Source organism: Aegilops tauschii, chromosome 7 (assembly GCF_002575655.3).
Source record: "Aegilops tauschii subsp. strangulata cultivar AL8/78 chromosome 7, Aet v6.0, whole genome shotgun sequence".
Taxonomy (NCBI): Eukaryota; Viridiplantae; Streptophyta; class Magnoliopsida; order Poales; family Poaceae; genus Aegilops; species Aegilops tauschii.
This window is the reverse complement of record NC_053041.3, coordinates 287,472,858-287,617,036: the sequence shown is the minus strand read 5'-3', so window position 1 is coordinate 287,617,036 and position 144,179 is coordinate 287,472,858. Positions and strand designations below refer to the sequence as shown.

General features: G+C 49.9%; 1 protein-coding gene across 1 annotated transcript; it reads left to right on the top strand.

The window, feature by feature from the left end:
• Positions 1-46,489: 46,489 nt before the first annotated feature.
• Positions 46,490-47,269, top strand: LOC141027099 (uncharacterized). Its single transcript, XM_073504028.1, has one exon. The coding sequence runs from the start codon at positions 46,490-46,492 to the stop codon at positions 47,267-47,269; it is 780 nt and encodes a 259-aa protein (XP_073360129.1).
• The last annotated feature ends 96,910 nt before the right edge of the window (positions 47,270-144,179 follow it).

Sequence of the window (144,179 nt, the reverse complement as noted above, 5' to 3'; positions counted from 1 at the left end):
GTTTTCTGCTAAGTCTGAAACCTGTTAACGAAACTTGCGATGGGAATTTTGTTCTATGCATTTAGTAGATTCATGCCATGCCTTGTTTTGGTATGTTAAGTTCCTGTAGCATGTGTTTTGCTTGCTCTGAACATTGCTACCTGATGCTGTTTCTGCCATGTCCAGTAATTTCACCAAGTCTGTGAAGCTGAAATCTTTTGCACTTTTGCCATGCTTGTTTGAACCTGTTATGGTGTGATCTAGCCGTAGCTGAGTGTTCATCTTTTGTCAAGCATCTCCTGTAGATTACTTTAATATGCTTTTTTGCTATGTTGGGGTGCTGTAGCATAGTTACATGATGTATTCTATGTGCTATCATGCTGTTAATCGCAGAACCGTGTCATAATTGTTTTGCTTGCCATTTGCAAACCGTGCATCCGTTTCCGGTGATCTTTATATCGATTTCGATCGAAATCATATCATATTTCCAGTGGCATACTTGTTTTTCCAAGTTACTGCCTTGTTCATCCTTTTTCTTCCGGAGCACGCATACGCATCACATATCATATCTCGCATATCATGCATCTATTGCATCATGTTGCTTGTGCATTTCCGTGATTGATTGTGGTTCCTTTGCTTGTGTTCTTGCTGTGGGTAGAGCCGGGAGACGAGTTCGTGAACGAGGAACCTGTTGAGTACGCTTACGAGGATCAAGCTTTTGACAACTCTGAGAACCTTGCAGGCAAGATGACCATACCCTCGAAATCACTTCTATCTTTGCTTTGCTAGTTGTTCGTTCTATTGCCATGCTGCGCTACCTACCACTTGCTATATCATGCCTCCCATATTTGACATGTCAAGCCTCTAACCATCCTTTCCTAGCAAACCGTTGTTTGGCTAAGTTACCGCGTTTGCTCAGCCCTTCTTATAGCGTTGCTAGTTGCAGGTGAAGTTGAAGTTGGTTCCATGTTGGAACATGGATATTTTGGAATATCACAATATCTCTTATTTAATTAATGCATCTATATATTTGGTAAAGGGTGGAAGGCTCGGCCTTATGCCAGGTGTTTTGTTCCACTCTTGCCGCCCTAGTTTCCGTCATACCGGTATTATGTTCCTTGAGTTTGCGTTCCTTACGCGGTTGGGTGATTTATGGGGACCCCTTGACAGTTCGCCTTGAATAAAGCTCCTCCAGCAAGGCCCAACCTCGGTTTTACCATTTGCCACCTAAGCCTTTTTCCCTTGAGTTTTCGCGAGCCCGAGGGTCATCTTTATTTAAACCCCCGGACCAGTGCTCCTTCGAGTGCTGGCCCAAACCGAGCGATGTCGGGCGCCCCCTGGGCAACCAGGGTCTATGCCAACCCGACGTCTGGCTCATCCAGTGTGCCCTGAGAACGAGATATGTGCAGCCCCTATCGGGATTTGTCGGCACATTCAGGCGGCATTGCTGGTCTTGTTTTACCATTGTCGAAATGTCTTGTAAACCGGGATTCCGAGACTGATCGGGTCTTTCCGGGTGAAGGTTTATCCTTCGTTTGACCGTGAGAGCTTATAATGGGCTAAGTTGGGACACCCCTGCAGGGTATTATCTTTCGAATGCCATGCCCGTGGTTATGAGGCAGATGGGAATTTGTTAATGTCCGGTTGTAGAGAACTTGACACTTGACTTAATTAAAATACATCAACCGTGTGTGTAGCCATGATGGTCTCTTCTCGGCGGAGTCCGGGAAGTGAACACGGTTTGAGTTATGCATGAACGTAAGTAGTTTCAGGATCACTTCTTGATCATTTCTGGCTTCGCGACCGTTGCGTTGCTTCTCTTCTCGCTCTCATTTGCGTATGTTAGCGACCATATATGCTTAGTACCTGCTGCAGCTCCACCTCATTACACCATCCTTTCCTATATGCTTAAATAGTCTTGATCTCGCGGGTGTGAGATTGCTGAGTCCTCGTGACTCACAGATTCAACCAAAACAGTTGCAGGTGCCGACGATGCTAGTGCAGATGACGCAACCGAGCTCAAGTGGGAGTTTGATGAGGAACGTGGTCGTTACTATGTTTCTTTTCCTAATGATTAGTAGTGGAGCCCAGTTGGGATGATCGGGGAACTAGCATTTGGGGTTATCTTATTTTCATTTGGATTTGACCGTAGTCGGTCTATGTGTGGATTTTGGATGATGTATGAATTATTTATGTATTGAGTGAAGTGGCGATTGTAAGCCAACTCTCGTTATCCCATTCTTGTTCATTACATGGGATTGTGTGAAGATGACCCTTCTTGCGACAAAACCACAATGCGGTTATGCCTCTAAGTCGTGCCTCGACACGTGGGAGATATAGCTGCATCGTGGGTGTTAGACAGGTCTCCATGGATGTCCGCGACGTAGTTTAGGCTTCCGAATCTGACCTGATGGTCAGGGGTGTAGCTATCGATCTGCTCCAGATGGCCGAGCGAGTTGGCCCGCAGTACGGAGCCGCCGAATACAAAGATCTGTCCGGGGAGGAAGGTTTCTCCCCGGACCACGTCATTACTGACGATTGAAGGGGCCATCAAACCTTTCGCCGACTTCACAGTGGAACTCTCAATGAAAGCACCAATGTCGGTGTCAAAACCGGAGGATCTCGGGTAGGGGGTCCCGAACTATGCGTCTAGGATCGATGGTAACAGGAGACGAGGGACACGATGTTTACCCAGGTTCGGGCCCTCTCTATGGAGGTAATACCCTACTTCTTGCTTGATTGATCTTGATGAATATGAGTGTTACAAGAGTTGATCTACCACGAGATCGTAATGGCTAAACCCTAGAAGTCTAGCCTATGAGTATATGGTAATGAGTCTGTTCCTATCCGGACTATGCTCTCCGGTTTATATAGGCACCGGAGAGATCTAGGGTTACATGGGGTCGGTTACATAGAAGGAAATCTTCATAATCGGTCGCCTAGCTTGCCTTCCACGCCAAGTAGAGTCCAATCCGCACACGGGTATAGTCTTCGGCCTTCGTATCTTCACAGCCCATCAGTTCGGCCCAATGGATAACAGGCTGGACGCCCAAGGACCCCTTAGTCTAGGACTCCCTCACTCGTTTCCCATTGCAAAGGATACTCCAAAACCCTGAGGGTACCGGCAGAATAGTGGAGTGGGCTTTGGAGCTATCCAGTTTTGGTTTGAAGTTTGAGAGCACATCAACTATTCAGAGCAGGGCGTTGGCAGACTTCATTGCCGAATGGACGCCAACCCCTGATGAGGAAGTAACAGAGACAGTTATCCCCGGCAAGGAATCGCCCCAAGAATGGGTTATGTATTTTGATGGTGCCTTTTCCCTGCAGGGTGCAGGAGCTGGCGTGCTTCTTGTCGCCCCCTCCGGGGAGCACTTGAAGTACATCGTCCAAATGCATTTTGCCCGGGAACAGGCAACCAACAATACAACTGAGTATGAAGGACTCCTTGCTGGGCTTAGGATTGCAGCTAAATTGGGGATCAAGAAGCTGATCATTCGAGGAGATTCACAACTTGTAGTGAGACAAGTCAACAAGGATTACCAAACTCCATTGATGAAGGCATACGTCAAGGAAGTGAGGAGATTGGAGGAGCACTTTGACGGATAGGAAACAGAGCACGTATCCCATGCGAAAAACAGCATAGCTGATCATCTGTCGAAGTGTGCTGTGCAGAAGCTTCCTGTGGAACCAGGGACTTTTGTTCTCCATCTCACTCAGCCCTCCGTATCTCGAGCAACAATGGCCTAGAAGAGGAGAAAGTTGGACTACGGTAAGCCTCTCCCGGTAGAGCCGTCTGCTCCTAGCAGAGACCCTGCCGGAAACAACTCCTCACAGCCTGCCGGACCACCACCTCGAGCCGGGTCCATGAACCCCGCGAATGAGGCTTGTGCTCCCGCAGCAGAGGAGGTGTCGCTAGTCCTCGTTGCCAAGCCCCAGGCTCCAACTTGGGCAAGGCACATTGTCCACTTCCTCCAAACCGGAGAACTTCCTGGCGACCAAGATGAAGCTGAAAAAGTAGCCCGGAGGGCCAGTATTTGTCGATGACACTCTGTACAGAAGGAGGCCCAATGGTGTGAAATTGAAGTGTGTCTGCCGGGAAGAAGGAAAGGAACTGCTGGGTGAGATTCACAAAGGAATGTGCGGCTCCCACATTGGATCAAGGGCATTAGTTGGGAAAGCATTCTGGCAGGGATTCTATTGGCCCACAGCCCTCCAAGATGTAGTCGAGCTAGTCACGACATGTGAAGCCTACCAGTTCCAGTCCAAGAAAACACACCTGCCTGCCCAAGATCTTCAAACAATCCCTCTATAATGGCCATTTTCGGTCTGGGGGCTCGATATCCTCGGCCCCTTCCCCCGAGCAATCGTGGGCTTTGAATTCTTTTTCGTTGCCATCGACAAGTTTACAAAGTGGCTGGAAGTGACTGTCGTGAGAAAGGTGACTGCTCAGTCAGCTATCAAGTTCTTGAAAGAATTGGTGTGTTGTTTTGGAGTTCCGGCAAGGATCACCACCGACAAAGGCACCCAGTTCACGAGCTGCACCTACATGCAGTATGTTCATGCCCTAGGATGCAAGATCTCATTCGCCTATGTGGCACACCCCTGGAGCAATGGACAAGCTAAGAGGGCAAACGCTGAAGTGCTACATGGACTCAAGACGAGAAATTTTGATATGCTGCAGAAGCACAGCAGGCGGTTGATCGAGGAGCTGCCGGTAGTTCTCTGGTCCCTCAGAGTGATACCAAACCGAGCTACCGGGCAGACTCCCTTCTCCCTAGTCTACGGGGCAGAAGTAGTTATCCCCACGGAACTCATTTACGGGTCACCTCGAGTGCATGCCTACGATGAAGTAGCGCATGATCAGCACCGGCGTGACGACGCTGTGCTACTCGAGGAGAATCGTCTTCGGGCTGCTACGCGTGCTGCACGCTACCAGCAAGCCCTGCGTCACTATCATAGCCGCAGGGTTCATGCCCGGTGTTTTGAGGAAGGTGACCTTGTCCTTAGGCGAGTTCAGTCCGCCAAGGGTACACACAAGCTGTCACCAAAGTGGGAAGGCCCTTACCGGGTAGTACGAGTCACCAGACCTGGCGCAGTCCATCTGGAGACCGGAGATGGCACACAATTGCAAAACTCATGGAATATTGAACATCTCCACAAGTTCTACCCGTAAGGCACGGCTGTCGGGCCCTGCCCGACAGCCACCCTTTTGTACAGGCCTTGCCTCAGCTACATGTAACCCCTTATACAAAGCCGGGGCGATGACCCCGAGCAAGAGAAAATAAAGAAGCACTGTGGGGGGCCCCCGACCAAGATTGCATGCATGCATGAGCATACCAATATCACTGCATAAGCATTTCATGAGCATTTGCATATGCATATATATAGGATCGAATCTTGCATTCATTCTCATCTGCATGAAGCTGCAGGTTCCTGTCGTGAACTTGGCTTCAACAAGGAACTGAGAAGATTGCCCGACACTGCGAACCCCGGCAAGCCGAACATATAAGTTTTACCTCCTGTCCGTTAATGTTCTGTAAGGCTACAACTTGAGCATGAGAAAGGCTCGCCACTCTTTTGAGACTTATGTGCTCCCATCCATGACTCAAACGTTGCTTTGGTCAGAATGGTCGCAGTAGCCTTTGGAAAAAACAAGTTGGCGGGGGGTGGCCCCCTGTCTGTTCCCCGGTAGACACAGCTCTCCGGCAGACAAAGGGGGCGCTAGCAGGATAGCCTGCTGGGGAAAACTCATTTGTTTACATTAAAGACGCATCTCACCTCTGCATGGACATACACATGCACGAGTTCCCGGCAAGGTTCATCTTTTTCATTCATATGCTAATACAAGTACAAGCATTACAGAACATGAACTCAAGTGATTACATTATTTGAATTAAAATCTGGCGATTGCCTACAAGTTTAAGATTGAAAAAAGATAAGTGCCCTGTAATGCCTTTGCCCCTGTCCATCTCCTACAGGAAGAGGTCGAAGAGGCCGGAGGCGGGCACAGCTGGGATTCCGCGCCTCACTAGGGTCAGGATGGCGCTGCTCCCTAGCAAGGAGGAAGAAACCGGAGGGCAGGCATGGATGGTGACACTGCCAGAGGACCAGATGGGAGGCACGGAGTCACCGGTAAACACGACTCGTCGGAACGGTCGTCCCCGTTCTTGACGCGTCGTGGGTTGCCACTGTCGTCCTCATCACTACCACCCGAAGACCTCAGCGCGACTGTCACGCCGGACGCCATGCTCTCTGGGTCTTCCCATAGAGAGCATGGCCGTCTCCAGGAGCCCTGATGTTAGAAGCCACCGCGCGTACCGGGAACGCATGAGAAAGCAAAGATCCTTCCTGCACGACAGGAAGACGACGCCCAGGAGGAGCCAGATTCGCCCCTATTAGCGATGAATCTCTTCCATGGCTCCTCCCAGTGCCGCAAGAGGAGGAAGAATGAGGAGTAGTCGACTACCATACGCCATGCCCACCTCGAGCCGCGACATGGTATCGTTCACGTCCCCTCCCACTGAAGTCAAGGCCATGGGCGGCCCGGCGTCAGGCACGCCAGGATCGCCACTCCCGGCGTTGTCGCCGCGCTGCCCGAGTCCCCCTTCCAGATCCAGGGGAGCTTCAAGATGGAGCCCGGGGCACGGCCCCAAGCCCTCTTTTCCAGCATGACCAGCAGAAGCAGGAGACAGAGGAGAATGGATGTGGGGTTGGATGACTCGCCCTCCTTCGCCCCTCCTTTTATAGGCGGGGCGGGGAGGGGGCTGCTCCATCAACGGGCGGCCACCGTCCTCCTCCACCAATTCAAGATGACCGGGCCATCATCTTGATGCTCTCCCGCACCACGCGCCTCCGTTACCTACCCCGCGCGATGCATACAACATATGTGGCCAAGGATAAGGGCGCAGTGGGAAGAGTAAATTGGCAATTTCTACCCCATGCGTTAAAGTCATTCACGGGCTATTACTGGAGCTACCCCACCACTATTGGCTTTACACAATGCGCGGGAAAACAGGAAACTGGCCCGGAATCAAGGCTAATGAAGAAGTAGAGAAGGCTGCAAGAGACCAGCCTCTTCAGCAACTCTGCTTGTGCACTTATTTGGCCCTACCCCGACGACGCTTGGCAGCGTGTTCGGGGCAGGCCCGAGGGCTTCTGTCGGTACAACAAACCCTGGGTCTGTTGCCCAGACTGTGCACAGGCACGAGAACAAGATTGAAGCACCAACCCAAGTCAGAATACAAAGGATCAAGAGATTTGAAGGACCAACATGCAGATCAGAGAGACCAAGATCGAGCCAGAGAAGCAGGATATCGCCAAGAGAAAGGCCTCTTTCCCGGGCCGGCGAGCCCGGCAAGGGGCGAGGCCACCCCCAGAAGCAAGCAATCGAAGTGCTCCAGCAGGGCCTGCTGGGGCTCACAGAAGCAAAACCACCTCACCAACCACTCAACCACGACCCACGTCGTCAATCAGTGCGGTGTCAAGCCGCGAAGTTACCGAGTGGCAGTCATTCTCCACATGGCTGCCTCTCCTTATAGGGAAAACCCACAGATGACACCCGTCCTGTGATGTTTCAAGAGAACAAGCACGGTGCTGGCAAGATAGCCCGGCAGGCCTTGCCAGGCAACCAGTGATGTGACACTAAGCAGTGCATTTAATGCATGCTGTCAGCCAGCAGAGTTAGGTATGATAGCACTGTTTGCTATCATATCAGTGCATGATGACTACTTTGCCATTGTGGTGACTCCTTGATCTATAAAAGGAGGTCCATGGCAACCGAAGAAAGGGTTAGAAGGTTGGATAAATCACAACCCCATACGCGCGTAATCGCTGCTGCCCCAAGGATAGCCCTGCCGGGCAAGTGTACTATGCTCCACCACCACCTTTTCCACCATCAATCCACCAAAGCAGGAGTAGGGTTTTACGCCTTGCGGCGGCCCGAACCTGGGTAAATTGCTTGTGTGATCCCTGCCGCGCTGCCCCACGCTCGTCTCCTCTTTGTGCAACGCGTCGCCCCCCTGCCGAACCAGCAAGGGGCCTCCTACTCCCATAGGTGGCCGTGGTTTCCCGCGACACGTTGGGTGCAAGTATTTGTTTGTTTGTGTAGGTGCTATCATTTGAGACTTGTGTGTTCCTCCTACTGGATTGATACCTTGGTTCTTAACTAAGGGAAATATTTATCTCTACTTTGCTGCATCACCCTTTCCTCTTCAAGGGAAAAACCAAGCTCACGAAGTAGCAACTAGCTAGACGACTTCTTCTCTCTCTTCGATCTTCAATAGATTGTTCTCGTCATAGATCTATTCAATGTAATCTTCTTTTGCAGTGTGTTTGTTATGATCCGATGAATTGTGGGTTTATACATTGTATTGAGGATCAAAGAGAGAGAAGAAGCCATCTAGATAATAGCTATGGACCCGTAGGTCTATGGTAAATTACTCACACATCATCGGAAGGGCAACAAGGTTGATGTAGAGCCCCTTTGTGGTCGATCCCCCCTCTAGCATATTACTCGAAAAGGCCTCCTAATGGGATCTTGTGAGAACAGAAGCTTGTGGCGGCAGAAAAATATTTTGGGTGGCTCTCTGTTGGTTTCCTGATTTTAGGGAATTTATAGAGGCGGAATTAGGTCAAAAGGATGCACGTGGGCCCCATAAGCCACCAGGGCGCGGCTACCTCTAGGCGTGCCCTGGTGCCTAATGGGCCACTCCTTCATCTTCTGGCCCTCTCCCCAAACTTCTATGATCTCTTATGTCCAGAAAAAAATCTCCAAAAAGTTTCGTGGCAATTGGACTTCATTTGGTACTGATATTCCGGAATTCGAAAAACGGGCAAAAAGTAATTGGCACTTGGCACTAAGTTAATAGGTTAGTCCCAAAAAATGATATATAATGACATATAATTGCATATAAAACATCCAAGATTGATACTATAATAGTATGGAACAATAAAAAACATAGATACGTTGAGACGTATCAAGCAACTCCAAGCTTAATTCCTGCTCGTCCTTGAGTTGGTAAATGATAGAAGCATAATTTTTTATGTGGGATGCTAACTAACATGTTCATCATGTAATCTCTCTTCTGTGGCATGAAGATTAAGATCCGAATGATTCAAAGCAATAGTCTATAGTTTGACATAAAAGCCATAATAATGAGGCATACCAACAAACAAGCATGGCTTTCAAAATATCAATGCTAAAGAACGTTATCCCTACAAAATGATATAGCCTTGTCATGCTCCATCTTCTTGACCCAAAGTATTTATCATGCACAACCCCGATGAGAAGCCGAGCAATTGGTTTATATTTTTTAATGCGCTTCAACTTTTTCAACTCTCACGCAATACATGAGTGCAAGCCATGGATATAGCACTATGAGTGGAATAGAGTATGGCGAAGGAGATAATTTGGAGAAGACAAAAAATGAGAAAGTCTCACATCGACAAGGCTAATCAACAGACTATGGAGATGCCCAACAATTGATGTCAATGCAAGGACTAGGGATTGCAATGCAATGGATGCACAATGAGCTATAAGTGTATGAAAGCTCAAAAAGAATACTAAGCGGGTGTGCATCCAACTTTCTTGCTCAAGAAGACCTCGGGCATTTGAGGAAGCGTGCAATATAAAAGCCAAGTTCTATAATGAAAAATTCACACTAGTTATATGAAAATGAAAGCATAGGAGACTCTCTATATGAAAAACATGGTGCTACTTTGAAGCACAAGTGTGGACATGATAGTAACATTGCCCCTTATCTTTTTTTCTCTCATTTTCTCTCTTTTTTTGGTTGGGCTCTTTTTGGCCTCCTTTTCTGTTGGCTCTTTTTGGCCTTTCTTTTTTCGTCCGGAGTCTCATCCTGACTTGTGGGGGAATCATAGCCACCATCACCCATTCCTTACTTGGGAAAATGATATAATAATGAATATGATGATCATCACACTTCTATTTACTTACAACTCAAAAAATTACAACTCAATACTAGAACATAATATGACTCTATATGAATACCTCAGGCATTGTACCAGGATGTGCAATGATCTAGCATAACATGTACAAAAAATGATGAACAGTGGCTGAGCCACAAATACTATGTTAGCTATATGATCATACAAAGCAGTATGAAAATGATGATGCGTGTCATAATAATGGAACGTTGGAAGTTGCATGGCAATATTTCTCAGAATAGCTATGGAAATGCCATAATAGGTAGGTATGGTGGCTGTTTTGAGGAAGATATAACAACTTATGTGTGATAGAGCGTATCATATCACGGGGTTTGGATGCGCCGGTGAAGCTTGCACCACATGTGAAGGTGAGAAAGGGCAATGCACAGTACCTAAGAGGCTAGCAGATTGCAGAAAGGTGCGATTTTGTATAATCCATGGACTTACATTAGTCATAAAGAACTCACATACTTAATGCAAAAGTTTATTAGACCTCGAAGCAAAGTACTACTACGCATGCCCCTAGGGGGATAGATTGGTAGGGAAAGACCATCGCTCGTCCCCGACCGCCGCTCATAAGGAAGATAATCAATAATAAATCATTCTCCAACTTCATAGCATAATGAGAGACTATACATGCATGCTTCAGGAATCATAAACCTTAACACCAATATTCTTACTAAACCACAATTACTCACTAGCACAACCCACATATTACCACCTTTATATCGCAAAACTATTGCAAGGAATCAAACTTATCATATTCAGTGATCTACATCAAAGTTTTTATTATATCCATCTTGAATACCTATCATATTGGGACCAAATTCATAACTTGTACTAATTGGCATTACTATTATAAACTCTCAAAAAGATATAAGTGAAGCATGAGAGTGCAACAATTTCTTTAAAATACAACCACCGCCATGCTCTGAAAAATATAAGTTTCTCTAAAATATAACCACCGTCGTGCTCTGAAAAATATAAGTGAAGCACTAGAGCAACTGCCTAGCTCAAAAGATATAAGTGAAGCACATAGAGTATTCTAACAAATCATGAATAATGTGTATCCCTTCAAAAAGGTGTGTCCAGCAAAGATGATTGTGACAAATTAAAAAGGCAAAAAAAGCAAAGACTCATATAATACATGAGGCTCCAAGCAAAACTCATATCATGTGATGAATAAAAATATAGCTCCAAGTAAAATTACCAATAGTTGGTAGAAGAAAGAGGGGATGCCTTTCGCGGCATCCCCAAGCTTAGATGCTTGGGAGTCCTTGAATATTACCTTGGGGTGCCTCGGGCATCCCCAAGCTTAGGCTCTTGGCACTCCTTATTCCTTCATCCATTGCGATCTCACTAAAAACATGACAACTTCAGCACACAAAACTCAACAAGAACCTTCGTGAGATCCGTTAGTATAAGAAAGCAAATAACTACTTTAGGTACTATTGTAAACCCACTCATGTTTTATTATTGCACTATACCTACTTTATTCTAATTTCACCATGGCTTATACCCCCTGATACAATCCATAGATTCATCAAAACAAGCAAACAACGCAACAGAAACGGAATCTGTTAAAAACAGAACAGTTTGTAATAATTCAAACAATTACCATACTTCTGTAACTCAATTTTTTTGAAAAACTAGGAAAACGTGGGGAATTTTTATATCAATCATGTGCAAAAAATCAGAATTTTATCAGGCTCCAGCAAATTTGAACAATTCTGTTACTGGACGCAAAAGTTCCTGTTTTTGCATAGAATCAAAGCAAGTATCATCCAAATCGTCCCAAAGGCTTTACTGGCACAAACACTAATTTAAACACAAAAACAAAACCATAACAGTAGGATAATTGTGTGCACACAAAAAACGTAAAAACAAACAAAAAATTAAGATAACTATTGGGTTGCCTCCCAACAAGCGCTATTGTTTTACGCCCCTAGCTAGGTGTAATGCATAGTCTCAAGTGTTGTCATCCTTAGTTTTTTCTATCTTGATGCGGCTTTTATCAGACCCCGGGGGTTCCTTACACTTCCCATTATTGTCAGAAAATGAAGCAATTTGTATATCGAAAGCATCTAAATGCTTATTGCACATAGTAATCAATGTATTCATGCGGTTGAGATTCCCACTAATATTTTGGGAGGTTCACTAGATTTTTGCAACTCAACCAATTTTTTCCAAGATTTGAATTCCCTCTTGAGTGTAATAAACCCTTTTGTTGAGGTGGAGTTCCCACTATTCCTTCCACTATTTCATAAGAAATGATGGAATAACTATCAATAAAATTCCTTTTTGTAGCAAAATCCAAAAGTTGTCTATTAGGCTTGGTGAGCCCTACATAAAAAATTTGAAGCAAAATTTTCATATCCCCTTTTATAGTGCAAATACGATAAGATTCCATCATTCTATACCAAGCATCTTTCAAAACTATCTCCTTTCTTTTGCTTGAAGTAAAGAACTTCAATGTTCGGAGACAAAGGAGGGATAGTAATGCTGGTCATAGCGACAAAGCAAGTAAACAAGAACAAAGGCAGATGGAAAATATTTTTGTGAATTTTTTTTGAAGTGGGGGAGATGAAAACTAGAGGCAAATGGCAAATAATGTAAATGCAAGGAGATGAAATTTTATGCGATGGTACTAGATAGACGTTGATGATGTCTCCCCGGCAACGGCGCCAGAAATTCTTCCTGCTACTTGTGAGTTGCATTGGGATTTCCTCGAAGAGGAGAGGATGATGCAGTACACTAGAGATAAGTATTTCCTCAGTTAAGAACCAAGGATACCAATCCAGTAGGAGAACCAAGAAACACCTCGTTATCAGTACCTACACAAAAAATAACAAATACTTGCACCCAACCCAAACAAGTGGTTGTCAATCCCTCGGCGGTTAATTGGAAGGATCAAATCTCGTTGTGATAGATAGACAAATAAAAAATAAAATAAAATAAATTGCAGCAAGGTATTTTTGGATTTTAATATATGATAAAAATAAGACCTGGGGACCATCGTTTTCACTAGAGGCTTCTCTCTTGAAAATAGCATAAGGTGGGTAAACAAATTACTGTTGGGCAATTGATAGAAAAGTGAATAATCATGACGATATCCAAGGAAATGATCATGTATATAGGCATCACATCTGAGACAAGTAGACCGACTCCTGCCTGCATGTACTACTATTACTCCACACATCAACCACTATCCAGCAAGAATCTAGAGTATTAAGTTCATAAAGAATGGAGTGACGCCTTAAGCAAGATGACATGATGTAGACGAAGTAAACTCATGCATGAATAAACCCCATCTTTTTATCCTTAATGGAAACAACAAAAATACGTGTCTTGTCCCTTTCTATCACAGGGATATAAATCACCGCAAGATTGAACCCACCACAAAGCACCTCTCCCATTGCAAGAAACATCAATCTAGTTGGCCAAACCAAATCAACAGACCGGAGAGAAATACAAAACTGTAATAATCATGCATAAAAAATTTCAGAGAGGACTCAAATAATATTCATGGATAATCTGGTCATAAACTCAAAATTCATCGGATCCCAATAAACACACCACAAAAAGTGATTACATCGAATAGATCTCCAAGAACATCAAGGAGATCATTGTATTGAAGACACTACTACAAGATGGTCCAAACGCGACACTACGATCAGAGACCCTTCGACGAAATTATGTGCGATGGATCAATCACAAACGGGGATGTAAAAACCATCAAAAAAGATGCAAAACGTTTGCGATGGCGGTGACATGAAACACGGTTCCGACTTTAGTTGCGTGTGCAATGCGTGGCAAACGGTTAATCCAGAAGAACTGTTTGTCATTAGATAGAACAACAAAAACGGGTAGCTATATCAATGTGTGTGCGATATACGACATATAGTTCACTCCGATGAACTATTTGCTATTAGGGAATGCAACAAAAATAGTTCAACTGAACAAGATGTGTGTGATACTGATACGTCTCCAATGTATCTATAATTTTTTATTGTTCCATGCTATTATATTATCTGTTTTGGATGTTTATGGGCTTTATTTTACACTTTTATATTATTTTTGGGACTAACCTATTAACCCAGAGCCCAGTGCCAGTTCCTGTTTTTTCCCTTGTTTCAGTGTTTCGAAGAAAAGGAATATCAAATGGAGTCAAACGGAATGAACCCTTTGGGAGAGTTATTTTTGGAACAGAAGCAATCCAGGAGACTTGGAGTGCACGTCAGGGAATCAACGAGGAGAGCACGAGGCAGGGGGCGCGCCCTCCACCCTCGTGGGCCCCTCGTGGCTCCCCTGACTGACTTCTTTCGCCTATATATATCAATATACCCTAAAAACTTCGGGGACCAGAATAGATCGGGAGTTCCGCCGCCGCAAGCCTCTATAGCCACCAAAAACCAATCGGGACCCTGTTCCTGCACCCTGCCGGAGGGGGGACCCCTCACCGGTGGCCATCTTCATCATCCCGACGCTCTCCATGACAAGGAGGGAGTAGTTCACCCTCGGGGCTGAGGGTATGTACCAGTAGCTATGTGTTTGATCTCTCTCTCTCTCGTGTTCTTGATTCGGCACGATCTTCATGTATCGCGAGCTTTGCTATTATAATTGGATCTTATGATGTTTCTCCCCCTCTACTCTCTTGTAATGGATTGAGTTTTCCCTTTGAAGTTATCTTATCGGATTGGGCCTTTAAGGATTTGAGAACACTTGATGTATGTTTTGGTGATCAACTTGCGGGTTCCGCCCATGAACCTATGCATAGCGGTTGACACACGTTTTCGTCTTGACTCTCCGGTAGAAACTTTTGGGCACTCTTTGAAGTACTTTGTGTTGGTTTGAATAGATGAATCTGAGATTGTGTGATGCATATCGTATAATCATACCCACGGATACTTGAGGTGACATTGGAGTATCTAGGTGACATTAGGGTTTTGGTTGATTTGTGTCTTAAGGTGTTATTCTAGTATGAACTCTATGATAGATCGAACGGAAAGAATAGCTTCGTGTTATTTTACTACGGACTCTTGAATAGATCGATCCGAATGAATAACTTTGAGGTGGTTTCGTACCCTACAATAATCTCTTCGTTTATTCCCCGCTGTTAGTGACTTTGGAGTGACTCTTTGTTGCATGTTGAGGGATAGTTATATGATCCAATTATGTTATTATTGTTGAGAGAACTTGCACTAGTGAAAGTATTAACCCTAGGCCATGTTTCCTAGCATTGCAATACCGTTTACGCTCACTTTTATCGCTTGCTACCTTCTGTTTTTATATTTTTAGATTACAAATACTCATATCTACCATCCATATAGCACTTGTATCACCATCTCTTCGCCGAACTAGTGCACCTATACAATTTACCATTGTATTGGGTGTGTTGGGGACACAAGAGACTCTTTGTTATTTGGTTGCAGGGTTGAGAGAGACCATCTTCATCCTACGCTTCCCACGGATTGATAAACCTTAGGTCATCCACTTGAGGGAAATTTGCTACTGTCCTACAAACCTCTGCACTTGGAGGCCCAACAACGTCTACAAGGAGTAGGTTGCATAGAAGACATCAGATACGCGGCAAACAGGTCTGTAATCAGACATGTGTGCGAAGACCAATAATAACATAGACGATTGCTGCTAATAAGCTGTGTGATTTGCTCTGTCTACAGAAGAATAAGACACACACACAGATATATATATATATATATATGTATGTATGTATATAACTGAAATAAACATCCAATTACATAAGTGACTATATCGATCATTCGCACACACTTCAATAAACAATTGTATGCATTCTAAACTAGGAGAAATGATCATCTAGTCATCTACTTCTTATGACGCTCCCGTCACTGCTCTGTGGCTCGATCCCTTGCCTGGGGCAGGAAGAAGAAACCCCCTCATGTCAACGATCCGCATGCACATCTCGTAGCTTGTGTATGCGTCCTTGGCCACGTACTTGATAGGTTGTTCATCCAGTCTCTCATGCTAGACACTGTGCCAGGCGTTCTTGTCCTTCTTTCTCTCATCCTTCATCTTCATGTAGTAGGGGTCGATGATGGCCGAGGCGAGGTCAACCAGGGAGTTCTGTTTGTTGTTGTCGCTGCCCCAGACCTTGTAGTCGTCCTGGATGTTGACAAGATTATGGCATTTCAAGCCCGAAGCCTTGAGCACTTTTAGATCGTTGGTGGTGTCCACCGTAGAGAAACTGTAGTCGGAGCTATTGATAAACCTGGAGAAATGCTCGCAAGGCCTTGTGGCCAGGTGGTAGTGGTAGACGAGGACGTCATGTCGCACGCGCAACTGGGTGACGGCAACCTTCTGATCATGCCCGGCGCGACCGATGGTGTACTCGAGGTTGAAGCCGACCACTTGGTACTTGTCCTCGGCAAGCAACTGCTCCATAGTTTGGATGGAGGTCTCCACCGAGACCGGCTCGTTCGTGTACACCACAGAGAGGGCCTTCTCCCTCACATGGGTGTCCACTCACTACTGGAGGATGCTGCTAACGCGACACTACGATCAGAGACCCTTTGACGAAACTGTGTGCGATGCATTAATCGCAAATGGTGATGTAAAATAACCGTAAAAAAAGATGCAAAATGTTTGCGATGAAGGATACATCAAACACGGTCCAGATTTTAGTTCCGTGTGCGATGCCGGGCATACGGTTCAGTTCAATTAACTGTTTGCGATGAGGCGGAACAAAAGAAACAGGCAGGCAGATGAAGGCGCCTGCGATATACGGCATACAGTTCACTCGGATAAAATGTTTGTGATGAGGCGGAACAACAGAAACAGGCAGCCAGATGAAGGTGTGTGTGATATACGGCATACAGTTCACTCGGATGATCTGTTTGCGTTGAGCTAAGAGAACAGAAACGGTTCAACTTAACAAGATGTTTGTGCTACGCGGCAAACAGGTCTGTAATCGTAAATGTGTGAGAAGACCGATAACAACATAGACTATTCCTGTTAACAAGCCGTGTGTGTTGTGAGCAAATGATTGCTGGTATACAATTTTGAGTGATTGATGAAAACATCACCGACGGGTTCCATTGTTTAGTCCGTGTGCGATGTGATTTTCTTTGTCCACACAACATCAACGTTTTTTCTACAGAGCATCAACATATATACTTAAAAAGACAGCATTGCATAACCAAATTATGCATACAATTACACAAGTGACTACACACATAACATTTCCACACACCAAAGTAAGCAATTAGATGCATAATAACTAGGAGAAATGAGGATCTAATCATCTACTTATTGTTGCGACAACGCTTTCCATTGCTCTGCTTCCGGCCGGATCCCTGGCCGGTTTGGGGAGGAGGCTCGTGTCAACAATCCGCCTGTACATGTCGTAGCTTGTGTACGCCTCCTTGGCCGCGTACACGACGTGAGCTTTGTCGAGTTTCTCTATCCAGTCCGAGTGCCAGGTGTCGGCGTTCTGGGAATGGGGGTCCCCAGACTTGCCTGCCTGCGGCCCACGGCGTGGCTAAGTCAGCGGGCCGTAGGGCCCATCTTCACCAAAAAGGCATCAAAGACCCTCGCGAGGGGCCAAGCCTCATGAGGCGGACGACGCAAGACCTCCTCAGGAGTAGCCTGGCCAGCCAGGCTCACAAGGAGCAGAGATATCAAGGCGGGGCAAACCTCACGAGGCTCTCATGACGTGAGCCATGACGATCGAGACCAGGCGGGCGCCAGCGCGCGCAGCGTCCTTATTTCCTCTTTGGTGCTAAGGAAGCCAGCGCAGGCGAGGAGTACCGAGGCGTTAGGCAAAGGTTGCCTTATCGGTGCAACGAGACCTAGACCAGAAGGATGGCAGGACGGAGGTCATCGTGGAGCCCAAGACGGCGTCACCACCAGAGCTTTTCGCACGCGAAGACCACTTTTATCAGGATAGCTTGTACTAGCTGTCCCCCTTCAAATTCGCCCGCCGTTGTTGGCTCCCTTCCCGCTCAATATTTGGGAAGAGGACCAGGGCCTATATAAGTAGAGCTGGCTACCACAGTAGAGGCACCGAGTCCTCACTCACACAAGTTCAGCAAGCACAAGAACACCTCAACCTCAGGAGGCTGTTCTTCCCCTTGTACTGTTCATCATCACCCCAAGAGGCAATTCACCACCACACACACTGGAGTAGGGTATTACACCACAATGGTGGCCCGAACTAGTATAAATCTCGTGTCTTTCTGTATTGCGAGTTCGTCGAGTTCGTCCGCGAGATCTTAGCGAGCTAGGGCGTAGATCGGTAGGAGGGAAAGACTTCGCGCGCACCCCAGAGTTCGAACCTCAAGGGTTTGCCGGAACCCCACATTCGACATTTGGCGCGGCAGGTAATGGTGTGTCGTAGCTTCCCTTCCATCAATTCGTCGCTCCGTCATCTCCATGACGGACGCTCGCCGTGCCCGAGCTGAGCGCCGGGCTGCCCTCACAGCCCGCGTTGCTCAGACGGCTCCCGTCGGCGGGCCACCTCGTCGGTCTCCGTCCCCTGCCGCCAACGCCGCCACCGGCCCGATGGGGAACGAACAGCAAGCGTCCTCGCTGCATCCATCGGTGCGGCAAGACGGCCGCACCGCCACTCCGTCGCTGACCCCGGCCGGTTCTTCGTCTCACGCACGCTGCGCTCCCATGGAGGCGCGGGCCGCACTCCTTGCGACAAACGAGCTCCTGCACTACCGCCTGGTGGACGACCTCTACGAGGAGTGGCTCGACCACGTCGCCGATCTCGTCCGCGCCGCAGGGAGCTCCCCGGCGCCGTCCCCCTCTCTGCCTCACCCTCCGCCAGCCACAGGCAACGCGGCTCATGGCGCGCTTCCACCACCTCTGCCCCAAGACTGCGCCTTGGCGCCAAGGCGCGCGGCCCCATGGCGTGAGCCGCCACGTCCGGCGCCCGCGCGTGAGGAGAGAAGCTGCGAAGAAATCCCTCGGCCACGAGAAGCTGCACCTGCGCTCCCCGCGCCGCCTTGCCAAGACCGCGCGCCGCCTAAAGCGGCGCCGCGTGGACCTCATCAAGACCAAGCTCCACCTTCGAGGCGGGCCCCGGCAACCACGGCCGGCTGCCGCGCCTTCACCCCCAAGCTGCGTAGCATCGCCTGGCCAGGCAAGTTCAAGCCGGATCTGCCTCCTCGCTACGACGGCACCGCCGACCCCGCGGAGTTCCTGCAGCTCTACAAGCTGAGCATCGAAGCGGCCAACGGCAATGAGAAAGACATGGCGAAATGGTTTCCCATGGCTCTCAAGGATGGAGCCCGCTCCTGGCTCCTGAACCTGCAGCACGGCTCGATCTCCTCCTGGGATGAGATGCGCGTCCGCTTCGTCGCCAACTTCCAGGGTATTCACGACCGCCGGCCGGCCACGGGTGACCTGCGACGCATCAAGCAACAGCCAGGAGAGACCCTCCAGAAGTACATCCAGCGCTTCAACAACACTCGCCTCAAGATCCCCAAGGTCACGGACGAGGCCATCATCTCCGCGTTCTTAGACGGTGTCCGTGACGTCAAGATGCAGGAAGAGCTCGCTATCCATGAGGAGCTGTGCACATCTCAGTAGCTGTTCAACCTGGCGACCAAGTGCGCAAGAGCTGAGGAGGGGCGCCTCTCCCTCCTCGACCTGCTAGCCGTGGGTACAGAAGAGAAGAAGGCCAAGGCCAAGGACGTGAAGCGCAAGGAAGCGGCAGTGCTAGCAGCGGAGCCCGACACCAAGCGGGGCAGAGATCCACCCGAGTCGTCCAAGAACAGCCGACCGTTCTGTGCCTCCAACAATCTGAACACCCACAACACCAGTGACTGCCAAGAGCTCAGAGCCATTCGCGAAGGACGTTTCAGTCGACGCCCCGAGCGCAGCGACCGTGGCTATGGCCGTGGAGGAGGATGTAGAGGCGGACGCTAGGACGACCGTGGCCTGCGCCAGGAGTGGCGCGACAGGCCTCGTGATGATCGCTGGCAGGACCATCCTCACGAGGGCGCCTGGAGAGACCAACCTCATGAGGATCACCCCCAGGGCAACGCCGGTCTTCCCCCGCTGCCGCCAACAAGAAGGAACGACGATCACCATCAGGACGAGGGGGCCGGGGGCTTCTAGGAGCCGCGTGCAATCGCTTGTATCTTGGGCGGCACCCAGGCCCGAGCCTCTGAGCGCATCTTCAAACAGTTCGCTCGCGAAGTGAACACGGTGCTCCCCAAGCTCGAGGCCACGCGCCCGCTCAAGTGGTCCCAATGCGCCATCACTTTCAACTCGGCAGATCAGCTCAAGTGCGCAGCCACCGCTGGCGCCCTCCCGATGCTGTGCTCCCCAGTCATCAGCAATGTGCAAGTTACCAAGAGCCTCATCGACGGCGGCGCAGGGCTCAACGTCCTGTCCATCGACACTTTCGACAACCTCCAAGTGCCATATGAGCAGCTTCAGCCTACCAAGCTTTTCTCAGGGGTGACCGACGGTTCCACCACACCAATAGGGCAGGTCCGCCTGCCCGTCACCTTCAGAGAGCGGAAGAACTACCGCACCAAGCTCATCGACTTCGATGACGCGCACATCCCCCTGCCGTACAACGCCATCCTCGGGTATCCAGCCCTGGCCAAGTTCATGGCAGTCACCCACCATGGCTACAACGTCCTCAAGATGCTAGGAAGCGGCAGAATCATCATGGTCCCATGTGAAGAGAGAGATGCGGTGTGCTCCCTCGAGCGCGCCTTCCAGGCTGCAACAATCAACGACCCCGATAGCAGAAGTGAGGGCCCTCCGGAGGCCATCCCCAAGAAGAAGTAGTTGCTTCGTGCCGAGCCTCAGGAGGGTGGCATCACAGCTGGAGCCTCGTCAGGATCAGCGCCCGCTCCAGGGGCGCCTCCCTCTGTCGCATAGGAAGGCGCGCCCGGCGCCCTCCTCGGGTAGGGCTCGGGGGCTCTCTTCTGGAGGGCCTCAGACCTTGCCAACCTCACGAGGGGGGCGCTTGGGCACCACTTGGAGGCGTGCTTCACGGCACGTTTCCCTCAGGAGAACACAGGGCAAGGAGTGCCCACCACTCAGGAGTTCATCACCAAGACCACTCAGGAACTGCAAGACGCAAGAGCCATGCATGGCGGCAGCCGCTCACGAGGCGCAGCTCCCCATCCAGGCGAGGATGCTGGGCTGCGTATCTGCATCGACGTCCCAGTGCTCTACAGGGCGGCATCTCAGGAGCGTTTCTGGCCTTCGCGTGTGGGCCATTGCGAGGGTCCGCCACACAGCGACGTTCGCATGCCCTTCGGCTTGCCGAGCGTGGCGTCAGACTGTCAGCGCAACATGCGGCGTGTCCTTGCGGCTCAGGAGGCCAGGTACCACGCTGTCCTGGAAGAGATGGAGACGGTCTTCAGGGAACCTCCCGAGCCCCCAGAGCCTCCCGAGGCTCAGGGCCCCGGTGGCTCGTGATGAGTCGTTCCTTCGACGCACGCCTTCAGCTGCACCAACTCTACTTCGTCTACAGAACCAGGTGACACTTTCCAAGCTCGTTCAGCTGGGAGCGCCCCTCGGGCTGCATTATTCCCAGGCCGCATGGGTCCGTCCCTATGGCATGTACCCCTTTTGCTTATGTCTTTAGCTTACCTTGCTGGGGGCGCCCCTCGGGCTGCATCATCCCCAAGCTGCTCGGGCCGGACCCAGTGGCATGTATGTTCCTGCATTTACCCAAGCTGATTTGCCTTCCCTGCTTAACCGCCTACGGTTATCACCTGCTCGATCGCCACCCGCCGCGGGTCCGTTCACCCCGTGCAATTCACTTACACGTTAAAAGGGGGGCTCCTGAGCATCGCGATCCAGGAGCTCTTACTAGCTCTCCAGCCCTCACCCCCTGGCCTTGACCACGGCATCGCGACCTGGCATACCAGCGGCGGCTGAGCTCGCTCGAGGGCCGGGACCTGAGGACGTAGAGTGCTTGCACCTGATCGCCTTGCAGGAACATACAGTCACCAAGACTGAAGACCAGGCGCAGCCCGCCTTGAGGTAGGGCATCGTGAGTCCCGCGCTGGCTCACGAGTGCCCAGATACACCTCGCAGCCCTGCCGTGCAAGCCATGTGTCAGGGCGGGGCTGTACACGCCCCGGGGGCTCTTCCCGGAGGGGGGCCCCATCCCACGCACAAGTGGAAGCACCATGCTCCATGCTGGCCATCGACACTGCCGAGGAGCGGCTATGCCCGTGCACAAGGGGAAGCACTATGCTCCGCGCTGGTGATAAACAACTGAGGGCAGCCCCACGGTCGTACCAACCCCAGGGACCTCAGAGCTCAGCGTCCAGCCTCACCGCAACGCCTCCCCTCGGGAGAGCCGCGCGAGGGGGCTGGGCACGGGGGCTGCGCTCGGGTCACGCCCAAGCGCACACCACCCAACCAAGTCTCCCAGACCTGGGCGTCGCACCCCCCTCCCGAGGCCTCGGTGAGGGCAGGTACGGAAATTGTTTGCACGTCAAGGGGGACTCCTGAGCATCACGACTCAGGAGCCTAACTGGTCACGTAGCCCCTCACTCCTTGGTCCGTCCTAGTCTCTGATCGGCCCAATGGCGGTTGAGGTATGCGCGGGGCCGGGCTCTGTGACGTAGAGCATTAATCTATCCTCGCGTACTCTCCCTATAAGCTGTTTCGCGTCAAGGGGGACTCCTGAGCATCGCGACTCAGGAGCCTAACTGGTCACGTAGCCCCACACTCCTTGGTCCGTCCTAGTCTCCGGTCGGCCCAATGGCGGTTGAGGTATGCGCGGGGCCGGGCTCTGCCGACGCAGAACACAAAGCGGATAGGAAGAAAATCGCAAAATCTCGACGCAAATATTACAAACATATTGTCCTCACGATATCAAATGAAAATTCTAAACGCCTCCACGAGGCCTGATGGATGGTGCAGGAACAAAACAGGAAACTAGTTGCAGGTCACCCCTCGACACCGCCGTCGCCTGCAGAAGGTGCTCCATCCCGAGTAGCGACGCCTTCACCTGCACCACCAGCTGCAGGGTCGGCGACATCGCCAGACAAGGGTGAGGAGGCAAAGCCACGGAACTTCCCCGGTAGGGCCTCCACCTGACCTTGCACAGCTGCGGTGGCGGCTTCGCAGTCATCCTCAGCCACAGGCTCCAGCAGCTCCTCAAGGCAAGCGTTAAGGTCGCGAAGGTGCAAGTGGCTGAAAACGCGGGTCAGTGCAGCTGAAGACAGGACGCGAGCCTCTGCCTTTGCCATAGGACCGATGCCGTCAATGACTTCCTCGAGCGCCTTCACCAAGAGAGGAAGCAACCGGGCGGGGCCATCCTCATCGGAGGCCAGCAACTTCTCTAGGCCATGCTCAAAGAGCGTCTTCAGTGCGTTGCAAGTTCTTTTCTTGAGATCGGCAAAGGCCACGCGATCTTCAGCCAGGACTCGCGCCTTGGCATCAAGATCGGCCTCCCTCGCCTACACCTTCCGCTCCAACTCCTCCAACTGGTTGCGCTCAGCGGCCTGCGCCCTCCCCATCTCCGCCAGCTCAGCATCACGGTTCTTGACGGCGTCCTCCCGGGCCTTCACCTCCTCCTCCTTTGCAAGGCGGCCATGCACTTCTTCGGCGTGCTTGTCGCGCAGGCTCTGCAACTCGTCCTCCAGCACTTGGCAGCGGTCACGGGCGGCCTTGGCGTCTTTCAGAGCCGTCTCATGATCGGCGGCAGCATCGGCGGCACTTTGCTTCTACCTCTCGAAAGCCGCAGCGGCCTGGCTCAGCGTCGCGCGAACCGCCAGGTCGGAGTGAAGCTAGCCAGAGGCCAGCTCCAGGCGCCCAGCCACCAGGCGTGGGTCTGCGCCCAGGAGATCTGCCTGCAACTGGGTCATTTGCGAAAGAGCACGTTCCAAAACAGCAGTAGGAGCAAAAGAACCAGGGAGTGGAGGTGCAGCAGTGGGAGGAGCCGATGTCGTCGCCAGGACCTGGGAGATAGCGGGTTCTGGAGTAGCTGGGACCTCATCAACCGCGCCCGATGCCGGCACTTTCGGAGCCAACGGGGCCATGGGGGCTGATTCCACACGGCGATGTTCCTCTTGGCCTCGCGAGGACGACCGGGGTTAGGGAGGTACGGGCGTTGCTGCCTCCTTTCTCTGCGAAGGAAGGCACGGCCGCCGTACGCTCTTTTCTCTTTTTCGCTGAAGGCGCCGGCCTGATCGACCGAGGGCGAGCATCGGGAAATAACGAGTACAAACAGGGACAAGGCGAAGCTTAAGACACTTACCGAACCACCGCGACGTATTTCCGCTTGGGGAGATTGAAGCCTGACAGCATTGGGACCTGAGGAACAGGCGTGCGGGCTATGGTAGCGGCAGGCGGTGCGGAGGCAGGGCCGGAGCCAGCCCCAGGAGGAGTCGGGATGGAGGCGGCTTCGCGAGGCACCAGCGACGACCTACCCCTCGTCGGGATTAAGGGCTGCTCCCTCTCCTCCTGGCGGGTGTCGGCCTCGGCATCGTCAGGAAGGGCACGGAGGATCTCGGCCTTGCTCAGAGGGGAAGTCTCCCCCACCTCTTCAAGAGTCTTCTCCGAGTCCACCTCCTCTTCCTCCTCCCCACGGGACTCGTCAGAGGACACCTCGATCGGCTTCGGTGCCACAGGGGCTCTTGGGAGCGCCGGCGGCACCAGCCCGCGCGCATCGAAGGTCGGCCTGGAGGCGACGAATTCCTCCTGGTCCCTGCGTTGGAACAGGGGAACGAAGGCGCTTGGCGGGTACTCCTGGTTGTCCCCAACTATGAGACGCAGGACAGCGGCCAATTCATCGTTAGGCAGGGCCCCCGGCCTCAGGCGGGTCTTGTTTCCCTCTTCTTCAAGATCCCACAGGGGGCGTGCGCGCCTGGAGCGGGGCAACTCGCAGCGTCAAGAACTCCCTCAGGAGCATGACCCCCGTCACCTTGGCTGCCTTCGCGTTGCCCGGCTTCAAGTCGGTCATCATCTGCCCCAACACTAAGGATGCGCACTCATCAGAAAGCTCCGCCTTGGGCCACCCCCCGTTGGAAGAGGGCGCCACCATTGGCAACACCAGACGCGGATCGGCGCGCTTGGCGTCCATCATGACCCACTTGGATCGAATGTTGTCGGCCCTCTTCCCGGTGCTCGAGATCGAGTTGGCCTTGCCGGATGCGATGAAATTAGCGCATCCGGAGATGTGCCCCTCGCTGACACGGAGGAAGAAGAAATAGCGCAGGAGCGCCACGAGTGGCATCACCCCCAGGTAGGCCTTACAGTAGTAGGCAAAGATGGACAAGAGGAGGACAGAGTTGGGATGGAGATGCAACGCCTGCAGCCCGTAGTGGTCAAGGACTTCATAAAAGAAATCGGAGAAGGGAGGAACCAACCCGACGACAACATTGCTCAAGAAGAAGGGGAAGAAGGTGCTTTCCTCAGGCTCCGGCACGTCGGAGGCAAGCCGGAGCTCGGTCTCTCCCCACTCATTGCTCTCACCCGCCGTCAGCAGGCGCACGGAGGCGAGGCTCTTCTCCGTGATGGTGGGCGCCTCAAGGGCCGGCTCATACCAAGCCAGTGCTGAAGAAGTCCTGAATTTGCGCGGCGCCATGGATCGCATATGCAGGATGAGATTGGAGCGGATCTGGAGGTAGCGGTGGCGAGGAGCGAGAAAGGGGATCTGGAGCGAGGCGAGGAGGAAGCAATGAAGGAAAGTACTGCCTGGACCAGCCTTTTGTCAGGTCAAGCAGTTGCCGACGCAGCATGGGGAAGTGGAGACGCCCACGTCTAATCAACCGCCACATGTCAACCGAGGCCCCAGGCTTTTGGGGCCCGCGGCGCTCCGTACTTGACCCTTGGCTTCTCCGTGAAGCCAAGCCCGAGCGCACCTTGGGCCCGGGGGCTACTATCGGCGTTCTGGGAATGGGGGTCCCCAGACTTGCCTGCCTACGGCCCATGGCGTGGCTAAGTCAGCGGGCCGTACAGCCCATCTTCATCAACAAGGCATCCAAGACCCTCGTGAGGGGACAAGCCTCGTGAGGCGGACGACGCAAGACCTCCTCAGGAGTAGCCTGGCGAGGCAGGCTCACAAGGAGCGGAGATATCAATGCGGGGCAAACCTCACGAGGCTCTCATGACGTGAGCCATGACGATCGAGACCAGGCGGGCGCCAGCGCGCAGCGTCCTTATTTCCTCTTTGGTGCTAAGGAGGCCAGCGCAGGCGAGGAGTATCGAGGCGTCAGGCAAAGGTTGCCTTATCGGTGCAACGAGACCAAGACCAGAAGGACGGCAGGACGAAGGTCATCGTGGAGCCCAAGATGGCGTCACCACCAGAGCTTTTCGCAGGCGAAGACCACTTTTGTCAGGATAGCTTGTACTAGCTGTCCCCCTTCAAATTCGCCCGCTGTTGTTGGCTCCCTTCCCGCTCAATATTTGGGAAGAGGACTAGGGCCTATATAAGTAGAGCTGGCTACCACAGTAGAGGCACCGAGTCCTCACTCACACAAGTTCAGCAAGCACAAGAACACCTCAACCTCAGGAGGCTGTTCTTCCCCTTGTACTGTTCATCATCAGCCGAAGAGGCAATCCACCACCACACACACTGGAGTAGGGTATTACACCACAACGGTGGCTCGAACCAGTATAAATCTCGTGTCTTTCTGTGTTGCAAGTTCGGTAGGAGGGAAAGACTTCGCACGCACCCCAGTGTTCGAACCTCAAGGGTTTGCCGGAACTCCACATCCGACACCAGGCACGCTTCTTCTTGTTGCAGGAATCCTTGATGTCTCTATAGTAGGGGTCAATGATGGCATCAGTGAGGTGAACCAGTGAGTCCTTCTCATCCTCCATGCCACCTCTGATCTTGTATTGGCCCTGGATGTCGACAAGATTCTGGCAGGCGATACCTGAATTCTTGAGCGCCTTTACATCATTGGTGATGTCCACCGTAGTGAACATGTAGTGGGGGTTGTTGAAATACCTGGCGAAATTCTCACAAGGCCTTGTCGCCAGGCAGTAGAGGTAGACGAGGATGTGGTGGCGCACGCACATCTGGGTGACGGCAACCTTGGGACGAGACCCGGCACGAGCGCGGGTGTACTCGAGGTCGAACCCGACCACCTTGTACTTCTCCTCGGCAAGGAATAGCTCCATGATGTGGATGGAGTGCTCCACCCAGACCGCGTCATTGGTGTAGACCACCGAGAGGTCCGTGAACCTTCTGTGGGTGTCCACCACGGCATGCATGGTGAACTGCTACTCGTCGTTGGCAGCCGCTCGGAGCTCCATTGGAGCCGCGCAGGATACCCTCTAAGGATTTTTGTGGTGGGTGTGCTTCTTGCAATGGTGGGGTGCGATCGAAAGGTTGAAGAGTGACACACCCTACATTTTGTAACATGCCATTTGCATTAATAAAGCATGAAATTTGGACCAACAAAAACTTTTGCATCATTTGGCTTTTATGTGGAATTGGTTCTCTCTCTGTGATTTTCAAGTGCTCTTTAAGGTCAACATAACCTCACCTTCTATACACCATCTCCTTGCCCCAAACTTCTGTCCAATTATCATGCCATGTGTACAGAATAGTATAGTATTTTCTTACAAAAATAATTTGGCCAAATAGTATTTTCAAAAATTAGTTTTCCAAAAACCCCTGAATAGAGGTTTGCACTACAAGTACTTGATTTGGGGTATGAAAAATATTTCAAAGAGTATATTTGAAACCTATTAGATATAGGACTCCCATAAACCACAAAAATATAATTTTAAAAGAAATATTCCTATCTTATTTAAAGGCTTTTTCTTTAGGCCAGAAATGGTCTTTAATAGGTTAAAATTATTTAAATGCTTCAATTTATATTTGAAATTTTTTAGGGAAACTCATAGGACATATATTGTCCATATATAAGAGTTTCAACACATGGTCATGTTCAAAATATTGGACAAAACCCCCCAAAACCATCTCTGTCCATTTCAAGAATTTGAGATATTTCTATAAGAAATATTTTCAAATAAATCCAAGAAAATTCTAGCAAGCCACATATGCATAATGTGATGATATTGCAAAGTTCCATCTCAATCAAAATTGTTTTGGTTCACAAAAGTGCCCCAAAACATTTTTGTCCACAACCAAACTTGACCAACTTTACATTACCAACTTCTTCCAAATTACCCCAAACTTTTTGGACATGCTCACAACCCCAAATGAGGACACTACACCAAGTGGTGCATCAAGGGGAATGGTTTTGCATGACTAGATCTTGGTAAATGCATTTCTGTTGATTTCTAGGGTTTACAAAAGTTACATTGGCAACTTTGCCCAAATGAGCTCGAAATTGGTGGAAGGCCCTAACTATATGTGTCATTTCACCCTCTGGTGTCTCATGTCAGATGAAATTCATTTGCTTACCCAAATCAGTAACCAACACTTTCGGCCACTTTACCAAAATTCCATTTTTGACCTCTTCCACTAATCTCCATGGGCTCAACTTTTTACCACAGCTGCTCCTGACCCTCTTCTACCTCCAGTAACTATGGTTGCATCTCAGCTCAATGATTGAGGGGTGAAACCACCTCATTTACCCCTTTGGACAACCCATTTCCTCCTCTCTCTCTCTCAACCCCACTCCTCTCGTACTGCTCTCTAGGGCACCCAATGCCCCTCCCCTCTCCTTAACTGCCCCCTAGGGCAGCCAGACATCAGTGGTTGTGCCCACAAGGCATATAAAATGCCATGGCATACCATTTACACGCTACAGTGTGGCCAGTCACTATAGCCGCCCCCTGCCAACCACCTCCGGCCACCTCGGGCCTTCCTCGCGTGCCTAACGAGGTGCCTCGGCGTCTGCGACACGCTAAACCCCTGTCCCCCTCATCCTTCTCCCTCCTGCTGCCCCTGATGGCACGCGCGCCGGCCGCCCGAGAGCTCCAATGAGCGGCCTCACACGCGCGGCATCTTTGGCCCTCCCCTGCTCTCTCTCTTCACTCCGCTCGCTCTGGACCAACCCCAGGAACGACACAGACACGCCCAAACAAGCCACCTTGGCCTGCAGCGACGACAACAAGCTCGCTGGCGCACGAGTCCTCGGTGGATCGCCACCCGCCTATTTAAGCGCCTCACCGAGCCATCCTCTCCTCACCACTCGCTCTCTCACTCCCCTAATCACCCCCTACACCACCCCCTCCCCTCCAGAAGCTCTCGAGCTTGAGCTCTGCCGCGGCGGCTCGCCGTCATCCGCACGGTAGAAGCTCTCCCCGCTGCTCCTAAGCCCCGATCTGGAACCCCGCACTCCACTGATCCTTTCCCCCCTATTTACCTTCTCTGTAGCTGCCGGAACCACTGCCACCCGAATCTCCTCCGACCGTGCCTCCTCGTCGCCGGCAAACCAGGCCACCCCGGCGACCGCAACCGCCACCACCAGAATGGCGACTCGACCTTGAGTCCAGTCGTGCCCTCGCCCGACCTCGTCATGCCTTGCATTGACGCCGATAAGCTCGCCAGCCGTCTAGACTCGGGGTTAGGGATGACAGGCAGGCCCCTCCTGTAAGCCTCTCCTCTCCATTGCCGCTCTCTCTCGCTAACGCCTGGGCCCGCCCGTCAGGTTTAAACCTGGCGCGTGCGTGCACCAGTGCGCTGGGCTGCCTCTCTGGCTGGGCCTGCTACACTGCGACTGTTCCGGCCCAGCAGGCATAGTGCCCCTTCTCCTTTTACTTTTCTCATAAACTTGCAAAAATTCCATAGGATTAAATAATAATCCAAATGCAATAATTCCAACTCCTAAATTCTTGTAATAATCCCACCTATTTAATAGTGTGGTTTTCACTCTTATCAAACCATCTTTTCTTCACTGTTCAAATTTAAATTTGAATTTGAGCATTTATGCCTGTCACTGAAAATTCCTAGCACTTTTTCCATGACTCCAAATCCAAAACTAGGAATCTTCTCATTCTTAAGATACACTCAAGTATTTAACAAAATTAGTTGACATTTTTATGAGCACTTTGGTTTTTCTGTTTTGCTGTTGCCTTATTTTCTCGTTGTTATTTTGCAACGATAGATTGCGTTGCTGACGAAGGAGTTGGACTAGAAGACTTTGAAGACCCAGAAGACTTTGCTGAGCGAAGCAAGCAGCCCTGTGACAATACCGTGAAACCTTTTTATGCATGTCATATAGCACTTGTTGTTGTTGCATCGGAACCATGATGGGAGGGTACCACTTTGGTGGGTTACTCCGTTGCTTTTCTCGTTGGTACTTTCATGATGCATGACCCTACCTTTCTATGAGGGTTATGCAAGTGGCAGTAGCTAGGATGCTAAGTAGAGCTACGCAAAAGGGGATGGGTATATGCATGGTGATGGAAGCAAGATTGTTTTCAAAAACTTATCGAAAACCCCATCGGGTGCCACTTATGCCCGAGGGAGATAATGAGTTGGGTAGCCACTTGATGACGAAGTGGTGTACCAAGGCAAGTGTGTGTGTTGTTTTCAAAACGGATTGGTTTAAGTTGCGACCTTTATTCCAACGTTACATGCGCAACCACTCTACCCTTATATGGGAAAGGGCATTATTGATTACCTAGGCCGATACAAGCATGGTGCCCGCATTACTAGTGATGGGGGTGACACGAGGTCACTCTTTGGACGGGGTCGTGCTTGGATAGGTGGCCATGACTGTTTTCACAGGGCACCGGACACACCATTGGTACCCCGTGCCAGTGGTATGTGATGAATATGGGAGCGAGGCTCCACAATTTTAAGATGTGAAATGTTGGGCACGGGGGTTACTACCAATCGAGTGGACTCTATGTTTGTGTCGTCTAGGGAAAGATAGTGATCGGGTGCTTACGCCGGGTACTTGAGGTACCGCGGGTCGTGGTTGACACGGAAGTTCCCCGGATCTTGTGGGTAAAGTGTGCAACCTCTGCAGAGTGTAAAACTATTCCAATAGCCGTGTCCACAGTCAAGGACAGTTGGGTAACTGCTCTTGGGCTACGTCCACTTGGTTACAAACCAATGTGTGTGTTTGGATAAGTGGGAAGAACTAGTTGGGTTAAGTCAAAGGACTTGACATGATTGAGTTGGGTTGAAGCCCACTCCCTTTATATTGATATCTGTAACAACTCCCTATGGTTACTTGAATTCATATGATGCATGATTTACTAGTTGTTGAACATGTCATAGCACAATAAAATTAGCTTTCTGCAAAAATTTACCAATGTCATGCATTGTTGAATCTTGAGCCAAAACATGGGTTGCTTGCGAGTACATTCAAAGTACTCATTGGCTTGCCACTAGTTATTTAATTGGCCAGGCATGGAAGAGCAGGAATTTGAAGAAGAGTTCTTCAGAGACGAACATATGAACTAGGACGCTTTCCCATTCAGAATGCCTGTAGGGTTAAGGCAGATGGCATGGGTTCTACTTATCTATGAAGACTTCCGCTATTTGAGTTTATTCGATGTTCAGCCGTGAGGCTTCATCTATGTAAGACTTGACCATAATGGTCATAATTTGTGTAAGACGGTATGTATGGATGTAAAACTCTTGTTATTGAGCATCTGTGTGTTCAGTTAGCATTTATCTTTGGGATCACTATACAAGTGCATTCGGTGATCTCGACATATGAGTCGGGGTCCCCACAGAGCTGGTATCAAAGCCATCCTGACTGTAGGAAGCCTTAGTTAGCATGGGCGTTAGTTAGGATAAAATCCGTTTTGCAAAACCCTCTATACTCCTCTTCTTTTCTAAGCTTACCAAACCCAAGATATATTTCCATATTGACCTCTCCCATTCAACCTTGTAGATGGCTGTCGTACCCGAAGACTTCCTGACCACCGGATTCCCCGTGCTTATCGAGGATAGTCTCAAGAAGTGCCAGTTTCACCGAGCCCCCATTTTTACCTACCATGAGCATTGGATCAATGACACCGAGACGGAGTATCATGTGGAAGTGATCGTGAAGGCTAATGACTCTCCAACAAGCTGGTTCTTCGAGGGACCCCAGATGGCAACACTGGTTCATGCCGTCGAGACGGCAACCCTCAAGGCACTCACCCGCCTCCGAGACCTTCGTCCCGAGATGGCAGATGAGTTGGCAACCCGCTTCTTGCCTTATCAGAAGGAGGGTGTGGATGAGAGCAGCGCACCAGCTCCACCATTGGAGGAAGGACTTCCACTCCGATTCCAGACCTACTTCAGCCTTTGTGCCGATAGCTTGGCACAACACTTGGCCTCGGAATCAATGGAGCTCCGAAAGGAACTTCATGAGACCAAGGCACTTCTTCGCCAAGCACAAGGGAAGATGGATAGGATCAAGAAAGATGGTGCTCCCCTGGACAGCCCGTCGTCGCATACCGAGGCAGAAGACCCCCAAAGGATGGAGGACCCCCACATCAACACCGCATGATCGCAAGGGAGTACCGCAAGCTCTTCGCACAACTAGCAAAGCAACGCCATGTTGAGCTCCTCCACTCCCCCACTCCTTCAAGCAATGAAGAAAGTCAGGCTACTGATGACGAGGAGGATGATCCAGAAGAGCCAGACTACGCGATCGAGCATTCCACCACTGTAACACCCCGGATGTAACTTTTCGTATTTGTAACTCCAACTCTTGCCATTTTCGGCTATGTGTTATGATATTCCCTCCGTGGTTGGGTTTTGTCTCTCATTTTGCAATTTGTTCACGTCATGCATTTCATATCATGTCATCATGTGCATCTCATTTGCATACGTGTTCGTCTCATGCATCCGAGCATTTTCCCCGTTGTCCGTTTTGCAATCCGGCACTCCCACCTCCTCCGGCGCACCCCTCTTGTTTCTTTTCGTGAGCGGGTGTTGAACATTCTCGGAATGGACCGAGGCTTGCCAAGTGGCCTTTATATACCACCGGTAGACCACCTGTCAAGTTTCGTTCCATTTGAAGGTCGTTTGGTACTCCAACGGTTAACCGGGTAACCGCAAAGTCCTTTTTGTGCGTTGCAGAAAACCCCCCTCCTAACAGCCCAAAACCCCTCTGAGTCACTTCCATGCTCTAGGTCGTTCGATCACGATCGTGTGGGCGAAAACCGCACTCCATTTGGAGTTTCCTAGCTCCCTCTACCTATAAAAACACCTCCCCCCTCCCAATATCTTCGCACACCAAACCCTAACAAATCGCCCGCATCTCCGCCGCCCGGCCGTGCCCGCGTCCCCGCGGCGCCCCGCCGTTCCCCGCCGCCGGCGCTTCCTCCCCGCTCCTCCTCACCGTCCTCCTCCTCTCCTCCGCCGGCAGCCCTCTGCTCCGGCGAGCCCGAGCTCGAGCTCGAGGCCCGATCCAGATCCACAGTGCGTTGACTTCTCCCCCCCCAATTTTTCTCCAAGTCCTGAATATTTTATCATATCTTGCTCTGTTCATCGCATCATAACTCTCTTCATATAGCCCTGTTTGGTGCGTCTAATATATCGAAAAGTTCATTACGAGATGCTCTTCATTTTGTTCCATTATGCCATGCTCATTTGAGACCATCTTGATGCCCAAATCTCTGGTGCAAGAGTGCTAATTGTTGATAACTGCTGTTACTTATCGGAACTTGAGGTTTTGTTATTTTTGTGGCAATTAATATGTGCATCGTATGGGAATGAACTCTACATGTGTTTTGATGTATTCCATGCCGTCTTTACAGAGGTGTATGCCATGTATTTTTCTGATCTCTGTGGTGACTATCACAAGCATGCAAACTAGGCATCGTGATGTTTCTGATTTCAGGGACTTGGTAATTTTGCCAAGTCTGTGACTGCTGTTATTTTGTTGCTATGTATCCATGTGGCTACAGAGGGATACATGCTCCTTTTGGTGCTGTTCAGTAAGGATGTTTTGTAGATATGGTTCTAATCTATCCTTCCATTCCCCTGTTTGCAATTATGGAGTATCCTAGCATGACTCAAGATTTCTCTACTTTCGCTATAAAATGTTTCTGGCATAATGTTAACATGATATTCAATTTCGCCAAGATTGTTGTAGTTGATCCTTTCATGCTATGTATTTGCTCTTGACATGGATAGCTTCATAAACATGCCATCTTGCTGTAGTTATGCTTGGTTTGTCATTGATTGCTTTGTGGTGAGTGAATCAAGCTCACCAAGATGCCTTCATAATGTCTGTTTCTGCCATGCTCTGTTTTCTGCCAAGTCTGAAACCTGTTAACGAAACTTGCTATGTTTACATGGTTGCCATCATATCTTCTGTTCTTTTTTGGCTTATGGTCAGTAAGGGACTTTTGTCATATGCAGTTAGTACATTCATTCCGTGCCTTGTTTTGCTATTTTAAGTTCCTGTAGCATGTTGATTGCTTGCTCTGAACATTGCTACCTGATGCTGTTTCTGCCATGTCCAGTAATTTCGCCAAGTCTGTGAACCTGATATCTTTTGCACTTTTGCCATGCTTGTTTGAACCAGTTATGTTGTGATCTAGCCGTAGCTCAGTGTTTATCTTTTGTCAAGCATCTCCTGTAGATTCCTGCCATATGCTTTGTTGCTACGTTGGAGTGATGTAGCATAGTTACTTGTTGTATTCTAAGTGCTATCATGCTGTTAATCGCAGAATCGTGTCATTCTTGTTTTGCTTGCCATTTGCAAACCGTGCATCCGTTTCCGGTGATCTTTATATCGATTTCAACAGAAATCATCTCATCTTTCCAGTGGCATGCTTGGTTTGCAAAGTTACAGCCTTGTTCATCATTTTTCTTCCGGAGCACGCATATGCATCGTATACCATATCTCGCATATCATGCATGTTTTGCATCATGTTGCTTGTGCATTTGCCGTGATTGATTGTGATTCCGTTGCTTGTGTTCTTGTTTTGGGTAGAGCCAGGAGACGAGTTCATGAACGAGGAACCTGTTGAGTACGCTTACGAGGATCAAGCTTTCAACAACTCTGAGAACCTTGCAGGCAAGATGACCATACCCTCGAAATCACTTCTATCTTTGCTTTGCTAGTTGTTCGCTCTATTTGCCATGCTGCGCTACCTACCACTTGCTATATCATGCCTCCCATATTTGCCATGTCAAGCCTCTAACCATCCTTTCCTAGCAAACCGTTGTTTGGCTAAGTTACCGCTTTTGCTCAGCCCTTCTTATAGCGTTGCTAGTTGCAGGTGATGTTGAAGGTGCTTCCATGTCGGAACATGGATATTTTGGGATATCACAATATCTCTTATTTAATTAATGCATCTATATTTTGGTAAAGGGTGGAAGGCTCGGCCTTATGCCTGGTGTTTTGTTCCACTCTGGCCGCCCTAGTTTCCGTCATACCGGTATTATGTTCCTTGAGTTTGCGTTCCTTACGCGGTTGGGTGATTTATGGGACCCCCTTGACAGTTCGCCTTGAATAAAACTCCTCCAGCAAGGCCCAACCTTGGTTTTACCATCTGCCACCTAAGCCTTTTCCCTTGGGTTTTCGCGAGCCTGAGGGTCATCTTTATTTGAACCCCCCGCCCCCCCCGGGCCAGTGCTCCTTCGCGTGTTGGTCCGAAACGAGTAGACTGCGGGGCCACCTCGGGGAAACTTGAGGCCTGGTTTTACTCGTAGGATGTCTCATCCGTTGTAACCTGAGAACGAGATATCTGCAGCTCCTATCGGGATTTGTTGGCACATCGGGCGGCTTTGCTGGTCTTGTTTTACCATTGTCGAAATGTCTTGTAAACCGGGATTCCGAGACTGATCGGGTCATTCCGGGAGAAGGTTTATCCTTCGTTGACCGTGAGAGCTTATAATGGGCTAAGTTGGGACAACCCTACAGGGTATTATCTTTCGAAAGCCGTGCCCGCGGTTATGAGGCAGATGGGAATTTGTTAATGTCCGGTTGTAGACAACTTGTCACTTGACCCAATTAAAATACATCAACCGTGTGAGTAGCCGTGATGGTCTCTTCTTGGCGGAGTCCGGGAAGTGAACACGGTTTGTGTTGTGCATGAACGTAAGTAGTTTCAGGATCACTTCTTGATCATTTCTAGCTTCGAGACCGTTGCGTTGCCTCTCTTCTCGCTCTCATTTGCGTATGTTAGCCACCTTATATGCTTAGTGCTTGCTGCAGCTCGACCTCATTACACCATCTTTTCCTATAAGCTTAAATAGTCTTGATCTCGCGGGTGTGAGATTGCTGAGTCCTCGTGACTCACAGATTCTACCAAAATAGTTGCAGGTGCTGACGATGCCAGTGCAGTGGACGAAACCGAGCTCAAGTGGGAGTTCGATGAGGAACGTGGTCGTTACTATGTTTCTTTTCCTAATGATCAGTAGTTGAGCCCAGTTGGGACGATCGGGGATCTAGTATTTGGGGTTATCTTATTTTCATTTGGATTTGACCATAGTCGGTCTATGTGTGGATTTTGGATGATGTATGAATTATATTTATGTATTGTGTGAAGTGGCGATTGTAAGCCAACTCTCGTTATCCCATTCCTGTTCATTACATGGGATTGTGTGAAGATGACCCTTCTTGCGACAAAACCACAATGCGGTTATGCCTCTAAGTTGTGCCTCGACACGTGGGAGATATAGCCGCATCGTGCGCGTTACAAGTTGGTAATCAGTGCCATCCCCGGCTTAGGAGCCCCCTGCTTGATTGAATCGCTGGCGTTGTTGAGTCTAGAACAAAATTGTTTTGAGTCTTAGGATTATATATATCGGAGAGTAAGATTTCATTTTACTCCTCAGTCCCTTCGTCGCTCTGGTGAGGTCTCCTGACGTAGAAGTTTTGACTCTTCTCTCCTCAAATTTCACAAAAAAAAAATTTTGGATCACGCGGGTACCTTAGAATCGTTCTGATGGTTTTGTGATGAGAACATTGTTCTTGGTGCCTCCTGACATTTAGGGGTTGTGGCAGTGTCCCGGGGAGTTGAGCTCCGAGGTGTTGTCGTCACAATTTTATCGTTGCAGTTCTGGAATACCTGAGTTTCGCCGACATCGAAATCTCTTTTATGCAGTTGTTGGTGAGATCACCTCGACGCCACCCAGTACTGGGGCGGGAGTTCGGGAGTATTGCCATAACTCATATAACGGATTCTTTTCGAAGGTTGAGACACACGATTTCCGAAGGTTTCTTGGTTATGTGTTGACGGATGGATACAGCTGGATCTAGGGATTGCTAGTTTGGGTGATATATTTTGTGTCCCCTATATCCCCAACACCAGATTGCATAACCAGAAAATTTTCGGGAGTTTATAAGTGGGAATTCAAGTAGCTTCTAGGATATCTTTCCGACAGACGCATGATATGAGATTGGGGTTCGACGTCTAGTGGTCCGCCTTTCCACGGTTGGTTTTACAATGGTCTCGTAGTGTCTTAAAGAGTCCTTGGCTATGCCGACTCGGGGACGCTTCGTATGTCATGTGCACTGCCTTGTACATGATGGTGCTGTATGATCGAGCCCGTGCGGGCCCCACCACGAAAACTTCGGATGAAATCTCTATCATATGTTTGTTCCGGCTTATTCTGCAAGCCAATACTTTGTTTTGTTTTGATTTGTGGTATTCAAGTTGCTTCGAAGTCCAATGTTGATTCCATAACTTTTCTAAGTGGCTTCTCAACTTAATGGAAGTGTGATGATTTACTATGGAATTCATTCGTTCATCCTCGTTCGAATGTTTATTGTGAAGACTATATGTTGCAATTTCTATCCATTGATTCTACTTGTCTATTTGTCTATCAAGATGCTAACGGATGTCACCCTCTTCAGGATGGCTCCGCCAACGCGTCAGAATCCGGAACGCAATGATGGGAGTCAGGCGAACCCTCCGCCACCAGCTCCTCCTCCAGAGGCATGGCAAGCTATCATGGCAGCCAGCAACGCCAATGCTCAGATGATTCTACAACTCTTGCAAGAACGCACCCAAGGGCAAGGCAATCAAGGAAATCAAGGTCAAGGCAACAATCAGCCTCATTTCGCTACCCTCAACTAGTTTCTCGCAAATCAGCCCAAGCCTTTCAGCTACTGTGCCGAGGCCACAGATGCCGATGATTGGCTCGTGGACATCAACAAGCATTTTGAATGTAGCAATGTCAGGCTTGAGGACTTTGTCAAGTTCGCTTCTTTTCGACTCAAGGATCTAGCTGCTGATTGGTATCAACAATACAAAGATTCCAGAGGAGGTCGTGTGATCACTTGGACTGACTTCTGTCAGGACTTCAAAGCGCACCACATTCCACAAAGTGTTGTTGAGAGCAAGCGTGAGGAGTTCCGCAATATCAAGCAAGGCAACATGTCTGTGTATCAATTCAACATCCAGTTTCAGAAACTTGCTCGCTTCGCTAAACAAGACGTTCCTGATGAAAAGAGCATGATCTATCACTTCAGAGGTGGCCTTAGAGAGGATCTGTAGTTAGCTCTCGTTCTTGTTGAGCCTACTCAGTTTGATCAATTCTATAAGATGGCACTGAAGCAAGAGGCTGCTCAGCTCAAGTGTGAGGCTTCTAAGAAGAGAGTCAGAGACGCAGTTCAGTCTTCTTCTTCCTCACTAGTGGCTGCTAAGCAACAGAAGTTCTGGTTGCCTCCTCCTCCTCCGTTTCGTCAGCCTTACCAGCAGAAGAACAAAGGTGGCCATGGATCTTCCCACTCTTCCAATCCTGGATATCAGAACAAGTCTCAGAATCAAGCTCCAAAGTCGAATGCTCCTTACCATTGTCCACTCTCAGAGGTGACTTGCAACAAGTGTGAGCAGAAAGGTCACTATGCTAACAAGTGCTTCAACCAAAGGCGCCTTCCGCCTCCTCCTCCTGTGAGATCTTCCAGCAATGCAGTGGTCAAGCATAATCCAAAGTTTGCAAAGGTCAACATGATGAATGCAGCTCAAGCGGAGGATTCTACTGATGTGATAATGGGTAATCTCTCAGTTAATGATATTCCTGCAAAAGTTTTATTTGATACTGGTGCATCGCATTCTTTCATGTCATACCCATTTGCATCGAAGCACAATGTTGACACAGGGATTTTATCCAAAGTTATGCAAGTTGTTTCTCCGGGAAAGCTTATGACTTCTAGTTTGGTTGCTGCCGATGTTTCCATCAAGGTGGGAAACTATAAATTTCTGTCTTCTCCAATTGTTCTTCGTGACTCGGATATTGATCTAATTCTCGGGATGGACTTGCTTTCTAAGCACAAGGCTCAACTTGATTATGCTGCCAGGGAGATTCAATTGACACACTCGTCTGAGGATGTTATCATCTACGCCGCTCGTGATGAAACCATTCGGTTGTTTTCTCTCAATGAGAAGGGCGAGTTGAATGCCATCTCTCAGATTACAGTCGTTTGTGAGTACCAAGATGTCTTTCCAGAAGAGCTTCCGGGTATGCCTCCTCACCGGCCAGTTGAGTTCGTTATCGATCTTGAGCCGGGCACGGAACCCGTTTGCACGCGTCCTTACAAGCTTGGACCCAAGGAGCTAAAGGAATTGAAGAAACAACTCGATGACCAAGAGCGTCTGGGTTTGATCAGACCGAGTTCATCTCCATGGGGTTGTGGTGTTCTTTTTGTCCAGAAGAAGGATGGCACGGACCGACTTTGTGTCGACTACCGTCCATTGAACAAGAAGACAATCAAGAACAAGTATCCACTTCCCAACATCAATGAGCTATTCGAGCAACTTAAAGGTGCTAAATTTTTCTCCAAGCTTGACCTTCGCATGGGTTATCATCAGATTCACATTCGTGAAGAAGATATTCCGAAGACAACATTCAAAACAAGCTTTGGTTCTTATGAATATACTGTCATGTCTTTCGGCCTTGTCAATGCTCCTCCAACATTCTCTCGGATGATGAATTTCATCTTCAACCCCTATACCAATGAATTCGTCCTGGTGTATCTCGATGATATATTGGTCTTATCCAAGAATAAGAAAGATCATGCCAAACATTTGCGATTGGTGCTCGACAAGCTCAGAGAGTATCAATTTTATGCGAAGTTTTCCAAATGTGAGTTTTGGCTCGATGAAGTTCTTTACCTTGGTCACATCATCTCTGCCAAGGGCATCGCAGTTAATCCCGAGAAGGTGTCCGCAATTGTGAATTGGGAACCTCCTCAGAATGTCAAGCAGCTTCGCAGTTTTCTTGGTCTTGCAACCTATTGCCGAAGATCCGTTGAGAATTTCTCTAAGATTGCAAAGCATCTTTCCAACCTCCTCCAGAAGCATGTGAAGTATGTCTGGTCTCCTGAGTGTGACATTGCTTTCAACACTCTCAAAGAGAAACTCGTCACAGCTCCTGTCTTGACTCCTCCTGACGAATCCAGGCCATTTGAAGTTTTCTTTGATGCTTCTCTTCAAGGTCTCGGTGCTGTGTTAATGCAAGAGAAGAAAGTTGTGGCCTATACCTCTCGTCAGTTGAAGCCCAACGAAAAGAACTACCCCACTCATGATCTTGAGTTGGCGGCAGTTGTCCATGCATTAATAACGTGGAGACATCTCTTGTTGGGAAGAAAAGTGGATGTATTCACCGATCACAAGAGTCTCAAGTACATCTTCACTCAGCCCAAACTCAACCTCAGGCAAACTCGGTGGGTCGAAATGATTCAAGAGTACAATCCGAGTATTGAATATACTCCAGGCAAAGCCAATGTCATTGCAGATGCTTTGAGCGGGAAGGCTTATTGCAATAGCCGAATTCTCAAGCCATTCCAACCGGATCTTTGTGAAGCTTTCCGCAAGCTGAATCTCCAAGTTGTTCCTCAAGGCTTTCTTGCCAACCTCATAGTCTCTCCTACTTTGGAAGATCAGATTCGTGAGGCACAACTCCTGGATACCATGGTGAAGAAGGTGAAACGTGGTATCGACAAGGGTCTTTCCAAATACAAGTGCTATCGCATTGATAACAGAGACACTTTATTCTTCGAGGACCGGATTGTGGTTCCTAAAGGTGATCTAAGGAAAGTCATTATGAACGAGGCACACAATTCTCTTCTTTCCATTCATCCTGGAAGTACGAAGATGTACCATGACCTCAAGCAGTCGTATTGGTGGACTCGAATGAAGCGAGAAATCGCTCAATTCGTGAATGAATGTGATGTATGTCGAAGGGTGAAAGCAGAACACCAACGACCAGCTGGTCTCCTCCAACTTCTTGCTATCCCAGAATGGAAGTTTGATCATATCGAAATGGACTTCGTGACTGGATTTCCAAAGTCCAAGCGCGGAAATGATGCTATCTTCGTTGCCATCGACAAGCTTTCTAAAGTGGCTCATTTCCTTCCAATCAAAGAATCTATCACAACAGCTCAGTTGGCAGAGCTATACACCTCCAGGATTGTCTCTTTGCACAGCATTCCACAATTGATTTCTTCAGATCGTGGAAGCATCTTCACTTCTAAGTTCTGGGACTCCTTCCAGAAGGCCATGGGCACCAACATTCGCTTCAGCACAGCTTTCCATCCTCAAACTAGTGGCCAAGTCGAGCGACTCAATCAAATCCTTGAAGATATGCTCAGGGCTTGTGTTATTTCCTTTGGCATGAAATGGGAAGATTGTCTTCCATATGCCGAATTCTCCTACAACAACAGCTTCCAAGGGAGTTCGGGCAAGGCCCCATTCGAATTCCTCTATGGCAGAAAGTGCCGTACTCCTCTCAATTGGTCAGAGACTGGTGAACGCCAACTTCTTGGCAATGACTTAATCACAGAGGCTGAAGAAATGTGTAAAGTCATCCGTGAAAATCTCAAAGCCGCGCAATCGCGCCAGAAGAGTTACTATGATAGTAAGCACCGTGATGTGGCTTTCGAGATCGGAGACCATGTCTACCTCCGCGTCTCTCCAATGAAAGGCACTCTTCGCTTCGGTATAAAAGGGAAGCTTGCCCCTAGATACGTGGGTCCTTTCAAGATCATTGGCAAAAGAGGCGACCTCGCCTATCAACTTGAGCTTCCCTCCAACTTCGCGAATGTGCACGATATGTTCCATGTGTCACAGCTCCGCAAGTGCTTCAAGACGCCTGAGCGCACCATCAACTTCGAACAGATTGATCTCAGAGAAGATCTGTCTTATCATGAGCACCCCGTTGCTATTCTTGATGAAACTGAGCGCAAGACTCGCAACAAGTCAATCAAATTCCCGAAAGTGAAGTGGTCGCACCATTCCGACCGAGAAGCCACCTATAAACGCGAGGACCACCTCCGTTCCGAATATCCAGAGTTCTTTCAGTCCTAGATCTCGGGACGAGATCCTCTCATAGTGGTGGAGTGTTGTAACACCCCGGATGTAACTTTCCATATTTGTAACTCCAACTCTTGCCATTTTCGGCTATGTGTTATGATATTCCCTCCGTGGTTGGGTTTGTCTCTCTTTTTGCATTTTTTTCATGTCATGCATTTCATATCATGTCATCATGTGCATCTCATTTGCATACGTGTTCGTCTCATGCATCCAAGCATTTTCCCCGTTGTCCGTTTTGCAATCCGGCACTCCCACCTCCTCCGGCGCACCCCTCTTGTTTCCTTTCGTGAGTGGGTGTTGAACGTTATCGGAATGGACCGAGGCTTGCCAAGTGGCCTTGGTATACCACCGGTAGACCACCTGTCAAGTTTCGTTCCATTTGAAGGTCGTTTGGTACTCCAACGGTTAACCGGGTAACCGGAAAGTCCTTTTTGTGTGTTGCAGAAAAAAACCCCTCCTAACAGCCCAAAACCCCTCTGAGTCACTTCCATGCTGTAGGTCGTTCGATCACGATCGTGTGGGCGAAAACCGCACTCCATTTGGAGTCTCCTAGCTCCCTCTACCTATAAAAACACCTCCCCCCCTCCGAATATCTTCGCAGACCAAACCCTAACAAATCGCCCGCATCTCTGCCGCCCGGCCGCGCCCGCGTCCCCGCGGCGCCCCGCCGTTCCCCACCGCCGGCGCCTCCTCCCCGCTCCTCCTCGCCGTCCTCCTCCTCTCCTCCGCCGGCAGCCCTCTGCTCCGGCGAGCCAGAGCTCGAGCTCGAGGCCCATCCAGATCCACAGTGCCTTGACTTCTCCTCCACCCCCGATTTTTCTCCAAGTCCCGAATATTTTATCATATCTTGCTTTGTTCATCGCATCATAGCTCTCTGCATATAGCTCCGTTTCATGCGTGTAATATATCGAAATGTTCATTACGAGATGCTCTTCATTTTGTTACATTATGCCATGTTCATTTGAGTCCATCTTGATGCCCAAATCTCTGGTGCAAGAGTGCTAATTGCTGATAACTGCTGTTACTTATCGGAACTTGATGTTTTGTTATTTTTGTGGCATTTAATCTGTGCATCTTATGGGCATGGACTCTACATGTGTTTTGATCTATGCCATGACATCTTCATAGAGGTGTATGCCATGTATCTTTGTGATCTCTGTGGTGACTAGCACAAGCATGCAAACTAGGCTTCGTGATGTTTCTGATTTCAGGGACTGCTGTTATTTTGTTGCTATGTATCCATGTGGCTACAGAGGGATCCATGCTCCTTTTGGTGATGTTCAGTAAGGATGTTTTGTAGATATAGTTCTGCCCTATCCATCCGTGCCCCTGTTTGCAATTATGGAGTATCGTAGCATGACTCTATCTTGCTGTACTTTCGCTATAAAATGTTTCTGGCAGAATGTTAACATGATATTCAGTTTCGCCAAGCTTCTTGTAGTTGATCCTTTCATGCTATGTATTTTCTCTTGCCATGGATAGCTTCATAAATATGCCATCTTGCTGTAGTTATGCTTTTTTTTGTCATGCATTGCTTTGTGGTGAGTGAATCAGGCTCACCAAGATGCCTTCATAATGTCTGTTTCTGCCATCCTTTTCTGCTGTCTGAAACCTGTTAACGAAACTTGCTATGTTTACATGGTTGCCATCATATCTTCTGTTCTTTTTTGGCTTATGGTCAGTAAGGGACTTTTGTCATATACAGTTAGTACATTCATGCGGTGCCCTGTTTTGCTATGTTAAGTGCCTGTAGCATGTTGATTGCTTGCTCTGAACATTGCTACCTGATGCTGTTTCTGCCATGTCCAGTAATTTCGCAGTGTCTGTGAACTTGATATCTTTTGCACTTTTGCCATGCTTATTTGAACCTGTTATGTTGTGATCTAGCCGTAGATCAGTGTTCATCTTTTGTCAAGCATCTCCTGTAGATTGCTGCCATATGATTTTTTGCTATGTTGGAGTGCGGTAGCGTAGTTACTTGATGTATTCTAAGTGCTATCATGCTGTTAATCGCAGAATCGTGTCATTCTTGTTTTGCTTGCCATTTGCAAACCGTGCATCCGTTTCCGGTGATCTTTATATCGATTTCAACCGAAATCATCTCATCTTTCCAGTGGCTTGCTTGGTTTGCCAATTTACTGCCTTGTTCATTATTTTTCTTCCGGAGCACGCATATGCATCGCATAACATATCTCGCATATCATGCATGTTTTGCATCATGTTGCTTGTGCATTTCCCGTGATTGATTGTGGTTCCGTTGCTTGTGTTCTTGTTTTGGGTAGAGCCGGGAGACGAGTTCGTGAACGAGGAACCTGTTGAGTACGCTTACGAGGATCAAGCTTTCGACAACTCTGAGAACCTTGCAGGCAAGATGACCATACCCTCGAAATCACTTCTATCTTTGCTTTGCTAGTTGTTCGCTCTATTTGCCATCCTGTGCTACCTACCACTTGCTATATCATGCCTCCCGTATTTTCCATGTCAAGCCTCTAATCATCCTTTTCTAGCAAACCGTTGTTTGGCTAAGTTACCGCTTTTGCTCAGCCCTTCTTATAGCGTTGCTAGTTGCAGGTGAAGTTGAAGGTGGTTCCATGTCGGAACATGGATATTTTGGGATATCACAATATCTCTTATTTAATTAATGCATCTATATTTTGGTAAAGGGTGGAAGGCTCGGCCTTATGCCTCGTGTTTTATTCCACTCTTGCCGCCCTAGTTTCCGTCATACCGGTATTATGTTCCTTGAGTTTGCGTTCCTTACGCGGTTGGGTCATTTATGGGACCCCCTTGACAGTTCGCCTTGAATAAAACTCCTCCAGCAAGGCCCAACCTTGGTTTTACCATTTGCCACCTAAGCCTTTTCCCTTGGGTTTTCGCGAGCCCGAGGGTCATCTTTATTTTAACCCCCCCCCCCGGGCCAGTGCTCCTTCGAGTGTTGGTCCGAAACGAGTAGACTGTGGGGCCACCTCGGGGAAACTTGAGGCCTGGTTTTACTCGTGGGATGTCTCATCCGTTGTGCCCTGAGAACGAGATATGTGCAGCTCCTATCAGGATTTGTCGGCACATCGGGCGGCTTTGCTGGTCTTGTTTTACCATTGTCGAAATGTCTTGTAAACCGGGATTCTGAGACTGATCGGGTCGTTCCGGGAGAAGGTTTATCCTTCGTTGACCATGAGAGCTTATAATGGGCTATGTTGGGACAGCCCTGCAGGGTATTATCTTTCGAAAGCCGTGCCCACGGTTATGAGGCAGATGGGAATTTGTTAATGTCCGGTTGTAGAGAATTTGTCACTTGACACAATTAAAATACATCAACCGTGTGAGTAGCCGTGATGGTCTCTTCTCGGCGGAGTCCGGGAAGTGAACACGGTTTGTGTTGTGCATGAATGTAAGTAGTTTCAGGATCACTTCTTGATCATTTCTAGCTTGGCGACCGTTGCGTTGCCTCTCTTCTCACTCTCATTTGCGTATGTTAGCCACCTTATATGCTTAGTGCTTGCTGCAGCTCCACCTCATTACACCATCTTTTCCTATAAGCTTAAATAGTCTTGATCTCGCGGGTGTGAGATTGCTGAGTCCTCGTGACTCACAGATTCTACCAAAACAGTTGCAGGTGCCGACGATGCCAGTGCAGGGGACGAAACCGAGCTCAAGTGGGAGTTCGATGAGGAACGTGGTCGTTACTATGTTTCTTTTCCTGATGATCAGTAGTGGAGCCCAGTTGGGACGATCGGGGATCTAGTATTTGGGGTTATCTTATTTTCATTTGGATTTGACCGTAGTCGGTCTATGTGTGGATTTTGGATGATGTATGAATTATATTTATGTATTGTGTGAAGTGGCGATCGTAAGCCAACTCTCATTATCCCATTCTTGTTCATTACATGGGATTGTGTGAAGATGACCCTTCTTGCGACAAAACCACAATGCGGTTATGCCTCTAAGTCGTGCCTCGACAGGTGGGAGATATAGCCGCATCGTGGGCGTTACAACCACTTAGTCATCATTCACAACTCGGATATGCCCGTTAGTAACCCCTACGGTAGGATAGGTCGTGTACCCCCTATGCGAACTCGAGTCCTTGTAATGGTTCATATGAAACCATGTAGTGTTGTGTTTGCTTTTGATGTGTTTATTCGATGTCGTACTTTCCTTCGGGAACTTCTAAACAACTTCATCACCCTTTTGGATTTTAATGTGTTTGGCCTTTTGGCCTTTGCATGAAAACAATTAGTGTCATACCGACCCCCTTACTAGGCATCCCATCTATATTGCTTTCCCTCATCTTTCCCAATCATGAGACCTTGACCGCTCCAACAGGATGCCTGATGTAACACGTACTGGTATCTCTACCCAGAAGCAAGAAGCCGGAGGTTCTGCCGGAGCAGGAGCCAGTCAGGACCAAACCCAAGGACAAGCTCCACCACTGCCACCACCTCCAAACATGGACATGGCTCAGCTTCTCCAAGCCTTCCTAGAGGAATGCCAAGCCAACACTACAGCCCTCCAGATGACTGCTCAGCCTGTCAACTGTCAGCCGGCGGGGAATGGCAATGGACGTTCCATGTTGGCGGAGTTCAGGAAGCATGAACCACCCACCTTCATCGAGACTGCTGAACCTCGTGATGCAGACGACTGGGTCCGCACCATTGATGATATGTTGGAACTAGTCGGCTGCACTGAGGACCGTGAGATGGTGGCATATGATGCTCACTGTCTTGGGGGAACTGCCAGAGCTTGGTGGGATGGATTCAAGGTCATGCATGCTGGGCAAAACATCACTTGGAATGACTTCAAGGCAGAATTCCGCAAGGCCCACATTCCTTCCGGAATCATGGCCATCAAGAAGCATGAATTCCGAGCCCTGAAGCAAGGAAGTGGCACTGTGAAGGAGTACATGCAGAAGTTCAGTGTTCTGTCAAGGTATGCTCCTGAAGATATCAGCACTGATGTTGCCAAAAGAGAGCGCTTCATGGAAGGCCTTAACCAGACTCTGCAGTACTCGCTTGTTGTGCGTGACTGCCCAACCTTTCCCGATTTGGTGAACAAGGCACTCATGCTTGAGGACAAGCGACGAGCTCTGGATGATACTCGTAAGCGTAAGATGATCAGCAAGGGTAGCTCCAGCAACCAAAAGCCTCGCCCGTGGCAGCCAGCCCCGCTCAAGCCAACCTATCAGCAGCCAAGAGCCCTTGCACCCCGCACCAACTATCAGCCTCAGTAGTACGCCAACCCCAGGCCAGCTTAAAACAACCCCAATAACAATGTCGGCAAGAGCAACAACTCCAATCAAGTCACTTATTGTGGATGTGATCAGCCAGGACACTACTCCAAGTATTGCCCCAACAAGAAGCCCGATGCCCGGTGCCCCAATGCGCAGAACCCAGGACAAGGCCGCGGAATGCCACCAAGGAAGCAAGCTCCCTGCAACCCGCCCAATAATGGCAAGGGTCGTGTGAATCATGTCACTTCAGAAGAAGCCCAGGATGACCCGGACGTCATGCTGGGTACGTTCCTTGTCAACTCAGCACCTGCAACTATCTTGTTTGATTCTGGAGCCACGCATTCATTTGTCACCCAAAAGTTTGCATTAAAAAGTGGCATGACCCCTACACCCCTGGATAACCCTATGGTGGTACAAACCCCCGGAGCAGAGATGAGAGCCAAGATAGGTTGTAAGGGAGTCGGAAGGTAGATTTCCTAGCAGACCTTATCATCTTAAGATCGCAAGGCTTGGATGTGATTTCAGGAATGGATTGGCTCATCAATCATCAAGGCTTGTTAGATTGTGCCAACCACTACTAGGAAAATGCCTACTAGTGGCGCACCAGTTTTGCCTACTAATGGTGCACTACTGGTGCGCCACTAGTACCACGCCACTAGTACTAAGTACTAATGGCACACCACTTGTTGAGGATATAGACCTTAGAGTCACCCGCCAGGAGGGGCCGGGTTACCCATAATGGTGATCGCCAGAAGCCCGGCGCCGAGCAAGAAGACGGTGGGCCAAAGATGGGCTTAAGACCCGGATATGGCTTAAGGCCCGTAGTTGCACTCATCATTATGGTAGAACTTGTAGTGCAAGGAAAGAATAGTTGAGAGTCCGAGCCGGACACTTATATGAGCCGGCCGGGACTCTGAGAACCGCTGGGCGTCGACCTCTCTATATAAAGGGACGACCCGGCAGTGGTTTAGGGACAAGAAAGATCTCATCGAGAGCCGGGCATAGCAGTTAAGCTCCCTGGTCATCGAAACCCTAATCAATACCACCTCAACTGGACGTAGGCTTTTACCTTCACCGTAAGGGGCCGAACCAGTATAACCCCTCGTGTTCCTTGTCCCGTTAACCCCTTCAAGCTTCCTAGCGGCGATGGCTCCACGACTAAGTCCTAGCTTGAGGACATCTGCCGTGACAATTCCACGACAGTTGGCACCCACCGTGGGGCCAGCGCACAGTGGATTTGAGTTCTTGAAGGGCAGCTTCGAAGGGCTCAAGGGATACGTTGTGGGCCGGATGACCAAGAGTCGTCGCGACAAGCTCTACATCGACGATGCAAGCTGGGGCCCCGACGCTGGCTCAATTGAGTACGGGTACCGGGTCCCCTTCGGCGGAATTCATGTTTTCATTGGCAAGATTGGTGAGCCGGGCCCTGAGCCGGATCTCTGCGCCGATCTCATCGAGACGGCTCAGCGTGCACGACCCGCCCGGGCCCTGCCTGCCTTAAAGCATGCTTTTGTGCGATGTATCCATGGAGGGCTCTCTGGATCTGGCGATGAGACGGCCGCCGGCTCTGACGGCGAGTCGTCTACCGATGAGTCAAACTCGTTGTATCAACTTCAAGATGGCAGGCTCATGGGTTGTTCCGATGGTGACAGTATTCCGGACCCGTTTGAGCCGCCAAGCCGGGTTGGAATCTTCATGGCCGGCGCGCAGCCTGTTCAGAACCCTGCTACTGGAGCGGGAAACCCGGTGCCCTCGCCGGCTCAGGTGCTGATGGATCTCACGGACAAGATGACGGCCCTGTTGACCGTCGCGGTCGACCCGGCGGATCAAGCTCAGCATGATGCGGAGGTGGCGCAGTTAAAGTTGGATCTAGTGAAAGCTAAGGAGGATCTAGCAGCGGAAGGGATCAGGATGGCTGCAGAGAGGGCGGTTCTTGACGCTCAGACTCAGTTGACTCAGGCGCAGTCCTTCCGGCTCACGATGGATCAGAACGCGTCTAATGAGGTCATGAGAAGGAGGCATCAAAAAGCCCAATCTCGACTCCCTCCGGTTTACGACCCTCGGAACCTCTTCAACACGCCAGGTGCAGGATCTAGTAACCCGCCAGGGGTCATAGTGCCCGGGTCTGGGACCCCTATTCAGCCGCAAGTGATGGGGCCTCCCCGGGTGAACCCTGCCCCGCCTCAGTATGTGCCAATACCACCGGGTCATTATGCTAACCCGCTGGAGAACATGGTCGCCGCCGCAGCGCGGCTGGCAGCCCTCCCAGTTGATGGCGACTCCCCGACGGCTATTGAAACCCGCCGGGTCAGGGAGCTCCTTCAGACAGCACTGGCGCAGCAAGAGGCGTACTCTTACAGCCGGGACAGGATCCACTCGACCCCTCGTCCATGTCGGAGCCCGAGTTACAGCAGACACATGGTCTCAGCGACCGGCTCAAGTAATGTCCGACGCCATGACCCGCCCCCTGGCCATGGCCCGGCTCATAACGGAGCCTTTTACGCAGCAGACCAAGACAGAGCACGGCAAGAAGCGGAGCAGGTGCCTCAGTTGACGGCTTACCAGACTCCCCCGGCTTATCCGACGGCTTCCGTCGACGTGGGTATCCCTACCAGGACTGGAGGTGTCCCTTGCTTGGTGCCGGCTCTCCGCAATGAGCGTCTACCCAAGGACTTCAAAGGCCCTAGGAAGGTGCCTAATTACACAGCTGACTTACAACCCGCGGCCTGGATCGAGAGTTACGAGATGGCCATGGAACTGCTGGAGGTCAGTGAAGCGGCAATGGCCAAGTACTTCACTATGATGTTAGATGGGACTGCCCGCACTTGGTTGAAGGGGCTACCACCGAATTCCATCGGGTCTTGGGCTGAGCTGAAAGCCCGGTTCATCCAAAACTTCAAGGATGCCTGTAGGCAGTCTATGTCAATTGTGGATTTGACTAACTGTAAACAGCAGGAGTGTGAGTCTACGACACATTGGGTTCGCCGGGTTAAGGAAATAATACATTCATCTGATAAGATGGATGCCGGCTCTGCAGTCTTAATGTTGGAGCAGAATTGTCGCTTCGTGCCCCTGAAGATGAAACTCGGGCGGCTTAAGCGTGACTGCAATGATATGGGTACACTGATGGCGGCTCTCGTCAAGTATGCCGATTCTGATGGTACCAAGGACCCCGCTTCAGATGATGAAAGGACAGGGAAGGGAAAGAAGAACGACAATGGCAAGGGTCATCAGCATAACCCGGGGAACCAAGGAGGCGGCAAGCGCAAGGCCAATGGCAGCCTAGAGTTCGTGGCCAACGCCAGTTCACAGGGTAATAGCTAGAGACGCAAGGGGAGGCCCCCTCCCCGAGGCGGCGGGTTAGGCCCGAAGTTGGAGCAACTGTTGAATGAGCCTTGTCCAAGGCACGGCTCTAGAGAGAAGCCAGCAACTCATCTATGGAAGGATTGTGCAATCATGAAGGCATTTAAGAATTCCAACGCCTTTAACGGCAACAATGGCCCGGGCGGCGGCTCAGGCGCCGGCGGCTTTCATGGCCCGGGCAGCGGCTCAAACTCTAATCCTCAGAGTGGTCAAGGGGGCTTTAATCAGCAGTCTGGCCAGGGTCATCAACAGCAGCAGGGGGGTTATCAGACCAATCCAAAGTAGCTTAGCGGTGCGCAGTATCATGTGTTTACCACCAGTCTGTGTAAGCGAGATCAGAAACTTCATAAGAGGGTTGTGAACGCTGTTGAGCCGGCGGTTCCACGCTACTTGCGGTGGTCTGAGCAGCCTATAGTGTGGAGTGGGGAGGATCATCCTCCCCGGGTGGATAATCCGGGTCACTTGGCCCTGGTGGTGGCTCCTCAGGTGGGAGGATATAAGTTTACTAAGGTACTCATGGATGGAGGCAGCAGCATCAACATCCTCTATTATGAGACCTTTCGCCGTATGGGTTTGGTGGATAAGAACCTCAGCCAGTCAAACACTATTTTCCATGGTGTGGTACCTGGTAAGTCGGCTTACCCAGTCGGCAATATTGAGTTGGAAGTGGCCTTTGGAGACGAGCACAACTACAGGGTAGAAAAATTGATCTTTGAGGTGGTCAAGATAAGAAGTCCGTACCATGCCATATTTGGGCGGCCGGCTTATGCCAAGTTCATGGCACGACCGTGTTACGTGTATTTACAGCTCAAGATGCCGGGTCATAATGGGACCATTATGGTTCACGACAGCCGGAAGGTAGCTTTGGAGTGTGAGGAAGGCGATGCAGCTTATGCAGAGTCTGTTTGCGCAACAGAGGAGTTAAAGTTTTACAAAGACAACGTTGACCCAACAGACATGACCTCTCTGAAAAAGCCGACTACAGAGCATGAGCCGGCAATGAAATTTAAGTCGGCTGATGAGACTAAACTCGTTGATTTCGTTCCAGGAGATTCATCTCAGCAGTTTAGCATCAGTGCCAATCTGGATCCAAAATAGGAAAGCGCGCTCATCGAGTTCATCCGTGAGAATAGGGACATTTTTGCATGGAAGCCGTCCGACATGCCAGGTGTACCTAGAGAACTCGCTGAGCACACTCTCAATGTTGATCCAAAATTTAAGCCGGTCAGGCAATTCCTTCGGCGGTTTAATGAAGAGAGGCGGAAGGCCATTGGAGAAGAGGTGGCCCGGCTCTTGGCGGCCGGGTTTATTGTTGAAGTCTTTCACCCGGAGTGGTTAGCTAACCCGGTGCTCGTGCTCAAGAAGAACGGCACCTGGCGGATGTGTGTGGACTACACGGACTTGAACAAAGCGTGTCCAGCTGATCCTTTTGCCCTTCCCCGTATTGATCAAATCATTGATGCTACGGCGGGTTGTGAGCGTTTAAGTTTCTTGGACGCTTATTCTGGATATCATCAAATTAAGATGGCAGTTAAGGACCAGGAGAAAACGGTGTTCATCACTCCCTTTGGAGCCTTCTGCTATGTGTCTATGCCCTTTGGACTCAAGGCTGCGCAGGCGACTTATCAGCGATGCGTGCAGAACCGTCTTCATAACCACATTGGGCGCAACGTTCATGCTTATGTGGACGATATTGTGGTTAAATCCAGGAAGGAGGAAACCTTGATAGATGATCTAAGGGAAACTTTTGATAATCTCCAGGTTTACAAGATGATGCTTAACCCGGCCAAGTGCGTTTTTGGTGTGCCTGCAGGCAAGCTCTTGGGTTTCTTGGTTTCTAACAGGGGCATTGAAGCTAACCCGGAGAAGATCAAGGCCATCACCTCCCTGGCTAAGCCGGCGTGTATAAACGACGTCCAGCGCCTGGCGGGTCGTATCGTTGCTTTAAGCCGTTTTATAAGCCGTTTGGGGGAGAAGGCCATGCCATTATATCAGTTGATGAAGAAAACTGATAACTTTGTCTAGAATGATGCAGCCAATACTGCTTTTGAGGATTTGAAGAGGCTGCTGGCCGAGCCCCCAGTCCTTGCTGCTCCGGTTGACAAGGAGCCCTTATTACTGTATGTGGCTGCTAACACACGAGCCGTCAGTGTGGCCGTGGTGGTGGAGCGCAAGGAAGAGGGTAAGGAGCATCCGGTTCAGCGGCCGGCTTATTATGTCAACGAAGTACTCATTGAGTCCAAGCAGCGGTATCCGCATTGGCAGAAGCTTGTTTATGGTGTGTTCATGGCAAGCCGGAAGCTTAAGCATTATTTTCAGGGTCATCCCATCACTGTGGTCAGTTCTGCCCCCCTTGGAGATATCATTCAAAACAGAGAGGCCACGGGGAGAGTGGCTAAGTGGGCTATAGAGCTCGGACCTCATGGTCTGAAATATGTGCCACGCACAGCTGTTAAGTCTCAGGCTTTGGTGGATTTCATCAATGATTGGACAGAGTTACAAGTGCCCGAACAAAAGCCGGATAACACATATTGGACTATTCACTTCGATGGGTCCAGGCAGTTGGAGGGCTTGGGGGCTGGAGTCGTATTGGCTTCCCCTAAGGGTGACAAGTTCCATTATGTGCTACAATTGATGTTTCCTTGTACCAACAATGCAGCGGAGTACGAGGCCTTGCTTCACGGTCTTCGGATGGCTAAAGAGATGAGCTTGAGCCGGGTAAGGTGCTTCGGTGACTCAGACTTGGTGGCTCAACAGGTATCAGGAAAATGGGACTCCAAGGATCCTCTCATGGCGACTTATCGCCGCGAAGTTGATGCCATTGCTGGGCACTTTCAGGGTTACCAAGTAGAGCACATCGATCGCAGGAAGAACGAGGCGGCTGATGCTTTAAGCCGGCTGGGCTCTCAGCGAAAGCCGGTGCCGCCTAATACTTTCTTGGATGTCTTGCATAACCCTTCTGTTAAGTTGCCTACAGAGGAAGACTTGGCTGTCCCTGACCCAGAGGCACAATTGGTGGCGGCTCTCCACATCATCCCGGACTGGACAGTGCCTTATCTGGCTTACATGACCCGGGGAGAGTTGCCTGAGGATGAAACTTTGGCCAGACAAATAACCCGTGCGCCATTAGTATAGACCAACATGCGCCATTAGTGTGCCTCCCAGGGGGCGATATTTACACATGTGCTTTGCCATACAAATGGCGCACTGCGGGGTGATGCGCCATTAGTATCCTTTGGCATACTAATGGCGCACGTTGGGGTGATGCGCCATTAGTATGTATATTAGGGATTTTTTTCTTTTCTGATATTTGCATAGATTACAAAATATATTATTGGACAGAATATAGACAGCACCACACAGCAACAGCAGATTCATCGAATACAATAGAAGATTAGTCTCCGAATACAATTCATCATATTAGTCTCCAAATTCAAAAGACTGAACAAAGATAGAACATTACAAGTCTCGAGACCGCGAGTAGCGAGTTTGTCTTCACATTACAAGTCGATATCAATCATCTAAACTACCATCACATAGAAGAGAGTTGCGGTCATCACGATGAGCATCATCGCGATGAAACTGGTCTTCATCCGGTTCCTCCAACGCTCCCTCCTCTCTCCCGCTAGATAGCGCGCGTATCTAGATTCCGCCTCCGCCATTGTGGTGTACCCTTTGTAACTGTTACCGTTGAAATGGTGAACCTGTCTCCGACACTCCTCCCAGTCGTCGTAGACTCCGGGAACCTTACCCTTGTACACGACATACGACGGCATCTCTATGCACTAGCCAAACAACAGACAATACATAAGCAATATATAAGTATGCAACAAAAGGATCGGAAGAGAAAAGCAAGACATTAATAGCACGATTCATGGTCCTACTAATAAATAGCATCGATTACATCTAAGTTGAACGACTGTCCAAACAAAAGAGATATACAAGTTCATTAAAGTTTAATTACAACATGAGATAATCGATGTTTCAGAACTACACATAGCATCACTACTTTCGACTCGACTCATGGGACCGGAGCGTGGATGAAGCCGCCGTCTGTCGTGATGGTCATGAAGTCGCGGGCGTTGTCAGCCTGCATTTGTAGCATTGTGTCTATCTCACTGTTGGACGGTTGATATTTGAGGTAGAACTGCCCCGAGGTATGAAGGACATCTTGATGGATGATTTCTGCAAAGTCCGACTGGATGCGAAAGAATTCTAGTCGGATGTCTGCGTCCTGGATTGCCGCCAAGCTTGCGGCCCAATCTTTGAGATTATTTGGTAGCAGAAGGTGATTACGGTCCCGTACGATCGCCCGCATGTGATGGAGGGCGTAGTAGGCATCCTTCTGACCGCCAGGCGGCTGCTTGACGCAGGGGAACATCGTATTGTGGGTGAACACGTGCCTGCCATACCTACGAGCTGGCCTCTTAAAGGTGCCTCCAGATGCGGCGTAGCCGGGGAGAGAATCATCAAGAACTTTCTTGATATTTGTGTAGTCTATCTTGGAGTCACGGTCCGGGTCGAAATACGTGGCCATGGAATATTTCGAGCTTAAGAGGATGAGTGTGCAATGTGTGTCACTGCACAGAACACGGAATGTTAGAAAAAAAAAAAGAATGATCGGAATCTAAGAAATCATATGTTACGGGGCGGTTAGGGGATGACTTACTCGGGAAAGTAAGGCACGAGGAAGTTATCCTTATCTGGGTTTGCCAGAATGACGCCTTCGAGGTGTGAACTCTGGACTTGCCGGTCCCCAGCGCTGCCCAAGATCTTGGCACGCATGTAGAAGGGGTCGACTATCACAATGTCCGGGGTCTTGTCTCTAATGATCCGCATCTCCATACTCAGCGAAAACAGCCGAACGAAGGTGTAGTGCAGCGGATGAAGGTTAAACATAGCAAAGATGTCATCAAACCGCAGGACAATTGTACCCCCGATGGCGCTATCCACAAAGCCGTTGCCCTCTGGCACCTTGGCCACAAAAACCGGGTATGCCACATCATTCTCTCTGAGACGCCGCTTCTCCAAAGAAAGAACACTGTCATGCAGACTACGCATAGCACCGGTTGCAGCATTGAGCATATTTGTCAGTAGCATCGCACTACCCGCCACATGAACCCTCCTCGAGATATCCTTAGGTGAAGGTGGCCTGTCCTGAGCACGGATCGTACTCGGTGCCGGCTGGCTCGCACTAGCGCCCTTGTTAGTCTTTCGTTTCCGTCCCTTCTTCCTGATCTGCTGTAATGGGATCGAGTTCTGCTCACAGACTGCTTCTTGAGCGTGTTGGGGCTGATTATATATCGCACCTCAGCTATCTGAGGCTCGGTGAAGGCGGCAGCTGGAGGCGTCTCCTGAGAACTGAACGCCAGACGACGCCTGTTGCAATTGGGTTTCTCCGCCGTACCAGCTAGATCGCGGTTGTCTTTTTTAGGGTTGGGTTCTTGAGAAGGAGGCCCGCAGAACTCGTCACCATACCCATGTTCGGCATTGTACTTATCGACGTTGGAAAATGTACCGTCGTCGTTGTCGTCGTCGTCCGGATCCTGTGCCATATGCATGTCCGGATCCTGTGCCATAGGGATGTCCGGTAGCGTTGCGGCGTTCTTGCCATGGCATGGCGCTGGCACGACTGGCGGTCTTGTCTGTGGGGTGGTGTCCCCCGCCCCCAAACGAATCTGGCTCTTCAGCCAAAGCAGGAACCAGCTTACGCAGGTGCTGAGGGTCATCACATCATCTTCGTCGGCCCCAGCGGGTCGAATCGGAGGTAACAACTCGTCGCAGCCTGCAGCACCCGAACCAGTTCAACCCTATACAAGGTGGGTGGCATCGGATTACCGTGGAACACGCGGTTGCCCGGTTGAACGATTCTGCCCTTGGCGACATCGACCAACTCGCCGCCCACGAAGTGCAGGAGAGTGCAAGGAACATCGGCGGCGCCCTGTGAAAACATGTAGGGCGTCAGGGATGCCCAGTCAAAGGCAAGGAGATGAAGTCATCGGCCGAGAGGCTTAGTTACCGTGATGCCGTCGAGCTCGGCTAATGTCGAGGCACCGCCAACGGCAGGCGTGCAACTGACGGAGGGGCTGCTTGCTGGCGAGGTGCCGGCCGGCGTACACCCGGGTGCATTAAGCTCCAATTCCCGTGCCGGCGCCGGAGACACGAATACCGCCTCCGCCGGAGACACCAATGGCGCCGTCTGCGCGTTGTGCGAGTTGCTGGCCGTGAAGCTGGGAACCGGGGGAGGCCCCTGTTGGCCGCCCGCAATCCACGTCGTCAGCCCCTGAATCAAGGTAGGCACAATGGCGGTGAGCGTCGTTCCCAGTTGTTGTTGCACTTGCTCTTGGACAATCTCCGGAATCCACGCCACTTGTGCCTTGAGTTCTTGAACCTCGCGCGACTGGCTTTCCGAGCTGGTCTTTTTCTCCTTTCGCCCACCAGCGGTATAGTATGACGACCATTTTGTGGGCAACCCTTTGCCGGCCACACGACCAGCTGACGACGGCTTACTAAGCTTATCCTTGTTTTTCATTATGTTCAAGGCCCTATTTAAAGGGGTGTCAAAAGGGGAGCCCTGAGACAACCCTGCGCTACTGCTTTCAGCCTCCTGCGGAAGGAATGTGAACCATTTAGAAATTTGGCTTCATTCATTAGAATGCAACCATATGGAGCTAATTACGCGGGGGTGTATTCCTTACCAGAAGAAGCTCAAGCGCCCTGGTCTTCGGATCTGTGGTAAGCTCCTTTGTTACCGGGTCCTCCTTGTACCGGGCCCTAACAAAGTTCCTGGTCTGCTTGTCATGGAATTTCTCGAAGCGGGCCGGTAGGCCTTGCTCGGCACGCTCCGTGTCCACCTTGTCCCATATAGGCTCCGCCACTATGTAACCGCCGGGACCGAGTTGGTGGACCCCTGAGTTCAACTGCCGCATTTCTTTCCCCCACTGACTTGATTCGGAGGTTGCGCTGCTCTTGCACTTGATCTTGAACTCCTTGTAGTCATCTTCGCTCATCAAAGGATATTTCGCATTGATCTTCTCATAACTATCACCTTTTTCAATCATTGCCTTCACCGTGCTTCTCCATGTAGACAGGGCCGTGCTCATCCTCGTGAGGGCGGCACTGTTCACTTTATTCCCTGAGAGGCGTGTGTTTGCAAACTCAGCGGGGAACTTGTATCGTTCCTGCAGCTTCGTGAAGAGGAGGCTGCGCAAATTCCCTCGGTCCTTATGCCTTAGGTTCTCGGTGTTGATCGAGATGGTGCTCCGGAGAATGCACTCGAGCTGAACTGAGTACCCCTTGACTACTTGTTTGGGCGCCGTTGGATGCCCGTCGGAGTTCACTTAAGTAAATTCCTCCTTGACGGTGCCGAGCACGCTCGGGCGCCGGTCCTTCCGTTGCCTCTTCGGTTGGCTGCCATCTGTGCGTGCGCCGCCATCATCAGTGGTGGCATCCTCGGCGGCACCATCAGTGGTATCATCCCCGACGCCACTAGGGGTTGTGTAGTCAGGATCGGTGTCTTCCACGGCGTTGTCCTCATAGCAGTGAGGTTCTTCCTCTAGCTCCTGGGACAGCTCCCAGAATTGCTTGCCGCCCGAACCGCCGGCCTCATCGTTGTGGGCCATGTTTCGCTCTAAATAGGAAAAAAGTTTGGTCAAAAAGTTGGTTATTGTCAAGGAAGAAGATCATGGTCTCATCATTTAGGGTTTGTCGACACCGAGGCATCCTAAAAGCTAAGCTTTTATCATTTAGGGTTTGTCGACGCCGAGGCACCCTAAAAGCCTAAGCGTACATCATTTAGGTTCTCATCGACACCAAGGCACCCTAAAAGCTAAGCTGGGAAGGAGAATTCTAAGTTGGGACTAATCACTTGGCTCTATTGCCACCTATGGTTTAATGCAGCAAGAATAAAGGGCCAGTTGATCCTACTTAATTAAGTACTAAGACCCCGGCCCATGCATTAGTCACAAGTACCCCATATGTCCTATTTTTAGCAAAGTCATGCTAAAATTAATGGAAAATTTCAGCATGACCTTTGCTGAAAATAGGACATATGGAGTACCCGAATTTGCCGGAACAGAAGTTAATCGACATTCCAGCAAACTCAAGGGCCTCTCGGGGTACAGCAGCAGCATCAGAAGTTGACAAAATTCCCAAGTAGTACAGTAGCAGCATCACAAGTAGTACCAATGAACATATAGTCCAGCACATTCTGAATTTTGATAAATGGCAGCAAGTTAACTCATGCTGACAGCAACAAACTTATAACAACATAAATGAAATTGCAGTTGTACGATCATAAACTTATAACAACATAAACTCATGCCGACAGCAACAAATTGCAATGATCAAGCTATCTGAAAACAGAGTACTTGTTGATTAACTATCAAGCTATCTGAAAACAGAGTACTTGTTTATTAACTGGCAGGGTAGATAAGAGACTACAAATTAAATAGCCATATATCCATATTCTGAGCTATGAGCCATGGACCATCCAACCCATGAACTAGGAGTGTCATGCAACATAAAAACTGCCAGTGGCCAGAAGAACTGCACCAAAGCAACTGGAGTTTTGCAACTATGTGATAGTGAACAACACAAGAGGTGTTGCTGCTCAGGGCTTCAATTTGAAATGCTACTAGAAGATAACTAACTAAAAATATGTGGACGTGGAGCATTACTACTCTACAGAAACATAACGCAATGTAACAAAAGTGTAAGTCTATCTATCTACAATGAGTGGAAATGGCCAAGCCTAAACAACTTACTACTTAACCAATTCTCAGGCAGGCCATACACAACACGGTGGCTCATAACGCACCAACCAGTCAGATAACCAGCCAGAGGTGCGCCATTACTAATCTTTTTTTATATAGCAATGGCGCACCAGCCAGAGGTGCGCCATTACTAATCTTTTTTTATATAGCAATGGCGCACCAGCCAGAGGTGCGCCATAAGTAATTTTTTTATTATTATTTTTTGTTGCATCTAATAATTTTTTAGAAAATGAATATGAATATGAAACAGTAATAATTTTTTATAAAAACAGTAATAATTTTTTAAAAATATCATCAAATTTGTTATTTGAAAATATTTATGAATATAAAAAAATATCATCAAATTTATTATTTGAAAATATCATCAAATTTGTTATTTGAGAATATAATCAAATTTGTTTCTTTTTTGCAATTTTAGTTGCATTCATTTGTGACGGTGGAGCGGGCCGGGGAGGGTGCGGGGGGTCGGCGGCGGCGGCCGGTGGAGCGGGGGAGAGGGTGCGGGGGGTTCTCGGCGGCGAGGGGGGCCGGATCTAGCGAGGTGGGATAGCGATCGATATGGAGGGGGGTCGAGATCGAGTGTCCATGAAATTTAAAAATATTCATGAGTTCAAAAAGTGCCCATGAAATACAATCGAGAAATGAAGGCTACAATTTAAATACAATCAATCTTAGCTAGCTATATGTTCACAATCTTCTTGCCCTTATTTTTCGTAAATGGAGTTCTTCTCTTGAACGGACGTCCTTTAGGTAGGGTGGTCCTGCTTCTTCTTGTGGTGTATGCTGGTACTTCATCATCGTCGTCATGTGCCATCTTTGGGTCGCCGTACTTGTCGAAGTCTTGCTCATTGGCGACTCCATCCATTCCGATGATCTTCCTTTTGCCTCTCCTCACGACAACACGACTGGGCTTTGACGGGTCGGTAATGAAGAAGCATTGGTCCACTTGGGAAGCCAGTACCCATGGCTCATTTTTCGCGGTGACGTTCGCGCCCGCGGTCTTGGATTTGGCTTCGGGTATAACCATGGTGGTGAAATACCGGTCTTCTTTTATGACGCTCTTGGCCCATCTGACACGGAACATGGGGACCTTCTCTCCAACGTAGCTCAGCTCCCAGATCTCCTCGATCCTTCCGTAGTATCTGTCCTTGTCGTTACCGGTGTCGGATTCCAGTGTTACCCCGGAGTTCTGATAACCATCGCTCTTCATGTCCTTGTCCTCAGTGTAGAATGTGTAGGCGTTGATATCGTACGCCTCATACGTCATCAGGTTGTGCTCGGCGCCCTGTGACAAGGCGAATATGAGTTGTTCTTCCGTGGAAGAATCCTCATGTAAAGGGTACGACAGAAGCTTATGCTTGAACCAACGCGTGAAACATGAGTTGTGCTCTTCGATTATATCTCCGTCCATCCTCTGTTGGCCTCGGTCATTGTACGTCTTCTCAATAAAGGTTTTGTGCTCTACCACCCAAGTATCGACCACGTCTATGTGTCGTAGCGCGACTAGGTTTGCTCTTTCAAAGTCGGCGAGTCGACCCTCGAAGTTGACATGCATTTCGCGGCGACCCTCACGGTGACCCCATCCAGCGAGCCTGCCGAGGTGCCTGTTGACGGGCAGACCAACGGGGTTCTCGATGCTTAGATAATTCGTGCAGTAGGAGATGCACTCTTCGATCAGAAAGCCCCTCGCTATGCTTCCCTCTGGACGTGACATGTTGCGAACGTATCCTTTGATGACACCATTCATTTCGAACGGCATCATGCTGTGCAGGAACGTCGGCCCGAGTTGGATGATATCCTCCATGATATGGACCAGTAGATGCACCATAACATCGAAGAATGCGGGCGGGAAGTACATCTCAAGCTCGCATAGTATCACCACGATCTCTTCCTGTAGCCTTCTGAGTTGCCTCACGCCAACCGACTTCCGAGAGATGACGTCGAAAATGTTGCATAGGCCAAATAGCATTTCACGGACGTGCGCGTCCATGATCCCACGGATTGCAACTGGAAGTATCTGCGTCATCAGCACGTGATAGTCGTGAGACTTCATCCCGCTGAACTTCAGCTTCGCTGAGTCTAGGTATCTGCATATCTTCCCCGCATAGCCATAAGGAAGTTTTACTCCTACGAGGCAGGTGAAAAACTGATCGATCTCCTCCTGACTTAGAGTGAAGCACGCGGGAGGGAAGTCATTTCCGGTCTTCTTGGCCTTTTTGCCTTTGCGACGACTTTCCGTGTCCTGCTTCGCCTCATCATCATCATCATTAGCGTGAAGCTCCTCCCTGATGCCCATTGATTTCAAGTCTGCCCTTGCTTTCGGCCCAACTTTGTTCCTCTCTGGCATGTTGAGCAGGGTACCAAGCAGACTCTCGCACACATTCTTCGTGATATGCATGACATCAAGGCTGTGAGGCACACGGTGGATCTTCCAGTACGACAAGTCCCAGAAAACAGACCTTGTTTTCCATACCTTCAGCAGCGGCTCTGGCGCCTTTCGCTTCTTTCCCGGCTCTGGCGCCTTTTGCTTCTTTCCCGGCAGTGGGCAATCTTTCCAATTTTTCAACAGCTCGTCTATTTCCTCGCCGCTCCTCATACGCGGGCGTCTTCGGGGTTCGGTTTCACCATCGAACACATCCTTGCGTTTCCTCCACGGGTCATCGTCGTGAAGCCACCTTCGATGTCCCATGAACACGGTTTTCGAAGACCCAGGATCTCTATCTAGCTGGCGATACATTGTGTCATCCATGCACCTAACGCATCCAGAAAATCCGTGGACCACCTGCCCCGCGAGATATCCGTAACCGAGATAGTCGTGCACCGTCGTGAGCAGTGCGGCTCTCATAGGGAAATATTCTTTCTCTGCGGCATCCCATGTATTGGCTGGCATTTTCCACAGCGTGTCTAGCTCCTCTTTCAGCAGCCCCAGATACAGATTGATGTCGTTCCCTGGTTGTTTCGGCTCTTCAATTAGCATACTCATGTGAATGTACTTCCTCTTCATGCACAACCAGGGGGGAAGGTTGTACATCCACACAAACACAGGCCAGGTGCTATGTGTGCTTCTCTGGCTGCCAACGGATTGACTCCATCGGTGCTCGCGCCCAGCACGATGTTCCTTGGATCCTTCCCAAATTCTGGGTGTTCGAAGTTCAACGCTTGCCACTGGCTCCCATCCTTAGGGTGACTCAGCATCTTGTCTTTTTTATTTATCTCCAGATCATTTGCGTCATCTTCTCGCTTCTTCTCCTCCCTATCCGCGTGCCAACGCAGGAGCTTTGCTACCTTAGGGTCCACGAAATACCGCTGCAGACAAGGAGTGATCGGAAAGTACCACACCACTTTTCGAGGAGCTTTCTTCCTCTTCTTGTATCGAGTGACGCCGCACACCGGACATATGGTAGAATCCGCGTGCTCGTCCCGATAAATGATGCAATTTTTCATGCACACATGGTATTTCACGTGCGGTAAGTCCAGAGGACACACGATTTTCTTCGCCTCCTCAAAACTGGTCGGGCACTTGTTCCCCTTGGGAAGACGTTCGTGCCAGAATGACATGTTCTCGTCGAAGCTGCGTCGGTCATTTTGTGTTTTACCTTCATCTCCAGAGCCATGAGCGTTACTTTCAGGCGGGTATCCTCGGGCCTGCATCCTTCATACAATGGAGTAACCGCGTCTATCTCCAGTTGATCCAGCCTGGCTTTCTCTCGGGCGGCAGCTCTTGCGTTATCCGTCTGCTTGAGAAGAAGCTCTTGAATATGAGGGTCCTGCACCCAGCCCATCGATGGTCCATCGTCGTCTGCTCCGCCGGCATCTTCATCTTCATGATCATGCCCTTCGTCTGCTCCGGCATCTTCCTCATCATCATGTCCGGCATCTTCTACATGATGACTATGTACAGCATCACCGTCGTGATCATGTCCTGGAGATTCTTCGTCTTCTCGTCCGCCCGAGCCGTGGTGGTTGTCTTGCTGCCCTTCCTCATTTCTTGCCTGGCCCCCATGGACGACATCATAGTCATCTTCATCACATTGCCATCGATAGCCATCCATGAAACCACGCAAGAGCAGGTGGTCCCGCACCTGCCCAGAATCCGGGTCCGCAATAAGGCTCTTCAGCTTGCATCTACGACACGGACATCTTATCTCCGTCTCGTTCTTTTGAAGCATCTCGGCCTTCGCGGAGCTCAAAAACCTATTCACGATGCCTTCGGTCATCGTGCGGACCATGGTCGCCTCGCGGGGTAGAGCAAAACGATATTTTAGAACCAAGAAAAAATTTGGCATGACTTTCCCTAAAAATAGGACCAAAAAGAATGCATAGTGCCAAAATTCTCGCCGAAACGGAAATGAATCAACATTCCGGCAAAATATTGGCAACTATCGCATTTCAAATACCGGTACCTGCAAACACAAACATATATGCAACACCACAAACATATGCAACACCCCAAACATACATAGATCTAGCTAGGCCATAAAAAGTGCATGTGCACGTTGTTGGAGGGAGAACAACATAAAGATAGCTTCCCCCTTACTTACCTATCAAAAAAAAGGTAATTTAACCACTTAATTTGGATGAATTTATGGTGCAAATGAGGTGAGGAGGAGGAGGCAGCCGAGACAAGCTTGGAGGAGGAGGTGGAGAGAATGAAGTGGGGAAAGTGAGTGGGTAGGTGTGGCTGTCCAAAATATCTAGCTTGTCCCAGGTTACTAATGGCGCACCACCTACACATGCGCCATTAGTAACCCTGGTTACTAATGGCGCACCTGCTGGGGGTGCGCCATTAGTAGTTTTGCAAAAAAAAATATAGTAGTGGCGCACTATGAGGCTGGTGCGCCATTACTAGTTAGAACTAGTAATGGCGCACTGTGCCCTGGTGCGCCATTAGTATGTTTGGAAAAATAATAAAAAAATTGGGTTACTAGTGGCGCACCGTGTGTCTGGTGCGCCATTAGTGGCCATTTCATCTATAGCCCTTTTCCTAGTAGTGAACCGGACTGTCACTGTGACCAATGACCAAGGAGTTGAAGTTAAGTTTGCTTCCAACCCCTCCTCTGCTCAAGACGCCCAAGTCAACTGTCTGACTGAAGTTGGGTTGGAGAAAGTGCCGGTAGTATGCGAATACCCCGATGTCTGTCCTGATGAGCTACCGGGAATGCCTCCTGACCAAGACATTGAGTTCATCATCGAGCTCATGCCCAGAGCAGGACCCATCTATAAGAAGCCTTATAGAATTGGATCAGAGGAGTTAGCAGAATTAAAGAAGCAACTAGAAGAGCAGTTGAGGAAGGGATTTATCCGCCCTAGTGCCTCCCCTTGGGGATCACCTGTTTTGTTTGTGGCAAAGAAGGACGGTACCATCCGCTTGTGCATTGACTATCGCTCCCTCAATGAAGTTACAATCAAGAACAAGTATCCACTTCCCAAGATTGAAGATCTGTTTGATCAACTCAGTGGGGCCAAGGTGTTCTCCAAGATCGACCTCCGATCTGGGTACTACCAGCTGAAAGTCAGACCCCAAGATATTCCGAAGACCACATTTGTAACCAGATATGGCCTGTATGAGTGCACGGTCATGTCCTTTGGATTGACCAATGCCCAAGGTTACTTCATGTATCTCATGAATAAGGTCTTCATGGAATATTTGGACAAGTTTGTTGTCGTCTTCATTGATGACATTCTTGTCTTCTCGAAGACGGAAGAAGAGCACAAGCAACACTTGAGGTTGGTCCTAGACAAGCTTCGAGAGCACCAACTGTACGCCAAGTTCAGCAAGTGCGAATTTTGGCTGCGTGAAGTTGGATTCTTGGGTCATAAATTGACTGCTGAAGGATTGTCAGTAGATCCCGTCAAGATTCAAGCCGTGATTGAATGGCAAACCCCGAGCAATGTGAAGGAAGTCAGAAGCTTCCTCGGACTCGCGGGATATTACCGCAAGTTCGTTCAAGGATTCTCCAGCATTGCCCGACCCATGACCCAGCTCTTGAAGAAGGACAAGAAGTTTGAGTGGACGCTGAAGTGCGAAGAAAGCTTCCAGGAGATGAAGAAGAGATTGACCACCGCCCCAGTTCTGGCTACACCTGATATTCATAAGGAATTTGTGATATATTGTGATGCCTCACGAACCAGACTGGGAAGTGTTCTGATGCAAGAGGGCATAGTCGTAGCTTACCTTTCAAGACAACTACGGCCCCATGAAGAGAACTATGCTACTCATGATCTTGATTTAGCAGCAGTGGTACATGCCCTGAAGACATGGCGACATTACCTCATAGGGAAGTGGTGTGAGATATACACGAATCACAAAAGCCTGAAGTATATTTTCACTCAGAAGGAATTGAACATGAGGCAGGGAAGATGGCTAGAATTGACCAAGGATTATGACCTCAGTGTTCAATACCACCCCAGAAAGGCTAATGTGGTAGCAGATGCATTAATAAGAAAGGCTTGTTCCTTGAACACTATGATTAAGGAAAGGCTACCCGCCTGGTATGAGGAACTTGAAAGCTTCGGATTGCAACTGGTTGCACCAGGATTCTTGGCCAACCTCGAAGTCAAGCCTACCCTGGTGGATGATGTCAAGGAAGCTCAGAAGGGACACGAGAGTATTGAAGGCATCAAGAGGAAGGTCAAGGCAGGCAAGGCCCCAGGATTCTTAGAGGATGAGTAAGGAATTGTGTGGTTTGGGAATCACATTTGCGTACCCAAAAAGTCTGAGCTCAAGAACTTGATCTTGCAAGAGGCTCATGACACCCCATATTCCATCCACCCCGGACGAACCAAGATGTATCAAGACCTAAAGGAAAGATTCTGGTGGCATGGCATGAAGAGAGTGATAGCCACTTTCATCGCTAAGTGTGACATCTGCCAGAGGGTCAAAGCTGAACATCAGCGGCCCGCTGGATTGTTACAACCTCTCAGGGTGCCTGAATGGAAGTGGGAGAAAGTCTGGATGGACTTCATCACCGGATTACCCAGGTCAAGCAAGGGGCATGACTCCATATGGGTCATTGTTGACCATCTGACTAAAGTTGCCCACTTCATTCATGTCAAGACGGCCTACAAGGGAACCAGTTAGCCAGCCTCTACATCAACCGAATCATAAGCCTTCATGGTGTTCCCAAGGAGATTGTGTCTGATCGAGGAACCCAGTTTACCTCAAGGTTCTGGAAGAAGTTCCAAGAGGCCATGGGAACCAAGTTGTCCTTCAGCACTGCTTTCCACCCACAGACCGGAGGTCCGACAGAACGAGTGAATTAGATACTCGAAGACATGCTCCGAGCCTGTCTCTTAGCATATGGAGCTAAGTGGGAAGATTGCCTACCCTTCACCGAGTTATCCTACAACAACAGCTACCAGTCCAGTCTTCAGATGGTACCATTTGAGGTGCTATATGGACGGAAGTGCCGCACTCCCCTCAATTGGTCCGAGACCGGAGAAGGACTAGTCTTAGGGACCGATATCCTCCGTGAAGCAGAAGAGCAAGTACAACTTGTCAGAGAGCGTTTGAAGACTACCAAGTCAAGACAGAAGAGCTACACTGACTCACGTCGTTGAGACATGACCTTCCGAGTTGGAGACCATGTCTATCTCCGGGTCACACCTCTCAAGGGAACCCAGCGCTTCCATGTCAAAGGAAAGCTCGCACCAAGATACATCGGCCCCTTCAAGATCACTGACCGATGAGGATAAGTTGCGTACCAGTTGGAACTACCACCTGAACTATCCGATGTGCACAACGTATTCCACGTGTCACAACTCCGGAAGTGTCTCCAAGTTCCACACAAGCCCAATCTCTACAAGGATGTTGATCACCAAGCCATTGACCATCAGCCTGATTTGACCTACCGTGAGAGGCACATCTGCATATTGGGCGAAGAAGAATGACGCACTCGAAGCTGCACTATCAAGTACTTCAAGGTCCAGTGGAGCAACCACACCGAAGCAGAAGCAACCTGGGAACATGAAGACTACCTTAGATTCGAGTTTCCAGATCTCTTTTAAGCCTAGTTTAGGAATCTCGGGGACGAGATTCTTGTAAGGGGGTTAGGTCTATCACACCCTGCATTTTGTAACATGTCATTTGCATTAATATAGAATGAAATTTTGACCAACAAAAACTTTTCCATCATTTGGCTTTTATTTGGAGTTGGTTCTCTCTGTGTGATTTTGAAGTGCTCTTTAAGGTCAACATAACTTCACATTCTATACATCATCTCCTTGCCCCAAACTTCTGTCCAATTATCATGCCATGTGTATAGAACAGTATAGTATTTTCTCACAAAAATAATTTCGCCAAATAGTATTTTCAAAAATTAGTTTTCCAAAAACCCTTGAATAGAGGTTTGCACTACAAGTACTTGATTTGGGGTATGAAAAATATTTCAAAGAGTATATTTGAAACCTATTAGATATAGGACTCCCACAAACCACAAAAATATAATTTTAAAAGAAGTTTTCCTATTTTATTTAAAGGCTTTTTCTTTAGGCCAGAAATGGTCTTTAATAGGTTTAAATTATTTAAATGCTTCAAAAATATTTGAGAAAATTTAGGGAAACTCATACGACATATATTGTCCATATATAAGAGTTTCAACACATGGTCATGTTCAAAATATTGGACAAAACCCTCCAAAACCATTTCTGTCCATTTCAAGAATTTGAGATATTTCTATAAGAAATATTTTCAAATAAATCCAAGAAAATTCTATCAAGCCACATATGCATAATTTGATGATATTGCAAAGTTCCATCTCAATCAAAATTGTTTTGGTTCACAAAAGTGCCCCAAAACCATTTCTGTCCACAACCAAACTTGACCAACTTTACATTACCAACTTCTTCCAAATTGCCCCAAACTTTGTGGACATGCTCACAACTCCAAATGAGGACACTACACCAAGTGGTGCATCAAGGGGAATGGTTTTGCATGACTAGATCTTGGTAAATGCATTTCTGTTGATTTATAGGGTTTACAAAAGTTGCATTGGTAACTTTGCCCAAATGAGCTCGAAATTGGTGGAAGGCCCTAATTATATGAATCATTTCACCCTGTTGATTCTCATGTCAAATGAAATTCATTTGCTTACCCAAACCAGCAACAAACACTTTTGGCCACTTTACCAAAATTCCATTTTTGAGCTCTTCCACTAATCTCCATGGCTCCACTTTTTACCACAGCTGCTCCTGACCCTCTTCTACCTCCAATAACTATGGCTGCATCTCAGCTCAATGATTGATGGGTGAAACCACCTCATTTACCCCTCTTTACAGCCCATTTCCTCCTCTCTCTCTCTCAACCCCACTCCTCTCCTACTGGCTCTCCAGGGCACCCAATGCCCCTCCCCTCTTCCTTACTGCCCCCTAGGGCAGCCAGACATCAGTGGTCGTGCCCACAAGGCATATAAAATGCCATGGCATGCCATTTGCACACTCTAGAGCACGCTACAGTGCGGCCAGGCACTATAGCCGCCCCCTGCCAACCACCTCCGGCCGCCTCGGGCCTCCCCAGTGCGCCCGACGAGGTGCCTCAGCGTCTGCGACATGCTAAACCCCTGTCCCCCTCCCCTTCTCCCTCCTACTGCCCCTGCTCGCACGCGCGCCGGCCGCCCAAGAGCTCCAATGAGCGGCCTCACACGCACGGCATGTCTGGCCCTCCCCTGCTCTCTCTCTCTTCACTACGCTGCCTCTGGACCAACCCCAGGAACGCCATAGACACGCCCACACGAGCCACCTTGGCCTGCAGCGACGGTAACAAGCTCGCCGGCGCACGAGTCCTCGGTGGACCGCTGCCCGCCTACTTAAGGGCCTCCCCGAGCCCTCCTCTCCTCACCACTCACTCTCTCACTCCCCTAATCACCCCCCTACACCACCCGCTCCTCTCGAGAAGCTCTCGAGCTCGAGATCGAGCTCGAGCTCTACTGCGGCGGCTCGCCGTCGTCCGCACGGTAAAAGCTCTCCCCGCTGCTCCTAAGCCCCGATCTGGAACCCCCGCACTCCACTGATCCTTTCCCACATGTTTCCCTTCTCTGTAGCTACCAGAAACTGCCGAAACCGCCGCCACCCGAAGCTCCTCCGACCATGCCTCCTCGTCGCCGGCAAACCAGGCCACCCCGGCGACCGCAACCGCCACCACCAGGACGGCGACTCGACGCTGAGTCCAGCCGTGCCCTTACCCGACCTCGCCGTGCCCTGCATCGTCGCCGGTAAGCTCGCCGGCCGTCTGGACTCGCGGTTAGGGATGACAGGCGGGCCCAGCCTGTCAGCCTCTCCTCTCCATCGCCCCTCTCTCTCGCTGAAGCCTGGGCCCCGCCCATCAGGTTTAAACCTGGCGCGCGCGCGTGCACCAGTGCGCTGGGCCGCCTCTCTGGCTGGGCCTGCTACGCTGCGGCTGTTCTGGCCCAGTAGGCACAGTGCCCCTTCTCCTTTTTCTTTTCTCTTAAACTTGCAAAAATTCCACATGATTAAATAATAATCCAAATGCAATAATTTCAACTCCTAAATTCTTGTAATAATCCCACCTATTTAATGGTGCGGTTTTCACTCTTATCAAACCAACTTTTCTTCACTGTTCAAATTTAAATTTGAGCATTTATGCCTGTCATTGAAAATTCCTAGCACTGCTTCCATGACTCCAAATCCAAAACTAGGAATTTTCTGTTTCTTAGGATACGCTCTAGTATTTAACAAAAATTAGTTGACATTTTCATGAGCACTTTGGTTTTTCTGTTTTGCTATTGCCTTATTTACTCGTTGTTATTTTGCGACGATAGATTGCGTTGCTGACGAAGGAGTTGGACTAGAAGACTTTGAAGACCCAGAAGACTTTGCTGAGCCAGGCAAGAAGCCCTTTGACCATACCGTGAACCATTTTTATGCATGTCATATAGCACTTGTTGTTGTTGCATCGGAATCATGATGAGAGGGTACCACTTTGGTGGGTTACTCCGTTGCTTTTCTCGTTGATACTTGCATGATGCATGACCCTAGCTTTCTATGAGGGTTATGCAAGTGGGAGTAGCTAGGATGCTAAGTAGAGCTATGCAAAAGGGGATGGGTATATGCATGGTGATGGAAGCAAGATTGTTTTCAAAAAAAATCGGAAACCCCATCGGGTGCCTGTAAGTGCATCTAGTGCCCCATAGTGATTTTGGTGTATTGAAGACTTATAGGTTAAGGGACTAATGTGTTTATGAGTGTACACAGGTCTATAAGTCTATGAGGATTTTGATATTTACAGAGAAAGTTGACCCCTAAAAATGAAGTTCTTCGACTGAAGACTTTGGATTTCTGAAGACTTTCTGAAGACTTTGAAAGTGAAGAAATTGGTGTGACCTTGAAGACTTGGTACTCATTTGAGGAACATGAAGCGTGAAGACTTTTGTTTTCGTAGTTTCATTTTCTCTTTCTTGAGTCATAAGAAACACCGTACTGTTAAAGGGGGTCGAGGAAATACTAAGGAAAAATTTCCATGTGATGCTCAACTCAAAATCCTACACCTACCAATCCCTTCGAGTGAAGCCATTGGAAATCTCATACAGTTCAGTCAATTTCTTCAGTGACAGAGATGAAGTTCTTCTGGTCGCTGAGGAATCTGTTCTGACTGAGGAGTTAGGAATTCGCCAGTGCGGATTGCCTACACAGTGAGGAACATGATAGCCCTGAGGAATTTGAGCCTCAAAATTCCGACCGTTGATGTGCTACGCGCCAGCTGTCCCAAAATATCTACCCACCTAACGGTCATATTATTGAAGGGCATTTGTGTCTTATCATGTCAGGCTGCTCCCTAGGCTATAAATGGCTGCCCCCCTACAACCACTAGCTGGTTGGCTGCTCCGAGAGAAACTGACACTTGTCATTTGAGAGCATCCCTTCCTCCGAGGACTTTGAGCAAAAATCATCGAGTGAGGAAAACCCAAACACCTACAAACCCAAAGTGATTGAGCATCACTGAAGAGATTGATCCTGCGTGGATCCGACGCTTGTTACATTTGAAGACTGTGCTTCTTCCAGACGGTTAGGCGTCATGGTCTAGAGCATCCAAGAGGAATTGTAGATCGCCGAGTGACCGAGTTTGTGAAGGTTCGGAAGTCACCTGAAGACTTACCACGAGTGATTGGGCGAGGTCTGTGTGACCTTAGCTCAAGGAGAATACGGTGAGGATTGTGTGTCCTCAGGTTTAAATACCTAGCCGCTCCAACCAGATGTACAACTGAGACAGCAGTTGGAACTGGTCTACCAAATCATTGTCTTCACCAACCTTACTGGTTCTATTTCCTCAACTCTTTCATTTCCTCATAACTGTGTTGTGCGCTTTTTCATATCTGTGTTTGAAGACTTTGACTGAAGATTTTCTCAATTTCCTCAGTTCAATTTCCTTAGTCTGTTTGTCTTCATCCTGTGTTATCCTGTGATTACGCTTTCTGTACTCTGTGCTTGTCTTCATTTCATCATGATGACCATGCTTGTGTTCTGTTATATTTACTTTTGAGTACTTATTGCACTGCTAGTAGTTCTTCGCTAAGGATTTTCTTCACCCGCAAATTCCTTAGTGAAGAATTCATAAAAATCGCCTATTCACCCCCCTCTAGTCGATATAACGCACTTTCAATTGGTATGAGAGCAAGGTACTCCCTTGTTCTGTGTGATTTTGGTTTAAGCGCCTGGAGTTTTAGTTATGTCGACCGCAGGTATGATCAAGGTCTCTGCTGGGTGTCCTACTTTCGATGGGACGGACTACCCCTACTGGAAGAATAAGATGCGGATGCATCTTGAGGCACTTGATAACGATCTCTGGTATGTTGTGGAAAATGGTGTTCCCTCAGTCACACCTTCTCTGAATGCTGCTGATGTGAAGAGATTCAAGCAACTCGATTCTCAAGCAAAGAATATCATATGTGGCCATCTGAGCATAGGAAAGTATGGAAGAGTGAGTGCTTTGGAAACTGCTAAGCTTATCTGGGATAGGCTGTCCTAAGTGAATGAAGGAGTCTCAACACAGCGTGACTCTCTAGTTGACGTTCTTCGCAATCTCTTCAACCACTTCAAAAGACTCGACAATGAAAATGTTCAACAAACCTTCGATCGCCTCACTGACATCTCAAATGAGCTTCAAGCACTTGGTGCCACTGACATCACCGACCATGAGGTGGTGAAGAAATTGCTGAGATCGCTTGATTCCTCATTTGATACTCTGGCACTGATGATACAAGAGCGTGCTGACTAGAAGTCACTTGATCCCACTGATATCCTCGAGAGGCTAAACACTCATGAGTTCCAGCTTGCTGAAAAGAGAGAACTCTATGGTTCGATCTATGGAAGATCACGTGCCCTGAAGGCCAAGGCAGTGTCTGAATCTGAACATGAAGATTCTGGAAGCAGCCTTGGTGATCCTGAAGAACTAGCACTGCTCGTGAAGAAATTTTAGAAGTTCTCAAGACGTGGTCGCTTTGGAAAACCCTCAAGGAGCAATCATTCCTCATCAAGTGACTAAAAGAAGAGGCTTTGCTACAAATGCAAGAAACCTGGTCACTACATTCAAGATTGTCCTCAGTGGGAAAAGGAATCAAAGAAGAAGAAATACAAGGATTACAGTTCTGATGATGCAAATAAGAAGAAGAAATCCTCAAAGGCTTCATCATCAAAATCCTCAAAGTCTTCATCTCACAAGAAGAGCAGCTCCAAGAAGGCTCGGGCATTCATTGGCAAGGAAATGGACTCTGAGGCTGAATCTGTGGAACATGAGGAAGAGGAGGCATCTGAGGAGTCCGAGTCCAGTGTGGCGAGTGTAGCCCTTGCTACTGCATTCGTCAGCAAGTCTATCTTCAACTCTGAAGAAAATGACCTCACCAACAATGCTAATGAAGGCAATGATGACTACGCTCCCACCTATTGCTTCATGGCAAAGGGTGCCAAGGTACTCAAATATACCTCCTCTGAATCAAGTGAGAATGAATCTGATGAAAGCCTCAAGCCCATCTACTCTGAACTTGCTAAGATTGTTGTGAAACAACAAAAGGCTTTTGAAAAGGTTCAAAATATGCTAGACAAAAGTGATGATATGTTGGGTGAAGAAATGGATCGCACTAAAACCTTAACTGAAAATCTTCAGAGACTTCAGTCTAGGTTTGACAACCTTCAAGGTCATCATAACACTCTCTTATCTGATCATGAGAAGCTTTCTTATGAATTTCTTCAAAGAAAGCAAGATCTTGAAAAGCTAAGAGTGAGTTATGAAGATCTTCAGAAGGAGCGTGATTCATTACTTGCTCAACAAATCAGCGCTTCTCAGGAAGAATTTGTTCCTCCATGCTTGAAATGCATTGAACGTGAATCTGCTAATTCTTCATCTGAATGTTCAAATGCTTCTAATGCTACAAATTCTTCAACTGCCTCTGCTATCACTAATTCCTCATCTAAGGACATTGCTAGTATCACTGATGATGCAGGGCTGAAGGAATTGTACATGACAGGCATGTACAAAAGCCTCAAAGGGCATCAAACTCTTTGTGATGTGCTTAAAAGGCAGATCATCAACAGGAACCCTAGGAAAGAGGGTATTGCCTTTGAGAGGAAACTTAATGCTGATGGTACATATTGGAAGCCTGAGCAGTACCACAAAACCTCATGGGTTGCTGCAAAGGGACCTCCAGTTGATCCATCTAATTTATCTGGCTTTACATGTGAATCTCCTCATTCTTCTGATGAGTCATTTGACTCCAACTATAAACTGTTCAAAATCAGAATGGTGAAGTATTTGCTAGATATGTTGGCACTAACTGCAGGAACGGTTCCCCTATGAAGAAAATCTGGGTTCCCAAAAGGTGCCTTGAAAGTCTTCGGGTGAATGTCCTCGTGACACCACCTGTGAAGAATAGGACCCCAGATCAAGTTCTTCATATGGACAAAATTCTTCACATGGATCCAAGTCCTCATACGGACCAAATTCCTCACGTGGATCAAATTCCTCAAAAGGATTAAAGTCCTCATATGAATATCATCGTGCTAACAACTCTGTTTCGCAGGGAAGAGCTAAGGGCTATGAATATGAGCATTATTCTTCTAACCATTATGTTCATAAGTCCTCGAAGAATTTCTCTGCTTATTCATATGCTTATCCTAACTCCTCTTATGTGAAACGAAATGGGCTGGCTTCTATGCCACCTTTCTCATATGAATCTCGCAGAGTGATGAACTCTTTGCCACCCCTCCAGATGTGGGTGGTAAAGAAAAAGAACTAATCTCTTCTGCAGGGTCAGGTCTCCAGACGTGCTCAAACGTCTGAAGAATTTGCTGGAGACCTGAAAATTGCCTGATAGGACGCTGGCTAATCTTGAAGAAATGAACTCTCATTTCTCACGTCCTCATACTGCTTTATCTGTTGCATTGCTTGATGAAATTGATTTGATGAATTGATGTCATATTCTTCACCTTCAATGCCCTCTGTCGGTGTCAAAACCGGCGGATCTCAGGTAGTGGGTCCCGAACTGTGTGTCTAAGGCGGATGGTAACAGGAGGCAGGGGACACGATGTTTACCCAGGTTTGGGCCCTCTCGATGGAGGTAATACCCTATTTCCTGCTTGATTGATCTTGATGATATGAGTGTTACAAGAGTTGATCTACCACGAGATCGTAGAGGCTAAACCCTAGAAGCTAGCCTATGGTATGATTGTTGTTGTGCTACGGACGAAACCCTCCGGTTTATATAGACACCGCAGGGGGATAGGGTTACACAGAGCCGGTTACAAGGGAGGAGATCTACATATCCGTATTGCCAAGCTTGCCTTCCACGCCAAGGAGAGTCCCATCCAGACACGGGACAAAGTCTTCAATTTTGTATCTTCATAGTCCAACAGTCCGGCTAAAGTATATAGTCCGTCCATCCGAGGACCCCTTAATCCAGGACTCCCTCAGTAGCCCCTCAACCAGGCTTCAATGACGATGAGTCCGGCGCGCAGATTGTCTTCGGCATTGCAAGGCGGGTTCTTCCTCCGAATACTCCATAGAAGATTTTGAACACAAGGATAGTGTCCGGCTCTGCAAAACAAATTCCACATACCACCGTAGAGAGGATAATATTTCCACAAATCTAATCCGCTGACAAATTTACATAATGTGACATCACACCACGGTCTGGTCATTATTCGAACCGTTTTTCTCAACCAGCCTGCCACTGCACGTTTCGCGAGGCGGTTTTATTGGCACGTCTTGTCGAAGCAGAGATCGTGTTCCCCTTATTATGGGATTCTCGTCAATACGGGTATGGGTAACCCAATCGTGCCCGTTGGTATGACTCCTCGATTTTAGGCAAGTTCCAAACGGCCACGCGGAGGACGCTTGATATTCACCCTCTTTATAAAGAGGCCAAGACTTGTCCTTTTCTTCTCGCACTCGATCGAACCCTTCCCCACCTTGAGTTCCAACACCCAAGGCTCAGGCTAGGCGCTTCGGACCTTCAATCATGTCTGGATCCAACCTTCAAGGTCGGTGGATGTGACAGAGGAGGACATCAAGAAGCTAAGTGAAGCCAGGTATCTGACCGCCGAAATCTCGCACAGGCTACCTGCTCGAGGGCGGGTTATTCCCACTCCCGAACCCGGCGAGAGCGTCGTATTCGTCTCCCACTTCCTCCGAGGGCTAGGCCTTAGTCTAGATCCCTTTGTTAGGGGGCTCATGTTCTATTTCGGGCTGGATTTCCATGACCTGGCCCCGGATTCCATCCTTCACATCTCGTCGTTCATTGTCGTGTCTGAGGCCTTCCTCCACGTCACCCCGCACTTGGGCTTATGGCTCAAGACCTTTAATGTGGAGCCGAAGATCATTAATGGGTGACACGCAGAATGCGGAGGTGACGTAATAAGCAAAGGCGCCGATGTTCCATGGCCAAAGGGTTCCTTCCCGGAGGTATCTAGCTTATGGCAACGGGAGTGGTTTTACGTCACAGCTCCCCGCGGTACTAAGTGGGTGGCCGCCCCTGCCTTCCGCTCGGGCCCCCCGCCATAACTGACATCATGGATCAACAAGGGGCTGGACTGGGGGTCAGTAAATGATGTGCCAATATTGCAGAGTCACATCTGAGATCTCCTCGAGAGAGATGTCAGCCTGGTCACTGTAATGCAAGTCATGCTAGTTCGTCGAGTCCCGCCTTGCAAACGTCGACCTCTCCGTATGTGGGAGTTCAACCCAGAAGGATCGCGAGCTATTCAGCACTTCCTCGGCATGACGCTCGAAGAGATGTACAGACTGTTCTTCGGATCACAAATAAAGTGTCCGGACACCACCGAGGATGCGGGTCTGAGCTGCGATCGTCCAGATACCCAAGCAAGTAGTTCTTCGGCTGAACATGATGTCTCTTTATTTATCACAACATCCTTTTGAAAAGTCGCTCTTTGACCAAGACTGGGTAAAAAAGGCAAAGATGATCAGGTGTTCGGCCCCCCTTCCCGAAGGCTCAGCAGATCCAGTACTGGCCAGAATGCTTGGGCTCGCGTCTTATCAAGCGCCCTCAGGGGAAGATAAAGGGGGAATAAAGAGGCTGAAAGGGGGCCTCACTCATTATTCATCCAAACCAGGGGGATTAGCGCCTCCGCAAAGGAGGATAACCGGGGAGAAGAATCTGAAATTCCCTCTCCCCAAGGAAGGAAGTGGACCGCCTCTGAAGACTTGGAAACAATGGTTTCCAGACGACGGAAGAAATCTTCGCCAGAGGGTCCTGCCCCGGAGGGTATCCTTACCGCGCAGTGCCCGCAAGGGGATCAGCCCTCCACCGAGCTGTAAGTAAACAAAAGTACTCCATAGTGAACATATCCTGCTTTATTTCTGAGGACAATAACCGAAGCGTACGTCTTGTAGTTCGGATCATAGCCCTTCTCGACAGAGTTCGTCTTCGGGGGATCTTCTTCCGGAGATGATGGAGAGCGAAAAAGCTCCCCATGGCTCCCCGACTCATGAGGCGGGCGACCCTGAGGTGTCGTGACGGAGGATTTCTCCTGATCCGCCAGGGCCAGAGGGTAACCCTTCGGCCACCCGAAGTCCGGAGTATTCGGCTCCTAAGGAGAGCAACAGAAAGAGGCCGGGACTGTCCGGTGCGCGACCAGACGCACTGATGAATCTTCTGGAGCAAGCGGCTATCTCAGAAGCGCATCGTACGCTAATGGGTGCGGTGGTTGAGAGGATTTCATCCGTCGAAAGCGGGTTCCATGAAGCTTTTATGAGCCTACTGAGAGGCTTTGAGGTACGCAAAATAATATATATTTTTGACGGTACCGCACACGCTAGGTGTGCCCTTTGCAGATAGTAGCCCCTGAGACTTTGGTTATTGTCGAAAACCGTGGCAAACAGAGGATCATAGTCCCAGGTAATAATCATGCCGCCTTCATGTGCAGGTGGCTGAAGGTCCGGTGGCTAGCTGGACTGGTGAGTTTGCCGAACTAAAGCGGCAACTTGATGCGGCAGATGCCGACATCGTGCTTGTAAACGGGTGGCTTGACGAGGCACAAGGTATGAATTCTCCGATGGTCAACATATATTAAGAGGAGCATAATGCTAGTATCTATAATATTCCGTGACTGCAGATGGAGCTGCCACCGTGGAGACCCTTCGGGCAGAACTTGCCCGAGCCAAGGAACAAGCCAGGAGGAGCGATGCGGCCGCCCTAAAGGCGATCGAAGAGTTAATAGCCGAACGGGCTGCACATTGCGAGAGCAAAGAGCAAATAGCCAAGATGGCTATTGCGTAAAAAAGATGCCGCCGACCGTTATGAGCTTCTTGAAAAGGAAAGCCAAACGAAGATGGCAGACCTGGAGAAAGCCATGGTGGCAGCCAAGGAAGCCCGCTCGAAAATCAGAGCGGCGAAAGAGGAGCTACGTCAAGCCAGAAATATCGCGGCTGGGAAGCCCTTTTTGTTGCGGACGAAGTTCGGAGATCCTAAGTATGCCCCTCTTGATCAATTATGGAGTTCTGCAGACGTATACGTAGATTTGGCAGCGAGTGCTGCTGATGCGACCGAGTTTTTCAAAGATCAAAAAGATCACGAAGTGGAAAAGCTGTTCTGGTCGCAGTTCAATGTTCCGGTGCGTCCGCTGCTGTTAAATGAGGGAATGGCCGAGTGGGCCGAGCTCCATAGGTTGTCCGGGCTTGCCATGAGGTCTGTTGTGGATCATCTTTGGCTGGAAGGACCAAGGCCAAATAGTTATTTTGGCTTAGTGCAACGATTCCTTGGTGTTGTGCCGCATATCGACGCTATGAAGAGGTCGGCGTGCACAGAGGGTGTGCGGATGGCTCTTGCCCGTGTCAAGACATACTAGGCAGAGATGGAGGCCAACGCTATTGCAACCCAGAGTTCGGCCGTAGGCCGAGTATCGGCCGAGCACTATTTTGAAGAAGTCCTCGAAGCCGCTCGTTTAATAGAGGCTCAGTGCTTGAAGAGTATCATGTTCTAATGACATGTATCTCAATTGTAAGGACAATGTTATTTTAATTACAAAGGATGTGTTTATACTTTTGCCTGAAAGTATTATTATGCCTCCTGTGCGGTCGCTTATGTATATGTATATATATAACCTAAAAGTTTGCAGTCGTCGGCTTCAGCCCCCACGCATATAATGCGGGGGTGTTCGCAAAAGCGCGTCTTCACACTTGATCCAACGTTTTGGTCCATTGAGGAGGTGGTAGCGCGGCGAACGAGGCAATCAGACTATATTGCTTTAACACTTTCACTTGACCATAGGAATTTGACAGTGGGGCTACTATATAGCCCCTGGTATTTCCGCGCTCATCCGAGTACGGGGCGCGTACGTACATGACCGGGAAAACCGGCCCTTCGTTAATGCGGAGGAATCCCGAAGATTCCGCTAAGTCATCGAGTGGTTGACCAGTCTCGCGCTTTATCATGACAGTCAGTTTTCGGCTTTCTCTACTGAGGTGCTCATCCGGATGAACCAGGGCACAATCGCTATAGTTCTCCCGGTGCCACCTTAGCCGATAGAGTGGAACGTAAGGTAGCAAAACGCGGGAGCCAGGCAAACCCAACATTTGACCAAAGACATGATTCGAAGCTGATGCATATAAGGCCAAACTCGCGACGCCGAACACTCCCTAAGGTATTCGGTCTTTACAACATATACCGGGCTGACTAACACCCTTGATAATGAACCCCGAGTGTCCAGGTACATGCATTATTCTGACGTGGCGAAATGCCAATAACGTCAGCATTCCTCTCAGTTATACTTAGTATCCGGAGGATGTGAAGCAACAAGAGACAGTAAAAAAGGTTTACACAGGGTCTTAATCAAAAAAGAAACCTTTGAGCGGGGCCCTGCTGCACATTTGCGCCTGTGTCTCCATTGTGCCGTGTCCTGGAAGGGTGTAGCACGATTATCATCTGTAAAAGAGAAAAATTTAGGTGAAAGTTGTCGTGCGAAAAATTGGTTATTCTCAATAAAACATTAAAATTTAAGATAAGTAAGGTCGAGCCGAACTGTAGTCCTTTATTCTCAATAAGTAAGGAAGCCGCTGGTACTGCCTATGGGGGTATAACCATCAAGCCAATCTCAGGTTTATGTAAGCTGTTACAGCTAGTGATGCGCCGGACTCGTCTAGCCATGTCCGCGGTCGTGGCGACCGATCATTTATTCTGGTTGGAGAGGCTGTTTAGTGTTCGGCTGCTAAAGCCGCCACACTTTCTTCCACGCGTAAGGAATGCTCAACATTTCCGCTAACTGTGATGATGCCACGTGGACCGGGCATCTTAAGCTTAAGAGAAGCGTAATGCGGTACTGCCTTAAAACGAGTGAAAGTTGTTCTTCCGAGTAGTGCTTGATAGCCCCTTCGGAATGGAGCGATGTCGAAGGTTAACTTTTCACTTCGGAAGTTGTCGGGAGAACCGAATACAACCTCTAGTACTAGAGAGCCCGTACAGCGGGCCTCTGGGCCTGGTATTACCCCTTTAAAGGTAGTAGTACTTTGGCAGATTCTTGTCGGGTCTATCCCAATTTTGCGGACTGTGTCCTGATATATCAGATTAAGACTACTGCCGCCGTCCATGAGGACTTGGGTGAGATGGTATCCGTCAATAATTGGGTCTAGCACCAAGGCAGCCAATCCTCCGTGCCGGATACTTGTCAGGTGATCCCTGTGATCAAAGGTGATTGGGCGGGTGTCAGTGTACAAAAATAGGGGCATGCTTTTGTACCCCTTTACCAGTGCACGGGCAGTCGGAGCCGCGCCCACGACCACACCAAGCAAAGCAGGGGAGGTGAGCCAAGGTAAGACCGAAGCCCAAGACAACCAAAGCAACGCCAAGGCCAAGACCATAAAGAGCAGAGGGACGAAGCAGGTTCCCCCGGCAAGACCCTCGCCGGGCGGCCTCAGCGGCCCCGACAAGACCCTTGCCGGGACAGCTCGCCCCACACCAACAGAGCGAGCCACCCTTGAGCCCACGGCCCCGAACGCCGTCATCAACGTGGGGCCAGGGCTCGGGAAGGCACCTCTGTGGTGGCATGCAAATCTTTGTGAAGACATATTCAAGATCAGATGAGGATTAGAAGACGACGATTATCGGCAAGATCCCTGCCGAGGAAGGCCACCAGACCCCTGGCAAGGTTCTTGCCGGGGCGACAGCACGCCACGGCAAGACCCTTGACTGGTCACCCGGCAAGGCCCTCGCCAAGGACGCCAGCGAGACCACCGCCAAACCCGCACCAACCAAGCTTGCACCACCGTTCCCATGCAGCTGCCAGCCCAACCAGCTGGGCGGGCACCTGCGTGGCAACATGCAGCTCCCAGGCCAACTCATCAAGCGTCTGCGTGGCGGCATGCAGATCTTCGTGAAGGCTCCACCACTGCGCCACCTCAGCTGCCTGGCTGCCTACATGGCACCACGCACCTCACTGGCCAGGGCGCGTGTCAAGGCGAGGAGGAGCGGCGACGGACGGGACGGGCCTCGCCCCCATCCCCAATAAAGCAAGGGGACACCTACACTACGCATTAAATGCGTCTTGTCCTATAATACGAGCGATAAGCTTAGAGCACTGTACGCCTTTCCACCTCCTGTGTGTCACTGTGGCAGCCCCTTCCAACTATAAAAGGAGGCCCATGGCATACTGGAGAAGGATTCGGCTCTTTCGAACCACGCACTGACCACAGCTAGTTCGAGAGCTCAAGAACTCTCAGAAATACACCCACCAAAGCAGGACTAGGGTTTTACGCATCCTCGCGGCCCGAACCTGGGTAAACGATCCTTGTGCTGTCTACTAGCCCTGCTCTCCTCGCAACCCTGCGCCCCGGCAACCGTAGTAGGGATTCTTGTAATCCCATAGGTGTCGTTCCACACCGACATCTTTGGCGTGCCAGGTAGGGGGCGCAATTGTGAGAATCTAGTCTAGTAGTTAGCCTAGCAGTTCTTCATCGCTTTCAGTTTCTGAGAAGAAGGCGGCTGGAGGAACGACGCCGGCTCGGGAACAGAAAAGCTAAGTCATTCAGAGCCTTGGGTTATTTTCTTTTACACTTAAGGTTATCGTCCTCGAGGATCTTGCCTATGTATGGGAAGCCTGCACGCAAAGGGGCCCTCCCGCGATTGGCAACGCCCTTGCTCTGTTTCGAGTCCGCTCAACAGCTCAAAGTGGCCGCGTCGAGATTGGCGTGGTAGCCTTCCGCACCTGGCAATGCTCCTCACTCTGACTCGAGTCAAACTCGACAGTTCGGGCGGTCGCGCTAAGGGCGGTAAGGTGATTTGCCCGGCAGGCCAATGGGGATCCGTCCCCAAGACGCCGCCCTGGCTTTACGCGCCGAAAAGGCCTACCCAGTTACGTAGGGCGGACATACAAGGAAAAATTGAACGGGGAAATAACATGCATAATACCAAAAGTGATGCAGAGTTATATTACATAAAATTGTTGCTGCGGTTCTAACTAGAGATAGCAATTGTCTTGGTTGTGAACCTGCAGCGGCGATAAAGAATGGGATGCCTAATCCCGGCACTGGCCCTCCACCCTCTGAATTCCGCCGACTCGGCTGGTGATGGGCTTGATGCGCTCCATGAGCGGCGCGAGGTTAGTACCCTCCGGCAAGCTCTCCAGCACGACGTCGAAGTCGAGGTCGGGGTACCAGTGCGCCACCTTGGTGAGAACCTTGGTCATGGCTCCCTGGCAAAACCTCCGGGATTCGTCGGCCAGTGAGGCCGCCCGGTTGGCGTGGAGCCACTCCAGAGCGCCGACGACCTTCTCAAAGAACATGGTCAGGCTGCAATTGGCGCCCACGCTCCGCTCTGGGACATACCTCACGTCCAGCATCCCCATGATGGCCAGCTGCGCGGCAGCCTGGGTTGCGACGGTGGCGAGGCGATCGGGCCAACGTATCTCGCCCGCCACGTGATCCGCGAAGTTGAGGCCCTCGTTCGTCTGCAACTGCTTCTCGGCCTCCAGCTCCTTGGCCATGGTCCCCTCTCGGGTTTTGGCCTCCGACAGCACCTTCCAGAGATCCTCCAGCTTCAGCTGGAGGTCTTTGATGGAGTTGTTGGCCTCGGAGAGCTCCGCAGCCTTGCCAACGCCCACGCCCTATGCCTCTGTCAGGGCACTGTTAAGCGTGTCCCTCTCCTGGGACAGCTTCAGGGCCTGCTCCTTTAGCCCGTCGCGCTCCGCCTCCAACTCCTCCACCTTGCCGGCGTGAACCTGGGCCTGGGCATTGAGTGCCTCTTCGTGCCTCTGCTCCAGCTCACTGGTCCGCTGCAAGACAAGCTTCTCCACCTCTTCTTCCTTGTCGCAAAGCATGGCGGCAAGCTTGCCCTCGCGCGCAGCAAGGTCCTCCTCCTGGGAGGTCACCGCGGCCGAGCGCTGGGTCCGAGCGGCTTCGGCGGCCGCAGCCAAGTTCTTCGCCGTCTCCTGAGCTTTCTCGACATCGGCGAGCTTCATGGTGAGCTCCGCGTCGCGCTTGGCCTGCTCGCCCTGGGCAGTCTTGAGCTCCTTGTGGACCTCACGGAACCAGTCCTGCACCTCGGCAACGCGCTTCTAGAGGTCCGCCTCCTCCTTGTCCACCACCGCCATCCTGGACTTAACCTTGTCCAGGCGGGCACGGTGGAGCGCCTGGAGCTTCCGGAAGCTGGCGCCCATAGCATGGAGGAGCCGCTCCTCCTGCGAGCCGTCGCCACCGACGATCGGCTCGTCGACGACTTCAAGCCCGGCAGCGGCGAGCACTTCTTCGTCGAACACCTCTCCCTCAACGGGTGTCCTCGTGCTCGACGCGCCTGGAAGGTGGACGAACAAGTCGTCACTCACCCTCAAGTACTTGCCGGAGCCGGAAGCAGTAGAGGAGGAAGGCTGGTCGCCAGCCTCCTCCTCCTCCTCGGTAGCGGCCCCACCAGCCTCCCCGGCAGGCCCCTTGCCGGCCTCCTCAGTGGCATCCTTGCCGGCCTCCCCGTTAGGCCCCTCGGCGGTGTCCTCGGCATCGTCCTTGGTGGCTTCCTCGGCGGCGATCTTCTCGGTGTCTGCCTCGGCGGCCTTGGCGACGCCCTTGATGATGGCGTCCACGTCCTCTGGGTTCACCGAGGAGGAATCTGGGCGCCGAAGAAGGGGGTGAGGCAAGGCCAGGACCAAAAGCTAGAAAGGGAAAGAACAGGGACGAACGGCGGACGACTTACCCGTGCCAGTACCCGTCTGGGAAACGGAAGTTCCCTCCCCGCCAACATTCGGCGTCGAGGCAAAGCCGCCGGCGCCCAAGTTCTCCTCCTCCTCCATGTGCATGGGCCCGGTGCCTGGCGCCCTTGCCGGGGACGCCCCTCGGGGCGGCGTGGTCGATGGGGGTGGCGTGTTGGGAGCGGCCCTCTGTGGCTCCTCCTCCTGCATAACTGGCAAGGTCAGCGCCAAAGTGTCATGCCCCTGACACATGTCGACGAGGGAAGAGTGATCAACTTACGATGGGGGTTGTGCCGGGGGCTGCTGTCCGGGCTGCTCAACACCACCAGAGGCGCCCTCGAAGTGCCAGCCGGGGACTGGCCACCCGTGGAGACCTTGACCCTCTCCGCTCTCTGGGCCAGCGTCTCCCCATCCCTGCAAAGATGAAAACAAATCAAGGCAAGCAACGCGGATTGAGGAGGCAGAGATAACGAAAAGGAACCAGATACTTACTCGTCGTTCGCCTCCTCCTCTGCTGTCTTCCTCTTCCTCCTCGGGCTGAGGGATCCATAATCAAAAGTAACCTCCGTATCAACATTTGACGGAGGTGGAGAAGGAGGTGGTGTCTGGACACGCGTGGACAAAGAAGGGGCGGTTGTCTTCTTCTTCACAGCGGCCTTCGCCGGCTTCTTTGCCGCCGCATCCCTCGTGTGGCGCCCAGGCCCCTTCAAGGTCAGCTGTGGCCACGCAGCCCTGCCAGGCCGGACCGGCTCGCCCGAACTGGCCCGCCGCAGGACTCGCCCCCTCCCCGTAGGTGGCGTCGGGTCTGCGGTCTCGGCCTCCACCTCCGATGACTCGCCGGTCACATCTTCAAACAAAGGAGCCTCGGTGCCGGCGCTGCTGGCTCCCCCAGCGGCCACCGCCCACCGGGCGAGCTCCTCCTCCACGGCCGTCGCGCCCTTGTCCTCCACACCGCCGGCGCTGCCGGCCTCCCTGGCAAGCTGTGCCTCCCTCGCCCTGGTGGCGATGTAGTCCAGCTCTGCCTGAGTGGTGTCCTGGACAAGCAGCCGCTCGGCTTCGGCGTTGACGTACCCCTCATGTAGGGTGTCAAAGAACTGCTGCACTTCGGCGTCCTCCGGCTCCTTCCAGCTCGGGTTGGGGCCATGCGCATTGCAGTCCAGCATCGTGGCAATGATCTCGGACCGACGCGAGTTGTTGCACAACGGGACCACCCCCGTCGACAGCTTGAACAGAGGCCCCTTGAGGACCTTGCCGGCCTTCGCGGCGGCCCTCACAACCTTGCCGGTCCGCTCGACCTTGCCGTCGCGGCCCATGTCGAGCTAGAAGATCCGCTGGCAGAAATAGGCATGCGCCATCACTGTGAAGTTGTGGTCGAGGCCGGGGCGGAGCCGCATGATGTCAGCGTGGTTCGTGAAGAGCCAGGCTGGCCTCCCCTTGTTATGCAGAGGAGCGATCCGGTGATGGATGAAGTCCGCCCCGATCATCTCAAGGGTGAGCCCGGCCTGGGTAAGCCGGAGAATCCTGGTTGTGGCAACCATGAGCTTTCCGTCGTCGGTGTCGACGTCGCTCCAATCGCTTCGGCGAACCGGCGGCGCCCGACGAACTCTGCAGAACGCCGGCGGGTCTTTCTCTTCGATCCAGCACCACCGGCCTTGCCATTCTTCCAACCTCTCTTTCATGGCGCCGTCCGGGTACGCTCCCTTGTATTTTGGGATCCAGGCGATGCACCCTGAGATGGCGCCTCCCGTCTGGATCCGAGGGAAGAAGTAATGGCGGAAGAGTGCCGTGTTGGGGTGCACCCCGGCAAAGCCTTCGCAGAGGTGCGCGAAAAGGGCCATGCACGCCACCGCATTCGGAGTAAAATCCAGGAGGCAAAAGCCGAAGGTGTGCATGATGTCGCTGAAGAAGTCGGAGAAGAGAGGACAGAGCCCACAAGAAAAATAATCAACAAAGAAGGGGTACCGATTTGGGGCAGCCTCGGCGCAATCGGCGGGGATGACACGCGTGGCCGGATGCCCCGAATTCCCCCCCCCCCCCCGTGTTCATTCCCCACAAGGGCCTGAAGGAGTCCCGAAGCTCGAACACGTCGACCGTCGAGGGGAAGAAGGCGGACTGCGTCCGCTGCACCGCCAGCGCACTTTCTGGCGGCTCCACGGTCCGGCATCCTTAGCCACTCCGTTGCCCTTGGTGGATTTTGGCGCCATGACGGCTGGGGGAGGAGGGCAAGACCAAGGGCGGCGGGGGCACAACGGCGGCAAGCAGGAACGAAGCTTGAAGAAGAAGTGGGGGGTAGGTGGAGGTATCCGAGATTGGGGTTACACGAAGGGTAAAAGGAACAATGCGCCCGCGGTTATCCCTTTTTATGGGGAAGCCGCGGGGCGCGCTGCCCATTTACTACGATGTGACGGATGCGTCTGGAACCCACCCTATGCATGCCGCCCACGTCACGCACGCCCCTCCACGCCGCGCCACGCGCGCGAGTCGTGGGAAGCGGACCGTGCGAAGAGTCTTACCACGATAAACACCGCCCCACCTGCCCGCGCACCGTTTTGGGCCTGGCCCAACAACGTGTCGCGCTTATGTGTGGCTCAGGCCCGGGGGCTCCTGTCGGTGTAAAACATAGGGGCACGCTTTTGTACCCCTTTACCTGTGCACGGGCAGTCGGAGACGTGCCCACGACCACACCAAGCAGAGCAGGGGAGGTGAGCCAAGGTAAGACCGAAGCCCAAGACAACCAAAGCAACGCCAAGGCCAAGACCACAAAGAGCAGAGGGACGAAGCAGGTTCCCCCGGCAAGACCCTTGCCGGGCGGCCTCAGCGGCCCCGACAAGACCCTTGTCGGGACAGCTCGCCCCACACCAACAGAGCGAGCCACCCTTGAGCCCACAGCCCCCAACGCCGTCATCAACGTGGGGCCAGGGCTCGGGAAGGCACCTCTGTGGTGGCATGCAGATCTTTGTGAAGACATATTCAAGATCAGATGAGGATTAGAAGACAACGATTCTCGGCTAGATCCCTGCCGAGCAAGGCCACCAGACCCCCGACAAGGTTCTTGCCGGGGGCGACAGCACGCCACGGCAAGACCCTTGCCGGGTCACCCGGCAAGGCCCTCGCCAAGGACGCCAGCGGGACCACCGCCAAACCCGCACCAACCAAGCTTCCACCGCCGTTCCCATGCAGCTGCCAGCCCAACCAGCTTGGCGGGCACCTGCGTGGCAACATGCAGCTCCCAGGCCAACTCATCAAGCGCCTGCATGGCGGCATGCAGATCTTCGTGAAGGCTCCACCACCGCGCCACCTCAGCTGCCTGGCTGCCTACATGGCACCACACACCTCACTGGCCAGGGCGCGTGTCAAGGCGAGGAGGAGCGGCGACGGACGGGACGGGCCTCACCCCCGTCCCCAATAAAGCGAGGGGACACCTACACTATGCATTAAATGCGTCTTGTCCTGTAATACGAGCCATAAGCTCAGAGCAGTGTACGCCTTTCCACCTCCTGTGTGTCACTGTGGCAGCCCCTTCCAACTATAAAAGGAGGCCCATGGCATACTGGAGAAGGATTCGGCTCTTTCGAACCACGCACTGACCACAGCTAGTTTGAGAGCTCAAGAACTCTCAGAAATACACCCACCAAAGCAGGACTAGGGTTTTACGCATCCTCACGGCCCGAACCTGGGTAAACGATCCTTGTGCTATCTACTAGCCCTGCTCTCCTCGCAACCCTGCGCCCCGGCAACCGTAGTAGGGATTCTTGTGATCCCATAGGTGTTTTTCCACACCGACTGCTGGCCGACAAAGGGTTGAACTTAGGGGTGACGGGCTCTAGGGCGCATGTGTCTTGGAGTCCATGTTTGCTCTTTCTTTCTGTTACGTGAATCATGTTCACTGTTTTGACCTCTGGTGGGAATTTTTTTTGTCCCCCAGTGCTTTGTTGACGAGGCTCATCCTCGTCTTCACTTGGTGTCTCCCTCCCCTTGTGTTCGGCGTTTAGCTTGTCGGCCTGCTTGAAGACCCAGCATTCTCCGTGGTGTGATTTGCAGGTTTATCGGAGGTGCCGTGAATCTGACATAATTTGTCTAGAATCTTGTTGAGGCTGGACGGTCCATCTCTGTTGCCTTTGAAAGGCTTCTTCCGCTGATCGGGTCGACAGCCCCTAAATCCGGCGTTTACCGCCGTGTTGTCTGGGCTGTCTTCGTTATTTCAACGATTGCTTTTATTGCGTTGTGGTTTTCCATTACCATCCCTGACTTCAGATGTGCCTGGGTCGCTGGTGCTACTACGGGCCAGCCAGCTATCTTCGCCCATGCAAAAGCGGGTCATAAGGCTTGTTAGGGCTGCCATTGTCCTTGGTTTTTCTTGGCCGAGGTGTCTGGCGAGCCATTCGTTGCGGACGCTGTGTTTGAAAGCTGCTAAGGCTTCGGCGTCCGGGCAGTCGACGATTTGGTTCTTCTTAGTGAGAAATCTGTTCCAAAGCTTTCGGGCTGACTCTCCGGGCTGTTGAATTATATGATTTAAATCGTCTGCGTCCGGAGGTCGGACATAAGTCCCTTGAAAATTAGCCCTAAAAGCATTCTCAAGCTCCTCCCAACTTCCAATTGAATTTTCGGGGAGGCTCTTCAGCCAGTGCCGAGCTGGTCCTTTCAAATTGAGGGGTAAGTATTTAATGGCGTGGAGGTCGTCTCCGCGAGCCATATGGATATGGAGGATGAAGTCCTCAATCCAGACCGCAGGGTCTGTCGTTCCATCGTACGCCTCTATGTTCACGGGCTTGAATCCCTCTGGAAATTCATGATCCAACACCTCATCGGTGAAGCATATGGGGTGTGCGGCACTCCTGTAGTTGGATGTATCGTGGCGTTCTTACTGTTGTAGTGTTCGGTTTTGATTTTGTGCCGGAGCGCGCTTCCTAGATCCATAGATGGACATGGTCATACCGGATTTTTGGCGCAAGTCCTCACGTAAATCATGTGTTGACTTATGTGCGGCCTCGTTAGCCGCCCTATCGCGGGCACGAGGTGGTCGATCCGGCTGATCGGCCGTTTTATTATTCGGCTGTGTGGGCTCTAAGGCCTCATCATCGAACTCAGGCAACAGCTTGCGCTTTGGATAGCTCTTTGTGTGGCAACTACCACCATATTTTTCTTCAGTGTTGAGCACTTTGTTCCATCTACTGTTGAGCGTATTCTGCGCGGCCTTAAGCCTTTGCTTCTGCTTCTTCAGACTCATCGCGGTGGCAATAAGCCTTCTATGGAGGTTCTCTTGTTCCAAGTGCCTTTCCGGGATGACGTGTGCGTCGTCGTTCGGACTGTTTTCCTCTCCGGAGAGAGGTTGATGAGCTTTATCCTCGGCGTCGACGTGTTCGGACAGCTGCTCCGTACTATGTTCGTCGTTCGCTGGTTCATCCTGCTCTATCACTGGGTCAATGTTGTCGTCGTTTCCTCTAGAGTCGACCGGGGTCTTATTTTCTCTTGCATTGTTATCGCTGTTTTTGCCGAGGCGGGATTTGGAGCGGCGCCTACGCCGTCGCTTTGGTTGCTTCTCGAGGGAGCTATCCTTCCGTTCCTCGTCATTGTTTTCTTTGAGTGTATCCACCATGTATATATCGTGTGATGAGGTGGCTGTCCAGTGCCCTGTGGGCGGTAGTTCCTGTTCGTCTCCTGCATCGTCGTCTATACCGTCGTTGTCTTCGGAGTCGAAGTCGAGCATGTCGGTTAAATCGTCGACAGTGGCTACTAAGTGGGTGGTGGGTGGGAAGCGAATTTCTTCGTCGTCGGCATCCCATTCTAGCCGGACATAGTTCGGCCAAGGTTCTCCTGACAAGGAGAGAGACCTTAATGAATTTAGCACATGGCCGAAAGGCGAGTGCTGGAAAATATCCGCGGAGGTAAACTCCATGATCGGTGCCCAATCGGATTCGATAGGCACGGACGTAAGCGGCTCGGAGCCCGTGGCCGGGGACGAATCCAACGGTTCAGCAACACGGCTCTCGTAGGAGGTGAAGTCAGTATTCGGCTCTATCGCCACTGAGAGTGCGGCCTCCGTGGCGGGGCTATCCACCCGTCCTTAGATGACGCAATCTGTTCCGGATTGATGGCCGGAGTAGTTGCAGGTGTGATCTCCAGAACACTTTCCAACGACAGAGTTAAGTCATGCTCGTCGTGATTGTGCGGCGCACCCGACATGGGCTCGAATCCGTCGAAGATCGAGTCTCCGCGGATGTCGGCAGTATAGTTCAAGTTTCCAAACCTGACCTGATGGCCAGGGGCGTTGCTCTCGATCTGCTCCAGATGGCCAAGCGAGTTGGCCCACAATACGAAGCAGCCGAATACGAAGATCTGTCCGGGGAGGAAAACCTCACCCTAGATCGCATCATTGCCGATGATCGAAGGAGCCATCAAGCCTTAGGGTGACGGCACAGTGGAACTACCAATGAAAGCACCAATGTCGGTGTCAAAACCGGCGGATCTCGGGTAGGGGGTCCCGAACTGTGCGTCTAAGGCGGATGGTAACAGGAGGCAGGGGACACGATGCTTACCCAGGTTCGGACCCTCTCGATGGTGGTAATACCCTACTTCCTACTTGATTGATCTTGATGATATAAGTATTACAAGAGTTGATCTACCACGAGATCATAGAGGCTAAACCCTGGAAGCTAGCCTATGGTATGATTGTTGTTGTCCTACGGACTAAACCCTCCGGTTTATATAGACAACGGAGGGGGCTAGGGTTACACAGAGTCGGTCACAGGGGAGGAGATCTACATGTCCGTATTGCCAAGCTTGCCTTCCACGCCAAGGAGAGTCCCATCCGGACACGGGACGAAGTCTTCAATCTTGTATCTTCATAGTCCAACAGTCCGGCTAAAGTATATAGTCCGGCCATCCGAGGACCCTCTAATCCAGGACTCCCTCACCCTCAAGGCCAAGTTCCTCAACAATGCCCTCACGGCCAGATTCCTCAAAGCCCTCACGACCAACTCCTCAAACTGCTCCTACTCCTCCAAAGTCCTCAGCTCCTCCGCCAAAGTCTTCGGTTGCTCCGACCAAATCCTCTGCACTAGTGCATCTCGCCACGTGCCAAAGGACTACTGGCATATCTATTGCCTCAGGAGCCTCTGCAAGTTCCTCAGCTGGCCCCTCTCTGCTGAAGAAAAAGGCCGCTGCTCGACGAGGTCCTCGACCAAGTCCTCACAAGAAGCAGGTCGCCTTCCACGTGCCCTCTGATGATGATGAGGCTGATGATGAAGAACTAGCCGAAATCATCAGAGACAGACAAGTCAAGGCCGCTAGAGCCAAAGGAAGCAATGTGCCACTGCTTTTGGATCCGAAGCTGATCCTAGACATCATCGATCTCTGGAACAAGGATCCCAACACACCTTTGCCTGAGATGAACCTCACACCTGGTCAAAGTCATGTTTTGACTGCCTTCATTGAAGAAGAGAAATTGAAATTTGAGAAGGCCAGGCAACTGAAGAAAGCTCAGTACAGGAAGGAGCGCTTCCTGAAGAAAAACGTTGTCTCTATGACAACTGAAGAACTAGTGAAGATCCAGGCTGAAATCAAAGGCCTCAGCGATGACTTCAATGCTTACTATGCCGATTGGCAAGGAGCCAAGGTCAGGTTTGTAAAACTGACTGAGAAATTCACTTCAAAGGTTGCAGCTCCATCGCAACCAAAAATTCCTCAAGCCGAAGCATCTGCTCAAACAACAGAAGAGCACGCCAGCACCGTTGATGAAAATCAGGCTGCTGAAGAAAATGTGTGTTCCAGGGCTGATGACTGCATTCCAGCCGCTGAAGAAATTGCCAGGGCATCCACTAGTGGTGCGCCTGAAGAAAATGAAGAAGTCGGGGCAACTGCATCAGTTGTGCCTGAAGAAATTCAACCAAATTCCTCTGCTCCTCCTGCGCCTACCCCAACTCCAATCCTTCCATCTGCATCAGATGTGAAGAAGACCAAGGCTGCAGAGCATGCAGCTGTGAAGAAAAGGAAGGCATCAACTTCATCAGATTCTTCAGCCCCGAAGAAGATGAAGCCATTGACTAGCTCATTTGACAACCCAATTGATGTTGTTCCTATCTCAACCATGCCATCAAAGGACCTTGTTCCTTTTGATGAAGATTATGTGATTCCAAGTGAATCCGATGAAGACATTCCCTCTGCTGCTTCCTCAGAGCAGATGGATGAAGAAATTGAAGCGGACGCAATCCCTTCAACACCAATTGTCTCCTCGCCTATGCCTCAGTTCACTGCTAAAGAGGTCGGCGTTGAGGAATTGGATGCACAAAATTCTGACATGGACATTGGGAATACTACTCCATTGATGAATGATGATTTTTGGGACAGTCAGCATGCCAACTCCCCTCTGTTCACGCCATTGCAACAAATCCCTCAGTCCCCAGCACATACTGTTCCATTGGGCTCTGAAGAAACTCACCCCACTCCGTCTGTACATGAAGAAATTCCAGCCCCTAGTGCTGAAGAAACTGCTGCTGCTGAATCATTGAAGACACAGACTGCCACTGAAGAGGAACCAGAAATTCCTCAGCCTGAAGAACCTAAGATTGCGATTCCTGAGGTTGTTATGCAACTGACTGACACTCCTCAACCCAAGCCAAAGGATCCATTCTCAAGGAAGAAAAAATTCAAGACTGCTGATTTCTTCGGCGAGCACGTATTCTTCACTGATTACAACCCCTATGACTCTGCTCGCACTAGGAAGAGGCGTTTCTGGACTGCCAGCCAGGCAAATTTTTATTCCTCAGTGCTGTTCAACAAAGACAAAGTCTTCGATCATGAGCACATTCCTCACATGGATATGGAATCTCTGCCGTGCTTCGTGCCAGTCCTCAGTGTTCTTCATGATGCTGGACTGTTAAATTTCTGCACTGACATCTGTGATTGGAATGAAGAACTCATTCTTCAATTCTATGCAACGCTGCACATCACCGGAGACTCTGAAGTTGTGAATTCATGGGTGCTGGACTGGATGACTGAAAATACTCACTACAAGGCACTAGCTACTGAATTGCTTTGTGCTTTGCCTCTCAGTCCTCCCCTTGAAGCTGCTCGTTGCATGTACCAAAAGCCTGAGCTTACTAACCACTATATGCAAGTGCTGATGAAGCCATTGAAGCCAGGTCAGGCCCCAAGAACAAAATTCCTCGTGAAGGAATTGCTATATGTGCCTCGGACTGTCTATCGCATTCTGACGAAGACATTGAGTCCTATCAAGGGCCACAACGCGAATGACGAAGAAGTCGTTGGCATCATGAAGAATCTGCTATTCAATATCATTCATGGCATCCCCGTCAACTTCCATGATTTCTTCATGAGGACTCTGGCCAATGTCGCAATGTCATCGTTTGAGTTGAAGCCTTATGCTCCGTGGATTATGAGATTCATCAGAACAAGGTCTTCACTCAACTACAAAGTTGATACACTAAACCATTGCAGCTACTTGCCCCCGACTGAAGTCCTCAAACGGACATTTTCCTCAGCTAATGACAAGGGCAAGGCTACTGCTGTTATTGATGAAGGCATTCGTCCATTGGATGATCAATTTCGCAAGGCTGCATCCTACTCCACCAATGACGACTCTGCCACTCATGACTCTGCCGCCAAAGCAACCAAGCCAAATCCTCAAGGCACAGTGTGGCACCCCGGCTCATAGCGACCGGTTTACCCTGCATTGCCAGCCCAGAGATCATGTCTTCTGGCAACACACAACATATTGATACAGAAAACAACCACTTTATTGATGCTAGGGGAATAAAGTTCATATTACAACAGTGGTCGAGGCCAAGCGGCACACTCGGTGCGGCGGAACAATATGTACATTATTTAGTGAACATAAAAGGGCCTCGACTCGAACAATTATGTGGCAGCGGAATAACGTCGTAGCGGAAGCTCCATATCACAGGGACACTGATGTGGACACGATCTAGACACGAACAGCGCTCCTTTCCAACAAGACTTTCCTGAAATCTGGCATGACACGCCAGGTCAGTACATTGAATGTACTTCCAAGCTCACAACAAGCATAATCATAATGACAAACAATATCATGATATTTAACCAATTAATAATAATGCAACATTTTATGTTAACATGCTGTGATCAAGCCCGAACGTCCCTCAGGACAGCTTACCAACTGTGATCATCTCTGGACCACAAACACACCACCATAGTGGTCTTTCTCAAGAACAACTCGTGATCCTTACGGCGATCACAACCACGACCATCATTTGGTCCCAAATACCTCGATGGCCTTTCTGCCGTCCATTGACAATGCAAAGTTCATAGCTTAGTGTGCAATTTTTATTAAACGTTGACTCATGGTGGGACCTAGTACGAGGTGTCCGTGACCGTGGACTCGGCTATCGATAGATTATACACTCTGCACAGGTAGCACACTGTACCCACACCACGGAAACCATGGCCTCGCATTCCCATTCGGGTGGACCAACGGCATTCCGACAAAACCCCTCCATTGCCACAGCACTCTCCCGGCCACTCCGACCCAAATCGCCAACGGTCTGGTCCTGGGTGGCCCCGTGTCTACCAAAGACACCCCGACCACCGTCGTGGTCAAAACACTCCCACTCGGGGACTCGGTACCATAATCTCATCAACGAGCACACAAGATTATGTGTGCTTACCGGGCCAGGGCAAGCATGACATAATCTTCCCTAGATGGAGGCACCGACCAGAGGCCGTGTCAATGGACCGAATCAAGGCCTCCGACAAGGCAAATGTGGTTGCACTGGAAAGAAACTCGATTCAGCGGCACCATGACCTAGTCAACGGTATATTCAAGTTGAATTATATTCAGGATTAATCTTTAAACAAAAAATGACCGGTGTCATAGCATGCCATGAAATGCAAAACAACACATGCATCACATATTGATAAAAATGACCGACGTCATCCATATGCACACCAAGCATAAACGTCAACAACTCATATTATTCTACTTGCTCAAAATGACTCACAACTTAACCAAAATATTTTTGCAACAAGTTCTATGAATTTCCTACGCAAGAAAGTAACTCTGATAAATCTTTCATATGCTTGACCAAAAGATATCAATATCACCACTCTTAATTTCTTTATCACTAAGTTGGGTTCAAACATTCTGTAAGACAAATAATATGATTAAACAAGTATTTAACAGAATATTTTCTAACAAATTTTTATCAATTTAAGAATGCAAACACAAAGCTTTACAAAATTACTAACATGCATAACAAAATTATTTCTAACATCACCTCAAATAAATTTTAACTTTCTTTACCCACTTAAACTAGTTTCAACTATTCTGTAAATCAAGCATAACAACTGACCAATACTTAACAGAATACAAATAATTCAATAATTATTTAAATGCATGGGTTAATCATTTCATTTAAGTGAGAAAATCACAAATATTTAATTGGCATCATAAAAATGTTGTTGTGGCTTGCCTTAGTACAGATGAGGTTCACAAGCCTCCTGGTGATCCTCAAGACAAGCCTCACCTTCTGAAAATAATTTTAAACACAAAAAGAGAATATCGAGAACACTTCTGAAATTCACCAGAAATTCTAAACAGCTCAGAAAAATCTCATCTTTGGTGAGCTGTTAGATTTCTTTTCAAAGAACACAATGCAAAAAGAATCATCTCATTTGGACTTATGGTTAAAAAGTTAAAATTGTTTGAAGCTCTGTGGAATATAAATGAATTAGAATAAAAAGAAACAGCTGGGGGTTGACGTCGAAGGCGTAAAGCCCCGGAGCGCCACCACTCGTACCACTTTGCGCGTGTACTGAGTGGCTGACTAGCGGGCCCCGCTAGTCAGGTGGGGGAAAAGGGAGAGAGAAACAGAGAGGGCCGTGGCTTCGCTGGAGCTCTCGCCGGCGACGAGGGCTCCTTAGCTCAAACGAGAGGGAGGGATGGCAAGAGGAGGTCGAGGCGCACCTGCCCGTACCCTTAGCGTGGCTAGGGGTGGTCGGACGGCATCGGAATCTAGCTCACGAGCGGAGGCAGAACGAGGCGGTCGTCGGATTTGAAGAAGACGGTGAGCAGAGGCCACTCCAGAGGCTCCATGCGGGCGAGATGGCCTCACCGGAGAGAGGCGGAGGCCTTGGAGGGGTCGCCCAGGCCTGGGAGGGGTTGGAGCTACCGCGGCGACCAGAGGGGATCGCCGGCGTGCTCGAGCTCGGGGACGGCGGCCCGAGGCCTGCCCGGCCGGGCCACGGCTTCCTACTCGATCGTGGGGTGTGTGTGAGTGCTGGATGGTGCTCGAGGAGGCTGGGGGTGGCTCTATTTATAGGCGAGCGGCGAGGGTGCTTCGGGCTCCGCCGGTGGACACCTGTCCACGGCGCCCGGCAATGAGCGGCGTCAGTGAGACGGGGAGAAGGCGATGGAGGTCACGCGGCCACTGTGGGCGAGCGGAGACGAGCACATGATCAAGGGGGGTGACGACGAGTACAATGCGCCCGCACTATTGGGCTGGCTGGACCTTGCTCGTGCTCGCTACGGCGAGCTCCGGCGTCGGCGAGTGCCAGGGTGGAGTTAAGGACGTCGAGACGATGATGGTGGCGAGGTTTGGCATGGTTGGGAAGGCGGGGGAAGCAAGCACGCGCGAACAGAGCGTTCGGCGGCGCCCAGAGCGTGTCGACACGCATGCCTGGCATCGTGGACACGCGTGGTCACCACGCAAACTCTCTCTTCAAGCCAGCCTTCGTCCAAAATTCATGTCTGGCATGTTGTTCGTGGTAGTTTTGAAGATCACCACGGTTTGGTTTGGATCCAGGTGCAGTAGAGAAGATTTTACAAGCCAGGTAAGTTTCTGGTCAGTAACTTTGTGATGTCACTGTGGTCAAATGGCTGGGAGTTTGGGGCTGTGCTTTGGAGGCTAGTAATAAGCTACTAAGGTAAAGATGCACAAGAAAGTTCAGGTCAAATGGAGCAAGTAAAATGGTAGTTGCTGTACAAACCACCATTTCTGTCCAGAACAGAAAAGATTTTCTGTAGCAAAAATATTCCAAAAAGTGATGAAATATTTTTGCTCAGGGAGGTGCCCTAGGGTCCCTAGAATATTTGTGAATTCTCTTAGAATTTTCTGAGCCATAAAAATTAGGGTTGCCTTGAAGCAAACAGATCTGGCTTAGGGTTTTTTAGAGAAAATGAATATTTTTCATTTAAGAAAAATATTCCAAAGGTTATTTTGTGGTGGATCAGAAGTGAAGTGATGGTTTGCGAGAGAAGTGAACACTTGGGTGAAAGCCAAGGATGCCCAAATGTTTAAGTCCAAATGAAAATATTCAGAAACTCCAAGTTTCAAAAACTTTCAAATGAAATTTCAAGCAAATAAGAAAGGGCAAAAACCAGGCTGTCACAAACCTCCCCTGAATCTCGTCCTCGAGATTCGGTTGCTTGGGAAAACCACTCTGGATACTGACTCTTAAGGAACTCTTCCTGCTCCCAAGTTGCTTCTGACTCGGTGTGATGCTCCCACTGAACATTGAAAAAATTTCTGACTTTGCTGCGAGTGACCCTTTCCACTTGATCCAAAATTTTGGACGGTCTTTCTTCATAAGTTAAATCCTTTGCTAATTCTATCTCAGCCATTGCAGTCCTTTTCTCAGGCGGGGATATGCATCATCTCAATTGCGAAACATGGAACACATTGTGTATTTCTGACAACTCCGGGGGTAGTTCCAGTTGGTATGCAACCGTACCCACTCGAGACATAATTGGGAATGGACCAATGAATCTGGGTGCCAGGTTTCCACGAGTCTGAAATCGCTTAACTCCTTTCATAGGAGTGACTCGGAGGTACACATGTTCTCCAGGTTCAAAACTGACCTGCCGGTGCTTTGCATCATAATAACTCTTCTCACGGGATTTGGCCAATTCAGTCGGTCTCTGATTTCTCTGACTTGTTTCTCGGCTTCCATCATGAGATCGGTTCCGAAGATATGGCTATCTCCAGCTTGAGACCAATTTAGAGGAGTGCGGCACTTACGACCATATAGAGCTTCATAGGGTGACATCTTTAGACTGGTTTGGAAACTGTTGTTATACAAGAGCTCGGCGTATGGCAAGCAATCTTCCCAGTTTGCCCCATTGGCTAGCACACAGGCTCGCAACATATCTTCAAGTATTTGATTTACTCACTCTGTCTCACCGTCTGTCTGGGGGTGATAAGCAGTACTATATTTTAGTGCTGTCCCCAAGGCTTGATGGAGGCGGGACCAGAAAGCGGAGGTAAACAAAGAACCTCGGTCGGAAGTGATAGTCCAGGGTACCCCATGCAGACTGATGATTCTGGATACATACAGTTGCGCTAGTTCGTTTGCTCTGTATCTGGTGCTGACCGGGATGAAATGAGCAACCTTGGTTAGGGTGTCCACTATAACCCAGATTGCGTCTTTGCCTTGTTGTGTCCTAGGCAATCCGGTGTTGAAGTCCATGCAAACATCATCCCATTTCCATTGTGAAACTGGCAGTGGTTGGAGAAGTCCGGCTAGCTTCTGATGCTCTGCTTTCACCTTGTTGCATATGTCGCAGCAGGCTACAAAATAGGCAATGTCTTTCTTCATCCCATTCCACCAGAATATTTGTTTAAGGTCTTCATACATTTTCGTACTTCCTGGATAAATGGAATACGAGGATTCGTGTGCTTATGACAAGATTTTCCTCTTCAAGTCTGGTTGATTTGGTACACAAATTCGTCCACGGAATTGGAGGGTACCGAAGTTGTCCTTGAAGAAATCTGGGGGCTCCCTTGCATGTTTTTGTAGCTTGGCGTCATCTGGCTGGGCCTTGCGGATTTCCATCTCAAGTGTGGGGGTAACTCCCAAAATATTAGTGAGGCCAGCATCCACGATGACCAAGCTGAGCTGAGCAATCTCCTCCTGAAGTTCGGTAGGCAATGATTTTAACATGACATTTAAGCTGACGGGCTTTCGACTGAGCGCATCGGCAACGACGTTGGCCTTGCCTGGATGGTAATTTATTCCAAGGTCATAATCGTTGACCAACTCTAACCATCTTCGCAGACGGAGATTTAAATCTGGCTGAGTGAAGATGTACTTGAGGCTTTTGTGGTCGGTAAAAATTTGGCACCTTTTTCCAATGAGATAGTGTCTCCAAATCTTTAATGCCTGAACCACCGCAGCCAATTCCAAATCATGAGTAGGATAATTTCCCTCATGTGGTCGTAGCTGTCGTGATGCATAGGCTACTACCTTGCCGTCTTGCATCAACACACAACCAATACCTTGTCTGGAGGCATCGCAATACACATCGAAGCTGCGATAAATGTCTGGAAGAGTCAATACGGGTGCGGTTGTCAGACGCGTCTTTAGCTCATAGAAACTCTTCTCACAGTCCTTGGTCCACTCAAACTTTGTATCCTTTTTGAGCAGTTCCGTCATAGGTTTAGCAATTTTGGAAAACCCTTCGATGAAACGATGATAGTATCCAGCTAATCCAAGGAAACTCCGGATCAGTGTTACAGTCGTGGGCGGTACCCAATCGAGCACATCCTTTACTTTGCTCGGGTCCACGGCTATGCCTTCGGCGGACAGTACATGCCCGAGAAACCCAACTTGCTTGAGCCAAAATTCGCACTTACTGAACTTGGCGTATAGCTGATGGTTGCGGAGCCGTTGTAGCACTGCCCGGAGGTGATCCTTATGCTCTTCTTCACTCTTGGAGTAAATGAGGATGTCGTCGATAAAGACTACCACAAATTTGTCGAGGAAGTCCATGAACACCTTGTTCATCATATGCATGAAGAAGACAGGGGCATTGGTGAGACCAAAGGACATCACAATATATTCTTAAAGTCCGTATCGTGTAGTGAATGCGGTCTTAGGAATATCTTCCCTTTTAATCTTGAGCTGATGATACCCGGTCCGTAAATCGATTTTTGAGAATACTTTAGCCCCACTGAGCTGATCGAACAGATTATCAATCCTTGGCAGTGGGTATTTATTTTTGATGGTGACCTCATTCAGCTGGCGATAATCTATGCACATACGGAGACTGCCATCCTTTTTACTCACGAAGATTGCAGGTGACCCCCACGGTGAAGAGCTGGGACGAATATAACCTTTCCGGAGTAATTCGTCAAGCTGTTTCTTTAGTTCCACTAATTCAGATGAGGGCATCCGGTAATATTTCTTGTATAATGGTGCGGTTCCGGGCACAAGATCTATGGCAAATTCCAGTTCCCGATCTGGTGGCATGCCTGGCAGTTCTTCTGGAAACACATCAGGGTACTCACTGACCACAGGAATAAATTCCAATTTGACCACAGCAGTGCACACTAGTTCTGGCTTGGGTATATGCTTGCGAGCATAGAATTTGGTGAGCTGCCCATTCAGACTGGTTAAATTGACTTCTCGGGTTGCGCAGTTTATACAAACTTGATATTTGGTCAGCCAATTCATTCCCAATATAATATCCAACTGTTCAGACTCAATGATTATCAGAGATGTTGGAAAGTGGACCCCGTTGATATTGATCTCCAGATCGCAGCAGACTAGATTGCTCTTGATTACAGATCCCGGGGTTTGTACCAGCATATTTTTGCCCAAAATTGTGCAAGGAAAATTGTTTTGGGCCGCAAAACTCCGAGAAATAAAAGAATTGGAAGCCCAGAGTCAAATAAAATTACTGCAGGTATGTCATTAACAGAAAACATACCAATGACGACTTCTGGCTTCTCTTGGGCTTCAACGGCGGAGATATGATTCACGTGCCCAGTGAAGTTTTGCTGGGTTGGCCGTGACTCCATAAAGTTGACTTGTGGCCTGCTCAGCGCATTCACTCTGTGGTTCTTGGGGCACTGTTTGGCATAATGTCCGGGCTGCCCGCAAGTGAAACAAGAATTATTGCGCTGCCACTCCTCATGCATTGGATTGGCCACAACATTCTTGACTTGAGTGGTGGTCTTGTTAACATTCTGCTGCCAATTTGGCCGGTATTCCACCTTAGTCTGCTGCCAGGTACGAGCCTTTTGCATAGGTTGCCCATCCTTCTTTGGCTCAAACTTGCGCTTGTTGTCGTTAACAGGCCTATTATCTGATGTAAGCTTGTGTTCCCGTTCAGCAATGAATGCCTTGTCTACCAAAGTTTGGAAATCCGTGAAATCGAACATACTGAGAGCACACCGAAGTTGCGGATTTAAACCTCCAAGAAATCTGTCCATCTTCCTTTCTTCGGTGGCTACGTCATACAGAGAGTAACGGGCCAGATGATTCAATTTTTGCAGATACTCAGCCACAGATTGATTTCCTTGGACAAGCATGAGAAATTCACGCTGCTTGGCCTTCATAACTCCAGTAGGGATGTGATATTTGCGGAACTTATCCTTGAATTTTTCCCAGATGACTTCCTCATCAATCGTCCACATGACTTTTGTATTTTCCCACCATATGGCAGCTACGCCTTCAAGGTAATGGGTTGCAAATGGGACTTTATCATTTCCTTCAGTACGGGCGATCTCAAGCTTTTTCTCCATGGTGCGCAACCAATCGTCTGCATCCAATGGGTCAACAACCTGACTGAAATTGGGTGGATTGGTCCTCTGAAAATCTGACAGCTTTGAGTGATGACCATTCTCATTTCCATTTTGTCCAACTATAGCTTGCACACTTCTCAATATTTCAATCAGATCATTGTTCCTTTTTTCTTCAAACATACGCAGAACTTGCTCGGTGGAGGGAGGATCAGGCGGAGGAGGTGGTGGCTGAACGTACGGCTCGGGAGAATATCCTGCCTGTCGTGCAGAACGACGAACAGGAGTTCCCTCACGAACGTTGCTACTGCCGCCTCCCCGCGTCATCCTATTGAGTATTTTTCCCAAGGCAACAAAATCGAGACGAGGGACATCCAAGAATAAAATTGGGGTAAAGCCAGCAACAATTCTCGAAAAAAACAAAAGAGCAAAGAGAATACGGCGATTAAAGTCCCATCATAATTATACATAGACTCATACATGAAAATTTAACATCCTGACTGGTTCCACTACTCTCATACATGAAGCATCATGACTCGTACAACTACATCCGTACACCATCTAGACGACTGCGAATACTCAAAGACACTACTGCTCTACTGGTGCTGCGGTGTCCTCCCCTGAAGCGGTCTCAGATCCCGAACTGACGTGGTTAACGGAAACCTCCGGGTTAAAGGTAACACGATGACGCTGCCTCGAGAGCTCTCCCTCAGGGGCAGGGGTAGGATGAAGCATCGGGACTGCAGGAGTAGCAAGAGGTGAGACCCACTCGGCAGGAGTACTGAGAGGGTCCACGGCCGGAATGCCTGTGCTACTCGGGAGAATAACTGGCGAAATAGGGGAGCTAGAGCTAACAGGGACATAAGGGGTAAATCCCAGTGAGGATGGAGTAATAGTGGATCTAGTAGTGATCAAGGTAGCGGCTAAAGCAGTACGGGCACGAGTCACCTCTCGAGCCAGCTCGTTGATCATCAGATAGCTAGCAGTGATATAGCGAGCTAGATGGCTAGCAACACTATCAGACTCCGGGTTAACGAGAGGAAAATGGACACGACTGTTGTCGTGCAGAGATGGGTAGTAGTACAATCCTGGGTGATGCTGCATTTGAACCTCGGTATAACGAAGCTCGACAAGGATCTCAAATGCGGCAAACTGGACAGCCTGAGAAGCGGTGGAGGCATAACCGCTCCGAGAAGTGCGAGTGTAAGAGCCGGAATCGGAACTGGTGCGCAGAGTAACCACTGCGTGATACTCATACACTGAGTCTGCTAGACGCTCCCGGTACACACGGTAGACTGGTTCGTCTCCGTGAGGGTACAGCCGACGCCACACATTGCGGAGAAGGTGCGGTGACGTGTACGGCATCAACTGCAACTGGCACGGATATGGCACCGGAGCCATCTACACTCACAACCATTAACAGGTTAGCATAAAAATAATAATCAAATGACTACAATGCAACAACCAGCTATAACTGCTACAGACACTCACATTTACTTGTGTCTAGCGTCCAGTTAACACGTCGTAGTCTAGCGTGGCCTACAGTCAGCGCGGCTCTGGTACCAACCGTTGCGGCACCCCGGCTCAGAGCGACCGGTTTACCCTGCATTGCCAGCCCAGAGATCATGTCTTCTGGCAGCACACAACATATTGGTACAAAAAACAACCGCTTTATTGATGCTAGCAGAACAGAGTTCATATTACAACAGTGGTCGAGGCCAAGCGGCACACTCGGTGCGGCGGAACAATATGTACATTATTTAGTGAACATAAAAGGGCCTCTACTCGAACAACTACGTGGCAGCGGAATAACGTCGTAGCGGAAGCTCCATATCACAGGGACACTGATGTGGACACGATCTAGACTCGAACACAGCTCCTTTCAAATGAGACTTTCCTGAAATCTGGCATGACACGCCAGGTCAGTACATTGAATGTACTTGCAAGCTCACAACAAGCATAATCATAATGACAAACAATATCATGATATTTAACCAATTATTAATAATGCAACATTTTATGTCAACATGCTGTGATCAAGCCCGAACGTCCCTCAGGACAGCTTACCAATTGTGATCATCTCTGGACCACAAACAAACCACCATAGTGGTCTTTCTCATGAACAACTCGTGATCCTTACGGCGATCACAACCACGACCATCATTTGATCCCAAATACCTCGATGGCCTTTCTGCCATCCATTGACAATGCAAAGTTCATAGCTTAGTGTGCAATTTTTATCAAACGTTGACTCATGGTGGGACCTAGTACGAGGTGTCCGTGACCGTGGACTCGGCTATCGATAGATTATACACTCTGCAGAGGTAGCACACTGTACCCACACCACGGAACCCATGGCCTCGCATTCCCATTCGGGTGGACCGACGGCATTCCGACAAAACCCCTCCATTGCCACAGCACTCTCCCGGCCACTCCGACCCAAATCCCCAACGGGCTGGTCCTGGGTGGCCCCGACACCCCGACCACCGTCGTGGTCAAAACACTCCCACTCAGGGACTCGGTACCATAATATCATCAACGAGCACACAAGATTATGTGTGCTTACCGGGCCAGGGCAAGCACGACATAATCTTCCCTAGATGGAGGCACCGACCAGAGGCCGTGTCAATGGACCGAATCAAGGCCTCCGACAAGGCAAATGTGGTTGCACTGGAAAGAAACTCGATTCAGCGGCACCATGACCCAGTCAGCGGTATATTCAAGTTGAATTATATTCAGGATTAATCTTTAAACAAAAAATGACCGGTGTCATAGCATGCCATGAAATGTAAAACAACACATGCATCACATATTGATAAAAATGACCGACGTCATCCATATGCACACCAAGCATAAACGTCAACAACTCATATTACTCTACTTGCTCAAAATGACTCACAACTTAACCAAAATATTTTTGCAACAAGTTCTATTAATTTCCTACGCAAGAAAGTAACTCCGATAAATCTTTCATATGCTAGACCAAAAGATATCAATATCACCACTCTTAATTTCTTTATCACTAAGTTGGGTTCAAACATTCTGTAAGACAAATATGATTAAACATGTATTTAACAGAATATTTTCTAACAAATTTTTATCAATTTAAGAATGCAAACACAAAGCTTTACATAATTACTAACATGCATAACAAAATTATTTCTAACATCACCTCAAATAAATTTTAACTTGCTTTACCCACTTAAACTAGTTTCAACTATTCTGTAAATCAAGCATAAAAACTGACCAATACTTAACAGAATACAAATAATTCAATAATTATTTAAATGCATGGGTTAATCATTTCATTTAAGCGAGAAAATCACAAATATTGAAATGGCATCATAAAAATTTTGTTGGGGCTTGCCTTAGTACAGATGAGGTTCACAAGCCTCCTGGTGATCCTCAAGACAAGCCTCACCTTCTCAAAATAATTTGAAACACAAAAAGAGAATATCAAGAACACTTCTGAAATTCACCAAAATTTCTAAACAGCTCAGAAAAATCTCATCTTTGGTGAGCTGTTAGATTTCCTTTCAAAGAACACAATGCAAAAAGAATCATCTCATTTGGACTTATGGTTAAAAAGTTAAAATTGTTTGAAGCTCTCTGGAATATAAATGAATTAGAATAAAAGAAACAGCCCGGGGGGATGACGTCGAAGGCGTAAAGCCCCGGGGAGCCACCACTCGTACCGCTTCGCGCGTGTACTGAGTGGCTGACTAGCGGGCCCCGCTAGTCAGGTGGGGGAAGAGGGAGAGAGAAACAGAGAGGGCTGTGGCTTCGCCGGAGCTCTCGCCGGCGACGAGGGCTCCTTGGCCCAAACGAGAGGGAGGGATGGCAAGAGGAGGTCGAGGCTCACCTGCCCGTACCCGTAGCGTGGCTAGGGGTGGTCGGACGGCGTCGGAATCTAGCTCGCGAGCGGAGGCAGAACGAGGAGGTCGTCGGAGTTGAGGAAGACGGCGAGCAGAGGCCGCTCCAGAGGCTCCAAGCGGGCGAGATGGCCTCACCGGAGAGAGGCGGAGGCCTTGGAGGGGTCGCCCAGGCCTAGGAGGGGCTAGAGCTACCGCGGCGACCAGAGGGGATCGCCGGCGTGCTCGAGCTCGGGGACGGCGGCCCGAGGCCTGCCCGGCCAGGCTACGGCTTCCTACTCGATCGTGGGGTGTGTGTGAGTGCTGGATGGTGCTCGAGGAGGCTGGGGGTGGCTCTATTTATAGGCGAGCGGCGAGGGTGCTTTGGGCTCCGCCAGTGGACACCTGTCCACGGCGCCCGGCCACGAGTGGCGTCAGTGAGAGGGGGAGAAGGCGATGGAGGTCACGCGGCCACTGTCGGCGAGCGGAGACGAGCACAAGATCAAGGGGGGGTGACGATGAGCACAGTGCGCCCGCACTGTTGGGCTGGCCGGACCTTGCCCGTGCTCGCTGTGGCGAGCTCCGGCGTCGGCGAGTGCCAGGGTGGAGTTAAGGACGTCGAGACGATGATGGTGGCGAGGTTTGGCATGGTTGGGCAGGCGGGGGAAGCAAGCACGCGTGAACAGAGCGTTCGGCGGCACCCAGAGCGCGTCGACACGCATGCCTGGCATCGTGGACACGCGTGGTCAACGCGCGAACTATCTCCTCAAGCGAGCCTTCATACAAAATTCATGTCCGGCATGTTGTTCGTGGTAGTTTTGAAGTTCACCATGGTTTGGTATGGATCCAGGTGCAGTAGAGAAGATTTTACAAGTCAGTAACTTTTTGATGTTACTGTGGTCAAATGGCTGGCAGTTTGGGGCTATGCTTTGGAGGCTAGTAATAATTTACTAAGGTAAAGATGCACAAGAAAGTTCAGGTCAAATGGAGCAAGTAAAATGGTAGTTGCTGTAGAAACCACCATTTCTGTCCAGAACAGAAAAGATTTTCTGTAGCAAAAATATTCCAAAAAGTGATGAAATGTTTTTGCTCAGGGAGGTGCCCTAGGGTCCCTAGAATATTTGTGAATTATCTTAGAATTTTCTGAGCCATAAAAATTAGGGTTGCCTTCAAGCAAACAGATCTGGCTTAGGGTTTTTGAGAGAAAATGAATATTTTTCATTTAAGAAAAATATTCCAAAGGTTATTTTGTGGTGGATCAGAAGTGAAGTGATGGTTTGGGAGAGAAGTGAACACTTGGGTGAAAGCCAAGGATGCCCAAGTGTTTAAGTCCAAATGAAAAGATTCAGAAACTCCAAGTTTCAAAAACTTTCAAATGAAATTTCAAGCAAATAAGAAAGGGCAAAAACCAGGCTGTCACACACAGCTCCTAGGGTGATGACTGATCGTGAGCTTGTTCTTAGTCTTCACCAGAAGGTTGATCGAAATCACAAATGGGTCAAGCGTCAGTTTGGTTCAATTCTTCACAATATGACTGCTACCCACAATGCAGTGAAGAAAAACCATTACTACCTCCATGAAACCTTCAACCGTACCTAGGCTGTTCTGTCTCACATTTATAGCGAAGAAGATTTGAAGAAAATGGGTCTCAAGGAAGATTTTGACTGGTCTGCTCCTCCACCAAAGAAGTACAAGAAGGTCAAGGTTCCTTCCTTGGTGGCCAGCTCCTATTCTTCATCGCGCGACACTGACGAGCATGAAGACTTGGATGACACTGCGGCAGGCCCAACATCAACAAACGACCCCAACAACGCTGGCGCTCCTCCATCAACATGATATTCTTCAGGGGCGTTAGTCCTCATTTTCAACCCTTTTGGTCATTCGATGACAAAGGTTGAGAAATTTTAGTTAGTCTTCATACGAGTCTATGTATATGGGCGTTTTTTTGCTAAGTTACAACTCTCGTTCTTCTGATGACATTGCTGGATCGAGTTGTAAACTTAAACTCTATGGTGGCCTGATACTTTTGCTGTGCTTTTCTGCATGCTTATTCCTCATTAATGTTTATGCACGCATGCTGAATTACATCAGTCCCCATATTTCATCATGCATTTCAAATTCTTCATATTATATGTCAAATGCGTGTATGAATTACAAGATATAGGGGGAGATCTCCATGATTTTACCCTTCAAGTGTGCATTGCTTCAAAAGCAAATTCCTCACTATGCACATCTTCAGGGGGAGTTCTTCTATATCTTGCAATCAAATTCCTCAATTTCAGTATTTACACTTCATATGTTTATCCCCGTAGAAAACTTAACCTATATTGTCATGAATCACCAACAAGGGGGAGATTGTAAGTGCATCTAGTGCCTCTTAGTGATTTTGGTGTATTGAAGACTTATAGGTTCAGGGACTAATGTGTTTATTAGTGTACACAGGTCTATAAGTCTATGAGGAGTTTGATATTTACAGAGAAAGTCGACCCCTAAAAATGAAGTTCTTCGACTAAAGACTTTGGATTTCTGAAGACTTTGAAAGTGAAGAAATTGGTGTGACCTTGAAGACTTGGTACTCATTTGAGGACCATGAAGCGTGAAGACTTTTGTTTTTGTAGTTTCATTTTCTCTTTCTTGAGTCATAGGAAACACCGTACTGTTAAAGGGGGTCGAGGAAATACTAAGGAAAAATTTCCATGTGATGCTCAACTCAAAATACTAAACCTACCAATCCCTTCGAGTGAAGCCATTGGAAATCTCATACAGTTCAGTCAATTTCTTTAGTGACAGAGACGAAGTTCTTCTGGTCGCTGAGGAATTTGTTCTGACTGAGGAGTTAGGAATTCGCCAGTGCAGATTGCCTACACAGTGAGGAACATGATAGCCCTAAGGAATTTGAGCCTCAATTTTCCGCCCGTTGCTGTGCTACGCGCCAGCTGTCCCAAAATATCTACCCACCTAACGGTCATATTATTGAAGGGCATTTATGTCTTATCATGTCGGGCTGCTCCCAAGGCTATAAATGGCCGCCCCCCTACAACCACTAGCTGGTTGGCTGCTCCGAGAGAAACTGACACTTGTCATTTGAGACCATCCCTTCCTCCGAGAACTTTGAGCGAAAATCATCGAGTGAGGAAAACCCAAACCCAAAAACCTACAAACCCAAAGTGACTGAGCATCACTGAAGAGATTGATCCTGCGTGGATCCGACGCTTGTTACCTTTGAAGATTGTGCTTCTTCCAGACGGTTAGGCGTCATGGTCTAGAGCATCCAAGAGGAATTGTAGATCGCCGAGTGACCGAGTTTGTGAAGGTTCGGAAGTCACCTAAAGACTTACCTCGAGTGATTGGGCGAGGTCTATGTGACCTTAGCTCAAGGAGAATACGGTGAGGACTGTGTGTCCGGGACTGTGTGTCCTCAGGTTTAAATACCTAGCCGCTCCAACCAGATGTACAACTGAGACAGCAGTTGGAACTGGTCTACCAAATCATTGTCTTCACCAAGCTTACTGGTTCTATTTTCTCAACTCTTTCATTTCCTCATAACTGTGTTGTGCGCTTTTTCATATCTGTGTTTCAAGACTTTGACTGAAGACTTTCTCAATTTCCTCAGTTCAATTTCTTCAGTATGTTTGTCTTCATCCTCTGTTATCCTGTGATTACGCTTTCTGTACCCTGTGCTTGTATTCATTTCATCATGATGACCACGCTTGTGTTCTGCTATGTTTACTTTTGAGTACTTATTCCACTGCTAGTAGTTCTTCGCTAAGGAATTTCCTCACCCGCAAATTCCTCAGTGAAGAATTCATAAAAATCGCCTATTCACCCCCCCTTTAGTCGATATAACGCACTTTCAGTGCCACTTATGCTCGAGGGAGATAATGAGTTGGGTAGCCACTTGATGACGAAGTGGTGTACCAAGGCAAGTGTGTGTGTTGTTTTCAAAACGGATTGGTTTAAGTTGCGACCGTTATTCAAACATTACATGCGCAACCACTCTACCCTTATATGGGAAAGGGAATTATTGATTACCTAGGCCGATACTAGCATCGTGCCCGCATTACTAGTGACGGGGGTGAGACGAGGTCACTCTCGGGACGGTGTCGTGCTTGGATAGGCGGCCATGACTGTTTTCACAGGGCACCGGACACAGAGTTGGTACCTGGTACCAGTGGTATGTGATGAATATGGGAGCGAGGCTCCACAATTTTAAGATGTGAAATGTTGGGCACGGGGGTTACTACCAATTGAGTGGACTCTATGTTAGTGTCGTCTAGGGAAAGATAGTGATCGAGTGCTTACCCCGGGTACTAGAGGTACCGCGGGTCGTGGTTGACAGGGAAGTTCCCCGGATCTTGTGGGTAAAGTGTGCAACCTCTGCAGAGTGTAAAACTATTCGAATAGTCGTGTCCATGGTTAAGGACAGTTGGGTAACCGCTCTTGGGCTACGTCCACTTGGTTGCAAACCAGTGTGTGTGTTTGGATAAGTGGGAAGAACTCATTGGGTCAAGTCAAAGGACTTGACATGATTGAGTTGGGTTGAAGCCCACTCCATTTATATTGATATCTGTAACCAGTCCCTATGGTTACTTGAATTCATATGATGCATGATTTACCAGTTGTTGAACATGTCATAGCACAATAAAATTAGCTTTCTGCAAAAATTTACCTATGTCATGCATTGTTGTATCTTGAGCCAAAACATGGGTTGCTTGCGAGTACATTCACAGTACTCATTGGCTTGCCACTGGTTATTTAATTGGCCAGGCATGGAAGAGCAGGAATTTGAAGAAGAGTTCTTCAGAGACGAACATACGAACTAGGACGCTTTCCCATTCAGAATGTCTGTAGGGTTAAGGCAGATGGCATGGGTTCTACTTATCTATGAAGACTTCCGCTATTTGGGTTTATTCGATGTTCAACCATGAGGCTTTATCCATGTAAGACTTGACCATAATGATCATAATTTGTGTAAGACAGTATGTATGGATGTAAGACTCTTGTTATTCAGCATCTGTGTGTTCTGTGAGCATTGATCTTTGGGATCACTGTAGACGTGCATTCGGTGATCTCGACTTATGAGTCGGGGTCACCACAAAGAGACACAAGGGTTAAATGGCCGTTGTAATAAATGGGGTCCGGCCGGCCTGTAATCGTCACGTCTTGTCACGACATTCATAGCGGAGGATTATAGTGCTCGCTTGACAACACCGCACCACACACGTTTCATTTGACCATGCGTGGGCTCGAAGAGTCGCCAAATGTATCGTCTGTGAGCCTATTCCTGCGCTACCGCTCAAGCTTCCCGCCCGGCTAGTTTGGCCACGCGTCAGCTAGAAGAGGGACAAATCATGGGCGTTTATTGGCAAAAAGCTTTGTAAAAACGAAGTGTGTGGAATGACTTCGGTCGTAAGTTTACTCGTGGGTGATGAGGTCAAAGTTACACAGAAGGGTGATGATGGACACTCGAGTGCGATAATTAATTCTACGCTCTACAGGGCACATGGTTGAAGAAACCAACTATGTGCAATAATGTCGAAGATCGTAGTTGAATTAGCTATACAGATCGTGTGCTGTGAGATTGACAAGGTAAACAGGCTCAAGAATGGTTAATAAAATCTTAGACCATTGCATATTAAAGTCAAAATAGTGCTACCAATATACGAGTCTTATACCATGCCATTTCAACGATTGTACCACAAAAGCTCGAAATATTACAAGATTCAAATTCAAGAGTTATATGGCTCAAATTTGAAGATTACAAGGTTCAAACTGATATTAGAAATAAAATTCAGCTCATCAGCTGCAAACGCTCGCGCTGATCCCCTGAACCTGGATATCAGAGATGTTCAAACTAATATTACCACTTCTAACTTTGGTTTCGAAACCTCATAACTTTTGCAAAGTGATCAGCCACTGAGAAGTCTTGTATGAGGTTGACACGATGACTTCCGGTTACTCTATCATCTAAAGGTCCAAAATGAAATTCAACATTTCTGGAGCCTATTCCATTATGCCGCAGCCGCCGGCGCTGATCAACAAACCATTCATTTTTGTGAAATTAATATAGGGCAAACCTCATTACCTTCAGCACCCTTTCTCTGACAACAAAGAAATTGCCGAATATAATCTCCAGTAAGGTCCCTCAGTAGGAGTTCAAAGTAATTTGTGAGAGATGCAGATCTAGGCATTCGACATGATTGTTATATTGTATCACATTATCCACCACTGGGCCTAATCTTATCTGCAAAAAAGAAAACATCTCAGTTCCTACATGTAGTTTTCAACACTACTACATGCCTATTTGGTTTGCAGGATTTGTAAAATGCACTAACATGCCATCTTCGATCTGACATGATTAACATGGGCATTTAATTACATTCTAGAAAAATGTAGCCTTCTTCACAAGAGGTTGGAGTGGATGAAAAGTTCCCTAAGAAAACTAGTACAGATGAATCCAAAGGAGAAATGCTTATCGATTGTAACCATATGGATCAAGCAAACAATATGGGGGGACATGTATGTACTGAAATCCTCCAAAAGAATCCTTCAGAAATCGTAGTACATTGTCATTATAAGCGTGGAAAAAGGTGTAACAAATTGAACTCCCTTATGGTTAACATTTAACAGGAAAGGAACATCACCTCGATATATAGCTTCTCCTGGCACGGAAAGCATCTAAGGAAACTGACAACTTGCTCTAGGTTGGGGCCAATAGATTCTAGTGCCAAGACCTTCACTGTGTGCAGTTTCGGGGTCAAGCTTGTCGGAATCATTTTCTGGATGACAGACGAACAAACATCTTCAAAATTAGAAATAATGTTAATTTGTAGAAGGAGAGGTAGAAGGCGGCTTTTGTACCTGAACGGGTGTGCATCCAATAACAAGTTCGGAGTATTTGTCAGAGGAGTAGCCCACCACTGTCAATTTCGGCGCAGAAATGACATTGATTCTTGTTGGACCTTCTTGATCAACTACAAGTAATCTCTCAAGTGCAGGTGTGTCCTCAATGACCGTACCATGGTACACATCTTGTGATGTCTTCCTGTCACACCAGCAACACACATAAATACTCTGGAGAGTCATGGAGGTGATGTGGAAGCCACTCAACCCATTGATCGCCTGAAGATGAAGGTACTCGAGTGCAGTACAGCCACGAAGCAGGCGCTCCATGTCACCATTTGGGAGACACACGGCGACGAGCTCGAGGTGCTTCAGTCTTGGTAGAATAAGAGCGGGCACGTCATTAAGGGGGGGTGGCAATTCCTGAACTTGGCGACGCGCAGCGTGGGCGCGAGGCGGAGCGCGGACGTTAGCAGCGAGCGCATATGCCCATCATCCAAAGTGAGCTCCTTGAGCTGATCAGGGCAGGGGATCAGAACCAATCGTCAAGCTTGGCTCGGTCCTTGCCGTTGGCACGGAACTTTCCCATTCTAAGGCCTCTGGCTGGGCCAGGGTGATTGCCAAGGATCATTAACGCATCTGTCGGCGTCCTGGGAACGGGGGTGCCCAGACATGCCTGCCTGCGGCCCACAGTGTGGCTCCGCCAATGGCCCGGTACGGCCCAGCTTTGGCAGCAACTACTCAAGACCCTCGCGAGGTGCCAAGCCTCGTGAGGCAGACGACACCAAGACCTTCCTGGGGGCGGCCTCGCTAGGCTGGCTCCCGAGGAGCGGAGATATCTATGCGGGGGGCACCTCGCGAGGTTCACATGATGTGAGCCGTGACGACCAAGGCCAGGCGGGTGCCAGCGAGGAGTCCCGAGGCATCAGGCAAAGGTTTCCATATCGGTGCAACAAGACCAAGACCAGCAGGACGGCAGGACGGAGGACACCGCAGAGCCCACAGCAGCATCACCACCAGAGTCTTTGGCTGGCAAAGACCACCTTTTGGTTGGATAGCTTGTACTAATTGTCCCCCTTCAAAATTGGCCGTTGTGGGATCCCTTCCCGCCTAACATTTGGGAAGAGGACCAGGGCCTCTATAAATAGGACCTAGCCACCACCATAGTAGAGGACGGATCATTCAGACCACCCTCACACTCACCAGCTCATCAAGCTCAAGAACACCTCTCCTCCGGAGGCTGTTCCCTCCACTGTACTTGTCGGCGTTCTGGGAACGGGGGTCCCCAGACTTGCCTGCCTGCGGCGCACGGCATGGCTAAGCCAGCAGGCCGTATGGCCCATCTTCATCAACAAGGCATCCAAGACCCACGCGAGGGGCCAAGCTTCGTGAGGGAGACAACGCAAGACCTCCTCAGGAGTGGCCTAGTCAGGCAGGCTCACGAGGAGCGGAGATATCAAGGCGGGGCAAACCTCACGAGGCTCTCGTGACATGAGCCATGACGATCGGCGCCAGGAGGGTGCCAGGCGGGCGCCAGCACGCGCAGTGTCCTTGTTTCCTCTTTGGTGCTAAGGAAGCATGCGCAGGCGAGGAGTACCGAGGCATCAGGCAAAGGCTGCCATATTGGTGCAACGAGCCAAGGCCAGAAGGACGGCAAGACGAAGGTCATCGTGGAGCCCAAGACGGCGTCACCACCAGAGCCTTTTGCAGGCGAAGACCACTTTTCAGGATAGCTTGTACTAGTTGTCCCCCTTCAAATTTGCCCGCCATTGTTGGCTCCCTTCCCGCTCAATATTTGGGGAGAGGACCAGGGCCTATATAAGTAGAGCTAGCCACCATAGTAGGGGCATCGAGCAGTTCACCTGGCTCTCACCCGCTAAGTCACCAAGCACAAGGACACCTCAACCTCAGGAGGCTGTTCTTTCCCTTGTACTGTTCTTCATCCGCCCAAGAGGCAGTCCACCACCACCACACTGAAGTAGGGTATTACACCACAACGGTGGCCTGAACCAGTATAAATCTCATGTCTCTCTGTGTTGCGAGTGCATCGAGTTCGTCCGCGAGATCTTAGCAAGCTAGGGCGTAGATCGGTAGGAGGGAAAGGCTTCGCGCGCACCCTAGTGTTCGAACCTTAAGGGTTTGCCAGAACCCCACATCCGACATTTGGCGCGCCACATAGGGGTGCACTGGAGCTTCTTCCTCGACAATCGACTCGCCAACGCTCCACGGTCAAGATGTCCAGCGACCCAAGAGCTGACTCCGGCAGCTGGGCGGCCTGGCTGGCCCGGGCGACAACGCCTGCTCATGAAGACCTCGACCCCGCGCCCCAAGCGGCGCAGGCATCATCCAACGCTGCGGGGCACGGGCGGCGCGGCCAGGCGTCGTCCTCCCTCACTCCACGATAGGTACGAGCCGCTACAAAGGCAGCAAGCCACGCCGCGGCAACGGTGCCGCACTCGCGGCGAGAGCAGGCAAACATGCGGGCAGCACTCACCGTGGTAAGGGAGCTGCTGCGGTGCCGGCTGATGGAGAGCGTCCGGGATGCGCTGCTGGAACGCGTTGCTGAGCTGCTGGACGCGGCGGCCTCGGGAGCGCCGCCGTTCTGCTATCGACTCCCTTCTCAGGCCGTTACGGGGTCTCTTGGCGGGCCTCGCCGCAACCACGCCCCATCGGGTACGCATGGGGGCTTCGTCAACACCAGCGCGGCCGGCGGCGCCGGGGGCTCCGCCGCCCCCATACCACCCGCGACAAGCACGGGCACAAGCGTCGCCCCCCATGGCCCTGGCGAGATGCCACGCTACTATCCTCAGGACGCCACGCTGGGCCGGGCAACATGGAGTGTGGGGCACTACGGCGAGGTGTTCGAGGTAACAGCCCCGGAAGCCTATGTGCCCCGCATGACCGACTGGGAGTACACACCGGAGGACGACCCCAGCTCGTTCGTTGGAGACGATTGGGAAGAAGGGGCGCTAGGAGTCGAAGCCTTCCAGGAGCCGTCGGGGAACCGCCATGATCGCGTGTGCAACGACCACTACAGGGTACCCCTAATCCCTCAGGAGAAAGCTTAAGCTAACCATGAGTCGCAGGAGGAACAGATCACCACAACGGCTGGCGGCCCCAGCTTGGCGGCATCCCTGCCAGCGGGGGGATCACGTTGGGGCTGCAGGAGAGGGGTCAGGAGCTAGGCCCCTCCCCACGGCATGCGAAGCCAGGGGACACCCGGAGGTAGGCCCTCTGCTGGGGAGGCTTCGACGACCCATCCCCCGGCAGAGGACCTGTGGTCGCCGAGGGCACCGCTGGCGTCCTCTTTCCCCCCTTTGTGTCGTCCAGGTCGCCGGTCGACTCAAAGGTGGTCGAGGGTGGCGCAAGGCGGGGCCCTCGTTTGGCGATATGAAGCAAGGCCGGTACCTGTGAAGAAGGCCCAGTGCCTATGAAGCTCGCCGCCCGTGACACTCTCACGTAATAATGAGTTGGGGCTGTACACGCCCCGGAATCTCAGGGATGCCAGCCTCAGGCCCTGGGGCTCCTTCCCACGCCTAGTGGTAGCACTTAGCTCCGCGCTGGTGAGAAGACTTGAAGACCAGAAGACTAGACTAGGTGCCGGACGCGGCAATTTGCTTTGGATCTCTCTTTCTGTAGCTTTGCTTTCTGGATCTGGATTTAAGTTGAAGCCAAGTTTTTGTCGATGTGCGCGGGGGGTGCCTCTTTTCGTTCAAACAGTTTCTTGCTTTCTGGATTTCGTTCAGTCTGGGTCTCATGCCCGTCGCCTTCCCCTCATGAGCCCCTCGTGAGCGGGACTGCGCGAAGCACACGCGCGCCGACCGCGCGCTAATGCTGCAACTGGCGCTCGCCTCTTGTGGGGCCCCTTCTGACAGGTCGACAAGCTCCGTAGGATTCTCGGAAACTCGTAGCCTCGTGACCCAGCTCGAGGCTGGTGCTGACTAAGGTAAACCACGACAAGGAACTCGCCCCCGGACTCATGAGTCCACGAGGGCACAGATTCAATACCGCATAAGAAAGTGAAGGCCGCAACCTGCTTACATGAGGGGCTCCCCCTCTTAAAATGCTCTTACAAGTTTTCCAAGGGCCACACCCGAGTTTTTGCCTACAGGGTAAAACGACAGGGGGGCATGGGATCAACCAGATATGTCACTCACTACATCGCCCTCAGACGCGTCACTTGCGTCGTCATCGTCTTCTTCGGCACCATCACCGCCTTCGGCGACGCCTCCGTCGCCATCATCAACCACGTCGCCTTCATCTGCGGCGACCACCCCCACGTTGTCATCAGTGGCAAAGGCTCTGACCAGCGCATCCACGTTGTCCTCCACCAACCGCGCCAGTTCGCCCCAGACGGCCTGCGGTACATGGGCAATGGCGGCGTCGAAGTCGAAGTCGGGGAAAGTGTTCCTGAGGTGGCTGAAGACGCGGGAGAACGCGCGCCCGAGCAGGTCCCGACTTCTCTCCTCCACGAGCTGGCGAGCCCTGTCGGACCGAGCTTCCAGGCGCGTCACCACGTTGGAGAAGAAGGTCAAGTGGTTGGCATAGTCATTCGAGTGGGGGGCAGGAGCATTCTCGTCACATATGTAGCCCAGGGCGGTGTTGGCCCTGTTCCAGAGATCTTGAAGCATAGGAGCATGCTCGCGCTCCAGCGTCTGACGTTGGAGCACTTCCTCCTTGTTTTGCCGTGCGACGGCCTCGGCGTCATCAACCCGCTTCCGGAGGGAAAGTAGCTCGGTGCGGGTGGAGGCCAAGTTCGCCTGCGCCGTGACCAGGGCGGCAGCCATGGCCTCCGCACGCCTCTCAGCCTCGTCCAACCTGGGCCTGAGGGCAGCAGCCCTGCCCGCACCCTCCGTACCTGCAAGCTTCAGCTTCAAGTCATACCTTCCCTCCAGTTCTGCGCGAACCTCGGCCACCTGGCGGTCCACCTCCTCTTGGACCCTGGCCTCACGAACCCCGACGGCATCTTCTGCTTGGGTGACATGGCGCTCCCTCATCTCCAATTGTTCAAGCTCGACGCTGCGCTCCACGGCCTCCAGCGCCAACGCCTCCGCGCGCTTCTGGACCTCTTCCTCCTTGACAAGCGTCCCCCTCAGCGACGCAAGGGTGGCTCTGCGCGCCTCCACCTGCTGCTCTAGGGACGCGCTCCAGGCATGGAGCTCCCACGCGCGCTTCTCCGCGGCCTCGCGACGGCGGTCGGCCTCATGAGCCTCCTCCAAGGCTCGGGAGCAAGCCTCGCGGGAAACCTTAAGAGACGCCTCGGCCTTCGCATTGTCAAGATCACGCTTGTAGCGGCCAAGGTTGATAGCCACCCTCAGCTTGCGCCGCTCCTCTGCCAATCGGAGACCCTCAGCCTCAAGGCGTCGACACCCGCGAGCTCTTCACCAAGTCGGCATTGCGCCCATTGCCTCCTGGAAGAGCTTATGATGAACTACACTCCGGCCACGCTCGAGCTCGAACGCTCGGTTCACCTTGTCCTCCGCCTCGGGGGCTGCGGGCGGGGCGCCAAGCGGCGCACCATCTCTTGGCAGGGGGCTGGGGGCTAGCGCTGCACCTGACGTCAACCAGTCCTCGCGAGGAGCACGAGCCAATCGGGGCTCGCTGCCTGAAGAGGAACCGAAGGCCGGAGCCAACCGGCTACTGTCCCTGACCAAAGGAGGGATCTTGGGCACGCCCGCCAAGCTCCACACCAAACCGTGGGGGAGGGGCAATAAAGCCGCAGGCTCAGCGCGCCCCGAAGGCAGAAACGCTCCCTCAAATGACCCTGCTCCAGGAGCGGCAGGCAGACCAGGAACGCTTGAGGACGATGGGGGAGTCGAGGAAGGGGGAGGCTGCACCTCAGGAGACGTAACAGCTTCAACGGGAGGAGCCCTGAAGGATCGACGTCTGGATAAGAAGACCGCACGCAAGAAGCCACGACAATAAGATACTTATGCGTCAATGGCGATGTACTTCCGTCGCTTCAACGGCCCGAAGTTATTGCTGCCGCTAGGGGATCCTTTCCTCTTGCGGAGCTCCTCGAAGTCCGCGCAGAGACGACCGAAGCGCTGGACGTGACGGCTGGCACGCAGCGGGGCCGAAGAAGAGCTGGGGAGGACAGCTTCAGGGGTGCCCGGTTGCGGCAAACAGCCGGGCGCCATCTCACCAGAACCTCCCGAGGCTCCTGGAGCCTTGGCCTCTGGAGCCGCATGCCGCGCCTCCTCTGTGACCGACGCCTCAGGAGAGGGTTCACAAGCCCTCGAGGACGACGCCCCAGGATCACCACTCAGCATATGCTCCACAGCGCTCGAGCCACCGGCCCCCGTCGGAGCTCGCCCTCCTGCACCTTCACCTGGGGCGAGCTCGGCACCGGCAGCGAGGAAGGGAATCGCGTCGACGGGGTTCTCACGGGACCCCACCAGGCCGAGTGGGCGCAGCCCCACTCATCGAAGAGAGGCATGCTCTCTACAAATTCATTCTTGTTCTTGCAGCGGTACAGCAGGCAATTCTTCCCAGGCAGTTCGGCCGGCAAAGGGACGCCCGTCAGGACCTTGAGCACTGTTTGCCGCGTCCCAAGAGGGAGCCCAGTCTCCTGAAACCTCATATGGTCCTGACTCTTGAGCAAGGTCCACATCGGGCGGGAGTGGCGCTGAAGCGGAGCAACCCAGCGTTTGACAAATTCCTTCACCACCATAGGCGCGGTCACACCTCGCTCCTTCAGCTTCCCCAACCTAAACCAGACGAGAGTGAGTCGGGGGCTCGTGAGCTTCTGATGGCCCCAGCCGGAGTTTGAACAGCAGGTCCCGCCGGAGCTTGGAGCAGGGGGTTGAGCACACCGGCGTCAACAAACACCCTCCGTGTACGGAACTCGCTCGTGGATGAAGGAAGTTCGAAGTCAATCCCCGTGCCCGCAGTCGCGGCCACGGCCTGGAAGCTCGCGCACCCCGAGCTTTGCTGAGGGTCGATCAGATGCAATGAGAAGAAATGGCGGAAGAGGGCCACAGAAGGAGCGACGCCCACCATGGCTTCGCACATGAAGGCGAAGACGGCGAGAAGAGTCACTGATTGAGGGTCAAGGTGCAACATGTGGATCTGATAGTGCTCCAGCACCGCGTTGAAGAAGGCGGAGAAGGGAGGAATCAGGCCAGCCCAGAGGGCATCTATGAAGATTGGGATCTCAGTGGCCGCCCGCACCAGGCGAGTGCGAGACGCAGACCAAGCCACCGTCTCTCCGCACTCGTTGAAGCTGGAAGCGAGCATCGGACGCACCGTGTCCATGGCCTCGTCGTTGAGCACTCGGGATCGACCTAGCGCCGGCTCGACGGCCGAAGGAGCGCTTAGAGACAAGGGCTTATTTCCCTTATCTGCTAGTTTCGGCGGCATGGCAGCAAAGCGGGTGGAGGGCAGGTCAGATTGGAGAAGAGAAGCAAAGTTTCGAGGAAGCGGGGAGATTGGGGAAGCGAGGCGCAGACAACGGAGGTGAAACTGTGTAGGTTGCGGGGGCCGCATCGCTAGGTGGATTCAAAGGCTTTGTGGGGAAGCGGAGACGCCCACGTCCAATCAACCGCCACGCGGCAACCGAGGCCGCAGGCTTTTGGGGACCGCGGTGCTCCGTACTTGACCCTTAGCTTTGCCGCGAAGCCAAGCCCAAGCGCACCTTGGGCTCGGGGGCTACTGTCGGCGTTCTGGGAATGGGGGTCCCCAGACGTGCCTGCCTGCGGCCCACGGCGTGGCTAAGCTAGCAGGCCGTACGGCCCATCTTCATCAACAAGGCATCCAAGACCCTCGCGAGGGGCCAAGCCTCGCGAGGGAGACGACGCAAGACCTCCTCAGGAGTAGCCTAGTAAGGCAGGCTCACGAGGAGCGGAGATATCAAGGTGGGGCAAACCTCACGAGGCTCTCATGACGTGAGCCATGACGATCGGCGCCAGGCGGGCGCCAGTGCGCAGCGTCCTTGTTTCCTCTTTGGTGCTAAGGAAGAAGGCGCAGGCGAGGAGTACCGAGGCATCAGGCAAAGGTTGCCATATCGGTGCAATGAGACCTAGGCCAGAAGGACGGCAAGACGGAGGTCATCATGGAGCCCAAGACGGCGTCACCCCCAGAGCCTTTTGCACGCGAAGACCACTTTTGTCAGGATAGCTTGTACTAGCTATCTCCCTTCAAATTTGCCCGCCGTTGTTGGCTCCCTTCCCGCTCACTATTTGGGGAGAGGACCAGGGCCTATATAAGTAGATCTAGCCACCACAGTAGGGGCATCGAGTAGTTTACCCAGCTCTCACCTGCTAAGTCACCAAGCACAAGGACACCTCAACCTCAGGAGGCTGTTCTTTCCCTTGTACTGTTCTTCATCCGCCCAAGAGGCAATCCACCACCACCACAATGGAGTAGGGTATTACACCACAACGGTGGCCCGAACCAGTATAAATCTCATGTCTCTCTGTGTTGCGAGTGCGTCGAGTTCGTCCGCAAGATCTTAGCGAGCGAGGGCGTAGATCGGTAGGAGGGAAAGGCTTCGCGTGCACCCCAGTGTTTGAACCTTAAGGGTTTGCCGGAACCCCACATCCGACAGTAATAGTTCATCCTCAGCCCTCGAGGAAATCCACGACCACACTGGAGTAGGGTATTACACCACGCGGTGGCCGAAACCAGTATAAACCTTTGTGTCTCGTGTTCTTCGAGTTCATCGAGCTAGGCCGTAGAATCGTGGGTAGGCAGGCTGGGGAGAAAGAGCCCTTCATGCGCACCCCAGAGTTCGAACCTCTCAAGGGTTTGCGGAACCCCGAATCCGACATTTGCTGCGCCAGGTCGGGGTGCGTCGAAGTTCGCCTCATCGCCTGCTCTGTCTCTCCGTCCGGCTCCCATGGCAGGCGCCACTCCTCCTACTGGATCACGGGCACGCACGGAAGCGCCATGGGCCTCCGGGCCTTCACCCCCGCCTTGCAGCAAGTGCGGTACCACACAAGTTCAAGCCGGAGATGACGCCTCGCTATGACGGCGTGGCGGATCCAGCGGCCTTCCTGCTGGCGTACGAGGAGGCCATTCTAGAAGTCGGAGGCAATGACAAGGTCATGGCCAACTGGTTCCCCATGGCCCTCACCGGCGTGCCACACGCTTGGCTACTCAACCTGCGAGGATCTTCCGTGACCTCCTCGGAGGAGCTGCACGACCTTTTCATTACGCGCTTCGCAGCACCGGCACCCCTCGCCGTGGCGGCCCTCCTTGGTGGCTCGCAGGCACCGCCCTCGGACTGCCACGTCAAGCAGTTCTTCCGCCAAATGGGCGTCGGCTCTGTGCAGCAGGGGGCACTCCAGGACGAGCGACGCACAAGGCCGACCTCACGTTCGACTCAGGGGACCACCCAGTGACCACCGCTGGCTCAGGCGCACTCCCGATGCTCTACACGCCCACCATTTGCAACCTAGCAGTGACCAAGACCCTCATTGACGGTGGGGCCGGCCTCAACGTGCTCTCCGTGGAAGCTTTTGGCTTGCTTCACATAGCGTACGGCTGGCTCAGTACCGCCAAGCCCTTCTCCGAAGTTGGCAGCGGTTCTACCAGCCCTCTGGGCAGATCTGCCTCCCGGTCACCTTCGGTACCCGTGACAACTACCGCCCCAAGCTTATCGACTTCGACATCGCTCGCATCAGCCTCCCGTACAACGCCATCCTCGGGTATCCTGCCATGGCTCAGTTCATGGCAGCGACCCAACCGGGCTACAACCTCATGAAGATGCCGGGAAGTAGCGGCGTCCTCACCATGGCTGGAAACACCAAAGAGGCCCTGACGGCCCTCAAGCTCGCCTTCAGGGCCGCAGCGACAGCACGCCCGGCCGACGGAGCCGCCCCCAGGGATAAGGGGGTTGCGCCAGTGAAAAAGAAACATCTGTTCACTCAAGATCGGGCCAAGACGAAGCAGGTGCCGGTAGACGAGGACGGGGCCTCGGGGGCCACCTTCACCATAGGTGCCGACCTCGCCCCAGACCATGAGAAGGAGTTGGTGAATTTCCTAAGTGCGAACAAGGAGGTATTCGCCTGGGAGCCCAAGCAGTTGGTTGGTGTCCCAAGGGGAGTGATCGAGCATCACCTGAGGGTATGCCCTAACGTGCGCCCGGTGAAGCGGAAGGCATGACGATAGTCCACGGAGAAGCAATCCTTCATCGTCCAGTAGACCCGCAAGCTACAAGAAGCAAGTGTAATCCGTGAGGTGCGGTACCCGGAGTGGTCGGCAAACCCAGTCATCATGCCCAAGAAAGGCGGGAAGGAATGCATGTGCGTCGACTTCACCAACCTCAACAAAGCCTGCCCTCAAGACCGGTTCCCACTTCCGCGCATCAACCAGATCGTCGACTCCACCGCCGAGTGTGGCCCGCTATGCTTCCTAGATGCCTGCTCGGGCTACCACCATATCAAGATGGTGGTGCAGGACGTCGAGAAGACGGCCTTCTTGACCCCGTGAGGGGTGTACTGCTACACCTGCATGCCGTTTGGGTCGCACAATGCTGGGGCGACCTTCCAACGACTGATGCACATCGCTCTGGGTCAACAGCTCAGGAGGAACACTGAGGCCTATGTCGACGACATTGTGGTAAAATCTCGGGAGGCAAGGACCCTCATTCAGTACCTGGAGGAGACTTTTGCCAGCCTGTGCAAGGTGGACCTGCGGCTCAACCTGGAGAAGTGCGTGTTCGGCGTCCCCTCTGGCAAGCTGATGGGTTTCCTCGTGTTGCACAGGGGGATCCAGGTGAATCCGGAGAAGGTCAAGGCAATAGAAGAGATGATCCCGCCGCAAACTCTCAAGGAGATGCAAAAACTCGCGGGCTGCGTGACCTCGCTGGGGCGCTTTATCTCCAAGATGGGGGAGCGCGGCCTACCGTTCTTCAAGTTGATGAAGAAGAAGGGCCCGTTCGAGTGGACCCCGGAGTCCGACTTGGCATTTCAAGACTTCAAGAGATACCTGACCAACCCACCGGTGATGGTAGCGCCTCGTCCCCTCGAGCCCCTGGTGCTTTACCTAGCCGCCACGCCTCATTCCGCCTGCGCAGCGCTGGTGGCCGTCCCAGAGGAGGCCAAGGTCCTCCCGCACAATGCCGCACCTCCAGTAGGGATTGTGTGGCACTGAGACGGCGCCCCTAAAGCCACAGCGGCACCAGTAGATGACCAGGCGCCACAAGACGGCGCTCCTGAGACTGCGGCGGCCTCAATGGGCAACCAAGATCCTGAGGTCCCTCGGCCTCAGGAGGCGTCCCAACCTCAGGAGATCTTGGACCCCGCCAACACTCCTGTCCTCATCGAGCACCCGGTGTACTTCGTCAGCACGGTACTACGAGACGCGCGGGCGCGCTACCCCATGCCACAGAAGCTTCTGCTCATGCTCCTCGTAGCCTCGCGCAAGTTACGCCACTACTTTCAAGGCCACTCCATCAAGGTCGTCTCAGCTTACCCACTAGAGAGGGTACTCTGGAGCCCCAATGCTGCGGGGAGGGTCGCCGAATGGAACATCGAGCTGCAGGCATTCCAGCTAGAGTTCAGCACCACCAGGATCATCAAGGGGGCCGCACTCGCCGACTTCATGGCGGAGTGGACTGGCGCTCCAGGGCCCGAAGCAGGTGAGGATCGGTCTCTCTCGCCAGGAAGTGAAGCACCATACGGCTGGGTCATGTACTTCGATGGCATTTTCGCGCGCCAGGGCGCGGGGGCTGGCGCCGTGCTTATCTCGCCCACCCAGGACAAGCTCTACTACGCCGTGCAACTCTGCTTCCAGCGGGGCGAGAAGGTCTCCAATAACATCGCGGAATATGAAGGGTTGATCGCCGGCCTCAAGGCTGCAGCAGCCTTGGGGGTGAAGCGCCTCACCGTCAAGGGCGACTCGCAGCTCCTCGTCAACTTCTCCAACAAGGTGTACGAGCAGAAGGACAATCACATGGAGGCGTACCTCGCGGAGGTACGCAAAATGGAGAGGCAATTCTTGGGCCTGGAACTGCAGCATGTGCCCCGCGGCACAAACAAGGAAGCAGACGATATTGCTAACAGGGCGTCCAGGCGTCAGCCACAGGAACCCGGCGTCTTCGAGGAGCGGCTCTTCAAGCCTTAAGCGGCCCCTCCGGCTGCGGAGTTGGCACCGCCTCAGGAGGAGCTTCCCCCGCCACCAACCTCAGGGTCCCCCGCCTGCGACCCAACCTCAGGAGCGCGACTGCTCCTCGCGCTCGAGCCTTAGGAGGGGTGTTGGACCGAAGAATTCAAGGCGTACCTGCTACAAGGGACCCTGCCAGAGAAGGAGGAGGACGCGGAACGCGTGGCACGACAAGCTACAGCCTACTACATCCGGGACGGTGAGCTATATCGAAAATGACCGAACGATGTTTCCTTGCGATGCATCTCCAGGGAGTAGGGATGTGAACTGCTAGCCGACATAGACGGTGGAGATTGCGGGCATCACTCATCGTCGCGCACCCTGGTGGGCAAGGCGTTCCGCAACGGATTCTACTGGCCCACAACACTCAACGACACAACCGAACTCGTGAGATCCTGCGAGGCCTGCCAGTTCCATGCCAAGCAAATCCACAAGCCAGCTTAGGGCCTCCAGACTATCCCACTCTCGTGGCCATTTGTGGTCTGGGGGCTGGATATCCTGGGCCCGTTCCCTAGAGCGCCCGGGGGCTACCGCTACCTCTACGTCGCCATCGACAAGTTCACCAAGTGGGTGGAGGTGGAAGCCGTCCGCACCATCCCAGCCGGCTCCACAGTCTAGTTCATCAAGGGCCTAGTAAGTCGTTTCGGAGTCCCTAACCGCATCATCACCGACAACGGCTCGCAGTTCACTAGCAATCTCTTAAAACATATTGTGCTAATCTTGGAACCCAGATATGCTACGCCTCAGTGGCACACCCCAGAAGCAACGGCCAAGCTGAGCGTGCCAACACAGAGGTCCTGAGAGGCCTCAAGACAAGGACCTTCAAGAAGATGCTCGAGGCCTGTGGCAGGGGCTGGCACGACGAACTCTAGTCCGTGCTGTGATCCATCCGCACCATCGCCACCAAGCCCACAGGCGGGACCCCGTTCTTCCTCGTCTACGGAGCCGAAGCGGTTCTCCCTCACGAGGTCAGGCATCGCTCCATGTGGGTCTTGGAATTTAACGAGGCACGTCAGGATGCCATGCAGGGGATGGACCTCGCGCTGGGGGAGGAACGCCGCCGCCAAGCCTCGCTCCGAGCGGCAAGGTACCAACAGCCGCTACGACGGTACCACTGCCGCAGCGTCCGCTCCAGGACGCTCGAGGTGGGCGATCCCGTTCTGAGGCGGGTGCTCTCCAAGGAAGGGCTGCATAAGCTCTCACCCATCTGGGAGGGCCCGTTTAGGATTGCCCGCGTCTCTAGGCCTGGCGCCTTGTGCCTGGAGACGCAGGATGGGATCCCCATCCTGAACGCCTGGAACATCCAGCACCTTCGGAAGTTCTACCCATGAAGCCAGGCCCAGTGCCTGTGAAGGTCTCCACTCGTGACACTCTCACGTAATAATGAGTGGCGTTGTATACGCCCCAGAGTCTCCGAAGTGCCGCCCTCGGGCCTCGGGGGCTCCCTCCCACATCCTAGTGGCAACATTTAGCTCCGGGCTGGTGAGAAGACTAGACTAGGTGCCGGACGCGGCTGTTCATTTGCTTTCTGAAGTTGGTTTGCAACCTTTTAGTGAAATTTGGAGTTCTGGCGTTTCTCGATTGCTTGGTTGAGTCCCTTTTTCTCTACTTCTTTGCTCGCCTCTTTCTTTTGCGCCAGGGAGGACGACACTTGCCCGACGCTCTCCCTCGTGCACCTCACGCTGGGGCTGGGCAGGTGTGTGTGTGCACTGGGCTAGCCTAAACCACAGACACACCTCGCCAAAGCCCCGTCGCACCAGAGCTTCGGCTCCCTTGACCTTCGCGAGCCGCCCTCGATTGACCTCGTGATTGGCGCACCCTCCTGAGTCTGTGCCCCACGGGTACCGCGACGTGGTGCACTAGGCCATGACTAGCCCATGACTGAGGGCTCGCGCAAGGAAGGATAAGGCACCCGACGGATGTCCTAACAAATTTTGTAGCTTTGTGATGCCTCCCGAGGTCAACGGCCCCTGAGTCAGCAACAAGGAGGCATCACCAGGTGCCAGAAGGTGCGCTCTCACGAGACAGGAAACTACCCCGGGTGCATCAAGCTAAGTTATCCCTCTACGTCTACATGGACAATGAATGCCACAACACAACGCAGAAACAATAAACATAACATAGCGCCATGAAAATCATAGTTCATTACACGCCCTCGCAGGGCCACATACTTGTTTCCTGAAATGCAGGAAGAAAGGAAAGGACGAACAAAAGCGGCGCACACATCTGCAGTAGCTCACGAGGGTTGGCTCCCAGCACCCCCTCCCCCCGGACTCAGCCGGAGCCCTTCTCGCGCTTCACCGGAGCACGGCGACGGACGACCCGCCACCATCCTCAAAGCGAGCCCGACGGCATGCCGGCTGGTCGTAGCCACCCCTACTGGAGCTCCTGCTGGAGGAGGAGCCGCCACCGCTGAATGAGCCACGGCCGTCACCAAGAGCGAGCCCGCCCTCAGTGTCATCGCGGCCATCGTCATGGCCAAGCTCGTCGTCGCCACCGTTGTCGTCCGGGCAGCACCCTGCGCGGCGACCATCTTCCCCAAACACCCTCATGAAGAGGGTCGTGGCGCCATCGTACTTGAAATGGAGGGTACACCGCCTGCTCAAGGCGCGCGCGCGGGCAAACGTCTGCCAGCCGCGGGCCAGGGCCACGTTGCCCGCGACAGAGACCTCCACCGTGACCCACGAGGCCTTGCTGCAGCAACCATCGGCCTCCAGCCAAAGGCCGTCAAGACCCCTGGCCGGCAGTTTGTCTGCAAAGGAGTGCAGAAGCTGGAGCCAGGTGCCAGCCGGATTCTCCAACCACACGACAAACTCTGGGAGCACCTCCGCTGAATGGAAGCGCGGCCGAGGAGGCCGGGCGTCCACGGCACGCCTCCCCTCGGCGCAAGGGCGGCCCCGTCTGGAGAGACCCTCACCGTGGGACGAAACACCGCTGCAGCCACCGAGGATGATGCTGGTCCCCGAAGTAGTATGACCGCGCCCCCGAGGAGCCATAGTTGGGGTCACAACATGCTTACGGGGACGGCCTTGCCCCCTCTTGGGCGAAGGCGAGCCGGAACCTTCCTGAGGAGCCTTCCCCTTCTCCGCGGCCGAGAACCTCTTCGTTGGCACCATAGGAAGGCAGCAAGGCGGCGAGGCGAGGAGGAAGAAAAAGGAGCAGGCAGCGAGAAGAAGGAGATGAGCAATGGGGGCTCTGCCCCTCTCCTCATTTATAGCCAGGAGGAGGCCAACCGTCGATCTCCACGAGCACACGCAATGATGATTTTCTTCTGCATGCAGCAGGGTCTCATCAAGTCGAGGACGGTTGCCAAGGCAGCATGGTGAAGCGGAGGCACCCACGTCCCATCAAACGCCACACGTCAATCAAGGCCGCAGGCGGTTGGGGCCCGCGGTGCTCCGCACTTGCCCTTTGGCTTCACCTCGAACCCAAGTCCGAGCGCGCCTTGGGCCTGGGGGCTACTATTGGCGTACTGGGAATAGGGGTGCCCAGACATGCCTGCCTGCGGCCCATGGCGTGGCTCCGCCAACAGCCCGGTACGGCCTAGCTTTGGCAGCAACTACTCAAGACCCTCGCGAGGGGCCAAGCGTCACGAGGCAGACGACACCAAGACCTCCCTGGGGGCGGCCTCGCTAGGCTGGCTCCCGAGGAGCGGAGATATCTATGCAGGGGGCACCTCGCAAGGTTCACATGACGTGAGCCGGGACGACAGAGGCCAGGCGGGTGCCAGCGGGCGTAGTGCGCCAGTTTCCTCTTTGGTGCTAAAGAGGCAAGCGCAGGCGAGGAGTCCCGGGGCATCAGGCAAAGGTTTCCATATCGGTGCAACAAGACCAAGACCAGCAGGACGGCAGGACGGAGGTCACAGCAGAGCCCACAGCAGCATCACCACCAGAGCCTTTGGCAGGCGAAGACCAACTTTTGTCAGGATAGCTTGTACTAGTTGTCCCCCTTCAAAATTGGCCGTTGTGGGATCCCTTCCCGCCTAACATTTGGGAAGAGGACCAAGGCCTCTATAAATAGGACCTAGCCACCACCATAGTAGAGGACGGATCATTCAGACCACCCTCACACTCACCAGCTCATCGAGCTTAAGAACACCTCTCCTCCGGAGGTTGTTCCTCCACTGTACTAGTTCATCCTCAGCCCTCGAGGCAATCCACCACCACACTGGAGTATGGTATTACACCACATGGTGGCCCAAGGCCCAAACCAGTATAAACCTCTGTGTCTCGTGTTCTTCGGGTTCATCGAGCTAGGTTGTGGAATCGTGGGTAGGTAGGATGGGGAGAAAGAGTCCTTCATGCGCACCCCAGAGTTCGAACGTCTCAAGGGTCTGCGGAACCCCGAATCCGACAGCATCCAAGCTTTTGCGATAGTGATGGCAGAGCTCATGGGTGTTGATGAGGTCGAGAGGGCTGGAGTTCCATAGGGGGCGCCACCGCCAGGAAAGGACGGTTGTTCGTGCCCCATATTTGATTAGGAGGAGGTATATGATGGTTGTAAACATATCATCGGGGAGGTTGCTGATGAAGTCTAGGCCTGCTAGAGTCGCTTGCGATTCTTGCTTGCCCCGCCTCCGCTTGTTGGCAGCACTGTTCTCCACCTCCGGGGTCTCCTTGTCAGCGGCGCTTTCTGATAGAAGTGGGAGTACAGGGAATATTTAGTTAAAATAGGGCAATAGAAAAGTGTATTGGTAACTATAAGTTATTAGGTAGGAATATAGTAAGAAAAGGGAATAACAATTGGTTGCTTAAATACTACACAATTCATTTGATATTGCTGGGTAAGTCAACATGCAGATACTTGGAAAGAAAACTTACTTTGAACAAAGTCTCGACGGATGATATCGTCGAGGAAGTTAGCATATATCTCATGACCAGACTATTTAATGTGCAGTGCAATTTTAGTGCCAGCTTTCAGTACATAAAACTTAGAAATTTCTTTCCAAAGGCCAGTGCCAAAATAGGAGTCACCATGTTCAGCAAGTCTTAGAGTAGCAACGATTGTAAATCCATGGTTAGTGTTCAGTATGACATCCCTGCAGTCTTGATTTATGTAAAGGGAAAGATTGTGCACTACAGATTCGGTTGCATAGCAAGGGACGCGCTGCAGAAAATAATAGGATTGTTTAAGAAAATAGGGTAACATGCAAATATGGGCCCAAATTGAAAGAACTGTACAGTAGTTGAAATCGAAGGACAAAAATCTATAATTAAACAGATAGGGTAAACATGACGTCATGGAAATATGAGAGTAATCGAAAGAACAATACATCATTAATTTTCCAAATATAGAAAGAAGAGGGAAAAAATCCCCTTTGACGTATGTGGTGCATGTGGAACCTTTTATCCAAATGTAGCAATATTTAGAATATGTTCAGGAAAGTAGGCCATGCCAACCAATTTAGGGTGAGATTGAACATACCGCACTCATCCTCAAGTCATCTGGTACGGTGAGATGGAATGTCTGGCGGAGGCCGCAGAGTCCTGATGTGTCCGCGCAATGTACACTCTATGAATGAAAGAAAACCCTCAAATCAGATCGAATAAAAATGAATTCATGGCGATTTCAGCCAGGTGATTAAAGGAGGCAGATGAACTAGGATAAGAGATGCGATAATATCTCATTAAATTAGTTACCTTGTTGTCCATGAGAAAGAACCCTCAGTATGGCAGATTCCCCAACCGAGCGGAGCTGGGTCGACCGCGAGCAGCGTCGAGAAAGTCGATGGCGATAGGGTTACCTTTTCCTTTTTCTTTTCTGAATTGGGTGGTGAGGGTTTTCCGTCCCACAAAGAATTTCAGAGACAATGGTTTCCTAGAGCAAACCGTGTGTGATTGATGCAATAGGCAAAATGAAAGTCATTGCACACGGTTCCAATTTTTGGAACCGTGTGTGATTGACGTACGTACTACCTCCGTCCTGGTTTATTGGTCCCCATTGTAATTTGTACCAAATTTTGACGAAATATTTTACTAAGAAATGTTTATGCATGTCACCAAAAATTATATCATTGAACACTATGTTCAAATACGCATCCAATGATATAATTTTTGCTGATCTTCTCTAACATTTTGTCAGTTAAATCTTTGGTCAAAATTTAACACAAATTACAAAGGGGACCAATAAACAAGGACGGAGGTAGATTGCATCAACCGAACTGATTGCATCCATATCCCACAGTTAGACATAAGTAAACATAGATTAATCATACTCAGACATAGATAATAAGCGTACACGTACACAAGCATAGTTCAACCATAAGTACATAGTTCAACCGTCATTAAGCATGCTCAAGCGTACATAGTTCGATCCCACATCTCATCTCACATACCGGCATGATCCTGAAGCTTCTCCAGGTACTCGGCGTACGCGCCGTGCGCCACCCTGCGAGAATACTTCTGCTTGAAGGAGCCAACGGCCCGTCCTCTTGGATGCTCCAAAACACTTTGATACGCGTCATGAAGCTTGTGGTTGCAAAATGGGCATCGATAGCCACTGTCCCAGGTCCTAACACGCCTATTATGCATTCCCGCATAACGCTCCCTCAGGATTTGCCTCTTGTACCTCCTCCGGACATCTTCATCCTCGCTGTCCACATTGTCAGGCAGCACCTATACAAATAGTAAAAAAATGTGGCATCAAATTAATGTTTACAAACTAATCTCTAGCGAACATTTGGCAGTTGCCAAAATTTGGCATCAATTGAATGATTACATGCCGTGAAGTAGGATTAGGAATTTATGGCTATTTATTTATACATTTCCAGAGATTATGGTTCAATTTTTAAGCACGGTCATCTATGTACAGATCAATCTTGAGGAAAATAATGGCACGAACATATGTAGGTCATTCAAAATCAATTGTCAAGTCCTGGCTAGGAATTATTAGCACGAACACTAACCCTAGTCGGATTACTAGCATAAATCATTTGCATAGATGAAACAACTAATCACTTATCACTTGTACCATTCAAACAATCAATACACTACACGGATCTAACGAAACTTACTTAGATTATATGGATTGGGAGAACATAACCATAGGATTTCTATTCCAAAAAGGGGGAGGCAGGAGTAACCATAGAAACCCTAGGATCTAACCTGTTGTCCGTCTTCGTCAGAGTCGTCGCCGGAGTCTTCACCGGGGTCGTCGCCCGAGCCGTCACCAGAGTCGGTGTGGAACTCCACCTCCGGCAGTGGAAGCTCGACGCCGTCGATGACGTCAGGGTGCAGCGATAACTCGCCGACAGTGATGGCAACCTCTGTCTCCATCTCAACCCCGTGCTCCGGTGCTTCAACAGCCCCGGCATCGCCACTCCCTCCGATGGGGCGCTTTGGCGGCGTCCTCATACACCGACGGCTTTGAGGACTGAGAGCGGCGTCGAGGATTCAAGGGGAGAGATGGGATTGTGTGTGCGGCGAGGATGGGGGGTGCGGCCGCTCGTGCGCACCATTAATATGGAGTAGTGGGAGAGAGGCAGGCGGCGGTCAAACCGCTGGCTAACCTCCCGGTGAGCCTGCGCACCAGACTGCTGGCATGCCTACCGTCATTTCACACAGCTACTCGCATGCCTCCCGATGACACTGTGCAGCAAGCACGCCTCCGTCAATTCACACACATGCACGCACGCCTCCCGGTCTGCCTACACGGTGGATTGCTCGCATGCGTCCCGTCAACTCACGCCTGCTCGCACGGCACACGGGTCGCGTGGCGACACATATGTTGTTTTCTATTTGGATGATTAATGCTGCCGCTTTATTGCTTAACTGAAGCATGGCACGTAACAATTGTTGGTCTAACGCTCACGGTTCAAATAAGTAATCCGTTTGGGATATTGGTTCCCAATTATTAATAATCTCTCGTTTGTAATTAGATAAAGATTACATCAAAACTGGTCTCAAATTTGACAGAAAAAAGTAGAATGCCACTTTGTATTGGTGTCGATATGACAAGATGATAAGTTTCATGAACTTCAAATAAGTTTTGGATGTATGACAATTTAAAAATCAAGATTCTCAATGTTTGAAATTTCTTGCACGGGGAGTAACCATGCACCCAGTGAGACACATGTGTTTTTGCAATCCATTTAGGTGCACTGTCACGTGTGCATGTAGCTCAAATTTTATCTTTGCACATTATACCCGTAGAAAATCAATCAATTAATGTACTAAAACGTCTTAATGATCTTTTTTTCAAAATTAAAACACCCCTCCTTTGGTGACATATGTTCACCGCGGGATAATTTAACATGCATCATAGTTGCGGTGGATTCGCGGTGTGTGTGTGGGTGTGTGCGTCTGGGGGGTGGCAGGTGGCTCGCAGTACACTACGAGTTGTGAGCCACCGTGTGGGTTGGCCGATTTGTTAGCCAGGTGCCACATCAGAGTCGTGAATTCGTTATTTAAAAAATTACACAACCCTTTCATACATACATGTTTTGGCCACATGCAGTCGATGGTTGTCCTACACGACACTCGATACTCGCGTGTGACGCTTTCTGTGGGCCCGCGAGGTCGTCGTCCATCACTTTGACGAACAGCCGACAGTGAGGTTAATTTGACTAGCAAGGTAGAATCTTTTTGTTTGTGTTATGGTGGTATATAGTATTGTAGGATCGAAAGTACGTCTAGAGGGGGCGTGATTAGACTACTTGACCAAATAAAAATCTATCATTTTCCCAATTTTAATTCTTGGCAGATTTTAACAACTTAGCACAAGTCAAGCAATCAACCTACACATGCAATTTTAAGAGTATAGCAGCGGAATGTAAATCATTGCATATGAAGGTAAAGGGAGGGGTTTGGAAAGGCAAACGCAATGTAGACACGGAGATTTTTGGCGTGGTTCCGATAGGTGGTGCTATCATACATCCACGTTGATAGAGACTTCAACCCACGAAGGGTAATAGTTGCGCGAGTCCACGGAGGGCTCCACCCACGAAGGGTCCACGAAGAAGCAACCTTGTCTATCCCACCATGGCCATCACCCACGAAGGAGTTGCCTCACTTGGGTAGATCTTCACGAAGTAGGCGATCTCCATGCCCTTTACAAACTCCTTGGTTCAACTCCACAATCTTGACGGAGGCTCCCAAGTGACACCTAACCAATCTAGGAGACACCACTCTCCAAAAGGTAATAGATGGTTTGTTGATGATGAACTCCTTGCTCTTGTGCTTCAAATGATAGTCTCCCTAACACTCAACTCACAGATTTTGCTATGGTGGAAAGATGATTTGAGTGGAAAGCAACTTGGGGAAGTCTAGAGATGAAGATTCTTGTGGTTGGATTGCAATGTCTTGGTCTCAACACATGAGTAGGTGGTTCTCTCTCAGAAAATGAATGATGGAAGTATAGGCACGTTCTGATGGCTCTCTCACAAATGGAGAGGAGGGTGGAGGGGTATATATAGCCTCCACACAAAATCTAACCGTTACACACAAATGAGCCAACTCGGCCAGACCGAATGTAAGAACTCGGTGAGAACGACTCAGTTCCAAATGTGAATGTTAGGCTTTTTAGTGGGACCGACATGATCAACTCGGTGGGACCGATGAGATAGGGTTAGGGCAAAACTTGATCTCGGTTTGACCGATTACTTCAACTCAGTGAGACCAATTTCTGTAATAGGTTAACAGAGAGTTGGTCAGGAAAACTCGGTGGGACCGATCGCTCCTTTCGGTGAGACCGAAACGTTACGAAAGGGAAACAGAGAATTTGCACAGCGAACTCGGTGGGACTGATCGCTCATTTCGGTGTGACCGAAACGTTACGCAGGGAAACATAGAGTTTGCAATCCCATCTCGGTGAGACCGAGATCCCTATCGGTGAGACCAAAATGATTAGGGTTTTTGGCTATGGCTATGTCAAGTGAACTCGGTGGCGCCGGATGAATCAAATCGGTGGGGCCGAGTTTCACTTTAGGTTTAGGACAAATTTGGATTTGAGAAGATGGTTGAGGGATTTGGAGCATATCACTAAGCATTTTTAGAAAGTAGATCATTAAGCAACACTTAGTATTGTCTTTTCCGATGGACTCAATGTGATCTTGGATCACTAAAATAGAAATGAAGAGTCTTGAGCTTTTGCCAATATTTGCCCTTAGCATTTTGAGGGGTCCACATCTCTAGTCCATGCCATACCAATCATTGAACTTTCTGAAATAATAAACTTGAAAGGATGTTAGTTCAATGAGCTATAGTTGTGAATTAATTACCAAAACCACTTTCAATCTCCCCCTTTTTGGTAATTGATGACAACATATAGATCAAAGCTTCGACAAATGATAATACGAAAGAAATATATCATCGCTTTGAGAAGTATTGGATAAGCAAGAGGTCCCCCTAAATTTGTGCATTATTTAAAATTTGCTTTTGCATGCAAATGCACAATCGATTAGGATCATGGGTTACTCTTCCATGTCACATACATCTTGGTGGAGCGCTCAAAATGATAGAATATAAATAGCATGCACTCATCACCAAGACAAATATGATTGATCATACATAAGTAATAGGATAGCATCATTCAAGCACACCACTACAAAAGAAAGACACATCCGTGACATTTTGGGTCGAAAGAAGTTTTTGTCATGCTTATGACACTTCTATGACGATAATTGTGAGAAAACCCAGTATCATCATAGATGTGGTGGGCTCCTACTTCTATGACAAAAAATATGACATAAAATAGGCTTTCGGTCCTGGGCGGGCCGGAGACGCAGCTGCATGACATTCTTTGGGCCGTCCATGACGGAAAAAACCATGGTAGAAGCGAGGGCGAGGAAAATATCGGGGAGTTCCCGGTTACGATGGGTGGTCGGGGGCCGAGCGATGCGCGTTTCTTTCGTACACGTACACGCGTGGGTGTGAGGCCTTGGGCTCTAACTAAACCCGAGCGAGGCGTTCGCCTACTGAACCCGAGCGATTGCACTGCAGGCTACACGTTACTGAACCCGAGCGATCGATCGATCTGGCTGTTAACTAAACCTGATCGAGGGATTCCTTCACTACTGCTGCTAACTGAAGTCGATTGAACCTGTTGCCTCTTGATGAATAATGAGCATTGTTGGGGGTTGGATGAACAGTTCCTTGTGGGGGTTGGATGAACTGGACCCCATGGTAGTAGAGGTCGTTGCCGCCGGATGAACAGGACCCCGATAGATCGAGCCGGTAGGGGGTGGATGAACAGGACCCCGTGGAGGGCTGGATGAACAGGACCCCGTGGAGGGCTGGTTGAACAGTAGCCGGTGGAGGGCTGGATGAATAGTAGCCCGTGGAGGGGTGGTTGAACAGGACCCCGTGGAGAGGGCTGGTTGAACAGTAGCCAGTGGAGGAGCGGTGGAGGCTGGATGAACAGGAGCCCGTGGATGAACAGCCGCTGGTGGAGGCTGGAGGAGGTCGACGATGGATGAACAGTAGCCCGTGGAGGCAGTCGACGGTGGAGATGAACAGTATGATTGTACACAGTCATGTTGAACATGTAGAGAAAAAGAGAAGAGTTTTGCGCGGCAATACAATGTCATGCAAACATCGCTCCATGGTGGGTTCAATGGCAAACCCTCCCACCCTCTCCGGATTGTAATCCAGAGGAAGATATCTGTTCTGAGGCGGATCGCAGCTGACCACTCCTATTTACCCCCAAGGTGTTTGCTCTACCTCAGCATGATGATGTTAGTCATGTCATGCATATGTTTCCTTGCAGTGCCTACTTTCGACATCATATATGTCATCTGCTTAGTTTAGACATGTTCTGTAATGCCACTTGCTTAGTTTCTATATCTATATGGGAATTATGCAGTCTCATGTCTTTTAGCCAGCCATAATATATGTGAAATGTGCAATGCCATCCCGTTTAACCAGGCATCATATATTTGAATGATATCTTGCCCATCCTTTCCTTCATTACATTTCCATTTCTCGACAATGTTTGTACATTAAACTACTCTTCCTGTGAATCATCCATTTGGGTGGGAGATGGAAAAATCTGGAGTGAAAACAAGGCCTTGAGAGCAGACAGTGCTACCTGTCGAAGCAGATATCTTGTGGGGTCCCGATAGCTCCTCAGAGATGGATTCAGAGACAAATGACCAGTCCTATTCCCCCACCGAGGTTGATGCTCTAACTTGGCACAGTTATACTGCTCATATCGTGCATATGGTGTCTTGCATTGCATAGTTTAGACATCATATACACAATATTCAACACCATGTTCTTAGTTCAGACATCATATATGTGAATGCCCTCTGCTTAGCATATAAATCACATATGTGAATTAAATCATGCGATCCTGATTACTTAGATAACACGTATGTGAATTATGTCATGCGATCCTATTTAGTTATTCATCATATCTTTGAAATATGTTATGCTATGCTATCCAGTTTAGATAGACATCATACATGTGAAATTATGTCATGCTATCCGTTTTAGTTAAACAATGTACATGTCAACTATTTCATGCCCTCTTTTTTCCACAGTATCTATTGCATCTGTCTCTCATACAATATATGTACATTCAACTATGTTTCCTGTTTATCAGCCATTTGAATTGGAGCAGGTGATGCCAGTATCTAGCGGAGTAAAAACATGGTCTTCAAATAAAACAGTGCTACCTCTTGGTGGAGATAGCACCCCGGTTGTACATGCACGAGAACCGGCCCTACCACACATAACCCAGACTCTCACAGATTGTACCCCTACTGCGATGGACAGAGAACCAGCTTCACCCAATCTAACCCCAACCCCAGCAGATAGTAACCTAGTTCCTGTTAACACAACACCATCTCCACCACATAGCTCCCAAACAAGAGCAGTTAGTAAGGAAGCTCCAGTGCCCAAAGCGCCAGTACTACCACATCGAACCCCAACTCCACCAGTTAGTACACCTATTCCTATGGAGGAAGCACAACCAGCCAGTCGTAGTTTAGCATCTATCGCATTTGATGTTGTTAAATCCTATGTGCGTATCTTCCTGCTACCTCTTGAGCACTGCGTTGGTTTTCCCTTGAAGAGGAAAGGGTGATGCAGCAAAGTAGCGTAAGTATTTCCCTCAGTTTTGAGAACCAAGGTATCAATCTAGTAGGAGACTACACGCAAGTTGCCTTTTACCTACACAAACAAATAAGAACCTTGCAACCAACGCGATAAAGGGGTTGTCAATCCCTTCACGGCCACTTGCAAAAGTGAGATCTGATAGAGATACTAAGATAAATATTTTTGGTATGTTTATGATATAGATTGAAAGTAAAGATTGCAAATTAAAATAGATTGGAAACTTATATAATGGAAAATAGACCCGGGGGCCATAGGTTTCACTAGTGGCTTCTCTCAAGATAGCATCTACGGTGGGTGAACAAATTACTGTCGAGCAATTGATAGAAAAGTGCATAGTTATGAGAATATCTAGGCATGATCATGTATATAGGCATCACGTCCGTGACAAGTAGACCGAAACGATTCTGCATCTACTACTATTACTCCACACATCGACCGCTATCCAGCATGCATCTAGAGTATTAAGTTCATAAGAACAGAGTAACGCATTAGGCAAGATGACATGATGTAGAGGGATAAACTCAAGCAATATGATATAAACCCCATCTTTTTATCCTCGATGGCAACAATACAGTACGTGTCGCTTCCCTTTCTGTCACTGGGATCGAGCAACGCAAGATTGAACCCAAAGCTAAGCACTTCTCCCATTGCAAGAAAGAGCAATCTATTACGCCAAACCAAACTGATAATTCAAAGAGACTTGCAAATATATCAAATCATACATAAAAGAATTCAGAGGATATTCAAATATTGTTCATAGATAATCTTGATCATAAACCCAAAATTCATCGGATCTCGACAAACACATCGTAAAAAGAATTACATCGAATAGATCTCCAAGAGAATCAAGGAGAACTTTGTATTGAGATCCAAAGAGAGAGAAGAAGCCATCTAGCTAATAACTATGGACTCGAAGGTCTATTGTAAACTAAGCACACATCATCGGAGAGGCTATGGTGTTGGTGTAGAAGCCCTCCGTGATCGATTCCCCCTCCGGCGGAGCGCCGGAAAAGGCCCCAAGAAGGGATCTCGCGGATACAGAATGTTGCGGCGGTGGAAATAGGCTTTCGTGGTGCTCTCGGATGTTCTCGAGGTATATGAGTATATATAGGCGAAAGAAGTCGGTCAGGGCAGCCACGAGGGGCCCACGACGATGGGGAGCACGCCTACCCCCTAGGCATGCCTCCGTGCCTCGTGGCCACCTCGTTGCTTTCTTGACGTCCACTCCAAGTCCCGTGGATCATGTTTGTTCCAAAAATCACTCTTCCGAAGGTTTCATTAAGTTTGGATTCCGTTTGATATTCCTTTTCTGCGAAACACTGAAATAGGCAAAAAAAATAGCAATTTGCACTGGGCCTTTGGTTAGTAGGTTAGTCCCAAAAATAATATAAAAGTGTATAATAAAGCCCAGTAAACATCCAAAATAGATAATATAATAGCATGGAACAATAAAAATTATAGATACGTTGGAGACTTATCAAGGATCCCCAGGCTTAATTCCTACTCGTCCTCGAGTAGGTAAATGATAAAAAACAGAATTTTTGATGTGGAATACTACCTAGCATATTTTTCAATGTAATTTTATTTATTGTGGCATGAATGTTTAGATCCGAAAGATTCAAGATAAAAGTTTAATGTTGACATAGAAAATAATAATACTTCAAGCATACTAACTAAGCAATCATGTCTTCTCAAAATAACATGGCCAAAGAAAGTTCATCCCTACAAAATCATATAGTTTGGTCATGCTCCATTTTCGTCACACAAGAATGCTCTCATCATGCACAACCCCGATGACAAGCCAAGCAATTGTTGCATACTTTAGTAATCTCAAACTTTTTCAACCTTCACGCAATACATGAGCGTGAGCCATGGATATAGCACTATGGGTGGAATAGAATATAATGATGGGGGTTATGTGGAGAAGACAAAAAAGGAGAAAGTCTCACATTGACGCAGCTAATCAACGAGCTAGGGAGATGCCCATCAATTGATATCAATGAAAGGAGTAGGGATTGCCATGCAACGTATGCACTAGAGCTATAAATATATGAAAGCTCAACAAAAGAAACTAAGTGGGTGTGCATCCAACTTGCTTGCTCACGAAGACCTAGGGCATTTGAGGAAGCCCATTGTTGGAATATACAAGCCAAGTTGTATAATGAAAAATTCCCACTAGTATATCAAAGTGACAAAATAAGAGACTCTCTGTCATGAAGATCATGGTGCTACTTTGAAGCACAAGTGTGGAAAAGGATAGTAACATTGTCCCCCTTTTTTGGGCCTTTCCTTTTTTTATTTGGCCTTTCTTCTCTTTTTATTTTTTTATTTTTTTATTGGGACAATGCTCTAATAATTATGATCATCACACTTCTATTTATTTACAACTCAATGATTACAACTCGATACTTAGAACAAAATATGACTCTACATGGATGCCTCCCGCGGTGTACCGGGATGGGCAATGAATCAAGAGTGACATGTATGATGAATTATGCATGGTGGCTTTGCCACATATATGATGTCACTACATGATCATGCAAGGCAATATGACAATGATGAAGCATGTCATAATAAATGAAACGGTGGAAAGTTGCATGGCAATATATCTCGGAATGGCTATGGAAATGCCATAATAGGTAGGTATGGTGGCTGTTTTGAGGAAGATATTAGGGGGTTTATGTGTGATAGAGTGTATCATATCACGGGGTTTGGATTCATCGGCGAAGTTTGCACCAACTCTCATGGTGATAAAGGGCAATGCACGGTACCGAAGAGGCTAGCAATGATGGAAGGGTGAGAGTGCGTATAATCCATGGACTCAACATTAGTCATAAAGAACTCACATACTTATTGCAAAAAGCTACAAGTCATCAAAAACCAAGCACTACGCGCATTCTCCTAGGGGTATAGATTGGTAGGAAAAGGCCATCGCTCGTCCCCGACCGCCACTCATAAGGATGACAATCAAAGAACACCTCATGTTTCAAATTTGTTACACAACGGTTACCATACATGCATGCTACGCGACTTGCAAACTTCAACACAAGTATTTCTCAAATTCACAATTAATCAACTAGCACAACTTTAATATCACTATCTTCATATCTCAAAAACAATCATCAAGTATCAAACATCTCATAGTATTCAATGCGCTTTATATGAAAGTTTTTATTATATCCATCTTGGATGCCTATCATATTAGGACTAATTTTATAGCCAAACCAAATTACCATGTTGTTCTAAAGGACTCTCAAAATAATTTAAGTGAAGCATGAGAGATCAATGATTTCTATAAAATAAAACCACCACCGTGCTGTAAAAGATATAAGCGAAGCACTGGAGCAAAATTATCTAGCTCAAAAGATATAAGTGAAGCACATAGAGTATTCTAATAAATTCCGAATCATGTGTGTCTCTCCAAAAGGTGTGTACAGCAAGGATGATTGTGGTAAACTAAAAATAAAAGACTCAAATCATACAAGATGCTCCAAGCAAAACACATATCATGTGGTGAATAAAAATATAGCATCAAGTAAAGTTACCGATAGATGAAGACGAAAGAGGGGATGCCTTCTGGGGCATCCCCAAGCTTAGGCTTTTGGTTGTCCTTGAATTTTACCTTGGAGTGCCTTGGGCATCCCCAAGCTTAGGCTCTTGCCACTCCTTATTCCATAATCCATCAAATCTTTACCCAAAACTTGAAAACTTCACAACACAAAACTCAACAGAAAATCTCATGAGCTCCGTTAGCGAAATAAAACAAACCACCACTTTAAGGTACTGTAATGAACTCATTCTTTATTTGTATTTGTGTTAAACCTACTGTATTCCAACTTCTCTATGGTTCATACCCCCCCGATACTAGCCATAGATTCATCAAAATAAGCAAACAACACACGAAAAACAGAATCTGTCAAAAACAGAACAGCCTGTAGTAATCTGTATCGAACTCAAACTTCTGTAACTCCTAAAAATCTACCAAAATAGGACAACCTATATAATTTGTTTATCGATCTACTGCAATTGGAATCACTATTTTATCACTTTCTGGTGATTTTTAAGAATTTTTTTCGTGAGCATAAAGTTTCGTACTTTTTCAGCAAGATCAAATAACTATCATCCAAGAAGATCCTATAGGTCTTACTTGGCACAAACACTAATTAAAACATAAAACCACATATAACCAGAGGCTAGATCAATTATTTATTACTAAATAGAAACAAAAAGCAAGGAACTAAAATAAAATTGGGTTGCCTCCCAACAAGCGCTATCGTTTAACGCCCCTAGCTTGGCATAAAAGAGGGAATAGACCTAAGTATTATCATCTTTGGTTGGCAATTCTTCAATAGAACACTTATAACCCTTAGGAGTTTCCTTATTTTTGTTAATGATCAAACTCCGAGGCAAGAAATCAAGAAATTCATTTGTAGCAAAAGGTTCCTTAATCATAGCAAAAAAATTGGGGTGAACAGTTATGGATTTGAGATCCGGATTTTCCTTACTAGAAGATTCACCCTTATTTTTAGGAACATACATCAATTTGGAAACTTTGGCATTAGGAGAATTTGGAGTATTTCTCACGGAAGAAAAGGCAGACCCTAAGTTGGTAATAAATCCTCAAGTTTATCAATTCTTGTGGAATCTTGATCTATCTTTTCGTTAACTATGGGTTCCTTTTCCTTAAAAAAATTCAGAGTAACTCCTACCTTAGATCCATATTTGGTAATTTGGTTGTGGATCCTTTTATCCAAATTCTCAATCAATTCCACAGTGTCAACATTATTTTCAATAATTTCAAGCCTTTGCATCACATGTTCCAAAGTTAGCATAGTTCCATTAACCAAAAGAGGTGGTGGGCCAAACAAATCTATCATAGCATTATAAGAATCAAAAGTATGGCTACCCAAGAAATTCCCTCCAGTAATGGTATCAAGAATATATCTATTCCAAGGAGTGATGCCCACATAAAAATTGCAAAGAAGAACGGAAGTGGATTGCTTCCTAGTAGATCTATTCTGAGCGTTGCAAATTCTGTACCAGGCATCTTTTAGATTTTCTCCCTCCCTTTGTTTAAAATTAAGAACTTCATTCTTGGGAGTACTAATAATGATAGAAGGACTGGCCATGACGGATAAACAAGCGATCTAACACTAGAAAAAAGGCAAACGGAAAGAGGGCGAATAAAACGGCAACGGTGAAGTGGGGGGGAGGAAAACGAGAGACAAATGGCAAATAATGTAATGCGAGGGATAAGAGTTTGTGATGGGTACTTGGTGTGTCTTGACTTGTGCGTAGACTCCCCGGCAACGGCGCCAGAAATCCTTCTTGCTACCTCTTGAGCACTGCGTTGGTTTTCCCTTGAAGAGGAAAGGGTGATGCAGCAAAGTAGCGTAAGTATTTCCCTCAGTTTTGAGAACCAAGGTATCAATCCAGTAGGAGACTACATGCAAGTTGCCTTGTACCTACACAAACAAATAAGAACCTTGCAACCAACGCGATAAAGGGGTTGTCAGTCCCTTCACGACCACTTGCAAAGGTGATATGTGATAGAGATAATAAGATAAATATTTTTGGTATTTTTATGATATAGATTGAAAGTAAAGATTGCAAAGTAAAATAGATTGGAAACTTATATGATGGAAAATAGACCCGGGGGCCATAGGTTTCACTAGTGGCTTCTCTCAAGATAGCATCTACTGTGGGTGAGCAAATTACTGTCGACCAATTGATAGAAAAGTGCATAGTTATGAGAATATCTAGGCATGATCATGTATATAGGCATCATGTCCGTGACAAGTAGACCGAAACGATTCTGCATCTACTACTATTACTCCACACATCGACTGCTATCCAACATGCATCTAGAGTATTAAGTTCATAAGAACAGAGTAACGCATTAGGCAAGATGACATGATGTAGAGGGATAAACTCAAGCAATATGATATAAACCCCATCTTTTTATCCTCGATGGAAACAATACAGTACATGTCGTTTCCCTTTCTGTCACTTGGATCGAGCAACGCAAGATTGAACCCAAAGCTAAGCACTTCTCCCATTGCAAGAAATATCAATCTAGCAGGCCAAACCAAACTGATAATTCGAAGAGACTTACAAAGATATCAAATCATACATAAAAGAATTCAGAGGAGATTCAAATATTGTTCATAGATAATCTTGATCATAAACCCACAATTCATCGGATCTCGACAAACACACCACAAAAAGAATTATATCGAATAGATCTCCAAGAGAATCAAGGAGAACTTTGTATTGAGATCCAAAGAGAGAGAAGAAGGCATCTAGCTAATAACTATGGACCCGAAGGTCTGTGGTAAATTACTCACACATCATCGGAGAGGCTATGGTGTTGATGTAGAAGCCCTCCGTGATCGATTCCCCCTCCGGCGGAGCGCCGGAAAAGGCCCCAAGACGGGATCTCACGGGTACAGAAGGTTGCGGCGGTGGAAATAGGGTTTCGTGGTACTCTCGAATGTTCTCGGGGTATATGAGTATATATAGGCGTAAGAAGATGGTCAGGGGAGCCACGAGGGGCCCACGAGGGTGGGGGGCGCGCCTCCCTGCCTCGTGGCCGCCTTGTTGCTTTCTTGACATCCACTCCAAGTCCCCTGGATCACGTTTGTTCCAAAAATCACTCTCCCGAAGGTTTCATTCCGTTTGGATTCCGTTTGATATTCCTTTTCTGTGAAACACTGAAATAGGCAAAAAAAAGCAATTTGCACTGGGCCTTTGGTTAGTAGGTTAGTCCC

Excerpts from the sequence above, each read along its gene's own strand:
- LOC141027099 (XM_073504028.1), top strand. The coding sequence starts at position 46,490 with ATGGACATGGCTCAGCTTCTCCAAGCCTTCCTAGAGGAATGCCAAGCC.